Here is a 136459-nt window from a genome sequence, read left to right on the forward strand (position 1 = left end):
TCCCCGGGCCAGGAAGTTTGAGGGAGAATGGCTGGCTGCCTGTGTAGTCCCCTCCTGGGGCAAAGTCATGGAGGCAGCCCCACAAATGAGCTGTGCTGTATTCCTGGGTCAATGACCTGGAAGCCTGAGCAAATGGAAGCCATCTCTTATTTTTCTCTTTTCCTTCTCTCGCTGGCTGGTAATTTGGGCACATGAGACCAGTGAGGAGCTGATTTGCTCTGTGTAAGCTGACCCATCGGGAAAGAAAGGGGAAAACGGACATCAAGGAACTCCTGTGGCTTTTGATTTGGAAGGAGGCTCAGACATTGTTTGATGGTTTCTTTATAACAAACACAGCCATGGGGGAAAAAGGTTGTGCATATATCCTTCCCTTTTAAAGGTAATATTGGTTCTAGTTTGTTGGCTCGCAGACAGGGAAATTAGTGATCACAATCCAATCATGATAATTGAGGCCTTCCTCAGAAAATATTTAAAATTGTGTACATCTCTTCCCTTTAATAAGAGGCTATCTAGATTTTTATTGGGTAGGGGAAACCTCAAAGTATGTAAAGGCTGATATTTCAAAGAACAAAGCCGTAACAGGAAAGAACAGCGCCATCCTGATCTACATAATAAGGTCTTTTAACTTGAGCTCTACCTACACCATAAGGCCATCTCCCTTTATCTCCCTTTGAAATGCCAGTTCTTCGTTGCAATACACTGGAAGCTGAAATAAACACTTTCACACTTAATTAAGAGTGGCTTCCTGATCTATACGTCAGAGGCCACTTGGATAGAATGCTTCAAAATCTGTTTTTAATCCCTTCAACCTGCCTTTCAAATGAAGGATTACTCCAGTATAAAGAACTACTGCGAAACTATACATGTGACTAAAAAGTTTCCGTTGTGTTAGTTTTTATTAATTCGTCACACTGAGCCACTACTGGGTTTTGTCCACATAAGAAACTTTCTAGTTTTTTTGGATTTTGTTTTTGTTTTTCAAAATAAATGCTGGTCCTTGGGCCACAGCGCTGGGACTAGAGTAACTTTAGGGCTTCATTCTTTAATGAAGAGGCAGTGGTTCTCAGCCTTCCTCATGCTGCAAAACCCTCATGCTGTGGTGACCCTCAACCATAAAATTATGTGCATTGCCACTTCATAGCTGTAATTTTGTTACTGTTGTGAGTCATAATGTAAACATCTGTGTTTTCTGATGGTTTTAGGTGATCCTCTGAAATGGTCATTTTAGATCCCCAAAAGGGATGTGACCCACAGATGGAGAAGTGCTCCATTAAGGAGCATGTGTGTGTGTGTGTGTGTGTGTGTGTGTGTGTGTGTGTCCAGGCAAGGCCAATTACAGCCCTCCGTGGAGCTGAAAAATGAGCAGTCGGTAAAAAAAAAAAAAAAAAAAAAAAAAAGAAAACACACACACACAACTCTTTTCCCAGCCAATTCTCTCTATGTTGAAACTACAGAGGACAGGTTCACGCTGTATGGAGATCAATAGGGGGGTGGTGACCAAGCACAAAAGACTTGAAAGTGACAGAAAAGGAACTGAAGCCCATGGCTCTCTAGATCCCCTAATCCCTTTGGAATTGTCATCTGGGATAGGCTTGCAGCGGATATGTGCAATGACTCACCTTTCGGTCCATTTAAAAATCTTTCATTACAGTTTCTACAATCCAAAGCTTAAGGTCTTAGGGTTTTTTTTCTTTTTCAGTTGCATCAACTGTGTTAGCTTTGGCAAGTTCAGAGGAATATACAAGAACCCAGAGGAAAGACACCGACTGGGTCAGTCATCCCCTGCACCCATCCCCCACATCCCAAGGAACAAGGAGCTCTCCATCCCATAGTTCTGTTTTTCTTTTCTTTTTCTAGAATGTTCTATAAAGGAAATGATACAGCATGTGGCCTTTTGCACCTGACCCCCATCATTAAGCACTCATCCGTGAAGGGACGAGTAGTAGATTCTGTCAGCTTTGAAGGGCCTACGGTTGCTTTTGCCACTAATCAGCTCTGTCACCATGGCGTGGCGTGAAAGCAGTCACCGGAAAACTGTAAACAGCCGTGGCTGGATTTGGCTTGAAAGTCAAATAGTTTACTGACCCCAAAGCACAAAGCGATGGTGGTCCATCCACACCTGACCTAGACGAAGTTTATTCCTTTTGATTGTTGAACAACGTCCCACAATACGGCTGTGTTACAGTGCGTTTGTCGAGAAACTCATTTGAGTTGTGTTCGAGTCTTGGTGATTATGAATAAAGCTGACGTGGCCTTCCCCGCCAAGTTCAGGCTGAAACTTGATCATCAGTATGATTGTATGCTTTGGAGCTCTTTAGGTCTCAGTGACTCCTCCTCTGTGAATGAGATGAAGGCCCTTACAAAGGACACCTTGCCTGAGCCTTTCCCTTGGGGAGGATACAGTGTTCACCCACTCTGAAAGGAAGTGACTGTGAGGCACCAGCTTGGAACAGAGATGTGCTCTCCCTACACACAACACCTGATGGAGCCTTCGGAGCTTCCTGGCCAGAACTGTGAACATAATTTTTTGTTGCTGTGCTTTTTGTATCATCCAGTCTCAAATATTAGATTAGGCAGCACAAGTAAAGCTCAGCAGAGCTGCAATTAACACTTGGGCACTTTTTTTTTTTTAACTTAATCACTGTTGCTCATGGGCAAAATACCCCGGAGTGAGAACGCAGGGCCGAATGTTGCTGTATGTTTAGTTTAAGAAGCAACTAACAGGGCCTGGCTGAGCTGGTCGCATGATGGTGGTTTTGAAGCCAGTAAGTCAATAACTTGTTACAGGGGCAGGTTGTTTGCAGCAGGCTAAGCTCTATATTGCTTATTTTTAAGGCAAGTCCTTAAAGTTGTTGTTACACAAAAGTTGTACCTAATCTTTCACTTCTTACAGAGGTTCCTTATTTTCACAGTCCATTTGCTACATGTGAAGTCCTGGTCAATATGTTCCCAGGGATCTGCTCTGACTGGGCTTTCAGCCTGTGTGCTTAGAACACGAGATATTTCCATTTACTATTTATGCTTGAATATTTTCTTTCTTTCTTTTTTTCCTTCCTTCCTTCCTTCCTTCCTTCCTTCCTTCCTTCCTTCCTTCCTTCCCTCCTTCCTTCCTTCCCTCCTTCTTTCCTTCCTTCCTTCCTTCACTTTACCATCCTGATTGTAGCCCCCTCCTGGTCCCAATCTCTCTCTTCCCCCAACCCTCCTCCCCTTCTCCTCTGATAAGGGACCCTAGCCCCAAACCATACCAACATAACAAGTCAAATCAGCTCTGAGCACATCTTCTCCTATGACCTGGGGAGGCAGCCCTGCCAGGAGGAAAGATTAAAAAGCAGGCAGCAAAGCCAATATCGGAGATAGTCCTCTCTCCCCTTTCTAGGTGACCCACATGATGACCAAACTGCCCATCTGTTACCTATGTGTAAGGGCCCTGAGTCAAGTCCTTCAGTCTCTGTAAGCACCCCTGTACCAAGGGTAGTTGGGTCCTTCAGTATCTTTAAGCACCCCTGGACCCAGGGTAGTTGGGTCCTTCAGTCTCTGTAAGCACCCCTGGACCCAGGGTAGTTGGGTCCTTCAGTCTCTGTAAGCACCCCTGGACCCAGGGTAGTTGGGTCCTTCAGTCTCTGTAAGCACCCCTGGACCCAGGGTAGTTGGCTCTGTTGGTGTTCTTGTGGAGCTCCTGTCTCCTCCAGATCCATCGATCCTTCTCCCTACTCTTCCACAAGACTGCCTGTGCTTCACCTAGTGTTTGGCTGTGAGTCTCAGCATCTGTTTCCGTCCACTGCTGGGTGGATCTCACAGTGGACAGCTCTCCTAGGCTCCCATCTGCAAGCATAGCAGGGTATTGTTAATAGTGGCAGGGGTTGACCAAATAGCAGAATATTCTAAGTTCCAATGAAAACACACTAGGTTATTACAATAAAGATACCACATTGGACTGATAGTGGATTTCAACAGATTGGATAAGAAAATTCCCAAATGTTCAATATTTACCTGAATTTCCAGCTGTCTCAGTTTCTCTGTCATGAGAAACATCAAAGAGCATGGGTAAAGGAAAGAGAAGAGGGGAACTCTGTTGGCTTAATCCACTTACCATCATGCTCCACAACACATCATACTCAACAAAGTCCCAGCCTTTAAAACACAAATGAAGAGGGATGCTGATCATTGTACCTGAAATTCCAGCATAGTAGAAGGCAGAGATAGAAGGATCTTGAGTTCAGAGCTATATAGTGAGGCCTTTATCTAATCAGAATCAAACAGGAGAGAGTGAAGGAGACACACACACACACACACACACACACACACACACACACACACACGAGAGAGAGAGAGAGAGAGAGAGAGACGGAGACACAGAGAAAGCTTTAGTCCTATTCTTACCATTTATTAATTATGTGATTTAAAATAATTTACACCTTTTTTTTTTTTTTACCATTTCAATATTCTGTGAACATATACGGAAGAAACTGAAAATAGACTAGTAAATGTAAAACCTGAAAGGGGGATTTTTCTTTCTAATCTTTGACAGTTTAGAACTGTCTAAACTGTCATTTTAGGACTAGGGGGTCATTAATCAGACATAGCATTGGGCATACTAAACAGGTCTATAATCACGCTGACTTCTGATTTTTAAAAAAGCAATAATCATTGAGTAATTCATCCAGTATCTTAGAAAGGTAGTGGCTGTCCAAACTCAATTATGATTTGCAATTAAGTGAAAGCCCATGCTTGAATGATTCTAAGTTTATGACTGAGTTGGCACCTCTGTGCAGTGCTAAAAGTGAGACTACGGGGAGTTGCAGATTTAAGGACGGAGAAAGGACAGTCTCTTTAATACCAAAGGGACTGTTAAAAGTAAAAGTGAAAAGCAGCCACTTTCCCACTTGCAAGAGAATTTGAAATTAAAAACCAGAAGAATGTGGAAAATCAGCACGAATATAAAATGAGCGCATAGAAAATTGTGAATGGCCTAGCTTTGATAAGAAGAATCGGAAAGGTCTGAGGAAATCGAGACAAATGGAGAATCACCAACACACAGCAGTATAGCATAAAGAGAAGGTATTGGTTTTCTTCACTGCAGCTTCCTCCCTCCTTTCCCTCCATGCCTGCACACTCAAGAAATGAGATAAATTTCATTATAGAGGTACATGCCTTGCTCCTTGTTCTTCTGCTTCATCTTTAGCATAGTTATCCCGGCTCGGTCACATGGCATAGTCTATTGTTTACCTTTGAAAAGTTGTTCAAACACCTATTTACACACCTTCCTCATGGTGAATTTATATTGTTTGCTGACAGGATATTACCAACACTGATGTCTTGCTTGTATTTTCTATTTGCCTTTATCGTGACCCTCTATTTTCTTTCATTTTTTTTTCTTCTCAGTCTCCTGACAGTTTAGAAGCTCTATGTTGTACTTCACACGTTAAGCTATTAATGTGTAAAACGTTTAAATCTTTAAGTTAAATTTTTAGATATTGACCAATACATTTTCTGTAAGTGCTTGATGTTCTTCAGTATTTTTATTTTCATCCTCATAGTAATATACCTTCTGCTCTAGCTTATGATGATATATTCATTCAGTAACTTTCATCATTTTTAAAAATCTGGTTTTAAGTTGAAACTTTCTTTCAACACACACACACATACACACACACACACACACACACACACACAGAGAGTGTGAGTGGTTGGGGAGATAGTTCAGTTGGTAAAGAACTTGCCATATAATCATGAGAACCTGAGTTCAGACATCCATGTAGAAATGGTAAGACTGACACTGGAAAGGCAGAAAAAATCCCAGGGTTTCTGGCCAGCCATCCTAACAGAATTGGCAGGCTGCAAGTTCAGTGAGAGAAGCTATCTCAAAATAAGGTGGAAGACAGTTGAAGAAGACAGATTCAACCTCAGACTTCCATAAGCAGGTAAGCACAAACATACAGACACATACAAACTATGAACAAGTGGTAAATTTCTAGTCAATACAAACTCAGCAGTTTTTAAATATATTCTGATGACTGTCCTTCCCCAGAAGCTTCTGATACCAAGAGCTCCTCAGCCACTGGAGGGATTTGTGTGTGTGCCCAATCCCTCCCCCTCCATGCTGGCATTTCGTCTGGCTTGAGCTTTTGAAGGTCTTGTATGTGTGGTCATAATCACTGTGAGCTCATACGTGCAACTAACTGCCTTGGTGTGTTCAGAAAACAGTTTTCTTGAAATTGCTTACCACATCTGGATCTTACATGTTCCAAGAATATCACTGGGCTTTGGGGAGAGGGGTGTGACATACATGATGTGATGTGTGTTATAATGGGCAGACAAAAACCCAACTAGACATCATATGCTTGTGAATTAAAACAGAACAGTACCAGGAAGGGGCTACCTCTTTTTTAGGTTGTTGGTCAACGGGTCTTTAATTCACAGGACATTGCTGATGCCCTTGGTTGCCTTCTAGAACTTGACAGCTTGACAGCAAGATACTATCACATGCTTGAGTCATAGAGCATCAAGAGAAACTTCCTCTTTCCTGGCCAGCTTTCATAGTGCTGGGAGATGTTATGCACTCTACCAGAGGAGAGAAGCCGTCACCCATCTTACCCAGTCATGAACCACTTCTGGTTTACTCTAAGGCATGCTCCATGAGATAAAAATCCATACCTGGCACTGATGACAGGGACAGAAAACTGTTTAGATAGGTCATAGGTGCTAGAGGAGAACATGATACTATGATTCTGATGAACAGACATAGTTAAAATGACTCTTAGTAACTTAGCGCTGTGCCCACAGATGGGTACATTTCTGAAGCCTCTTCAGAGAAGCCTTTTCTTTTAGTAGACAGCAATTAACATGGAGATCCTCGACTGGTCAATATACAGAGAGATGAATTTATTTTGGCACAGTAATCCAAATAATTCTTAATAATTCTTAACCCTTAATAACTCTGAGGGAAAGTTAGTTGGTTATAACTAGTTTTAGTTTCAATCTGAAAACACCTTTTAATCTCAGTCTTAAATGACAACTTACCTAGAGAGAAAAATTTCAAATTGATAGTTATTGTTCCTTTGGCAATGTAGCGGACATTAGTGTGTCACCCTCTGTTGTTCACCGTGTCAGTGGCCGCTCAGTGGTCATCCCGTTGTTACAATTCTAGCTATGTCTCAGTGCCTAGTATGTCTTAGTGAGCTCAGCATCCGTGTTGACTCCTTTAAGATGTCCTAACTACCCTCTGAGGTTGACGTTCGTATTTTGCTTTGGTAGACAATGAAATCAGAGTATCCGTGGTTGAGTATCTTTTTAAAGATTTATTTTGTTTTCATCATGTATGTGTTTGTGGCTCTATGTGTACAAATAAGTGCCAGGTACCCAGTGGAGTCCTGAGGTATCAGATGCCCTCAAACTGCAGTTACGGTTGGTTTGTGAGTTGCCTGACTTGAGTGCTGGGTACCAAACTCAGGTCCTATCCAAGAGCAATGCATGCTCTTAACCTCTGAGCCCTCTCTCCAGGATCAGTGTCTGTAGTCAGTTCATGGTAGAACTAGAAGCATGCATTTATCTCCCTGAGAACGCTTTGAATCCAGTGAATCGTGTCCTTCAGTTTGTTTATGAATTCTCTGTTTTTCCATTATTCTGATTGCTCTTATCAGACTCCTCTGTGGCAAGGACTGTCATGTGTAGTTTTGGACACAGCATACTATGCAGTTCTGGGGAGATTGTTCAGCTATGATTCATGAACCCTTCATTTTCAGATTACTTTATGGCAGTTCACCTAGGGACAATCTTATCACACTCATGAAAGAACTGTTTAAGTAAGGGAGACTCTTCCAAGTTTGCTTAGGAGCTGTTATACACTACTGCTTCAGGAACTAAGATTGTTCATTGCTCTATGAAGTATTTCAGGTTGATCCCAGATCCATAACAATAAAGATAATAATAACACCCTCTTCCCCTCTGTCCTGCTCCACTGTTCAAAATGGATTGTTACACATTATTCAATATGAGTCTCACCTTGATTATGCGAGAGAGCATGGCAGGAGATGGTATAATCATGTCCATCTGATAGATAAAATAACAGTTCTCAGAAAAACCCATCAACCTAAACCAGGTTATGGAGCTATCGGGTGGAAATTACACCTCCACCTTCTGAGTGTAGAACAACACTTTCAGAATATTAGTCATGCGCACAGTGAGGGGTACCTTTAGAAAGTAGGGCCTGTTGTGTGCATCACACTGACTTTGTCCCTGCTAAGATGAACTTGACCGTGAAATAAATGCATTGCAGCAGATGACACAACAGATGATGTGGTAGGGTGGGGAGCTTTGATCCAACACGCTGAACCCAAATAATCTCCAGTAGATAAAGTCTAGGCACCCTCACACAGCCTGCCAAGACTCTTAATCTTGACCCTTCCGGTTCTCTCTTCTGTTTATGACCTCCGTCTCAGGAACTGTAATTTGTTCACATTTCTAAATATCTTGGGGAACCTCAGAGCTGACATCTGTCCTCCTTTTCCTCCTCCTCCTTCCTCTTCGTATCTTTGCTTGTTTTTCGAGACAGGGTTTCTCCGTGTAGCCTTGGCTGTCCTAGAACCCACTCTATAGGATAGACTGGCCTCAAACTCAGAGATCTGCCTGCCTCTGCCTCCTCTGCTGGGATTAAAGGTCTGCTCCCACCTCAGCAACACCTATCCTTTTTATGGCCTCTTTTGCCCTCTCATGAAGGCCAGAGCAGCAACCCCCCCTGTGAAGTTGCTCTGCGTCACAGGTGTCCTCATTTGTATGTAGTATTAATTATTATTTGGATCACTGGGATTCAATCACAGAACCAATTTAAGGGAAGACTTTGGGGGGGGGGCTTACAGTCTGAGAGGGACAGCATGCAGTCCATTGTAATGGAGAAGGCAGGTAGCTAGTGGTGCTATGTCTGTGATGGCAGAAAAGCAAGAGGTCATCTGTTCACATGACATGGACCAGGAGGCAGAGAGGACTGACAGAAACAGATATGTGTGAAACCTTCAAAGGTCACCTCCAATGACCCACTTCCATCCACTGGATCCCACCTCCGAAAGGCCCAACAACCTCCCCAAACAGTACACTGGCTTGGAAACCACTCTTCAAACACATGAGCCAGGAGGGTCTGATCCCTAATCTTAGTGGTCACCTCGACACAGCTGGGGAGAGGGAACCTCTATTGCGAAACCACCTCCATTAGGTTTGCCTATGGCATGTCTATATGGAGGGGGGCCAGGCCATTGTGGGTACCGTAACCCCCAGGGCGGGTAGGTCTGAGTTATACAAACAAGCTGAGAATGAACAAAAAGAAAATGGCGCACCTTGTAAGCGACATCACTCAGTGGTTTCGGTTCCTGCCTCACTTTTGCCGGATGACAGACTATTTTACTACCTGTTAGCCAAATAAACCCTTTCCTCTCCAGGCTGATTTTAGTCAGGATATTTACCACAGCAATAGAAAGCAAACTAGGTCAGGGACTTTTTGTGTTCAAACCATAACATGCTTCTGTACTAATTCTCTCCTTTACCTGCTGCTTTTCCTGTGAGCCGCAGAGAATGCAGACCAGTCTGTTTTGTCTGTGTAGCTACAGTTCTTAGGATAAAACTTGGCCCAACCATGGGGGTCTTTAATATTTTTTTGTAAATAAACTAATTAATTAAAATAAGTTCGATCAGATATATTTTATGAAGTTTGAAATTTTCAAAGCACTTTTGTATGACAGCACCTAACATTTTGCTCTCTAGTTCTCCCCAAAACACTAGAGTCTACATTAATAAATGTCAAATAAATAATGCCCACAAATAAACTTGTAAATGAGCTAGTGGGTCATAGAGATAAAATATGCACTACCTTTGTATGTGGTGCCTAATAATAACTGCTGTCACCTTAAAATTTAATGTTGTTACTTCCATGTGCAATCCCTGCCTTTATTGGCATTTAAATCTATAAGCTCTCATACTTAATCCTTAAAATTAATGCAATGTAATATGCTTAAAATCTATCAAGGAACCAGAGTGAAAAACTGTGAGGAAACATAATTCACCATGTTACATATTGATTTTATCATTTCTGACCCAGGAAAATAGAATCAATGTTTATGACGGTAGTTGATGAGGAGGTGGGGGCGGGGGTGAAGGAGCTTCTCATGTGTATTCAGAGCTGCTAAGTGAAACAAAGGGATCTGCTGTGAGTTACATCTCTGGTGAGTGCATATGACTGAGACAAGGCAGCCGCATGCAGGCTGAGTTGCCTGGAGGATGTCTCTGGCTGACAGGAGCAGCGGGCAGTCACTTCCTCGAAGCCCAGTGATTTCGGTGCATCTATATAATTCCAGACAATTGCAACTGTAGACCCTGGGGCTCCCGGTCACACTACAGAGACAGCCAGGCCATAAATGACAGAATGGCTGCTTCAGGGAACCCTCACCCAAGGAGCAGTGGGATCTGACAGGCGCAGAGAAAGCAGCCTCAGACACCAGGCATTCCGTTAGGTTGTCAAGGCCGGAGTGGAGAGAATCCAGTCTCTTTGCTGGTTTTGCAAGCTGGCACAGGAGAAGAAATATAAGCAAGTATTCAAGGAGAGAAAAATTGTAAGTGTGCTGTTTTCACAGCTGGTCTGGGTACTCCGTGATTTACAGAGGAATTTAAGAGCTTTGGGGGAGGTGCCGCCGCAGGATAGAAAATGCCAGTGTGTGGCTATTTGTGTGTCCTACTTCCCCCGCTCCATTCTGCAAATGTTCACAGAGTTCCTGCTGGGATACATAAAAGATATAAAGGGCACAAGTCGGATCTGGACTCCGGTAACCTTGTTTGGCTAAGATGCACCTTGTCATTATCAATTAGATTGCAGTTGGGCGCTGCGGTGGAGAGCATTTACTGTGCTACCCGAACACACACCCCCTTCCATGGAGTCCAGAGAATTCTCTGTCCCACAGGACCCCAGTCTTATCGATGCCACTGAGGTGCTCATTCTGGAAGTGTTTGGCATCGTGGGCCATAGGAATGCAGTTTAAGAAAATGATTCCTTCAATCATATAAGTATGTAGTTTTAGCAAAGGGCAGCGTTTAAAGGTGTTTTATTTAATACTCAAATTCGTCAATTTACTTCCTTCCAAAGATCTTTATTAATTAATCTGGAACTTTTTCAGGAGGTTTTGGAAAATTAACTTTACTGATATAAAACAGGAAAATTATGGTGAACTTTGCTAATGTACTAACTATGATGGCAAGTTATTAAACAGGATTAGTGGTAAGGAATGTTCCTTTCCAAAAGCTGGGCATACACTGCCAGGCTGAGAACCCCTTTTAACAAGATTCTGGAAAAATATCAAAAGATTCTTGAAAAATAAAAAAAGAAAAATGAATTAATTAATTTTAAAAAAGAAATAGGAGCTGGAGCTCTAAATCATACATAGATTTCAGGATCCAGTATGATTAGCCATATACTCTGTCACACCTGGGTAGTGAGGGAATCTATTGTGTGACTTTCCCCAGGAGCAAATGACTATTTTTACCTCAGGAAGCACAGTGATGATAGACCCAAGAAACAATTCCACCCAAATCCGGCTTGCTGACCAGTAAGTTTATTGTGGTTTCAAACAGGAACACAGAAGACAGGTTACTTCCAGGAGTTTGGATGAATCAGAGGCAACTATAGCACAAAAAAAGTCTCCCCACATGGGTAAGAATTCATGTAAGCTGTATCCCTGAAGTTCCCTGCATGACTTGCAGGCAGCTCAGTCAGCTGGAATCTCCACTCCACTATGTGCATAGCCTTGAAGAGGAACCTAGTGAATCCTGTACGTTTCAGGAGTTTTCTGAGACTTGTCTGTATTTTGCCAAGGCACTCCTGGATGAAAGTTCCTAACCTGATCTTCCCACCCAGCTTACCAGATTCTGGAAGATAAGTGCCATTTTTAAGTGGTTTGTATTTAAGTATGGTGAGGCTCACAGATCAAGAGACAACTACCATTGAAGAAAACAGATTTTATGTTGGGAGTATAACTCAATAGTAGAGCACTTGCCTTGAATGCACATGGCAAGTTCAATCCCTAGAAGTAGGGGATAAAAACAGAATTAGTACTTCATTGCTGGAATAAATATATAACACATTTGAGTGTGTCTTTCATTCCCCTGATTTAGAATTCAATGCATGTGTGATACGGTGGTCATTTATCGAAAGAAACAAATACATTGAAAGCAACCTCATAAAATAAGTCTCCCCCATAAATATTGGAAGCAGTGTGGATACAGGTCAATGAATCTGTGTGCAGTGCTGTTTGTGATCTTGTTAAGTTGGGCTCAATAAAGTTCCATTCCTTGTAAAACTCAAAGATTTCTGTAAAGAATTCTTCAACCCTTCTCTATGTGATGCTTTGTGTGCTGTTCAATAAACACAGAGCAAAAGCTCTTTGTTAGAGACACATATAGAGAAACAGAGACAAACAAATCCTCAAGACTGCACAGGTGAACACAGCATCAAATTCCTACAACAGACAGACTACAGACAGGAGATGACAGAAGACACTGGGAGAGAGAAGTAGAGAATTTAAATCTGGGCTTGCTCTTGATGGTGCTTTGATTTCTTTTCCTAAATATGACACTGACACATTTTGCATACGCTGAGGTTATTGCTAATATATTTAACCAACCCAAAACATATATGTCGTTCAAATGTCAATGTTCATAAAGTTTCTGTTGGCACAATCATCTCATTAAGCACCATCTCTTTGCCGATTCTGTACTACAACAGCAACACTGACCTGCTCAGGCAGAGATGTGCTACTGAAATGCTCAAAGTGCTTGCATTCTTACCCTTTACAGGAAATGTTTGCCAGCCCTCATATCGCATCATTAATGTAGACCGAGGAGATTAGCATCCTAGATATCACAAACCATGACTGTGTTATGGGAAGGCAGAACATGGCAGGTGTAGAAGATAATGGGAAGAAGAGAGAATTACTCACCCGGAAAAAAGTCTTCTGCATCAAGTGTGAGATATTAAGATTTTTATTGGTGAAAACACGAATTTGAACAAATAATCATAAGACTAAATGAACTAAAATATTCATCTCACTGCTCTAAGGGCCAGTTCAAATCAGGTGTTTCCATATTTCAAAGTTATTTTGAACTTCAAGTGCAAATCCACATGTAGTTGTTAGTATGAGTATGTAGTACCAGTCCTACTGATTATAAGTATGATTAAGACACCACAGACAGGAAAGATGAAGAGCGGTAACTCACTGTGGAGGCAAAGTATTCCAAGAGAGCCAAGGAGGCTAGTACAGAGCAGCAGCCAGGGCCGGAAGAGCTCCCAACAGAAAGCGCGGTCAAAGTAGGGGAGGCATTCCATCTGCACTGGATGCTCTCTGCTGTCCTCCCCTCTCCAGCCATCTGCTGGTCAGCAGGCACAGGCCCATCTCTGCTACAGAACTATGCAGCACCAGATGCTACAACATGTTTGTTCAGCAAATGCTTAGCACTTTTCATAGAAAGGAGACCCTGTGCTAAAGCCACTGGGAGAGAAGACAGAAAGATAGAACTATGGTCCCGAGTCTTCACATGTAGGGGGTAGAAATTATCAGCAATATGAAGCAGCAAGTGAGAAATTCCAGAGGCAGTGAATAGAACTATTCAGAAGAGAAAGGTAAAATTCAGCCCAAGGAGTCAGGAACCAACTCCCCACCCTGACACCCCACGGCCACCTCCGCCACCAGAGGAGGAGAAAAAAAAGAGCATCATGAGTAGGGAATCTGGTGAGTTCAGCACAGACTGGAAGACGGGCACACACATAGGCTGAGAGACAGGTACACTCCAAAAAAGAAATTAAGCTGAAATATGTGAGAATGATGGGGAAGCTGGGAACAAAAACAGACAGGGGAGGCAGAGCTTAGGGGTTAAGAAAGTTCCTACAGGATGAAAGTTTTGTCCACTTGACAGTGAGTAAATTCATTGTGCTCACATAATGATGAGGGATACTAAGATGATAGTTTTTCCAAAGCAACCAAGAACAGAAGACAGAGCTGGGTAATCACAAAGAAAACAGAGAAGGCAGATGGTATTCCAGTGGGAGAGGAGTGAGTGGTGAAAAACACTGTGCATCTTTGCCCTTGCAGGATAACAAAAGATATCTCTAACCGGCAGAAACATGCTATGGAGCACCAGAGAATTAACATGGTAAGGGACTAAGAAAGAGCAAAAGTGGAAACAGCCAGTGCTGTGAATTGGGATGCATCACACTATAACCACACACTGGCCACGCAGCTAATAGCTTTGTTTACATGAGGGCCTGATCAATCTCTTCCAAAGATGAGTTAGGCACCAGAACCTTCTGAAAAGCTGTTGTCCTAAGTATCTTGAGAATCACACACGCTGGAGAAAGGACTGGTGTCAAAGTGACTCCATGGGGGAGGGATACAGAGGGCACTCACTAAGGCCATAGATATGAGTTCAGTGTTTGTGACCTTCAAATTACACATGCTGAGATCCTAAAGTTCAAAGTAACAGTAAAGGAGGGTGCGCTTGTGGGTGGTCATTAGGTCTTGAAGGTGAAGCCCTCATAAATGGGGTTTGTGCCTTGATAAGAGAGACCGCAAAGAGCTGTCCTAAGCCTTCCGTTATTTGAAGACACAGCAAGGTGTCATCCATCAACTAGGAAAGGCTCTCACAGAAACCAAGAAACCAGGCTTGTGGTGATTTTGTAAATTTCCATTTCCACAGCTGTGAAAAATAAATGTCTGCTGTTTGTGAGTTACCTAGCCTCAGGTATTGTGCTATAGCAGTGTGAGTTACCCAAGACAGGCCTTACCGTAAATAGGGAAGAGATGGATCTCTCGGGTAGATCTCTCGGTAATGCTGCCCTGATTAATCTCAGTCTTGCCTCCTTCTCTTCTCTTCCCTTCTTTCACTTTCCCTGTTCCTTTCATTTCTGTCTTTTCTCCAAGGATGACCTTGGGAAACAACCACCAGAGCCCAGAGCCCAGAGCCCAGAGCCCAGAGCCCAGAGCCCAGAGCCCAGAGCCCAAAGCCCAGAGCCCAGACATAGCAATCACCAGAGCCATAAGCTGCCTATATAAAGGAACGTGGGCATCTGCGCATATATATGCTATGAAGAGACTGGTACATACCATTTCAGAAATGTTTCTAAATATAGTAGCAGGTGACACCTTCCTGATGCTGTCCTTGAGAGCTAAGGTTTTTGTTTTTTTTTTTTTTTTTCATTCAGACAGTGACCATATCTATGATTTCTGACTCACACAGAGCTCCAACCTCAGAACTACAGAAGCCTGGGATCCCCGATATCAGCCCCAAAGATATTGCTCCAAGGGACAACCAGTTATTCCTAAATAAACTGATCAAATAGCAGGGCACCCAGGTACAAATAACAATCTTTTAGCTTTGCCAATGGGTTGAGCACTGGATACGGCTTTTATTCCGAGTCATCAAATCCCCAATGCTGATGTACTAAGAGACTTTAATTGCTACAGAAGTGATCTATGATTTAAGAAAACCAGGAGGAGTCCGGAATGCACAGCTCAAAGCCCGGTGTTATCTTCCACAGGTTTCCTGTCAGTTCTGCCCAAATGTGCTTATAGAGGGTGGGATTGGGAGGGACTGAGGGAGGGGGCTACAGCTGGGATGCAAAGTGAATAAACTGTAATTAATATAGAAATAAAAATCAAACTAACTAAATACATAAATGTTAGGGAAAAGAACAAAAAGAGTAACACCTTGAAAAAAAAACAGACAGACAAAAAAAAATAACACCTGTGGGGGCTGGAAAGCCAGCTCTGCAGTTAAGAGCACTTGCTGTTCTTCTAGAGGACCCAGCATCCATGTCCAGGAGCTTACAACTGTCTATAACTCCAGCTCCAGGAGTTAAAGATCCAACATCTTTCCTGTGGTCTCTTTGGGCATTCACACATATGCAGTGCCTACGTGTGTGCAAACACACACACACACACACACACACACACACACACACACACACCTTTAAAAAGAATAACACCACTTCTAGAGAAAAAGAATTACAAATGAAAAGCAGCCCTTGATTAAGATGACTCCTGGAGGCACAGAACAGAAAGTATCAGTTATCGGGTGCATTCTGCATGATTGAAGAAACACTCCTGTAATAAATAAATGAATAAAAAGGTAATAAAAACTTCAATCCAAGCTGAAGGTGAAGATTGAAGATCTATGGCATAGAGTGCTTACATCCTAGATTTAGTTTCCAACATCAAAAACACAAAACAGCAACAGTGAAAACTAAACTGCTACTTGTTGGTGACTAGAATTGGATGTGTCTCCACATAAAGAGATTTAGTATGGATGGTGAGAAGCGGGAACTTTACAGCTTTATATTTCAGAAGATACTCAAACAGCCAAATCTTTTGCTCATCAGTCACAAACACATCAGTAACTAGAATGGGAAGATCCTGACAGCACTCACATTGAAACACTGTCCTAGATCACTTTTGATAGACTAGGCTGACTATACTAATAAATGAAGTATATACTATGAAACATAAAGGCGTCGATGATCTAATAGCACAAGATTTATTTTGCCAACACTGAGAGAAGAAAAAATGGTTACAACCAGAAATAAAATGTGATGGGGAAACGTGTTGGGAAAAGTAAATCTAAAATCTTTCCTATAAAAACAATAAAACTTCTGGGGTCAACTCTAGTGCATTTTAATATGATACTTTATGTAATTAAAACTGGATTACAGAACACAGTTCCAAAAGCAAGGAAAACAACAGAACTTTGTAAGAAAAGGCAAATTACTACCTTGAAAAAACTGCACCTTTCCCATGAAAATTAAACACATCCAAGTGGTGAAGGTGCTTAATGAGGTTATTTTTAAAACCAAGTTCAGGTCAGTTATTTCAGTGAATACTAATAAGTTGTGAAATAGTTATTTTGGTACTTTCTCAAACAGCATAAATTCAACACTGGTATGATGTGAAAAAAAAAAAAGGAATAAAAATTCATGGGCGGGGAACCCCCTTTCTAAACCCAAATCAGAGGACAATGCATACATCTTTTTCTGCTAGTCACCCTAGAGAATGTGAGGCGTTATGTGGTCCAGAAAACAAAGCTTCAAGTGTTAAAGAGAGCTTCCTAGGGATAATTGGTTTTGTTTGTTTGGTTTGATTTGGTCTGGTTTGGTTTGGTTTTGGTAAGACAGGGTTTCCCTGTGTAGCCTTGGCTCTGCCTGGAACTCTGTAAACCAGGCTGGCCTCAAACTCAGAGATCTGCCTGCCTCTGCCCCCTAAGTGTTGGGATTAAAGTCGTGCACCACCTCCGCCTGGTTAATTGTTAGCTTTGATGACTCGGTGTCTTTCTTCTTTCCTAAATCCAGCTGCTCTGAAGGGAATATTTATTTTAAAGAAAAGAGGAATAAAGATGCAGGTAGCAAAACTCAGTCGTGGGTGAAAGTATTCCAGTAGTTGGAATTGGAACTTGAATATAATTTATTTGGTGTACATCCTTTGCCTCAAAAGAGGACCAGTAAGAAGCACCAGCTCAGGTAACAACTGTTTGGAAACAAATAAGAAGTTCATACAGGGATAGACATCAGAGAATGCAGTGCCAGTGTCCATCATGGCTTACAGCAAGATAGACTATGTGGCTTTCTGGGCAGCAAGTCCTGAAACAGAGGTAGCGGTGGCGATTCGGAAGTAGTCAGATTAGGGGCCCCTCCTCGCTGTGACAAAAGAAAGCCTTCAACAGAAATTAGAGCTGACCCCCTCCCCCCGAACATCAACAAGATCATTATCTCCAGCAGCTGAACACCACAAGACACACATTTGCCCTGAGGCCTGGAAGTCCGAATTCTAGGGCACTGAGAGAAGTGTTTGCAGATACAAGATAAGCCATTCCTAAACACCACTATCACAGGGATGTGTTGCCAATGAGGCCTTGCTCTTTTGAGAAAATAGGCTGTTTGTATTTAGTTGAACTGATCAAGATCTTCTTCTAGTGTGTCCAAGAGTGAATTCAAATTTTATGAGGCCTGGAGTTTATTCAAAATGTAGAAGAAAAAAAAACAACAAAAAATTATATATATTGACTTGAATCCCACTCAAGTCCTTCCCATCTCTTTCAGTACTCAGATACACTGGACTCAACTGTTACCCTGCTGGATATGGACTCCAGTCTTTTCTCTTTGAAGGAGAAAGCAGTCTCTAGAAAGAACAGCGAGAAAGGACTTTGGGGTTTCTTTATTCCAAAACAGAAAATTTAGCAAACTTTGAATACAAAGCTGCAAGGAGACAAGCCATGAATCAGAAAGAAAAACAGCCTTGTGTCAAAACAGTGCTTTTGAAGCCCTGGTAAAATATAGCCTGTCACTAACAACTGAAAAAGAAGGAGGATGAGGAGGAAGATAACAGGAAGAGGAGGAGGAAGGGGCTGATGAGATGGCCCAGTAGGTAAAGGCTGTTGCTATTAGGCTTTGAAGATTTGAGTTCTGGATATCCAGAACTCACATAGTAAAAGAAAATTGACTCTTGCAAGTCCTTTTTACCTCTACACATGTGCTATAGTAGACACATGTACATACATAGACACATAGACACACACACACACACACACACACACACACACACACACACACATACCCACACATGTGCAAAATGTAAAACGGAGTCATCAAAAAAATGCTTGGCCCTTGTTGCTATATTCCTACCTGAGAAAACATTGCTTTTGATGAGGTAACAGACAGAACTGAAGATTGTGGTCTATATGTTAATTACCGGAAGGATTTCCCACAGGCTAGTTTATGGCAATGGTGTTCTATAGTATAAGCCTTTTCTGTTTTTCAGTCCTGTTCACTTCAATGGCAGCTGGTGCTGGTCATGGTTATAGCATGAGTCTCTCAGGCCCTGCATCACGGCATCATTAATGTTGTGAGTTGACCTATCAGCTGAGGGGGTATGCCTCAAGGCCATCATATTCCTGGCAGTAAACTCCAACATGGCAAGTGATGGTGAAGCAGAGTTCCTAGCATCTCCTTAGTTCAGCTTCCCCCTAGCTAAGCTTGGCCCACAGACAACACAGCACATTGGTTCAGCAGAAACAGTGACAGGAATCTGGGGAGAAAGAGATGGTAATCCTGGTTAATCTTGTTATTAATTTAATGCAAAGTATTGCTTTCGTCTGGATGCTAAGTGTACCCTATAGGTCCATGTGCTGAGTGTTTGCTCTCCAGCCCAGGATGCTCCTGATGGGCAGTAGAACCTTCGGGAAGTGGAGCCTAGTGAAGAAAGTTAGCTAGCTCACTGGGAGCATGTTGGGACCCCTTCCCCTCTTCCTCTGTCCTCTCTCTCCTTCCCAGACACCATGAGTGCTTTCCTTTACCACAGGTTCAAATCAGTGGGGCTATACTACTGTGGATTGAACCTCTGTGACCATGAGCCAAGATAAGTCTCTCCAGCTCATGCTATCTCGGGCCTTTGTCACAGTGACAGAAAGCAGACTAAGACACGCAAGCTCACATCTCACATGAGCATATTGCTAGGGCTCGTGTCATAGTCTGGAAAGGGTCTGTGAAGACCAGGGACCCTTTTGCTTAACAATCTTGACTGGAGATTGTTGGTTTAGTTTAACTTAATCATAGACACTTTGGTGTTTCCAAATACTTGACATTAAAAAACAACAACAACAATCTGTCTTCAAGAGTGATACAGTGAAACTGAGACTAGAGTGCCATTACTAAATAGGAAGAGCCAGACACTAGCCTCTCTCCTTCCCCATTCATTTGCTCATCCCTTTAGAGCATTGATGATGTTGAGAAAGAGTAGCCCTTGCACTCCTAGGCTGGGCCACGCAGGGAGGAGCAAACTATCACAGCCATTGCACAGGGTCCAGTCTTTGGTAGGGTCAGCCTCCTCACTAAAACCGAACTAATCTGACTAAACAGACAACTCCCTCTTCCCTCCCAGTGACAGACTTACTGACTTGAAATCTGAAAACAGACACTAATGTGGAACGTTTGTGCTTCCTAGTTAGCATTCCTTTGTTAGAAACTGGGCAGTCTCCTCAGGCAGGCAGATCATTTCTGGGGTTGCTTGTAATCAGATTGGAGGAATTTGAGTGAGATGTCCTCCTGGGCAACGCATGAGGGCAGTGCCCGCCACGTAAGCAAAGCAGCCAGATTACAAGTCCGTATGTCACATCAACCCCACTGTACACAAACTGCGAGCTAAGACTGTACATTGTCTGAGGGTTAGGAGAACAACGAGGGACACATGACAGAGGCCACACACAGGCCACTAAGCTTAAAATATATACATCCGGCCCATTGCAGAAAAAGCGCCGCAAGTCTTGAATCAGCAGTAAATTGTCTGAGGGAGGGCACTCAATTTTTCCTTGAACGATGTTAACAAACCACTTATCATCACCGATAGCGGGCTGTGACATCAACTCGCTAGTAGAAATCAAGATGTTATGACACTGTTCTCTCAACCAAAAACTTACTCACTGAAATCATGACCTTCAGTGTTTGGGGATGTCTCTGTATTTGGAGAGAGAGTGTTATATGTTTTCCTGCCCCTGACACTGCTGATGAAGCTCCGCTTTCTACAAAGTCTGATCGGGTCTCTCGTGATGAGTTACGGTGCTTCTGATTGCGATTAGATGAGGAAATCTTATCCAGCATAACTGGAGTCCTTATAAGAAAAGAAATTTGGAGATAGTCACCCCGGAGGGAGGACTGTGTGAAGACCCAGAGGGAAGGTGCCGTCTGCAAATCAAGGAAAGAAGTGTTGGAAGAAAGTAACCCTCTTGACGCCTTGACCTTCGGGCTTTCAGAACATTGATGTGCACAAATCTTAGAAATATGAGAAAGAGCGCATAAGAAGTGTCTGTGAGTGCTGTGTAGTGAAAGAATGTTGATAAAATTTTATTATCCACTATATGGTATAGTATATAGTTAAATATATACTATTTAACTACACAGTTTTATGTATTTGGTTTTAACATATGATATCTATTTTTTCATACAGTTCATGGTTTAAAAACAAACAAACAAACAAACAAACAAAAAACAACCGCAACAACAAACCCTGGACAGCCACTGGCTTAGAACAGAGTATTTGCTAAGTGCATTTGCTAAGAGTACCCTACCAAGGTCCTTCTGCATTTGCTCGCAAATTTCTACCCTTTATTGTTCTTTGTCTATAAAGACTGCTGTCCATCGACTGTCACTTCTTCTAATCTGATGCTACAGTCTCTTTTGCCCTCATGTCCTGGCCTTTGACATGAATGAAGCTGTTTTTTCCCGAGGTCAGACTTCACTTTGTTTTGATTTGTAGCCATGCTCAGGACATCTACAAGTAGCTAATTTGGTTACTGGCTGGGATGCAGTAGCTGTCTGGTATTTTCTAAGCAGTGTGGCTTCCATCACCAGGCAAAAGCCCTCCACTTTCTCTTAGGGAGCCAGTTCTGGTCCTCCGTCCTGTGGACAGGCATGCGACACAGGCTGGTGAAGGGCTTCCCTGATACTTGACCTGTGATCCTCTGTTTTAACTACTGTGGGAACTTGCAGCCAGTTTTCCGTCTGGATAGGAGGTCCTCTCTGTGGGACAAAGCTCAGTTATCCTTGGACATTGTCTAGTAAGTGATGGTCCCATGAACTGTTAATGGGCTGGTCTTCAGGCCACGCCTCAGTGGGCGGGCTTAAGAGGCTAGAAGCTGGGCTCAGCATCAGGTGGATGAGAGGAAAGAAGGCTACAGAGTAGAACCGATAACCTTAAACACTGTGAAAGGAATGTATGTCACATATGGGAAGCCTCCCTGCTGGGCCAATAACTGAACTGAATCAATTGGTAAGTAATAAAAAAAAATCTTTCAAACATATTATTGGGCTTAGAGGAGGGGTCACTGTAATGAAGACTGACTACAGATAAGAACTCCTACAAACATAACAATTATTCTTTCATTTTAATTCTAATTAAGAAAAAGTAGAAAGGCAAACATTATAGAAATAAAAGGGTATCTTCAAATCCAGGTTCTTTGCATTATCCTAGCAGACAGTAGATTTACACACAGATGGCCACTCAGGCGTGCGGACATTTCACCACTTGCCTGTGTTGAAGTTTCCCCAAGCTTTGCTTGCTGTGTAGAAATAACCCCCAAAAGCACAAGGGTGGGTTTTCCTCATCCAAAAAACAAAAACAAACAAAGAAAAAAACCTTATTCCAAGACAGCATTGTGTAGCATTGTGTAGGAAATATGATAACTTTATGACTATATTTCATTAAGATCTTGATGCCCTTCCAGTCTCTAGGGCACTAAGGGATTATACTTACTGACCTGCAAAAAGAGGCCCTTACCGAGTGCTTCCAGCCCATGGCATAGCATGACCAGCTGGCTGGGTAGCTATTTGCTAGCTAAGCCAACAGGAAGGCTTAGCAGTGATGACTTGCCGTCATGACTTTGCCCGTGTGAAGCTCAAAGGGCTCCTACAGATGCAGCCACTGCCCATCAGCTGCTTTGCCCTCCTTCTGTGAACACCTCCACAGGGCTGCTAGGGACTTTGCCTTCCGGCTTCTTATTTTTCACCATCCTATTTCGGGGTTCTTCTGTTTCTGCAGGGTACCAGCATACCTGCTACTAGAATTCCACTTACTCAGACTTAGAGTTTCTTTCTTTCTTTCTTTCTTTCTTTCTTTCTTTCTTTCTTTCTTTCTTTCTTTCTTTCTTTCCTTCCTTCCTTCCTTCCTTCTTTTCTTTCTTCTCTCTCTCTCTCTCTCTCTCTCTCTCTCTCTCTCTCTCTCTTTCTTTCTTTTTGCCTTCAGTAATTCTCTGGAGATTTTTATCACCCCCAAACGTCTAGAAGTCTAGAAAGTCCCATCCAAAGGTTGTCTTTGCTTGGCCTAACTTTTGGATGAGATTTTTCTCCCCTTTGGCCTTTCCTATAATAGGGAATATTGGTTTCTCGGGTGGGCTGATATCTTCTTTTCTGCCCTCTGGGACTTCATGGCTAAGTCACTAGAGCTGCTAGGATGTCAATGGGGTAAAACATGCCTGCTTATGCTGCTCATTTCACCTGCATCTCAAAACGAGGCAGTCTCAAAACAGCCTATCTCCCTGCTTGGATTAATTCCATCCACTGACTGAGTGAGAAGGTGTGAGCACCTTCCTTTCTCTTCACCCTCAAGAGGAAACAAGGCATCTCCATGGCTGTGACCACAGCTCAAACCTTTATCACCGAGGTAACTTTCTGACTAGTCAGTTTGTCTCTTTTGTCCTCATATCACCCTTACTCAGGCCCCTCCCCTGCCACTGCCCCCTTAAAACACAGACATAATTATTTGACACTCTTAATTACGATCCTTCCCTGTTTCCCCCAGCCGATAACAGCAATTCTCACCCAAGGATCTTGTTAAAATCGAGTTTTGACTGGAGTTGCCATCACAGGATGCAGTAGCCAGTGTTTAAAGATTCAAATCTCACCGCCTGAAACCCCAGACCCCTTATGCCCAGGCCACTGCTCAGGACACATGGTTGCCTGCACTTGTTCCATTCCGGTCCTGTGCAAATGCAGCTACTGCTAATGGATGCCCTTGGCCTGGGCCCTTTCTATTGACCATGATTTTAGCTTTCAAATAACTTCCTCTAACAAGGCATTTTTGGCACTCTTGTCCATGACAGAATTGGGTTTAAAAGCCTTCCTCCTGTGTTTTAATAGCACTTTTGTTCTGGGCACTCTGTTTTTTCAGTACTAGAGATCAAACCTCAGTGCATGCTAGGAGACCCCTTTTGGTGTAATCACTTAATATATAAAGTAACAGAACGATTTGTACATTTGTCTCCTGTCTTTACCATGTGGCTGGTCCATGGCTTTTCCTTGGGGAAACTGTATTAGTCAGTGTTCTCTCAAGGAATAGAACTGGTAATATTAATATATAGGCCAAGAACCGATATAATATAAAAACCAAGAATTTGGTAATTGTATAGTCCATGAGACAGGATGTCTCTGCAGTCCTGACCTGGTGCTGGTGTCATTAGTCTATGTTGGAATCCCGAAGACATAGGTTCTAATGGCAGCCAAAGAGTGCCTCAGCACAAACTTGCCAGTGAGGGCACACAGGCAAAAAGCAAAAGCTTCCTTCTTCCATGTCCTTACATATGGGCTGCCACCAGAACGTATGGCCCAGATCAGCGTGGTTCTTCCTACCTCGAGTGAGCCAGTCAAGAAAATCCTTCACAGGCCTGCCCACATGCTCCATACTTGACCAAGCGGGGACCTTTGTTTCTTGAAGGCTTTATGAAAAGTGAGTTTGGAGTTATAGTTCATCCCGCTTTCTTTTTGCTTTTTTCCCCTCTTTTTAAAAAATACTTTTTTTTATTTATTACAATTTATTCACTTTGTATCCCAGCTGTAGCGCGCACCCCCCCATCCCCTCTCAATCCTGTCTTTCCTTCCTCTTCTCCTCCCATGTCCTTTCCCCAGTCCACTGATAGGGGAGGTTCTCTTCCCCTTCCCTCTGACCCTAGCCTATCAGGTCTCATCAGGACTGGCTGCATTGTCTTCCTCTGTGGCCTGGTAAGGCTGCTCCCTCCTCAGAGGTTGGTGATCAAAGAGCCAGCCACTGAGTTCATGTCAGAGACAGTTCTTGTTCCCCTTACTAGGGAACCCACTTGGACACTGAACTACCATGGGCTAAATCTGTGCAAAGGTTCTAGGTTATCCCCATGCATCGTCCATGGTTGGAGTATCAGTCTCAGAAAAGACCCCTATGCCCAAATTTTTTTGGTTCTGTTACTCTCCTTGTGGCACTCCAGTTCTTTACAGGCTTTGCAGCAAAGGATCTCCTAGATTAACAGGTCAAGCCTGTCACCCTCCCAGTTCTCCAACCCCATTTCAAATCCCTTTTGATAGCCTGTGAGATATGAATCAGGTGTGGATTAGGCCACATTCAGAAGGTAAAAATCAAAGGCAATTTCCATACTGGTATGGAATAGATGTTTCACAAGCTCTTCAGTGTGAAATGGTTCAATAATATCACATTTGTTTCACCGTTCTTAACAATTCACATTTGAGTTGTTAGCATGGATTTTTTTTTTTTTTTACTTAATGAAAATCTCACTAAATTTTTCATGAGGCTAGTGGTAAGAGAACAAAACTGTGTAACAGCCTCACACACACACACAAATATATTACACATATTCCTCTAGGATATTCTTTTAATATTTTCATTGGGTCATGAATTGCTTATCTTCATTTTAGCTTTATAGTTTATTTTTTATCATTAGACATGGCTAATAAAGAGAGAGATTAAAATACATTTGAAATATTTGACTGTTTGGCCAGGTTGCACAATCTCCTAGACCACTGGAAAGTGATGATTTTATGAGAAATCTTCCTCCCTCCAGCCCTCCTGCCTCTTCCTCTTCTTTCTTCTCCCCTCCCCTCCCCCTTCCCCTCAGGAGAGATATTATCACAGGGAGCATAAACTCTTATAACACAGCTAAAACTCATCTACCACTTCCAGCAACATCGTACAAATTAATGAACGATCTATGCATTTCTGAACCTTTGCATATTGGTACCTGCTCAGTTTAAAAGCCGTTCACTTGGCTAACTCTTCCTTATCAGTCCGACACTGAACTGACGGCCTCATCTGAACTGACCTCCTCCTGGTTATCAGCACTTTCGCTGCTGGAAGTCTGATTTATTTGCGGGATCTACACCCTCCCTCCTTAGAGCTTTACATATCCTTAGCCTGGATCACAGGGTTAGCGCGTGCAATGCTCAAGTTAGGCGGGGATAATGTCCTCTGTTATGGATGACGGATGAACGCACCACTTCACACTGGTGGCAGCAGGTTTGCCAATGGGAGCTTCTGGAGATGCAGAGGTTATGCTGGATTTTCACGTGTGGTGACCCAAGGTAATCACAGGGGCCCTTTCAAGAATGAGGAGGAGTGTCTGAGCTAGAGGAAGAGACGGGAAGTAGCTGGCTAGTGTGCGTGATGAGACTGTCAACAAGGCAGCCGGTTTTCGTCTGGAACCAACAGAAGTCACGGCATTCAACACGGTGCATCGGCGTGTGAGACCTCCAACCTGAATTCTTACGTGTGTCTGTTGAGCCACCTCATCTAGATGGTTTATCAGCATCCGCGCAGGGGCCGCTGCAGTGTTTAATTAACGTGTGGTGAGGAGCGCAACAGACAGGCACCTCCGCTCCCATCTTCTCTCCTTCCTGTGCTGTAACTCCTTTTCTTAGCAGCAATGAAGGGCTGATCACTGTAGCTTTCTGCTGGTCCAGCAAGCACTGCACGGGGCACTGCGTGGCTTCCCCCAGAGCCCTACGAGATGACATGAGAAATCTGATTTGCTCTATGATTTTACTTTAAAGCAACCTCTAGATCCTCTGACAGTGAATGTTGCAGTGAGATAAACTTATGCAGGCCTGCTTCCCCCCCCCAGACACACCTTCCTCCTCCCTTTAGATCGAGGTTTTTGGATTCTCTTAGGTAATCTAACTACCACAAAGACTCACATGCTACAAAGGGCTTCTTAAAAGGCAGGTTTCACTGCTACTGCCATCTTGAAGGCTGTTGTTGTTCTGGGGCTGGTTGAAATTAAGAAGCCTCTACTTGTATCTAGACAGCAGGCCTCTAGATGTCGCCACTGCCCAAGCGCTGTTACCAAAGGACAGCCTGCTCACACACACTGGCTGAGCACTGACTCTCAAGATTATCCAGCGTGTGTGTGTGTGTGTGTGTGTGTGTGTGTGTGTGTGTGTGTGAATAACAGAAAATTATGGCTCTTCTCCCTTTTTGTATAAAATTGGAGAGATAAATAACATACCTGGTTATCTGTAAAAGCTATTCCTTTGGTCTATTTTCCTACTAGTACATCCAGGCTCCTTTTGCTAGATGGGTCTGTCAGATCTTTTCAAGGGGCCTCAAGTTTGTAATGCTCCTGCCTCAGTCTCCCAAATAGCTGAGACTGCATGTGTGTGTCACCACACCACACCGGATGGATATATGTGTGTGTGTGTATAGTCTCTTCATTAAAAGTGTACTAAGATCCATAAGCATACAGAAATGATTTTTCTTGTGCAGCACACTCCAGTATTTTCCTTTCCACTGGGTTTATCTGAAGTTTTAGAATCAACGGTATATCACTCTGTGTTTCGAGGTAGTGGAAAACAGCAGGCATCAAAGAACGCATTAGAGATCAGAAAACACCATGACCAACTGGGATTCACAAAAACCAGGTGCCTTCCCAATCTAAAATTTTGCTCATTACAAATTATGTTGAAATAAGAATGCTACATAAAAGGACGCAGAAAGCCTTTGTTCCACTTTGGTTTCTGTTTCCGTGACAAACACCGGGATCAAAAGGAACCTGACAAGAAAAGGTATTATTTTATCTTACAGCTTACAGTCCCCCGTGAAGGGGTGTCAGGGTAGGAACTCAAGCCAGGAACTTGGAGGCAGGAACTGGAGGAGTGCTGCACACTGGCCTGCTTTCTGACACCACTCAGGATCACCTGCTCAGGGGTGGCACTGACCCCAGTGGGCTGGGACCTCCTCTACCTATCACCGATCGAGAAAATGCCCCACAGACGTGGCCACCAAGCACTCTGACGGAGGCAACGTCTCAGTTGAGGTTTCCTCTTCCCACATAAGTAGTTTGTATCAAGCTGACAAAAACTAACTGGCACAGCCCCAGGGGGAGGTGAGAAGTCTGCCATTAAGAACCATCCTGTTCCGTATGACCTTCCATCCTCTCCTCCATAAGACCAGGCACAGGGACTCTGCCTTAATGTTAAAATGCGTCCATTTCCTCCAAAGCTGTTGGCTGAGCCTTTCCTTTTGTCGTTAGCATTGCTCACTTTAAAAGCGTATTTTTTTTTTTAACTGTGTGCATGTGTGTGGGTATTTGCACATGGGTGCAGGAGTCCATGGCTGGAGGCACCAGATTCCCTGGCGCTGGAGTTACGGACAGTGTGAGCTGCAGACGTAGAGAAGGGCGTTCAGGTCTTCTGTAAGAACGGTATGCACTGTTAACTGGTGAGCCATCTCTCTTCCCCCACAGCACTGCCTCGGTGGCACTCTTTCCAATTATGTTGACTTTATAGATCACTGTGGCTGAGGGGCATTCTTCATGGCCTCGGCCCAGACTAAGGGTTGACTAGATCTTAAGAACATCCTGTTGAAAGATACTCCTGTTCTTCTCTCTGCAACCTGGTAGAACTGAAACTTGAGACAAATATCCACTAAAACTAGATGTCTGCATATTATATATTGCATAACATATATACATACAGATCAATCAAAATATGAGAGCTTGCACGATCCCACATTTAATACATCTGCAGTCATTTCCCACCACCTTTCAATGTAACCAAAGTTATTATTAGGCAAAGAACTTCACTTTGACTATAATCACAGCTACTGTAAGACAAGAGAACACGCTGTTTTTACCATCCACCCACTCATTCTACTTAAGAAAAATTCTGAACAGCACTTAGCTCATACATTGGGCTACATCTAGTAACCGCTAAAGTGCCAGATTTCTGTCACACTTCTATAAGCAATTTCTATTGATCTCTGACTTTAGAACTGAGGCCAGTAAGAAACCAGGAAGGCCAGAGTTGTTCTGGTGTTGTTGTTGTTGTTGCTTTGTTTTGTTTCTGAGTCAGAGGAACAACCCAAAAGTTGTTAGTGTCTAAACTGACTGCCTAGTTAAGGGTTACAAAATATGCACGACATTAAATGGATTTTGATCATATTGAAAAAGTAGACAGTATACAAAAGTATCAGATTCAGATCCATTTGTATAGAACAGCAGGAGCAACAAGCCTTTCTCAGCTATATATATATGTATATATATATATATATACATACATATATATATATATATATATATATATAAATCAGGCTATTCGGTTAAATAATGCTTTGCTAAAACAGTAATCCCAAATCTCCCTATGTGGCGGACACTGCAGGTAATGCATGACAAATTCTGGGCTTTTGGATGAAGGCCATCAGCTTCCAGAACCAACAGTCGTGCTAAGCACTGCCTTGTGGATATCACCGTAATCCACACAACAGAGCCAACTGGTACAGAGGACCCACGGCAGCCTTCTCCGCTGCAGCACCTTTCCCAGGCAGATCAGCCTGGCAATGGTGAGAGCACAGTGACTTTCATGTGCCTATCAAGGAACGGAATGGTATTGGCATTCTGAATATGGATCTGCTCCTCTGGACTGGTCAATGTGTCCTGATGGCACTCAAATCTCCAAGGTATGCATGAGAAAATCAAAACATAAATAGGGTACACACGGAGGCTCAAGTGTGCAGAGGTGAGCACAGCATCCGTCAGAAATAACACACCCTGGACCAGGCGTTGCTCAAAGCTGATTCCTTTGTCATTAAAATGATTTTTCTTTAACTTTGCACTTCCTCAGAGTTAGTGAAAGGAGGGTCTCTTCCAGGACCACCAATCTAACCATCTAACTACCCACTGACTTGCTGGAAGCCTTGAACTTGAACTGAGAGTCGAGGTGCATGAAATCACAGAGCTGGCACCATTCCTTAGGAGAGCTGCCTGGTCCTTCACTTCAGATATGACCTTTTAGGGCAAACAGGAGGAGGTTTTTGCAGTTTTGTTGTTGTTGTTTGTTTGTTTGTTTTCTTGCCTTAGGAGTAAATGGGGGAGGAATGATGAGAACACATAAGTGTGCCCAAGGACAAGCTCTAATTGCCAGGTGCTTTAGACATTACAGAAATATTGGGTTCTTAATATTTAATGCTTTGAAATTCAAGGGACTAGGCTATGGCCAATGCTCTAAAAACGTTAGTGCTTATGATGAACACCCAGTGATGAGAAATTACTTTACATCATAAGCTTTCTACAACACTTCAACACCACAGTGCTTCTTTTTTCCTGCTTAAAATGAGTACGTTGGGTTTTGTCATATAGACCAGCTTGACTTTGAACTTCTAATCCTCCTGCCTCAGCCTCCCTCCCAAGTTCTGGGATCACACACAGGTTGAAATTAAATTTCAAGAGCTTAATGAAACTGGGGACACAATCAAAACAAGGATGAAGCCTCAACTTGGCATCTTCCAGATGCACCTGTGACAAGGCCGTTCCTCGGCTTAGTTAATTGCTGAATCACTAGCTCTCCAATGAGGTCAATCCAGCAAAGCAAACATATTTCCTGTGAGATGTTTTTACTTGGATTACTGAGGTTTTTCAAACACTGGCAATCTCATCCTTAACAAACACGACTGACTCCAGATGTCACTAAGAGATCCCTTTCGTAGAACCGCTTTATGACGTGTTGCGGTCACCAGTTTGTTTCACGGATTTGCTGCGAATCACTTTTGAACGGCTGCTCTGTGGTAAGAGTGGGAATCCCATTAAGCACTGAAGGGTCAGATGCTAGCTTTCTCAGTAGAAGATACTGGAGGGGTCCTAGGTGAGATGTGGTTCTCCTACTGTGCTGGCCGGAGGCAGAGTAGCTCAGCAGTGTGGGTGGCTTGTGTCTGCATTGTCCCTTAGTGACTGTACCTTCGGCCTGACCAGTGTGACAACTCCTTTGGCCTGGACACTAATTGCTCCAGGCTGCCTTTCAACACTGCCACCTGTTCTTTCTATAAGCATGGCTGCCCACTTGCTCAGCAGGCCCTAGCCTGTACTCCATGAGTTGTTTCCTGCTTGACCGGCAAGCTTCCTGACATCCAGGGACCGCAATTGGATCTCCTCCAAAGACTTCTGAAGGGCAGCCTCCCTTCACGAGTCACCTTCTTGGGTATTCTCCAACACCACCCCTGGGGGTTCTTATATCTGACAGGCTCTTTTTTTTTTTTTCTTAAATCAGAGTCTAGCAGTTCCTTATAGTCATCTCCCTCATTTAAAATCACTGTGTGATTCTTATCTCCTAATTGGTCTTAGACTAACATAACATATTTCAAACTTATAGCTGTCAGCAAGAGAGAAAAAAAAGATAAAGAATCAAAGTTCTAGTGATAAAGTAAAAAAAAAAAAATCGGGACTCAGCACAGGGCCATACAGTGAATTACCAAACAGACTGTTGCACACTCTAAGACTGCACATATTTCATCTGACGGCCAGCTTTGTGACAAATTTATGGCCTACACGTAAAAAGAAGACCCTCAAGCAAAGGCTCTCTTAGTACAAAAGCAGGGCAAACTAAAGACAATTAAATACACGAGAGAAGCAATGTCAACATTTATACTCACAGGTAGCGTAGCAAAAGCACTAGACTCTAACAGCAGCGTGCAAACATAAGCATTAAACAGGCCCTCGGCAAACTCACCAAAATGGTCCTAGAAGAGCAGAGTCTCACCTTGACCAATGCATCTGGGCATGAACTCGTGATTATGCCCTCACTGGAGATGGAAAGGTTCATTTTTCCCGGAAGTTCACCCATTTAAAGACATAAGGCAACATACAAAGGAAAAGAAAAAAAAAATGACTTAAAGGCTAGGGACATAGCAGCATGATAAGGAGTGCTTGCTTAGCATGTATGAAATCCTGGCTCAACCCAGCACAATGGGATGGACAGACACACACACACAGACTTGGCACAGATAGTCGGGTCTTGGCTGGACAGCTTTTTGAAGGTCTTTTTTCCTCTGCCATGTCGCACAAATTACCAGAACGTAAGTTGTAATGGTATACTGAAAATGGTACCAACAAAGAGCCACTTGCTAAGAGTCACTAATAAGCAGCTGTTACTAATGGGGAAAGCTTTGGAGGAAACAGACCTTGACCGACATCTACCGCTCTACCCTCCACACTGGGCTGAAGGGATGCCTCCTGAGAAAGACTCCTCCTCCATGTTACTGTCTGGGCTTGGCAGAACTCTTGAAGCTGTCTAGCTGTATTCCAGCAGTTTTTGCTTGCACTTAATGACAGATGGAACTATTTGCCCCCTGGGGTTCCCATAAGGCTGCAGTAGCAGAGCTGATCACACTGGCCTGCCCTTCATTGAGAGGCAGCATGGTGCCCGGTGGAGTCATGACCGGGAAGGTTTCTTGTTGTTCGGATGTTGTCCACAGGTGTGAATGCTCTAGTCATTTTAGCAGCTAAAATCCTGTTGGCAGAGCCACTTTTTGAGCAGGCTGGATAAACGGCCGACATCCAGTTTCTTATACATGATCAGAATGATGGCCAGTGCGGACGGACACTTACTAAGACAGCCCGTGTGGAACCTGCAGCCAGGGGTTACTCGGGTTCCCAGGCTGAAGATGGGAATGCTGCTTCTGTCATCACATTTCGTCCCACATTTCCGGGAGCACATGGAGGTCATTTACCACAAAGACGGGAGGAGAGCGGAGAGGGGAAGCCTTTCTGTTGCCAGACTGTTAGCCTTCGGGCATGACTGCTGTCCTTGGCATTTGTCGTGGCGCCAAGCTTTAGATGTTCCCAGACCCCAAATCTTTGTATCTACCTAGTGATTTTATTAGCACATGACATGAAACGGATTGACAGGAAGAAAAATCAGGGGAGGTTAAGCACGTGGAATGAGTGAGATGATGACATTAATAATGTTAAGTCTGATTAACAAGAATGTTTATTTTCAAAATGCTTCTGCCCACTGAGTAAAGTGAAATCCTGCACAGGTATGAAGTTCATGAACACAGCAGATTATGGGCTCCTAAGCTATAGGACTAGCAGCAAATGGAATGCAGACAGCTGATGTCTCTCAGGCTTGCAAGAACTATTCAACTAAATCATTTTCACTACAGGGAAGTTTCCTAAAGTAATTTGAAAAAGAAAAAGAAAAAAATCCTCCACTGAATTATCTTAATGGCAAGAATATTATAGGTTTACCTCAAAAATAAATATTTCAAGAGAATAGCAAAAGATATGTTAAAACTCCTAGCAGTCAGTTTTAAACTTTGGCAATACAGCTAGAAAGAAATGTCCAAAGAGCAACTTATCCACATCCACGTATCTCTGTAAGCTTTGCAGATGACTGGGGAATGAAGGGTGAAGTCCCAGGAACGTTCAGCACGGTTCTGCAGATTACAGCTGGCATCTGTGCGGGTCATTGCATCCCCCTTTGAAAGCAGAAAATACAAAATGCCACTGTGACCTAGTTCAGACACAGGGCAACTCCAGACATGAGCTCTGTTAGATGATGGGAAACAGGAGGCTGGAGAGAGAGATGTCATGCATTCTGACAACCCCTGGTACTGCCAGTGTCCAGGAGAAGAGACATTCCCTCCAATAGAAAAAAGAAGAAGAAAAAGCAAAAAAAAAAAAAAAAAAAACCCAAAACGCTTTGCACTACAGGGGCAAAAAGCTGAATGAGAAAGTCATTTTGGCAGCTATATCAGAAAAGACGTTTGCTGTGTCTTTCAGTATTATAAATGAAGAATTTAACCAAGACCTAAAAGTATTTCAAATGTATTTACTTCTCAAGCAAAGGGTGATACAGAGCAGTGCTGTCCAGCAGGAAAACAATGAAAACCACATACGAAACCTAAAACATCCATAAGGGTGCAAGTAATCATTTTAATATCCAACTTAATATATTCAGGATATTGTTTTAATGTGTAACCAATACAAAAACTATCCATGAGCTTCCTTAAAATGTTCACAATGAATATGAAATCTGAAATCTTTACACTCAAACCATGGCACGAACCCAAGTGGGCACATTTCAAGGGCTCAGTGCCTCACGTGGTTCGCTGGTATAATGGGCAGCGCCATTGTGAACTGCAGAGCTTCATTCCACATAACACTGGTGGGCACAGACACTCGCTCTAAAGCGTCTTCAGGGGAAGGTTTAGTTATGATGATTTTTATTATTATAGGGCCCCCTATTACGTCTAACAGTGTAGAGGCCTGTTTTATAAGCTCTTTTCATTTTTTGTTCTATTCACTGTAACAAGTTTTTGTTAATGCACTTTAAAGTATCAGTGCCCACAGTCTACTGAAAATGACCCTCACCAGGAAGAGAATCTTGCATGCTATTCTAGCTCCTTGTAGCTCCACCCACATGGAAGCTCCTACCGCTGCCATTCGCTAGGTTATTTTTAGCACTCATGGGTCTTCTTTACCCAGCCTGAGCATCATCCACGCCTGAGCTTGAGTTCAATAGAACCCTGTGACGTAACAACCATTTTTCTTTTAAGTGTCACGCCGTGTTTGGCTCATTGCTCCAGGCCCACTGTACGCTGACATCCTAGGCAAACATGCACACACGAGCATAAAGTCTGTATGAAGACTCCCTTCTGGTGAAATCCCGTAAGGCAGACTGAATCGTAGCATAAATGACATGGATTTCCTGCCAAATAATCAACTGATAAGGCTTAAGATACCTTCAGAGATGACAGCCCCCTAGAGCAGAGATGTCCCCAAGCATGTCTCATGGCTGACAACAGGATGTAAAGTAGAACACTCACCTTTACCTCCTGGACAGAATAAACATGCATGTGTATTTCACATTTCTGGAAAAAGCTTCAGAAGACTGTTTATTCCTGGCTTCCCTTAACTAACTCCTGGGCTAGAAGTATGTCTCAGTGGTAGAATGCCTACTGAGTGCAAGGCCCTGGGTTCAATCCCAAGCAATATAAACAGAACATCCAGTAACTAAAAACACAGCCACATAGCCAAATAGCAGGGAAGTTCAACACAAGAATCCCATGATAAACATGTTCTATTTACTAATGATTAAAAAAAAAAAAAAAAGCCAAATGAAACCATGAGATACCATTTTACACTACACGCTTGGCACAAATATCTCACAACCGTGCAGGTTATTCAGGATCAGTAGTCCTGGAAGTGTTAGCATTCCAGTGGGAGTTACTCACTGGTGCCACAGCTTGAGGAAGCACTCTCTGTCCTTAGAGCTAATGTGTGCTCTCTCTATACAGGCAGCAATACTACTTCACGTCTGGCTCCACTCTGATGTAAGAAGAAGTCAAATGAAAGAATACTCATGGTAATATTCCATAGTCAACAACTGTAGAAAAAAATGTCATATATTCCTATAGTGGAATAATGTGTAACAATGAAAGCTCCCACTGCAGTGGACATTAAAAGAAAGAAATACGGTATCTGGTTTAATTCTGTTTATTTTTCTTGAAGGATACATACATGGAGACAGAGTGCTAAAGGGCAGGAAGGCTTCGATCCACACAAATACAGGGTGAGGCTTTCTTTATTCAATAGGGATAAGGAGGAGGTCAGGAAAGGGTATGTGGGGTGCCTAGGAGGAAAGGCAATAAGGCAGGCAGCAGGCATACAGGGGTAATTAATTATTACTCTTTATGGTTAAGTAGGTATGTATATAATCCAAAAAATAAAGTTGGGATGGTTTTAATAGGGAAAAAAACATTGGCATTTTTGAAGATGAGCTGTGGGAGTCCTGGAAACTTACCTGGCCTGCCACTGACTGTACCTGCTGCCTCTGCTTGCTCTCCTCCTCTTACTGTACTGTTCAGGCAGCACCCATCACGTTGTGAGGGTGTAACACATGCTGGCAGAAATGGCAGCCGTACTAATCTGCCGCTGTGTTTAGAACTGGAAACCCGCCCTTGGGAATCTAGGTCACAAACAGGCAGGAGCTGTTTGCTGATTTGGTCTCATGAGTTGACACATTTCTGCCAGCTTACAGTTTATTGCCTCTGACCCCTCCTCCACCCTCCTTCTGTTCTGGTGTTTAAGTTCTGCAATTGTTTCTTGGTGTGTTCAGCCTTAGCTCCCGCCTTCAGAAACGTTTTCTTCTGCCGCCCAATGTGGCTCAAAGAAAGACCAAGTGAGAGAAGTCACGGCACCTCTGGTGTTTTTCTGCAGCCTGGGAGACGACATAATATACCTAGACTAGTGACTGAGTAAGTCTCACCTTAGCCCTGGACTGCCAGGGAGAGCTCTGCGCCCCTCCCAGTGCCCAGGCAGAACCACACGCATCCTTCTCAAGTGAGTGTCTGCATGGGCGCTGCACTTAACAGTCTAACCCTTTCATGGATGAGAGCAGAAACTCAGCTTGCTAGTGAAAGAGGAAGGATCCAGCTAACTCCAGAAGAAAAGCTGGAAAACAAAAGAGAATGGAAAGAAACCAGTCCAGTTTCATATTGCATGTTTTCTGGAATTTATTCTCCTTTAATGTAGAATATAAAGTCTAAGATTTCACCAATGCCTTGAGAGACAAACACAAACAAATTGAGATCAAAACAATTGCACAGACTAAAGTGACCCAGACAGTCGTGGGCAATTTTCTATAAAAGGTATCTCTAGAAAAAACAAACCCCATAAATCAAACAAAATAAAATCAAACAAACCAAACAAAACATAAAAAGCCTTTGGTACCTTTCAATAACAAATTAAAAAATATTTAGGTGGCTAAATTCACACCATATAAAAATGCAAATGTTGGGTTAACTTTGTAAAATGGAAAAAAACGAAAATATATTAGCAACAAAGGGCAAAATAGCTTCTTCTTCCTCTCTTTGATTTTAATAAACCCTACAATTTGGCAAAGTATTTCCTGAACTAAATTTTCTTCTGGTCTGCAGACACCTAGCAATATGGCATTTCATGTCCACCTAATGTTAAAATGGCACCATTTGGTCATCAGTGACACATTCTTTGTCCTACAAGCCTACAGGATGTCAACACTCTGCCTTGAAAGGCACTGGCAATACAGCCATGCTTGTACTTCTTTACTAGGCTTTGAAGATGGTGGTGACTAAATCTAAAGGCAAGCTAATCAAAGGGAATACGAAGAACACTATTTCAGCAAGTATGTACTTTTAGCACTTGGAAGGAAGAAGCAGGCATGAGTTCCAGGTCTACATAGCAAGAATGTCTCAAGCAACAAGCAGAAAGAAGGAAAGGAAGACAGGAAGGAGAGAAGTCAGTCAGAAGTCAGATGGGTAACTATAACGAGACCCAACATGCTCTGCACACACCACTGCCTGGGAACTTTAGTTGACTGCATAAACTGGGCTTCTAGCCACTGAAACAAGTCACTATCAGTAATCTCATTTTTCTCTGCTGACTTCCCAATGCTCGCAGAAGAATAATGGCAAGAAAATGATATGCAATGGTAACAGTAATTCTAAGAACACCATCTAGACAGCGTGTTTAACAGTATGGACAATTAAAAAGTTGTGTAACAAAATTTGATAGCTTTCTCTGTCTCCTCAGCATTGTAGGATTATTGTACCTACAATCCAAAACATGCTAAGAAGTCACTTTGCCAAACTGGTTCTTAGCCCTCATTGGCAAGAGCAGACTTGATCAATGTAAGCTCATATGGTTTCTTTTTAAATTGCAACTTTTTAAATTGCTCTATTTTAAGTAAAAACATGTCTTGAAGGAAGACTCATAAACTCAAGCACAGTATCCAGTTAGAAGAGAAAAAAAAAATCCTGGGAAGTCCCTGGGATTTGTCAAATGGAATTTGCTTTGGATCTCGTTTAATACCAAACCACCTACTAATATCCATGACTTGACAAGCTTTCCCTAGAAGGAAAATTGTGCATCAATCATTTGGTCCATTCATGAAGAAAGGTGTCCTCCTTTCTTCTGGCTGTAACAGGACTGCAAATCTCAGGCTGAGATCTGTTTTAGAGTTCAAAAAAATGCTGCAGAACTGGCCACCATTAGTGAAGCTTTAGGTAGGGGTGGAGAGACAGCCACTTATTTACTCTTTCAATTTCTCAAACATTCCTTTCTCAGAATCAGAGTGAAAGGTCCAGCATCCTGCTGCTAGGGATAGGTGGAGATTTCAGTCAGACTGAGATAATCCTACTCCAGGCTATCCATATGTTTGGCAAGTAACTCTAAAATATGCCGGATATAGAAAAGCTATCTCTGCTCTGATGAAATAAAAATGTTCAGTGTTCACCAATGTCCACCCAAAGGGAGTAGGGACTTTGCTTCCCAAGAACCAGTCAGGATCGTGCTCTAGACAGCCCCGTTCTTGTCTATGCTGCTCTAAAATCTCACTTGTGCTCATACACCAGGCAAGAACACATGGCTGTGCTATTCTGGAAAGCTGGAGACTGTGAATTGGTCTGAAATATGAACAAAGGGAATAGAGAGACTACAGTAAGTAACGTGGGAAATCACACTACACAGCAATCTTTGCGTCTTTTTTTCCTTTCCAGCGGTGCTGGGGCTGAGCTCAGAGCCCTGTGCGAGCCATGCAAACGTTCTACCATTGAGCCCCAGCCCCAGCAGTGCTGGCATCACGGGTTCACAAAATATACCTAACCAAGCATTTCCTTTCTTCAAAAATATAATCCCTTCACAAAATAGAACAGGCAGCTGTTACTTTGGGGAGCTGCACTTAAAAATATATGTGCATGTGTGTGAGTAAACTGCAAGAGCTGAAAAATGCCTTCACATCCTGACAGAGCAAACTTCCCATTAGCTTACTATCTAAGTAGTGCACTTCTTAAAATACATCTCAGGTAGTCTTATGCATACAGTGAACTTGCCCACTTGCAAGAGATAAAAGAGGAGACATTTTCCATAACAGCAATTCTTTTCTGCCCTGTAACTTGGTTGTGATCATTCCATATTGCAATGGTGGTTCTGGAAGCACCTGTAAAAGCCTGGAGAATGTACAGGGGTGAGGGTTTTCACAGAAAGTTGTTGAGAGCATCTAACTTCTCCAGCAGGTGTTATTACAAAGTACCAGAGTAGTGACATTTTGTGATTCTGCAGCAAGAACCCTCAGTGTCCTTTGTCAGCCAGCACTGCTTTCTTCTTTCTGATTCAAAGATGTTTCTGTGCTGGCAAACTGGTTTCAAGGATGTGATGCAGGCAGCTCAGAGGGAACTGGGGTTATAATACTAGCATCTAATAAGACTCAGGATGGGCCCAACGTTTTCTCCCAATTGTCTATCAGTCATTAAGGAAGCAGACCTAGCACAGGTGATAGTACTTTCAGGTGAGTGGGGCAACTGCAGACAAATCAGAAAATACGAGAATCCACCACCATCGTCCTGATTGGCTTAGAACAATCATGCAGTCCCCATTATTCCCGTGTCCTCCAAAAACACCTTTTCCAGGTCAAGCGAAGTTACTGATTGTGCATGTGGCTTCATCACAGTGATGCATCAGGTAAGCAGGTGTGTGCTGAGTACCAGGGGTGCTCCAAAATGCAACTCCATCACCTTCTACTCTTTATCTCTAAGGTTCAGTCTATTAAACAGAAGAGGAAGAAAGGCACAGTTATTATGCTGCATTGGTGAGAAAATTTGCCTTTGGCAACATATATATTTTTTAATGTCAGGAACACAGATGGGGGAGGTCATAATGAGTCCCCCTCTGTGACTGATGGGAGCAAGTCCCGGCTTTTAAAGCCAGAGCCTCGATTTTAGTCATACACATCCAACCTGCAAACATGCAAGGTAAAGCCCCATTTTTGAGCAGCCACCAAGTCTCCTTCCTTTGAACACTGCCGTGCTAGGAGCTCACAGCAGGGGAATTGAATATGCCCTGGTTAAGGGTGATCCTGGGTGAATGACATCAGAATGGCCACATTGGTCATAAAGCCTCACCACTGCCTAGTGCCACTCTGTCTGTCCCCAGGACCCAATTAAACAAGTGTCACCAGATATGGCCAAAGAGTGTACAGTGCCATCAGCTGTTGTGTATTCTGAAATCACCTCCTGAAGGAAGATAGGGACTGGAAGCAGACATTTCTGTAACAGGATCTGCCTGGGGTCTATTAGAGAAATGAACTTCGTGGCTTTTGTACCTGAATATTGCTAGTGAATGGGCTCCCTTTCCTCAGTTAGGGTGGTTCCACAGAGGCCAGCCACTGCTGACTCTTGCCATTTGGTGTTCCCTTCCTGTTACTTCCATCTCTCCCAGCTTTGATGGGTGGAAAACCTTCATTTTACATGCCAGCAATTCATTTGCCTTTTACTTTAAAAAGACAAACAATATGTCCTGAGCCAGTGCGGCTGTTGGGCCACTGTGTAGTGACCCCTGTCCTTAACTCTCTGCTTTGTGGAACAGCCCAGTCAGAGCCAATACACATCTGCCTGAGGGTCGTCATCAACACAGTCTCCTGCCTACTGCGTGGGGCAGTGACAGATGCTAACGGCCAGCTTCCGTGTTTCCTGGCTGGCTTCCTGGCTTTGTCTTTTATGTGTGCATGCTGCAGCCGGTAGGAGAGAGGACAGGGTCAGTTTTGCTGTCTCACATCTATGACCACTTTGTCCAAGCCTTAAACTGAGCACTTCATAATGAATTATAACCAATGTGAATAAGCAACTAAAAGGGGGAAGGCCCTTATTAGCTCTTACATTTCCACTTGTCGTAGATGAAGATCAAGTGTGTGCACTGCTGTGCTCTGCACTGCTGTGCTCTACAGCTCTCATGGGTCAAGTATGCAAGTGGCTCACATACTATGCCAGCGCTGTATGCTGTCCTAAGGGCTCCTACCCAGGAACTCTGTTCCCAGGCCATTTCTGCCTTTTGAGGGACCAACTTCAGTGGGACTAAGACCATATATCACACTGATCAACCACCACATTGATCATGTGCATTGAGAATGGACCCTGCAAAGACCACAACTTCTTTACAAATGCTTACAATGCCAGACATTGTATGTCTGGCGTCCTTGATTTCTACAGGAGCTCCACAAGGATAGCAACAGAACCAAAATACCTGGGCCCAGGGGTCTTTTCTGAGACTGTTTCTCCAACCAGAGACCATTCATGGATATAACCTAGAACCCCTGCTCAGATGTAGCCCATGGCAGCTCAGTCTCCAAGTGGGTTCCCTAGTAAGAGGAACAGGGACTGTCTCTGACATGAACTCAGTAGCTGGCTCTTTGACCACCTCCCCCTAATGGGGAAGCAGCCTTGCCGGGTCACAGAGGAGGAAAATGCAGCCAGTTCTGATGAGACTGGATAAGCCAGGGTCAGATGGAAGGGGAGAAGGATCTCCCCTATCTGTGGACTTGGAGAGGGGTATAGGAGGATATGAAGGAGGGAGGGTGGGATTGGGAAGGTAGGAGAGAGAGGGCTACAGCTGGGATACAAAGTGAATAAACTGTAATTGATATAAAAATTAATAAAAAAATCCCAAGGATCTACAAGAAAAGTAAATACTTACTAAAACTGAGAGTAGTTATTATAAGGCAACAAAAAGATATAACAATCAAAATTATGCTTTCATAGATCATAAATAAATATTTTTACCAGAAAATTGAAACCATGATAACATTTTAAGCCTACAAAAAAAAAAAAAAACCCTACAAAGATAATCATATATAGGTCTAAAACAATAAAAAGACTTTGAATGTTATAAAACATTACTGAGAGGAATTAAGAAAAGTTATCTCAATAGTAGAGGACTTCATATTTATAAGTGGAATGCCCCTACAAATGTCACTTGTTTTTAAAATTATCTTTAAATTAAATAAAATATTTATTTAAAAAAGAGAGAGAGAGAATACATTGTGGGATTCCATTACTCGTTTTGAGCCAGGGTTTCAAGCAGCCTCATCTGGCCAGGACTTTGCTATGGAACTGAGGGAGAGCTTACATTTCTGACTCCTGCCCTCCAATTCTGCAGTGTTAGGGGTACAGGGATGTCATACTATGTTCAGTTTAGTTAGTGCTGGGGTCATGTATGCTCAACAATCACTGCAGTGACTGAACTACAGCCCCAGCCTCACTGTCTACAGTGTGGTCCTCAACCTTCCTAATGCTTAGAGCCTGTAATACTTAAAGCCTCGTGCTGTGGTGACTCCTAGCCATCACATTACTTTTGTTGCTACCTAATAGCTGTAATTTTGTCCCTGTTATGAATCATCATGTACACATCTGATATGCAGGATATCTGACACGCAACCCCTCGGAAAGGGTCATTCAACCCTCCCAAAGGGGTCACGCCCCACATGTTGTAGACAACTGGTCTACAACAAAAACACCAGCCTGCTGAATCTACAGAATCTGTACCTTTGGAGAAAATAGGAACCAAGATAGCGCGCAGGCAGTTTTTCTAAAGGTTCTGACAGAAAATTGTGCTTACTGGTTCCTGCTACTATCAGGTAATCCTTGCCCCAGGCTCCCCACCATACACACACCGCTTTATCCCCCAGTACTCTGAAGATAAATCTGGATTGTTTAATATCTCTGAGTGAAATATTTTACACAAATACTAATTTCCTAACAAATACTCAAATGTCCGACTTGTATAAAAATAGTTTTAAGAACCTGTAAATACTTTCTGTGTGGGTGTGCCTTTGCTAAAAACCTGTGCATAGGAACCGCCCACAGCCCATCTGTGGGCTTGGCGATGCGAAAACCAAGTGTGTTTTCACGGTGACTCTGCCCCGAAGGTGCTGCTGGAGGGCCTCTGCTTCCTCCCACAGGTGCTCCCGAGATAGCACCTAGCCCAGGCAGCCTGAGAGGACCTGCTCCTTAGACAAAGTTCCCACAGTGCACTGCACGTTCAGCTGTGTTAAAAATAGAAACTTTAGAATTCAGCCCAAGCTTGAGCTGTACCAAGTCTCAAATGCTATGCACATAAAGACTGTAACACAAGCTGGAAACTTGACAATGTGGTCGGCTCTAGGTGGTGATTTTAATATTCTTTCCAATGCAAAAAATAGAAGCCTAAGTTACCTTTCTGTTACAAACCAGTATTTTTAAATGAAATAACCAAACTATTAAGTTATTTGATGAATATTTTTTTATTTTTATTTCTGAAGTAAATCTTGTGCTTTATGTGGCTGTGAAATGTGCATTATTTCTAAGTCTTTGCACAAGACAAATCAGGTTCTTCATGTTTTTCCAAGTGATGTGACTCAATCAAGAGGCTTTAAAAATACTCAGGTTGCTTTAGGAACTGTAACATGACCCTCGGCATCTGTGGGGGATCCCTCCATGTCCTCACTGGGACCCCAGGATTCCCTAGTCTTTCCAGGACACAACAGCTGCACTTCATCTGTGCACAGCTGCCCACGTGGCTCAGAGCATCTCCAGGTGAGTGAGGTGTTTCCAACAGTGGACATCTATGCAAACAGGTGTTATGCTCTACTTATTATTTAAGAAATAAGGACAGCAGGGCCCAGTGCTTGGGAGGCAGAGGCAGGAGGATCTCTGTGAGTTCACGGCTAGTTCCAGAAAGATCCCATCTCAAAACAAACAAACAAATAAGCAAACCAATAAAAATAAGAACAGGGAAAAGCTGCACATGTTCAGTACAGATGTGATTTTTTTCCAAGTATTTTCAATCAGTGAGCAAACAAATAATAAACACTACGGGTACAGACACAGGGATAAAATGTAATATGAAATTTTAATTTAAATAGAAACTAGCCAACTATTTTGCTGCTTTAAACTCCTATTCAAAGAGTAAGGGCATAAATTAAAAGTGAACTAATATTCTGATTTAAAGAAGTTAAAAGTGGAACGGAGTTTAAAGGAGTCAGATGTGTTTAACACTGCTGTCTGTATTCACTGAGGGGCTGAACGCTTAGGAGGAGAGGCACACTGCTCACCCGTTCCTCCTCAGCCCCTACGGTCCACTCCAGCAAGACAGACTCTGAAGTGAGAGTAGAGGGGTCACCTACCCTGGGTGACGAAGCAGAAGGCAGAGGGCTGGCGGTCTTGGGTACACAAGGTTAACCTACCGTGGACGTGGACGTGGGCCGTGGCTTCAGACCTAAGAACGAGAAGACGGTGTTGCTCTCCTTCGACTCAAAAAAACTGTCATAGTCCTAGAAAAAGAGGGAGAAAAAAAAAAATAAAACCAGTGAGCAACGGCAAGCAATTATCTTTACAGTTAATGCTTTCAAAAAAATCCCATGTGGAAGTAAGAAAACGGCGTGCCACTGTTCTGTCAAGGCTGAGGAAGACCTACATGAATGTTGTAGGGAGAGCATCATAGAGTTGAAAGGGCATGCCAGAGCACCCTTGAGTAAGAAGAAAAATGTAACAAAAACAAACAAATAAATCAATCTAAAAGTAGAACAAGAGTAAAACGTGGCAGCAGAAATAAAGGAGCAAACATGCTGTTTTTCTTCATGTGCCAAACGAGAACTTATCTGAATATGCTCACGCTGAACTTAGAGAATACCCTAGTCACAGTTATATGGAGAGCTACATCCCAAAGCCATGCTTGACACTTTCATAGCCAAGACTTAAAAATAAATAACTAAATCCCTGGTAATGGAAAAGTCGCGGGGTCAGTTCCTGCAGGCGTCAGTCCTAAAGCTTTTAGTCTGTTCTCAGGCGTCCTGTGGACTGGCTATGTGTGGCAGCTAGTGAGGGCGAGAGCTGACATCTGCCTATGCCACTCTACCCTTGAACTTCATGCGCTCTTTGCACTCTGTACAGCATCAGCCTGGGAGGAAACTGGGCATGAGCATATGTGTCCTGGTCACTGAGCACAGTGAACGCATGGCTGAGCTGTGCCAATGTTATTGTGGGGCTTTCAAGTACATCTGGAATCAAAGTGAGTCCACAATTTGTAGCTGCTTTGTTCTCACGAGGCCTCATTTGATTAAAAATGTTTGAATTATCCTATTTGGTTCTGTGGACAGCTCCTACCTGCAAAGTAGAGTCTCACAGCCTTAAAAGTAGCTCTCATTCTAACCTGCAGTCTTTGTGGCCGCCCCAGGTTTTCCAATAGCTACTCCTTCTGTCACTTATGACCGAAACTACGGAGGAAATGTCTGAAAGGAAAGGCTCAACATGTCAAGCAGAAGTCTCACGGATAAGTAGAGCTTGTCATGCAAATGGCTGAGATAAGGACACCGGGCAAGAGAAAAGCATGGGAAAGCAGGAAGCTGGCAGGCTGCCTGGCACCATGTATGCTGGGTTCTATACAACTCTACCTTAAATACAAAGAAAACCGTGTAATGGTTTTCACCAAGGGAACAAAATGATCTCACTTCTATGACAACACTCAACGGGCAGGTGAAGAATGTCTCAGAAGAGAAGCAGAATGGAGTTTAAAGGAGTCAAATGTGTTTCTTTTCTATTTGTTAAGACAAATAGAAAAGAAGTTAAAGGGGTACTTGGTAATTTAGACCAGCAATAGTGCCATCCAGGATCAGAGGCAGTGGGCAGGGGCACAGGCAGGAGACGTGTCCCAGAGGTAGAAACTGGGGGCTGCTTTTGGATTAGACATGGATATAACAGAGAAGTGAGAAATAAAGTGGCTCTTGGGTTTAACGTGACGGGAAAAAGGGCGCTGAGCTGAACACACTGTTTGAGAAACATAGGACAACTGAAGCATATCTTGATGGGGGGTCGAAGGTTGCTGGTGGCACTAGAACATTACACATTTTATTACACAGCTGATCTTTTGTTAGATATCTTTTTTTGAAAGGTGAACAGCACTTCACTGACCCAGGCTCAAGAGCCCTGTCCAGTGTGCACTCCCTGATAACCAGCAGACTACATGCCTGCAGGAAGAAGGGCGGGGTGATGTTATGGCTGGATTTAACCCATCCTTTGAGTCATCCACGGCAGAAAATTCAATGGATCTGAACCTTTCTCCACCACGCTCTGCCTCTGCTGTGTGTACCAAGGGCACCTCCTCTAATGGGAATTACTTCTAACTCTGATCCATGTAAGCAGCAAGCTGTTCAAGATGAGCAAACCTCAACTTTTGGTCTTCAAGCTCCAATACTGCACTCTTAGAAAACGGCCCCACTCTGAATACTGCATGCCTTACACAAATGAGCGTTACACGTCTTACCAAATGAGCACTGCATGTCTTGTGTGAGGCATCGTAGGTCTTTCTCTTCCCACCACTACTTGACACAACTCTTAAGCCTCCTCAGGTTTCCGTATGTCATGAGCAGCCCAACCTACGCTGGACTTGAACCACAGCACCTCATCAGCGCTTGCCTAATCCCATCCATTTCTACTCAATGTCATAGTCTGTCAAGGGAGGACACATTGATTTCTGAAGAACAATTTTGACCCTGCCACCTTGTCGTCACCTTTTTTCTTGCAGACATTCGGTGCTCATACAATATAGCCTAAGAGACTTAGCATGGCCTGGTTGTGTACATCCTGGATCTGCCTGACCCTTTGGGTGGGGGAGATGAAGGAGGGCCCTTTAACTTATTCTGCGCTGACTGGTATTCAGATTCATTTCAGGAGGCTGAGAAGGTACTTAGTCACAGCTGGCGCTGGGTACAGTACAACCTGGGATTTAATGTTTATACTACAGCTTGTAATCTTTATAAACTTCAAAAAATGATCATAAGTCCCCAACCATAAATTTAAACGTAAAACAAACTCTCACACAATTTTAAAATAACACCTAAAATATATATATAGGCCGGAAAAACATGCAACAGTGTCAGTAGCCCATTTACCCACATAAGAGATGAAGCTGATCTTACAAGTTTTAGTCACCAAAAAAAGGTATTTGCAAATGTCAGGTATTTAGAAATCTAAGGATAGTATTTTTACATTTTAAATTTTAAATAAAAAAATTAAATTTAAATACAAAAGAAAAAATTGCCTAAGCTGTATTTCTTCACAAGAATGGTAACCATTTTTATTTAATCCAGTGTTAGCTCAATGTCATGTAACTATGTTGGGGGTTTCTAGCCTGAAAAGTATCGAACTCAGTAAGTACTTAGGCTCACTAAGTAGCATTTAAAAGTTTTCATTAAGATAATTAACTTCTAAGAGAAAGCAACAAATATCAAGGTTAGTAATTAACTAAAAAGCAGAATAATTCAGTTATTTAAAAGCTCTATTTATTACTTGTGTGTGCATATGGAGGAGTTATGGCCATGCCACTGAACCTGTGGAGAGTCAAAAAGAAGATAACTGTGAGGCCTGAATTTCAGGGATGGAACTCTGGTGATCAGGCCTGCACTGTCACGGGGCTTTCTAGACCTGCCAAGCCATCTAGGCAGCCCAGAAATAATTCTTTAATAAGTCAGTATTTGGCTGGTACTGGATACATTCAGGATTGCCCAAAAAGCCCTATGTCAAGTGGGCAGATCAATTGCGTTTGTTAATTACTGACTGGACCGTCATGTGCTGGCATTTTACCACTTCTGAACCAGCATAAAAACACTTTCTAACATTCAAAGGATTTTGAGAGTCCTGGTGAATCGTAAAGTATATAAAAATAAATACATTTTTTGTCATGTTTGGACAAAGTGAATTATTGAAGATTTAAAATCTAGGACACCTTAATTGTTTAATATTCCTTTTAGAATTAAACTGTATGACGTGAAATCATGTAAGAGTAACACAATCGCACAATTCTAAAAATAATTTCCTCTTAAAATATAGCTTATTGTATTATAAGCTTAGGCCATAAGAGGAAAACATTTAATGCTTTCTTATCAAATCTGTTTTACATGTCAAGCTTTTAAATATATATTTGTGTGTGTATGCACACGTGCAGACCATAATTCTTCCCAAAAGTGAAAAGCATTATGGTTTACAAATTCCCACAAGGCTTTCAAAACAGGCCCACCAAATTCCCTGCAGTTCAAGGCACTCTTTCAAGCTGCTGCTACACACTGCAGAATAATCCCCTCTGTGACCTCAGACTCTAAAGATCAGTTAATACTGACTGCAGAGGACACAAACACAGAAATCATAGTCAAGGTTAACGTGCCTGGTTTCAACAGCTGGTACATTTTCATTACATTTAAGACAAAAGGTGGAAGAAAAGTCATCGCTTCTAATGGCTAGAGAGAGGAGAAAACCTGGACTTCCCAGACCAAGCAGAGCCCAGCATTTCTCATCCACTGAGGGGACACTCTCCTAAATGATTTTTATTAGAATAAAGTTAAAGAGCTGTGGAGGAATTTCAGAAATGTAGGGAGGGGCCTGGGGGATTCCCATCGCCTATACTGTTGTTTGCCTTCAAATGAAAACCAATGTTGGAGACATTTCCAGGCCCGTGATAAAATCTGCAGCAGGTAGAGTTTTAACAGCAGCTTCGTTCTTCCACAAAGCCCAGGAAAGGACACTGGCCTCTTGCTCTGGTTAGACTATTATGGACTAAGCAGTCACTGGAGGCAAAGATCTTCAAGTTCTATGCCTTTTCAGTGTTCCCCAAGAGGGCAGTTAAGAAAGCCCACAGAGGCCACTCTGAGAGGCTGTGTGGCCTCCCCTGACTCGGCTAATGGCGAGTAAGTGATAGGGCCATATTCTTTCTCATGCCAACCGTCACAGCCAAGTGGAAGGCTGCTGGGAACACAGCACGTAGATGAGGAAATGGAGGCAGCAAAAAGAAAAGCTGGTTTATCCACATGGAAGAATTTAAAAAACCCAACTTTTTCAGGCTATTGGAACTGCTGCTGCTTCATAACACAGATGGAGACTCCTGCTGAAATTTTCTCTCAAGCCTGAGGGTAGCCTCCAAGCAAAATTTCCAGACTTGGGGGCTATGGGCCGTTAATGGTATATTCTATTTTATGAAACCTTGATATAGAAAGAAAAAAATAAATAGTTGGCAGACCCAGTCCTGGCAGGGTGGACAGGTAAGGTGCATCTATCTCAAAACAGCTCCGATCAGCAATTCTTATGGCAAGACACTAAGGATGTTCTGAAATCATGTTTAATATTTCTGACCAAACTGGCTCAGGATTTAGTGCTGGCATGTGAGGCACAAACTGTCTTATCTGAATGCCATCTGGAATGAGGCACAGCAGGGGCAACATGACAGAGTTAAGCTTAGAAAGGCAACCAGCAATAAAATGTAATCATTACCGAGAATGTCCAGCAAATACAACTGGACTAGTAGAGAAAACATTGAGGGAAAACTGAATCCCAAGGAACAGATGTGGCAGGAGGCCTCCCGCAGAAGCTGTGAGCTTCGGAAGATGAGCCCAGTGCTGGGGAAAAGAGGTGACGGCAAAGACAGCAGGGGGAAGAGATGTACTAGCAAAGGCCAAGGCGGCCATCTATCCTGGCACTGGGAAGGCTGGGTTCTCCAAAGAACACTGACTCTCTACCTGATGCAGTTCCTACCAAGGCACCAGAAGCCTGAAAGGCCAGGTGGCCGCTCTGGACCCACAGACCACACAGAGAGACAGAAAGGCTTATTCAGGCTTAACACTGGTCTTCATGACTTTGTAATTCTCTCTCTTTCATTAGCAGTCCAGACAATCCAACGCCCTTACACAGTCTCATTTGCTCTCCTACCCAAAGCCAATGGGCCTGTGTAAGTCCCCAGCAAGAATAAAGATACTGTATCCATAAACAAGAACAACACATTATTTTTAAAGGAGAAATAAAACAACACAAAGGGACTCCTAGAAATTAAATCTGACTGCTAAATAAAAATGTGGAAACAGAATATTGTAGATCTGGAAAAAGAAAGTCTACCAAGCTAGTGACCTAAACAACAAACTAAAAAATGCCACTCATATGCACAGAATAGTATCAAGTTAATAGATGCAATTAATAGTTTTTTTTTCTAAGTTAAGACCACTGAGCAAATAAAACTAAATCCTGAAGGTAAACAAGAGAAGAATGAAATGAGTCAAAGAAATACAAAAACTTTCCCAAAGGAGGGACTGATTTTTAGACAGAAAATTCCTACCAGTTGCTGTACACAGAGTGCTCAGGCAGCAGATTCCAGGATTCAGGAAACAAACAAACAAAAAAACTAAAGTGCAAAACTTCCAGACAGAGCAAACCAAACTAAGGAACCCAGTCCAGCAGACATAAACAACTCAGAGGTCAAAAGAGAAAGAAAACAAGCAAAAACACAACTCTGAAAATCTCCCAGAGAGATAGACCAACCTAAATATCTATGGCAGCGCACGCAACTTCTAAGTGAAGTAGGAATTACAGGAAAGTCACCTGTTGTGATAGGGTGTAATTTTAAACCTAGAATCCAGTGGCCAATGAAACAGTCCAGTAAGAATAAAAATTAAAAAAAAAGAGAAAAAAAAAGAGAATTAGAATGCTTATAAGATAGGTACATCATACTATCAGAATACTTTTTATCAGACAGAAGTCTAAAAAAAATTAAAAAATACATAGGAAAAAGTATATTCCTTGCATCTTCATCAAAGTGTGAGTGAAAGTGTTCAGCATTGTTATGAGAATCCCTTGATCTGCATCATTCTCTTTAAGCTACGGGGACTTAGCAAGGTACATATATGTATATGTCCCTAAATGTGGCTGTTCACATTGCTAAACAGCTTTGTAAAGCAGTATAAACAGAATTACATCAATATAAGACACATTTCTGCAGCAGTTATAGCTACAGTCACTTGTAAGAACCTTCAGGAGCACCATGTACAAATACGTATTTATATATCAAAAAAGAGAAGGAATTTGAAACTATAAGAAAGCCAATTTCCCTCTATCTTTCAAAAAAAATACCATCCAAATCTTATAATCAATGAATTGTAGGTTATTATGTGAAACAGAGATGGAAAAGCAGAAAACAAGGAGGCAAAGCTGTGAGGAGGCAAATCGGGGCTCAGCCTGGAGAAGCCTATAGAGGACAGTGGGCCAGGGAAGGAACGTTCATTTCTGATCCTCTCAGAAACAGGCTCGATGTTCCAACATTGATATTAATTGACCTTATTGTCAGCACAATTTTACTTTCTTCATTGCTTTAAGTTGCAAATAAATGCTCAGAAGAATAATGTGAACAGAAAGGAAACTGCCTGTCTGGACATGAATTCAGACAACTGCAACGAGGGTGGCCTCAAACTTCCAGGATTAAGGCTCTTGGCATTCACAGCATGATTTATCATCTTCATGACAGTCACATCCCAGGGATTCATCCCTGTACGGTTTTGAGGCAAACATCTCAGTGAGGCGAGAATGGTAGATTAAAAATTTATAGACAGCAGAATAAAAACTATGGTTAGAAAAGAGAAAGCTGCAAAGAATACCAATATTGGCTGCTGAGTGGCAGGCGACAGCAGAGTCCAGTCACTCGCCGTGTTCCCCCGCTGTCCCCCACAAAATGTGGAAGGGTGCCAAAGAAGAACATTTGCAGCCGGGCAGCTGATGGAGGAGACTTCTCCTTGATTAGATACCTGGCCTTTCACACAGGTGGTGCCGAAAAACAACAGGATTTTAAATTAATATGAAATTTACTGGTGTATTTGTGCGAGACAGGTAAGCTTCTAATGGGGGCGGTTGAGTTTACAAGCAGGTTCAGTCAACTTGGCTCTGAGCTTTATAAAATGGAAATGCAAGCTAGTCTTGCAGAGACAAGTACTTGAGAACACTGCAGCTGCAGACAGCTGTGCTCCGCTGTGGCCAGTGCAGGATCACCCCCTTTTACAGGAAGAAGGGAGGTGTGGGGGGGGTAACACTGCTGGACAGTTACCCTCTCTCCTCCTCCTGAGAAGTAACAGAGCCAGGCTCATCCAACCTCAGCTAACAGTCCCCTGGCCTCCATAGTCAAGGCAGTATGTAAATAAACTGGGCAATAGTTTTTCAACCCTGATTGGCTGGCAGTGCACCCAACACTTAGGTACACATTTAACATTATAAACAATTATAAACAACATCTAAAATCGCAAAAACAAAAAACAACAAAGAAACAAACAAACAAACCTACAATTTCTAAGCAATAATAAAATGCAGTTTGTCTGTATTTCAGGTAGGCTGTCCTTTGTCATTAAGACCTCACATGAATAAAGGACTTTACTCTTGAGTTAATTAGCAGTATTTTATACCCACTCCATAGTCCCATTGTCAACTAAGGTTCACCTAAACAGTCTATCTGGAGCCAGACCCTCATGAATATGTCATGACTACTGAATGTTATCATGTCTTATTCCTTGATGATTAAGCACAAACTGATTACTATGATTTTAATCCTGAATGGGTTTCTAAACGCTAGTTTTTTAAGAGAGAGAAAGAAAGAAAAAAGGAATTCAGCAAAGTCATAGGACACAAAATCAGCATAAAAACATCAGCTGAATTTGCATACAGAAACAGTCAGTTGCACCTGTGCATATAGTCAGCTGCATTTGCCCACAGGAGCAGTCAGCTGCATTTGCCCACAGGAGCAGTCAGCTGCATTTGCACACAGGAGCAGTCAGCTGCATTTGCACACAGGAGCAGTCAGCTGCATTTGCCCACAGGAGCAGTCAGCTGCATTTGCACACAGGAGCAGTCAGCTGCATTTGCCCACAGGAGTCAGCTGCATTTGCACACAGGAGCAGTCAGCTGCATTTTCCCACAGGAGCAGTCAGCTGCATTTTCCCACAGGAGCAGTCAGCTGCATTTGCACACAGGAGCAGTCAGCTGCATTTTCCCACAGGAGCAGTCAGCTGCATTTTCCCACAGGAGCAGTCAGCTGCATTTAACACAGGAGCAGTCAGCTGCATTTGCACACAGGAGCAGTCAGCTGCATTTGCCCACAGGAGCAGTCAGCTGCATTTTCCCACAGGAGCAGTCAGCTGCATTTAACACAGGAGCAGTCAGCTGCATTTGCACACAGGAGCAGTCAGCTGCATTTGTGCACAGGAGCAGTCAGCTGCATTTTCCCACAGGAGCAGTCAGCTGCATTTAACACAGGAGCAGTCAGCTGCATTTGTGCACAGGAAAAAAAAGGGGGGGAGGGGACTGGAAAAGAAGTGTGAGACTAGCTTCAAAAAAAAATACAATGTTTCCTAATGTATCTAGTCTGGAAGATGAAGACTTGTACACTGAAAATGACAATGACATGATGAAAGTTACATGATAACTGTAAATTCTGTTCACACACTGGAACATTTAATTTTGTTAAGGTGTGAATATCGAGATACAAACTACCAATGGAGTAAATCCCCACTAAAATCCCAAGAGCATCTTATTTTTTTTTCCTCCCTAGAAATGGAAACAATGAAAGCCCCAAAACTTCTAAATGTGAAAGGAGCCCAAACTGCCAAAAAATTTAGGAAAAGATACTTCCTGAACAAACTATTTTGCAAGGCTATGGTAATCAAAATAGTATGACACTGGTGAAAAGAAAAATATATTATCTAGCCACATAGAACAGGGAGGCCCAAAAGAAACCATAAATATACCCTCTCATGAGAGGACACATACCACTCAGAAGGGAAAGGATGGTTCTCTAAATAAACTGTACCGGAAAGACCAATGTCCTTGTACAACAAAAATAAAGTTAGATTCCATTTTTCTAGTAAGACAAAAGTTATCTCAGAACATTAAAGACCTAATTAAATCTATGCCCCAGAACTCAGAGAGGAATTATACACATGTGCAGCAGACAGATGCAAAGAAACAGACAACTGGTACATCAAACTGGAAAACTTTCATTCATTGAAAGGCACAATCCACAATGTGAAAAGTCAACAAAAGATACTGCTGAAGGATGATGATGCAGAATAAATAAAGTACAGCCCAACTCAACAGCAAAACTTAGTAATAAATGAAAGAGAGGGAGGGAAAGGCATTGAACAGACATTCCTCAAGAGAAAATCTGTAAACAGAGAGCAGGGGCAACGTCACCTGATGACAAATTAATCAGAAGTTATACAAATCAAATCCAAGTGAGGCATTACCTCATACCCATGAGAATGTTCACCACACACACACACTCAAAATAAGGCATGTTGGTAAAATATGGAAAAGCTGAAACTTCCTGGCACTCTTTGTAACAGCATGGAAATGGGTTCTTTGCCTATTCCCCAAACTATATAGATATATGATTGACAGATGATAGATTGATTGATTAATGGAAGAATAAATAAATCCAAAACTACCATGTGATCTAGAAATCCCACTCTACTTCCAGTTATAAACCAAAGCAGCTGAAAGCAAAATCTCAAAAGAATTTCTTGAGTGCCTGCATGCATAGCAGCACTACGCAAAATGACACAGGAGTAGGAGCAACCCAAAGACTGATGATGGACGAATGAATAAATAAAATGTGAGACATAAATATAATGAAATGATATGAAGCCTTAGACTGAAGAGCACAACATGGATGAACTTTGAAGATATTATGTTAAGTAAAAGAAGATACTCATAAGGAAAAATACTATAATATTCCATATAAGGAGGGTGCAAAGAGGAGTTGCTGCCTAAGGGATTTAAAATTCCAATTCCGCAAGGCACAATGTCGAAGGATCTATTTCACAACAATGAGAATAAGTTCAGCAATGAACTGCATACCTCAAAATGGCTGAGATGGTAAATTTTATGTGTTTCACTACACAAAAAAAGTTTTTAACAAGAAATAAACATATGTGATGATCCAAACCATCTGTGAGCTAACAGGGAAGAAGGAGATGAATGAAAGAGGGAATGCTTTCCCTCTGGTACAGAGGCAAGCTCATTTTTAGTACATTACACACATGTCAGTTCAGAGAGAGAAAACGACTTAAAACCTCAAACGTGAGGGCTCAGCTTTCCTCCAAACCAGACATTAAAACACATCAAATGCCTCATTGTTGGGAGGCTCAGGAGGACCCAGTCCCATCCCTTGATTCCTGCCTCCCAATGAATCAAGAGCAGTGGGGCTAGCTAGCAGAGCCGCACCAGACTGGAGTCTTGTTTGCAAATACTTGACAAGGATACTGGCTGCTGGAAGAAATTTATGGCGGTATAACACCAGTTGAAAAAAAAAATCACAGCTGGAGAAACAGTTTAAAAAACAGGAGGAATTCTTGTTGCCTCAGAAGGCAAAGAATATCTTCAGGCCACACACCAGGGTTGGTTGGCTATAAAAGCCTCAGCTACGCCAGGCCCGCACAACCTCCTACACAGGCACTACTGCAATGAGCCTTCAACAGTACCCCCTGTTTCTCCATCATTTCCTCACTTCCAGGAAGGAACTGACAGTCATTGGAGCTTGTTCAAGCGGCGGAGAATTCCTGGGAGACAGGACATCCATATCCTAAACAGAGGGGAGTCACGCATCCACACTGGTCACCAAGGAACTAGATTTCACCCATTTAAAACAAAGTAAGGCATTTCTAGGGAATCCTGGATTCAGCAGACTTCACAGACTGTGTGTCACTCGCAACAGGACAGTGTCCACAAGATGAGACCCTTATCAACCACCACTGGGAAACAAGGTGCACGGAAGTAGATAGAGACACGAAGTCTACCATTAGTTGTCCCTCTGATGCTCTGTGAAGGTCAAAGAGCAGACATCGTCTTTAACACTTCTTCCCTAGCTGATAGATGACAGGACACTAGGCAGTAGCTGCTGCCACTTCCACCTGGGGTTTTTGCTGCTGAGGCAGAGGAGCAGCCATTGATCTGGCAGTGTTTAATCAATAGGAACGCCAACTCCCACATGGCCTACCTGAAGAAGTCCCATACCCCCTGTGGAGCAAAGGAACAGAGAGGCTTAGCTGCCAGAAAGAGGTAAAAAATAAGAATCAATGTTATTTTATAACATTACAGTCCTTTACTCACTGGATTCAAACCCCTGTTCTAAACCTGCTGTAGCCTGCTTACCATGTCAGGAGCAACAGTGTCTCCAGCACCTTTCTCTCAAAAGGTTGACAAAACAAGGACTTCAAAGCCAGAAATGGAAGCTCATTTCTGACACAGCTCGAAGCATCAGCAGCCTAAACCTCAACAGAGGCAGGCAGTGGATGGGGAGAGGGTGGTGAATGTGACAAAGTAGAGAACAGCCGTGCCTCAGTGTGCAATGGCAGCAACAGCAGAGGAGCGAGCTGCAGCCTCCAAGCCATTGGTCAGTGCATACCCTGGCTACTGTGAAGGGCCTGGGCAGCAGAAATGGGAAGACTACATAAACAGCAGTTCTGTCCTGAGGGGCCTCACCTTCCTCTAAGGAGTGAAAAGCTATAATGAACAGGCATGTGCTCTGGAAGCAAAAGCACTTTAGAAACAGAGTACAAAGAGATGTTACATAAAATATATAACAGAGACCTTCCCACTCACTCCCTCACTCTGCTGGTGCTAAGCGATTGCAGCACTATGTTCCCAAAACAAGAGACTGAGGGCCCATTCTCTGATGCATTGAAAGTGTCATCTGAGAAAGTCCTACAGATGCAGCACCAGAACCCACGGGAAGTAGGCTGGCAGGCTGCTCACTTATTCTACATCACTGCCCACCCAGAACCAACCTGCATTCACATGCAGACACACGCATAGCTTTCTATACATGGACAGAAAGGTTCATACATAACTAAGCATTAGGGAAAAAAATCCAACCAAACAGACTAGAGGCTGTGGGGGCACCTCAGCTACAGACCCAGGAGGTACAAGGCCCTCAGCCCAATCCAAGCACCAAGACAAGAGTGGGGAAGAGAGGGAGAAAGAGAAAAAGAAAAGGGGAAAGGAAGAGGTGGGGAAAAGGGAAAAGGGAAGAAAAACAGGACAGAGAAAGGGGAAGAGGGAGAAGAGATCAGTGTGGATGAGGACCAGAGTTGCTACAGAAGAAAACTTCAAAGAAATTACATTGAGTATCCTCACTGAGTTCTGACCTTGCATCACACCATAAAACATAATATTGAAAAGGGAAAGAAACAGAACAAGAAAAGGGTGTATGTGAGATGTAATATGCCCCACAAGGATTAAGACACACATTGAAGAAACAAAGTCAAGAGGCAGATAATAGAAGGAAAAGATAAAAACACCACAAAGTTATTCTTAAAAGTCCAATATACAAATTAATGGGGACAAGGAGAAAATTTTCAAAGGAAATAGTAGGAAAGTATGTGCTAACTGTAAGCTGCGTTTACAGTTTCTTGAGCACTCAACAGTGAGCTTTAGAAAATACGTCATTCATTGATGATTCACCAAGCAAATGTGGAATGGGCAAGTGTGCAACAAGCCTTCCAATTCTGCATCACAGAACCCGACGAACACCCACGGGAACACGGAAATGGCCCTGGACAGCTGAGTTACATCCCTGGAAACCAGACGATAATGAAGCAACAGTCACAATTCTTCCCCACCTAGAATTCCATGTCTAGAAATGACTCCACAAACAAATAAAACAAAGGCCTTTCAATACCAGCATTGTCCCAAGGAGAAACAGCCACAGGCTTTTGTGTTAGGCTTTTTGTGTTAGGCTGGTGTGAAAAGCACTGCAGTTTTTGCACTGCTGCAATTTGTTGTTCAATATTGGAATATATTCCTAAGTAAATGTGGTTATGTTACACATAGCTTTAACACCCATTTCTCTTTTCCTTTCTTTTGCTAATGATTTATTACCAGACATCTATTTTACATCATAATACAGAAACAAACGATGTCAGATACAAAGCAAATTCAGTTTCTTATTTGAATTCAGAATAGATGGTTAAGGGGTAGAGCCACCGCTGAACATAACAAAACACTTGTCTGGGAATTGCTAATAAACATATAGTTGGGTATTGTTTCAACAAGCTTTGCAAAGGAGACCTGGGCCTTGAAGATGAGGAACATAATTGCTGACAATGACCAGTTGAGAGCAACTGCTAAATTTAGCCAATCCTCTTATCAGAGAGAAAGTCAGTGTGGATCATTCGGCGGCCATTTAGCACTGAAGCAAATCTGAAAGGTGAAAAAGTTTCCTAAGTGGGTGCTTAGGAACTGACACAAATAAAAGAAAACAGCAAAACAGAGAGAGAGAGAGAGAGAAAGGAGGGAGGGAGGAGGAGAGTCGCTTGTCATTTTGAACCACTGTCCTCTCTTAATTATATGAAATAACAACAAATCATTTTTCAATTGGATTGTGATGTGTGATGAAAAGCAGATTGCAATACAACAACGGTGATGGCCAGCTTAGCATTTGGACTGAGATGCTCCAAAGCATGTCCGTAAACCAAGTTTACAGCAGAAGAAGAGGCCACAGTTGCTGGTGGTCCCTGACACTGAAAAGGTAGCTCCACAAATGGACGAGACATATGGCAAGCTGCAAGTCTTCCCGGCACTGTCCACAGAAAGGACCCATTTCCCTACATCAGTGCCGTGCCACCTGTCACACAAACAATGCTTCAGAAGGTGAGTGACCTGGGCTCGATCGATCACATTAACTTGACTCTCACTTCTTCAAGGATCTTGACAACTTTTTACAGAGAGAACACTTCTAGGAACAGCAGAATAGGGAAAGTTTTCTGAGAATTCATTAAACCCTGAAGCACAGATTTTTACACTATGGGAGAAAGCAAACTTCTCTTATTGGCAAAAACGGCTCAGTTATGGTGCTTTTAATTTTGACTAATAAAGATACACTTGAGCCTAGACACAATGATTTAAAATCCATGCTCTAACCCGAAATTCCTTTTGGGCCAACCCAATCCTTGTAGCTTTATTCTGGGCTGCAGCTGATACTTATTTCAACTAGTCCCTCACTTTGGTCATCAAGCCAGACAGATCATAAGCACTGGCCTTCAAGAACAGTGTGTGCCCTTTGTTTCTAAACACTTCTCCAAGAAAGCACAAACTCATGACATTACAACAGCAGCTCCTACCTTTATCTTCACATGATAACTTATATAAGAAGAGCTTTGGAAACGGTCACAACCTTCGCTCAAAGAGTAGGAAACTAGAGCTGACATGTGGCTCTGAGGCGGTGTGTCTGCAGATGAGGGGCACAACTCTTGGGACTGAACTTGGAAAGCTGAGACTATGAATGTGCACATGCAGTCCCAAGTAGGCAAGATCAGGAGTTCAGTCTGTTTAAAGATCATTAAGGATCACTGTGTTTAAGGAGTTTGAGGATCCAAACATTGAGGCTTAAGTTGACAGGAAACTTTCCATAGGTGCCATGGACAACACAGGGCAGGCATGTGTCACGGGTGCAAGACCCTGCTCATCACAGGACCTTTAAGGCTGTGCACAGATGGTCCTCAGCTTTCCGCTCCGAGTTCCCACTCTCTTCTCTGCCTCTATAGCCACCAAACATACTATCACCCCTTTCTCAGACACTTAGGCATCTGTGACATGCCACAATGCAGCTCTTTAAAAGGACTGTGGTCCCCACATAAACACGCATGTACAGAGTTTAAAGCTGTGGCTAATGTCAAATCCCACCCTACTCAGTGGGAACAAGCTCCTCAGATTTGTTTTTTAACCTAAGAAACAAGCCAGGTGGATAACCAGACAAAACTGACCATACTTTCTCATATACTGACCAGCAGGAAGGCACCAAAACAGACTTTAGATATTCATGGCAATCCCTCTGTTGATAATCTTTTGTGAATATGAACTGCTTTCTAATCAGCTATCAGTGGGGAATAACGATTCAAAAATAATTATCTCTTCATGCTGGCCCCCAACGTTTTAATGAGGAGACGTGCTTGAAAAGTCAAAACACAAAAAACAGATGCTCTCCACTTCCCTTCCAAAGCAAAGAGGGAGAGGATGGATGACTGACAGACACCCTTGAACTCCATATTACATGCCACACAATTCTCTAACAACCCCGTCTGATGCTGAATTTGGAACTGCTCTGAGCTCTAATGTGCTAGGCCTATGACCCAGAACACATGCTGCGTGAAGTTACTGCCTTTACTGTAAAGGGCCTAAAGGCACTGGAGGTTATCATGCCATAGGTAACAAAGGGAAACAGTGTGGGGACAATGTAGCCACTTACTCCACAGTATCGGTCCCCATTAAATATCTGAGGTGGCAGAGGGTTGCCCTGCGCAGGCTTCTTCTCAGGGGGGATGTTTTTGTACATCCACTGCCTCTGTTCTTCTGACATGGTGATGTCCACCTCCTCGAACTCTATCTTGTTGGCTTCCAGAAATCTAACCACATCCTGCTGCTTCTTCTTGATCTAGAGAGAAGATAAACAAAGAGAAATGCTTACCTGATGCAGTAAGCCTGTGTTTGCAGATTAAGTTATTCTAGAGTCCCCACAGTCAGGAGATGTGCACAGGTGCCCTCGCTGTCTGTCTAGACCAGGACTGAGCCAGTTCTAACGCAGTAGGGAGTCCTACACCCGGATATCCCAGAAGGCTAAGGCTCAACCCTGACAGTCTACAAGGATAGAGGATGATGTGACAAATGAGATGGAACACTGCCTTAGCTCTCAGCAGGCCATGGCCACTCCCCATCTCCCACCCTGCTAGAAGCTGACATTAACAATCAGGAAGCTCCTGCTGCTTAGCCATTTGTAAGCCAGGCATATCCCATCTAAGATGGACACTTTGGTGACCAATGAGAGCAGCAACATTGTTATTCCTCTAAGATATCCCATGCTATGATCATGACCAGGTAATAATTCTTTTATCAGTTTACAAGAGGAACCGCTGCTCCTCACTTTGAGGTGAGACTAAACCACAAACATCTTACGGTGAACTGTCTTAACCCTTCTATCCCCTCCGTACCCATCACAGTTCCCTTTCCAGTCACTAGGGGTCAGGTGTGCTCCTCAGCAGCCTCAGCGGCATTCAACATGTCTTCAAATGTTTGTGACCTTCTCAATGTAATGGCATGGACCCACTAATTTACATATTTACATGGGCTGTCAATAGTCAATGTCTTAAACACAGCATTTAAAAAATAAAACATGGCTGTCTTTTCTAAGTGACTGGAAAAATGCATTTTAAAAATGTAAGGAATAAACAACCCAAAACTTGAAGAAAAAAAACCACCTCTCCTCTATTTCCAGATACTCCTTAGAAATCACCAGTAGTATATGACTCTGAGGTTGACAATCTGTAACAGGCTATAAGCAAACAGTTCTGCTCTTGGGTCCATGAATGACTAACAAGATGGAGCAGTTATACAGACACAGATAAACGCTGGCAAAGCAGTACCTTGCAAGGTACGTGAACCTGAGAATTATCATGTGTAAGTCCAAATAGATAAGGAAGCCATCTTCACTTCTGAAAAAGATGACTGTTTTCCCTCACATTAAATACATAATTTCAGAAATGCCCTTGTTTTGGTTTGAAACTTTAACCCCAGGGGTAAAAATTACTCACTCAGCTTGAAAACTAAGAAAGTGATTGTATTGCTTCTGTCTTACAGTTAAGAAAATCAAAGTCAAGAGTGGTTCCCCGGTGTTTGATCAAGGTTTGACAGCTGGTATGCTCTTAAAACACTCAGTACCATCCTCCTGCCTTACATCTTTCTTTTGTAACCATCCCTCTACCCTGAGGGACCATGCACACTTCTGGGTAGGCACACTATTTCATGATCCAGCTTCTTGACTACAAAATCCCCTGAATTTTGAGATCACAAAGCAGTGGCCTAACGTCTTACTAATACCAACCCAGGAAACACATGCCAAAATCCAGAGGAGTAGGAATAGAGTCCAGCTCCTTAAAATTACCCTAACCCTCATACAGGGTCCCATAACTAAGCTAGGGGGTGGCAAAAAAAAAAAACAAAACAGTAAAAGGTTTTGCACTTGCAACAAATATTAATTCAATATTAATTCAAACCCAACATAGAATGAATCTGAAGTGTTCTTAGCAACACTGACCCCATGAGGTATGGTATGACATCACGGCATCCTAGGTTCTGTGAGGCCATCAGAACACTCGGCGCCAACAAATGCTACCTGCAGCACAGTGGCTGGAGACTACTGTGGGTTATGAGTTTGTACATGAAATATACTTAGGTACATTATCTTGTTGGTTATTTGGTATATTTGTAACTTTTGCTACCAGAACAGTACCATGCATAGATGAACGATGAAATCTTGTCTCACACTGCTATTTGGTTGCTATAATAAAACAACACAGACTGGTTGAGTTATGAAAAAGGGAAGTTTGTTTCTCATCTTCTGGAAGCTGGGAAACCCAGGATCAAAGCATTAGCAGAACAGGTATCTGGCCAGAGCCCATTTCCTGGGTCACAGGTGGAACCCTTTTCTATGACCTCACTTGGTAGAAGACGCAAGGCAGCTCCCTGGGGCACTAATCCCATTCCTTCCCTCCCAAAAGCTTTCTCCTAATTCCACCATATTAGACATCAGACTTAAACACATACGTACATCTGAGGGGACACAGCAGTCCACAACAACATCTTTATAAGTGCCCCCAGTGCTTCTCCAATGCCACTCGTGATCCCCCTGCCTCTGCCTCTTCAGCACATCCTACTGGCATGTGCTACCACAACAGGCACTATGAGAGAAACTCAACTATCAAACTGCACAGGTATTTTTCAGGCTGATAGATCTGTGCTAATATGCTTTCAACAAGGCCACACAGCAGCCTACAGAAACCATGAGCATTGTCTCAAGAGTGTCCACGTTTCCCCGCCCTCCCTCTTTATGGCCAAGACCTCAAAGCTGTGCGAAAATGACTCAGAATACCAAAATTCAAAGACATTAGCAAATTTAAATTCAAAGACATCATCAATCACTAATTTTAAAAATGCCCTACAGGCTTGCCTATAGCCTTAATCTTATGGGGAAGTATTTTCTCAACTGAGGCTTTCTCCTGTCTGATTACTCTAGCTTGTGTCAAGTTGTAATAAGTCTAGCCAGCATGGAAATGATCTGTTTGTTAAAAAGAGGCACAGCCAGGTCTGTGCTTCAAAGAGATAGTATTAGTTCTATGCAGTTTAAGAACAAAACAGAAACAGAAGCAGAGGCAGCCCTGCTGTGAACTGTTAGCAATGTCTTGGACAGATCTACAAGACTGATCAACAGGTTTCAAAAGTATAGAAAGGGCTAATTTTGTTTGTTTGTTTTTCATGAAAAAAAAATCTGTGAACAATATTTGTCATATTGAAAAGAAAAAACTCTCGAAGGTTACGCAAGAAACAGGAGGTGCTGGGAGAGTGAGGACCAAGTGAGGGGACAAAGTGAGAGACAGGAGGGACTGGAGAGTAAAGACTCAGTGAGAGGACTGTGGGAACCAGGGCTTTACTCTAAAATCTAAAATTTACAGATGTATATGACTATTCAAAACGTTAAGGAGAAGACATGTATTTTAAGAGACAGTCAGAGGAACAGATTAGAGTCTTACAGAGCCTGCCTGAGGGGGCAGTAAAGTTTCCCCAACCAACAGAAAGCCAGCTCACAGCATTTTGTCATTGACCTCCAGGTTACTTTCAGAAACATGAAAAAAGAAATAGAGGTTGGAGGAGATTAGCCAATACTTCTCAGTGCATCAAGGAAATACACAGGGTAGGGGAACTCTAACCAAAGGACCAAGTATCCAGAGGATGTCTGTGACGCTGGCTGCAGGAAGAAAGAGGAGTAACAATGCATCAGCTGTTTATAAGATGCAGCAGTGGTCTGGAACTGTGAGCCCTGGCTTGCATGGGGGGCAGGGCCACAGAGAACAACCCAGCCTGATGGGGGGGGAGGCAGGTGACAGCAGGAAGTACTGGAGAGGACACTAGAATCCAAATATAAACAGTATTCATGATTATGTCCTTCACACGAAGGATTTTGTTCTCTCCAAGTTTCAAATTTTACAAGCAGTACCTCCCCTCATCCCATTTTCATTGCTGGGCAAATTGAAGGAGGGTAAACTGTGGGACCACTGTCAGTCACTCCATCTGTGTCAACTCATCCACAGGAGGAAGGTACATGCAGTCCACACTTGTTTATACTTAACTATAACAGAAGCCATTGCAGACAATGTCTATTTACCCATAACTAACCCCACCTTTTTAATAACAGAAGTCTGCTTCCAAACAGCCCTTACTCAGCTACAGAAACCAATTCTCCCCCACAGTCTTTGGAACAGGAACTGATCTCCAACACAGTTCTTTCTGGCTGGTGAGATGTGAATTAGAGACAAACCCTAGCTTGGTATGGCTGTGTCTGCCATCCTGGCATGCAGGGGTCTGATACTGGAGGGTTGAGCATTCAAGAACAGCCTGGGCTACGATATGGCTTACCCTCGCCACTCCCTTCTTCCTTGTGACATGGTTAGCTGGAGAGAGAAAACCCTTCACAAATGTAAAAACAAACACCATCTGCTAGGGATGATGGAGAAAGCAGGAGCCTGATGGTACCCCAATCTTTTCTTTACCCTGAACTTTCCTTATTAGACAAACAGCCCCCTAATAAGGTAAGCCACCTGGCATTTGAGTGACAGAGGAAGGAAGACCGCAGCAAGTTTGAAACTTGGGTCAAGAATTCTAGGTTGGCTAGTACTACATAATGAGACTGTCTCAAAAAAAAAAAAAAAAAAAAGGTAGGTAGGTAGATAGATAGAGAGATAGACAGAGATATTAAAATTTCTGGTTTATTTTCCCAGTGAGCCCTCCTTATCCAATGGGGTTTTAAATCAGCCATTCTAGAACTTTCTAGAACTTTCTAACTTTCTCCCTTAAAGTCTTCCATTTTTCTCCACAGCCAGCACTTGTTTTATGTCTGCACATTTTCCCCCTCACATGGAATATGAAGTCCTCAAGGCCAGTTTTGTCTGTTCTATCCACAGTATGTCACACTGTGCCTTGAACACAACAGATACACAACTCGTGTTTGTTAAAGAACACACAAAGTCTTCGTAGGCAGCTCAAAGCAAACATTTCGAGTAACAACACTAGCTTTTGGGCCTCAGCCCTCTATAACCACATTATGGGCATTTCTTGCTCTGCGTATACTAACCTTTTATCTGTTGTTTCCTCATTGCTGTTCTCAACTTTTTCCACAGTGCAAATTCTGCAAACCTAGGGGCTGGCCACACAGGTGGTCCTCAGTAAGAATGACTGAGCACAAGATTGCAGATCCCCAATCAAGCTCTGCACAGTGGAAAAGCTATTCAAACCAAAACAGCAACCCATTTAACTGAAAGTCAACCCAATAAAACGTGGTTCAAATACTCTGATTTTTCCATTTTAAAACTATATGAATTTAAAGGCAGTGTACCCAGCCTTTTCTACCTAACTATAAACAATTGCCATGATTCAAAGCCATCTGGACCTGAATGTGAGAGAAGACATTGCTTCTGTCAGTTACTGAAGAAGTCAGTCTTAACTGCATAATATTCCTGTTTACACATTTTTTTGTTTAAATTCTATTATTAATTTTTGTTTTGTTTTTTGAGACAGGGTTTCTCTGTGTAACAGAGTCCTGGCTGTCGTAGTAAAAATTTAAAAACTAAAAGACTACAGAAGGTTGTGAGTGGGTTCTATGCGAATACTAGATGCAGATCTTTATGTAAGGAGTTTGAGTACTTCAAAAAAATTATTACTTTGCTTTTTGTTTTCTGAGACAGGGTCTATTATTTAACTCTGGCTGTCCTGGGGCTCTGGTAGACTAGGTCCGCTCTGAACCTCTGAGAGCCGCCTGTCTTTGTCTCCCACGTGCTAGGATTAAAGCCATGCACTACCATGCCCAGCCTGCCTTTGTATATTTTGATATTCCTGTGTATGCGTCCTGAAACCAATGTCCTGTGGAAACGAGAGACGGCTGTACTTACTTTGGAATTATTAAGTTATTTTTCTGTGTTAAAAAAGAGTATAACTTAGCGCTTTGTTTTTACTAATTTGTTGCTAGATTTGCAAATTGATGCTAACTGAAAATCAAGCAAGTAGGTAGCTTTGTTGTGTCTGCTTCTCATTGCTACCCTGGGGCTCTTTTTACCCTTAACTGCTTTCCCAAAAGCTTCTAGACTCTGAAGCAAACTCCTCAGACATGACTGACAACAACCTTCCTGACCATTGCTCAGCAGACCCTTCCCTTTCAGTTATACAACCCTGGACCTGCGTAGGTCCCGGTGTCTGTCCCTCAGTGTTAACGGCACACCCCCAGGTGCCCCAGCAGTGAGCTGTCTGGACTTACGCTGCAGGCTTTGCTGACATGGCATGCTCACCCAGTGACCCGTGGAAATCCAAGTAAAGATGCCTGTAGCTTTCACAGGCCCTCTCGACCTCTAGGGAGTGGATCAGAAGACAGGCTAAATAAATCACACTGCACTTGACTCGGGTCTAGACCCTGGTCGGTGGCAGTGGCCTCCAAACAAACTTTCGTGCCTCCACTCCCTTGTAGGATTAGTTCTTTCCCAGGAGGACGACAGTTAATTTATGTGATTAAGTGGCCCTGTTGGAGTCTGTCCATAGGCTTCCAACATGTCACCTCTTGTTTAAATTCCAAGTGTGCATAGCTGATGTGGCTCTATGGGACCTCTGGACTCACTTGCAAATGAGGAGGCATAATCAATTTGAGGTGTGGGTTTTGTTTTGTTTTGCTTTTTAATTGAGATTTAATATGTACAACTGTGGGCAAGCAAGTTTAATTACAGACAAATTAAGCACACACAGAGGACAGGGAGGACCTGGGGGTGGCAGGGCAGGCGCAGACTGGCCTGGCTGTAATCAGAGTCCTGCCAGGTGCGAGTCTTAGAAAAATGACTTAGCTTCTCTTCCAGCCTCAGTTGCCTCATGTGTGAGATGAGCCCAGGACCTTTTCTATGGGCTCACGGGGACTTAAGGAGGGTGACACAGTTAAGACGCTGCTGGACTGTTTCTTTCATCCAAGCACACTTACTTTTCTTCCTCTGCCCAAGATGTGACCTTGTGCAAAACTACCAAGTGACTTCTAGCGTTAATCCCAGAGATGGGAGAAGATCACCGACCCAAATCATCATGGCCAAATTAATTAAAGCAAGCAATTAATTAAAGCAAACATTTTTTATTCATGAACACCGGCTGCCTCATCCTAAGGCAGGGTTTGAGAGCTCACCATTGGCTGTGAGGAAGACAAGGCATTTATAGCTCAGGGGTAGAGGGCTTCCAAATAGAGGATTTGGAGGGCAAAACAGGTGGGGTACAGGCACAGAACAGAAGCATAACAAGTTAGTCATAACAACCTCCTGAAACAAAGACATGGTCATGAGGTGTCTAACAAGGCAGTCATAAGGTGGTCACATAACCTTATGAAACAAAGATAGGCTTGTAAGATGCTATAAATAACTTTCTGAAACAAAGACCTGATTGCCATTCCTGGAACAGGCAGTACAGAACCATTTTTAGTTAAGGCTACAGGTGGGGCACAGCCCTATCCTTGAGAAACAGAGATTTAATCACAAGCAGGAATGAACCTAGTTTGTCTTTACTATGAGATGGCTTTTAAGCCTAAGATGGAGGCAGGCTGGTTCTTCACTAGATGGCTTAAAATAGGCTACAGGTATTTGATTCAACAGGTCTTTATCTCACCTACTCCCACAGTTCAAACACATGGCTTCCTTTCTCCTAACCTGGAGTGGATGCTTGACTAATTAAGGCCTTTTCTTGTATCTCAAGTTGGAATAAGGACAGCAGGCCATATCTGGGGTATGCCCACTGGCATGTTTGTAATGGTGCAGAACCACGAGAAAGAGCACAGAACACAGACTGAATGGGTGTTGCTGCAAAAGGGTATCCCAGCGATTAGAGGCCCAGGGAATGCCACAAAAATCTCACCAGGAAACAGGGCTCACTTAAGGGCTGTACTGGGTAAGAAGGGGCTCAAAAGGCTGCCTCTAAGCGGGGATAAAAAAGAGATCAGGACACGGTGGCACAGGCTTTATAGGGGGTATATGGAGCATGTGAATAGAGAAAATAGCTAGTGGATGTGAAGGGCTGAGGGCGTGTGTGTGGGGGCGGATAGCTGGTTCCAGAACATGGGCGGTTCTTTAGTTGACTAGGGAAAATTACAACAGAATTCGACAAAAGAATAAAGATTCTTAACTCTGTGCCACAGTGAGCAGGTTGTCAAATAAAACCTGTTACAAATTTTACCTGTTGGTCCACAGAGAGTGCTAAAAATTCACTGTTTTCTAAACAAAACATCGTCCTATAATCATAAGAAACCAACTTACTCCATGGCCATATTTCACAAATTAAAGGATAAAAGATTGTAAGCTACATCTTTTTGTTTCAACTATTTCAGTATTGAAAGGTTTTTATTAATTTGTAAAAGTAATAAAAAAAACTTGTTATAAACTGCAGTAATTAAGAAAAAACAGAAAGTCCATAAACCCGCTCTCCCTCTGTAACTGCACACTAAGGAAAAACCACACGCCACCTGAGGTGGAGTCTGTCCTTCTTTCCCTTAAATCTGGTTGGTCATGTGACTTCCTCTGGCCAATGGGACACTGGCAAACCCGATACTTGGAGTCCTGAAAAGCACATGTGCCCTGCATTCTTGGAGCTATGGAGAGAACGTAGCAGCTTGATGGCATTAGCTCCACAGACACAGCCCGCTCCAGCATCCCACTATCCCATCACCCAGGGCAACAGCCAAGTGCCATTCACACTGTGCTGCCTGCCTCCTTGCCTCAGGTCACTCTTTCCCAAGTCACTCTCAATTCTCCCGCACTCCCGTTCCTGATGACACTCTACAGGACTGTACTGCAAGGTATACTAAAGCTTCCCTCATAGGAGACAGAGGCAAGCAGATCTCTGAGTTCAAGGCCAGCCTGATCTACACAATGAGTTCCAGGCCAGCCTAGGCTATATTTAAAAACAAACAAAACAAAAACCTGTTTCGACAAAACAAACAAAAACCTCATTTCCACATCAACTCACTGGCCTAGAGCCTTCTTGGGCCTCCTTGGATGACAGAATGAAGTTCCTGTTCAAAGGTTGACAACTGATCCCCATCAAGCATGGGTCCCAACTGTTAGATGTAATGACTTCTCTCTCTTACCCATGCTTCCTCCTGGATTTCCTTGTTTTCTTTTCCATTCCCCTTTGCCTCAAATGCCTACCTGCCTTCTCAGCATTTGCCTACTATTCTCCCTACAAGGCCAAAGGAAGGGCTCCCCTCCAACAGAGCATGACCTCAGCCAAGGATACTCTTCACTGACATCCTCTGAACAGCTCAAGAGCCTACTACTTCCATTCACTCTGCACAGGTCTTGTTATATACATGGCCTCAAATTCGGGAGAATGGGTCATGCTTAAGTGTCTTGCATGTTGCGTTTCTTCACGTGATGATGCTACAGAAACAACGGATGTGAAATTGCCTGGATCACAACTCAGAAATCAGGCATTCATCATATTCCTATAAAACATTCACCAATCACCTCTCTCATCTGACAATGTAAGACATAAAGGCTACTGATGTGACTTACCAGAAATAACTCAGTATGTGAGTGACAGCACAGGCAGGATTAGAACACACATCTTCTAAAAACTAAGAACCACTTCCCCATTCTGTCAAACAATTTAAATTTCACAGAGTTTATGTCATGTGAAGATACAAAGCCAAAAGCAACATGTTTCATTCCAAGAAACTACTTTTGAGATAGTAGCAAGGAATAAGTGAATACTCAAAACTTACATAAATATCTCCAGGAAACACACAACACATTTATTACCAGAGTTATGAGAACAATAGGGGAGGATGGGGGTGGGGGGAACTTACAAGCATACCTAAGTGAAATCACTAGACACAGAATACAAAATAAGTATGCTTGGTATACCAAGTAAATAGACGAGTGAAGAGAGACTGAAGAGATCAATACTCTCAGAACCGAATAATCAGTGAAGATGTGGAATAATATAGCAACACATACAAACAAAAACAACATTATTGGCTATGCCACTTCTCTTTTTTTTATTATGTATAGTGTTCTGCCTGCATGTACACATGAATACCAGTAGAGGGCACCAGATCTCATGGTTGTGAGCCATGATGTGGTAGCTGGGAATTGAACTCAAAACCTTTGGAAGATAGTCTTAACTCTTAACAGCCAGTGCTCTTACCCTCTGAGCCATCTCTCCAGCCCCACCACTTCTCCTTTTTATACTGTTCAGAATCTCAGCCAATGGAATGGTGTTGTCCACAGCAGACACAAAAGACAAGAGTCAAATATTGGTGAAAACATGTCAAAAAGGAAACTCTCCAACACTACAAACCCTCCAACACCTTTAAGGTGCTTGTCACACTGAGATCAGATCTGGCAGCCTAGAGAAATGAGGCCAAGCTCCCTGCAGCGCTCTCCCTCTCCTCTCTCTCTCTCTCTCTCTCTCTCTCTCTCTCTCTCTCTCTCTCTCGGTGAGTTAAAAGTCAGTGCTGTGCTGTGGCCTTGCTGCCCTCATCCTTGAAACTGCAAGATCAGTGTACTCTCCTGGCCCTTGTTGCATAGGCTCTGTCAGACTAAATCATGCCAAAACTTGTAAATGCCAGGGAACGGCCTCTGTTCACAGGATTTCCTGAGGTGTTTTCCCCTTGAGCACCCCACCCCCATCTATGGTGCCTATCGTACTTACTCTCTTACTTTACGCTACCTCTCTTAATGAAACTCCTTTCCATGTTTTAAGGTAAGCCTCTCTCTCCTTTCAAGGACCCATCACATCACATGTCTCTGATACAATTCTCTGTGCCTCCTAATTGGGCTTCCACCTCAAGACCGGATCATAGCCTGGAGGGCTTTTTACCAGAATAAAGCTTATAGTGAGCTGTGATTTCATGTCAGCCCTTTCCCAAACATGGATTTCTTACAAAGTACACTTGAGCAGGTGAATGAATAATGAAGATGCGGCATATAGACACAATAGAATACAAGTGTGCCATACTGGGAGGGAACTGTCATTTCAACATGCCTCAGTGGAGGTCACTATGTTAAAAGAAATAATCAAGACACAGAAAAATAAGTTCCACATGGTCTCACTCAATACAGACTCTAACAAGCTGACTGCACACAAGCTTAGAGCAGAAAAGTGACTGTCAGACACTGGGGAGACTGATGTGAGAGGCATGGGGAAAGGCGGGTCAATAAGTACCTTAGGAGGCCTGTTAGGACATAGATGGAGTGCTGGCGCTCTGGTGCATGGTGACAACTAGGGACGTTGACTGTGTTCACCAGAAGACAATTATGATGCTGGAGGACATAGGTTTTCCCTGAATAGTACCCAGTGTGCACAGTCCTGAAGCAACACATGGCTCCCCAAAATAGTAATAATTAAGCGTCTTTGATGTCATCATCTGGGAGATGCTACTGTTCATACCCCCTTCTCCTCTTATGCACTCCCTGTCTGTTTGCGGGAGCTCAAACCCATGGCCTGGAGTGTGGCTGGACAAGAGCTCTACCACTGCCTACATCTCCAGCCCCATATTCTGATCGGGACCATGAATCACATTTTCTTTTGTGTCTGGAAGTTCGTGTGGCTGCTGCATTCTACATTGTTTGCAGCCACTGCTTTCTGCATTTTTGTTTTCCTTTGAAATGAAACTAAATCCATTACTACTTTATTTATTTGTTGTTTAGTTTGCAGAGTTTTGTTAAAGGTCTGGCTTTGTGGCCTAGGCTCTCTTAAACTCACTAACTCTCAAACTCCTCAGTGCTGCCTTTACAGGAAAATGTCACCATGCCTGTCTTTCATTTATTTTTGAAATATTCCATCCTATTAATCTCTGGTTTGGTTTCAGTACAAAACTCTGATATCTTTTTTCTGAACAGCACTACATTTTGTTCCACAAGAAAAAGTAGCAGAGGACTGGGTCTCAAGAGGGAGAAAGGGGGAAAAAAGTCAGAGACTAGTTCAGATCTACGGCCACAGGCTAGTCAATCTGATGCTACTGCCAATATAGTTTTGAAGAAAAAAAAAGAAAATCACATTTTAATGCCCCCCACACACACAGAGAGAATTCAAACACACAAAAATCTTCTCCTTTGTTTCCATAAAAACACCTGCAGGCATCACCAAAGTTAGTGTGTGCCAAATAAAAAGTGCTTACAACCTCAAGGTGCAAGGAGATATGACAGAAAGTGACACCTACGCCCTACAACGTATGAATCACAGTTTCAAATGGGCAGTTATTCAAAGTTCAAACTTAAGGGGAAAGCATCTAGAAAGCGTTTCTAAGGAGAAGGCTCCATGGGTACATAAAAAGCCAGGCATGGCTGCAGATGCCTGTACCAGTGCAGTGATGGACAAAGACGGGGGTGGAGGGGTGGGGGGGTGTCACTGGAGCTTGTTGGCCACCCATCTAACCCTAAACAGCAAGTTCCAGGTTCAATGAGAAACCCTATTCTTCCAGGGAACGGGGCAGAGAGAGATACAGCCCACTCAAGATCCTCCTTTGACCTCGGAAAATGGACCTGTGTATAAGTGTACACACAAGTAGGAAACAAAAACAGACACACACATCAAAAACAAAACAAACAAACAAACAAACAAAAAACACCCCCAGGGCTGGGGAAAGCACTTGGCCAGCATGAACAAAGCCCTAGGTTCAAGTTCCAGTACTTGGGACTGAAAGAAGATAAAAAGAATAAATAGAGAAAGGTTTTATGTGGATATACAAAGATGACCAAAAAAACTAAAACCAAAGACTGAGTAAATGACATTATGAACCTTTTTTTTTTTCCTTATTTCATTACGAACCTTTTTAAAAGTTATTCCCATTGTGGACCAGGCGTGATGGCACATACCCGTAATCCCAGCACTCCTGAGACAGAGGCAGATGGATCTCTGTGAGTTCAAAGCCAGCCTGGTCTATAAATGAAACCAATTCAAGGCTACACAGAGAAACCCTGTCTTGAAACCCCCTCCCAACAAAAAAGGCATTCCCATTGTCAAAATGTCACCAAAGGACCCTTCCTTTGTCCTAAAGTCACCATCCAGAGACCCACAGGACGCACAGGTGACCTTCTCCTCTCCTTGGAGGTTTCCCAGGCATTTACTAAAAGTGTGGCATAAAATTTGCCTGGCCCTTGAACGATCTCTGACACCACTCCAGCTTCGGGCTGCATCTGGGCTGGACCTCACCTACCCTCCCTCCTTCCTTCCCCAGCACCTAAGATCCAGCCCAGCTCAGACTCTAGAGTCTCAGTGAGAGAGGACCAGCTTGGTGGTGCTTATGTTTGAATACTCCCATCTGTCACACAATGATACTTTTATAAAACAAGAAAAAGAAAACCTAGAAATGTAAAGTAACAAAGAAAACCCAATGGAAGCTGCCAGTTTCCATCACACCAGTGGAGAAACTAGAATTACCCTGGAGAGTTGCTACAGAAGTTCCCAAGTGACTCTCCTCAGCTGCCACACTTAACTATCTTCACCCACACGGCCTGGGGACTGTTCAGAGAATCCTCTGTGTCTTCCTTGGATGCTTCTTCCCAACTACACTCTCCTTTCATTACCCATCCTTCCTATTTTTTTACTCCTATTTACTTATTCCTCATGGCGAGTTCCAAATGCACAGGGTCCCTCAGGTGGCTTTACTGCAAGGTCACAGATGACCTTATTCTCCAAGAGACATGTGCTCATGTCCGAAGGAAGTCTGGGTTGTCATAACTGCTACTGTTACCATGCGCAGGCCATTTCCCCAAAAGAACTCCCTGGCCTAAAGTTCAACTGAGAGGATGAAAACCTTACTTATGTTGACTCTACCCACTAGATCACCTCCTTCATCAAACTCCTATTACAACCACAGTCACCATGACCTGGCATTTCGTGACCTACAGTCTGACTACTGAGTAACACCAGTAAGCTTCTGGCCCTTTCTACCAATTTAACCATAAATTCCTCTGGACAATAGGGTTAGCACTGTCACCTGTGCATCCTATGGGTCTCTGGATGATGACTTTAGTATTGCTGTCTCCTTTCTCACCTCTGGGCTGCAATATGCTTGGTCTCTGCTTTCTCTGAAACCTGGACCACTCAGTGATGTGACATTAGCAGAAACAGAAAAAGAAAGATGTGGGTGGGTTGGCTTTTACTGTTTTTACATTTTCTGTCAAGATTACATGTTTACTTCCTTAAAAAAAAAAAAAAAGCAGCCAAGCATAAAATATGAATTTACGATGCCACTATTTGGCAAGATTCTCTCTGCAAATTATATACAACTCATACATGTGCTTCTTGTTAATTAGAGGATACTGTGTGGAGGAGCTGTTCCAGCGGAATCTGCTAAAATCGTCAAAACCCTGCCACTGGGAGGAAATCCTGCTGACGACGGTAACTTCCACAGCACGCTACAGTGCCCAAGGCAGCACCTTCAAAAGTGGTTCTGCAACCCTGTTTCTGAAGTTCATTGTCCCCATCTCTCAGCCAGTCAACTGGTAGCTGTGTGAAGAGTGACTAAAGAGCTGATTAACAACTATTTACAGCTGAAAGATAACATGGGGGACAGCAGATCATTTTCATAATTATGTTTTATATACAGTAATTACAGGCTGTGATCTGTTCACATTTCCACAGCAGGCGTAAATTAGCACACCGGAGTGTCGATGCTCTAACCTGTCCTCTGTAGACCAGGCTTCTGTCCTGGGTTGGCCACCATCAGCTCATCAGTTTCTTCCTCCCTCCTCAGGTCACTGTGTGGTGTTGTGTGATGTGATGTGACGTGACATGACATGACATGGGTCCATGTTTTAGTGTTTGTGTGTGTACATGTTTTAATGAAGCTCAGTTTGGCTTGGACTCATCACTCTGATGCCTCAGTCTTCTAAGTGGTGGCATCACCATACCCAGCTTAGTACTGCTTCTCCAGGGAAAAGGACAACCTGTCAACTTCAAATGGACTCCTATGCAAACTGCCTCCAGCAGCACTGATGGACAGCTCAAATCTCCATAGGAACATGCTCTGCCCACAGGCAACTCTTAACATCTGCATCCCAGGTGGAAGTGGTAGCCACCTTTGACTTGCAAGTGCTTCTGAATTCTGGTCTCTACCTTAAACTTCACTACATCTTCAGCCTTATTCTACCAATTTAACCATAAATTCTCTAACCCATTTTGACCCAAGAGTAGAAAAATTAAAATGAACAAAAGAGACAGACAGTGGGGAGGGGGAAATCCCGTGTCTTCAGGATCCAGACTTTCACGGTTGCTGATGAGCTCCTAGATGTGCTAACTATCACATCCTATGCAAAACCCAGGTCTCTCTAATCAAGTGATACTACAGGGCTCATTGATCTGTAAGACAATGAGCAGCAGAAATGCATGTACCTTACGGGGAAAGTACAAGAGAGAGCTTAAAGCTAATGATCAAGCAAAGAACACAAGTCCAGTATCAAAAACAAAACAAGAGGAAGTTGAAATGAACTACCTCTGGACAAAGAGGGAGTGTCTAGAAGCATTACAATCGAAGGTTGAAAGGAAGAGGCCCCATCTTGGCTGAGTCAAGAACAAATGAGCAACCTTCTCCAGGAACTAGAGACTGGGGCTCTCTCTATCATCTAACCACAGAGGTGGTGTTCTAGTTTTCTTCTTTAAACTCTCCATTTAAGAAGTCCTTCCAAAATACACAACATATGTTCCCTATTTGGAGCCAACCACGTTGAACCCAACCTGATTTAATCTACTCTGGAACACCCAGGATTTTTTTTTTCTTTTTGATGGGGCATGCTGACATTCTCAGAGGCCATTAATATGTAAAACTCTGATGCTTTCCTATGCACACTAACCTAAAATCATGCCCCAGAAGTCTACAGCTCTGCCCTTAGAAGGCAGCTGCCAGTTCTCAGTGACCACCTGACTCAGCAGTAGCTCTGAGCTCTGCCTGTCATTACACTGTAAGCCAGGGCATCTGAGCTTCTGGGCAGCTGAGCAGGCAGGCCTGAGGGCAATGAAGTCAACTGCCTCCTTTCCACGCCTCCAACTTTACCCTGCATGGGAGTTCTAGAAGACTAATACTCAAATAGAAGTAATAATGTAATAAACTGTCTTCATAACACAGATTCTTCAAGCCATTTATTTAAGAAGCAGTGAAATAAATCATGTCCCTGAAGCCTTTACATTTCAAAGCAGACTCTATTTGCAAATTCATTTCTGCTCTTCTCTGGAGTGTTCATAAACTCTTGATTAGCTTTTTACTCATAATACAATGTTTCGGAAACACTTTCCTTGTATCCATTAAAATGCCAAGTTCTCTGATAGAAAATCTGCAAGAACAAAAGAGCCACAGACCAGTCCCTGACCCAGAAAAACTTAGAATTCCCATAAATCATGGGTAGAAAGCCCTGGGAACTGGCCCACCAGTGGCAAGGTAGCCTAAGAGAAAAGAGCCCTCCAAGTTTGGAGAGCAAGAAGGGAAAGAGGCAAAGGACAGAAAGGCAAACAGTCCGGCATTACGCTTTGAAGAGAGGAAAGAATGGGACTGGGTGTCACATAGGGAGTTAACAGACAACACAGAGAGGACCATGGGATCAGCCAGGGTGGAGGAGGAGGCTGGTGTATTTATGGTGGGAGAAAGCTGCACAGAGAGCCCAGAAACAGGTCAGACTGCCCAAGCACCAGGCATCTGGGTGTTCAGCATTGTGGGCCAATGGGACTTTGTCAGGCTTTCTGAACCTTACGGAGACTTCATCTTACTAACAAATGACTTTCTTAAAAGTGAAAACAGAATTCAAAGGGTAAATTATTAATCATCTCATCTCTGTTAATTATCTCTTAGAACCAGGCATTCACTAGTAAAAGGTCAAAATGAGACTACGCATGCAGTCTTGCTCTTAACATACAGAATATGAGCGGAAAAGGGTGTCTCAGGTCTAAAGCAAAGGGCCACCGTGAGGCAGGCAAGTCACACCCATCCACTCCAGTTCACAAACTTATATGAAATATTTGGGGGAAGAAAAAGTCTTTTAGCTTTCCATTGGAACCTTTTATTTAAACATTCCTAGAATCTAAAAAAGACAGTTGGGATCTTAACTCAAGAGACACCGTTTCTGTGAAGCTCTCTCTCAAGTGAACATATCTGTCCCTGTGCCTTACTCAGAGGACAGATAAGCTTATGTTTAGCTTCCACATGACCCCACGTTGCCCTTGAAGTTCAGGAGGGCTGATCATGGCACACTCATTCTGCATACTGAATGTGAACACTAGACACTCAGAGTACTCATAAGCACAAAGGACTCAAAGAACTTCGAAATATGTATCTCTTACAGGTTTGATCCATTATTCACAGCGGTTTACGTGAAATGGAAGAAGAAACTGAAAACTCAGAACTACAAAAAAGCTTTAAAAAAAAACAACAAGCAAAAACACTTCTTAAAAAAACAACCTTATTGGTCATTAGGAAGAGTCAACTCAAAAGTCACACCAGCATCCCCCTCCTCAACCACGAACATGCCTAACATCAGGAAGACAAGGCCAGGTGTGGTGGCTCATGCCTGTGATCTCTGCATTTGGGAGGTGGAAGCAGGAGGATTGGGAGTTCAAGACTATCTTCAACTCTATGGTCTGCATGCATGTTGAACCTGTGCCTCGCAGGCCACATGCCCCCAAGGGCAGCCATGAAGATGCTCAACACAAAATCTTAAGTTTACTTAGAACACGAGCATTTTTTGTAATTTTTTTAAAAACTTGATTTTGTGGTTCTTGACCGTGAACTCTGCAGATGACAATTTCATGTTACAATATCAAAAGGGTATTTTCGTAATGTAGTGGTTATCAGCCTGGCCACACACAATATCAAAAAGGGTGGACATGACTGGTAGTTCAAGGCCAGCTTAGGTTACAGGGGACCTTGTCTCAAGAAAAAGAAAAGACAACTGAGAACTGGAGTTTGCAATGATGCAGAGACAGGGACCCCCTACACTGCCAAAACAAATGTAAAATGGAGTGATTTTGAAAACAATTTGGCAGTAACAAAACATTAAACACAGACTTACCCGAGAAACCACTAATTCTATTCCTCAGTATACCACAAACACATGCACACAAGCTCTTACACACAAATGTTCATAGAGGCATTATTCATAATGGCAAAAAAGTGAAAGCAGCCCAAATAGTCACCAACCAGCCAACAGAAAACACGATGTTATGTATTGAAAACAGAACATCGGCCATAGAAAGAATGCTAGCATATTCTACAACATGGGTGTACCTTGAATACACTGTGCTAAGTGAAAGAAGCCAGACACAGGGGGTCCATACTGCATGACCGTACCCACACAAAATGTCAGAAAAGGCAGGGAGCCAGAAGGCAGGTGAGTGATTGTCAGGAGCAAGAGGAAGGAGGCAAAGGAGAGAGAATGGCAAAGGACATGTGCTGTCTTTCTGAGGTGATGACATGTTCTGGAATTAAATAATTGTACAACATAGTGAGCACATTAAACACCAAGTAAATGCCCAGTTTTAAAAGGTGAATTTTGCAGCTGGACGTGGTGGTGCACACCTGTAATCCCAGCACTTGGGGAGGCAGGGGCAGGAAGATCTCTGTGAATTCGAGGCCAGCCCAGTCTACAAAGCGAGTCAAAGACAGCCAAGGCTACACAGATAAACCCTGTCTCAAGAAACTTTAAAAGAAAAAAAGTGAGATTTGCAGTATGTGCATTACACCTCGATTAAAACAACAACAACAAAAATAATAATACAACAAGAAATCTAAGCTCAGAAGCATTAAGAACCTTGCTCAAAATCAAAACTAAAAGAAACCACTGGAACTACACCCCTGTGGCTCATAGCAGCAGCCCCTACAAGAGCCAGGACAATGTTATGAGCAAGAAAGCTATGTAGCCTCACACTAGGCATTTCACAGTCATGCACACTCCTCAGATTCCCTCCTTCTTTCTTTCCTGCCTCCCTTTTCTTCCTTCATTTCTTTTTTTTCTTTTTGAGCTCTGGTAACCAGGGTTGTTTCCAAACTCAAGATGCCCCTGCTCCTGCCCCTGCCCCTGGGGTACTGGCTGGGAACAACATCACTGAGCCCTGCTTGCTCACTCTAAAGCAAGCTGAGTCCTCTTAGGCTGAAATGTTATCCTGTCCTCTGTTCCTATAGGCAGAGCAGTACTCTCAACAGGGAGGGGGTGCTTTTACCTTAGCCATTTCAGTATGTCTGGAAACATGTTAGCTGTCTGGCACTGGGGCCAGGGTGACCCAGCAGATAGAATCCACACAGACTGCTAGAATGCACAAGACAGTTGTCACACAAGAAAGAGCCACCTAGCCCAAAATATCAATAGTGACACTGTGAGTACCCGGAAGAGGGTCTGATCAAAGTCTGTCCTTGAGAACAACCATCTCAGAGCAGTAGTTCTGTGCGAGTGTAACTTCGAGACCGGCACCCTACTGGCACCATGTTCAGAGCGCTTACTTTTGTTCCCATAACAACCCACACACACTGTCTGAACACACTGCTTTTGTTTAAATGGGTGTTGGGTAGTTAACACAGAGCAATGGAGTCCACCGACATTTTAACGAGCATTTGGGTCTATTATGTCCTTTACAAAACTGGCTCCATACCTATCAATGTAGTCTTGGGTTTCCCAATTTTGACAGACATACATGCTCACTTCTATTATTAAAAGAAAAGCACAATGGCAAACAGTTCAGAGCTGGGAAAACTTGGGAAAAGCAGGGGGCTGTGCAGACATCAAGGGTGTAATCCCTGATGGAGGAACCATCCACACAGCTCTGGGGGACTTGCGCCATGCTGCTACGGTGAGGTGAGGTATAAAGGCCACAGGACTCCTTCACTCGCCTCAGGAAGAGACTATCCTGATGATGTTTTTGTGGCACAGACATCTCACAGCACCTAAAACAGATTTGCTCAGTATTTCCAAAACTCTGTTAACTCAACATGAGGTTTTCAGACCATAATCCAGTCGGAATTCTTTCCTCGGTTGAATCCTAATAGCTCTTTAAAGTCGAAGAATCATGAAGACGAGAGAATGATTACTGCACGAAACTTAAATGACACTCCTACTAATAACAGTGGCTATTTCAACAAGCTCTAATGGCTTTATAAACGGACTGTGAGATACAGGGAGATAAAGACCCTCTCGGGCTCCTTGTCCGCTGGGGTACCAGAGCCAAATCCCAAACCCTGGTTTTCTGTTCCTAAAGTCTGTTTTCTTTTCAGGCCCCCTCTGACTTGCATCAGATGAATTTCTTCTCGGAAGCTTAAAGAGTTCGGAGAACAAACTACATGTAAAGACCCCGCTCACAGAGAGAGATGGGTGACCATAAAAGCTAAGGATCGTCAACAGTTAATGGAGCAGATGAGGCTCACCAGCAGCAGCAGCCTCTTTGGTGATCACTCCTGCTCTCTCAGGCGTGTTGGTCACATCTTTCCCCTTGCACGAGAAGGGAGTCCATGTTCCTCCAGGCCTTCGATCACCAACAGCTTGGACTGGCCCACTTTCTATCTCCCCGCTTGCATTGAACTCCCATTGCAGGGCAGGCTGCAGTACACTAATAAATTCTGCCCCTTGGCTACTGTTTTTGTACAGCAGTGGTCAGGTGATGGAAATTCACTCTCCTCAGAACCAAAGGTCCAAGGCAGAAAAGAGGAGGGCACCAATCTCTATGACCACCTGACCCAGCAGATCACCTAATGCCCAAAAGGCCCCAGTATATCAACTGTTCCTACCCTTGACCTCATCTCCGGGTTCCAGACATTCCACCAATCCCTCTTCTCCCTTTTTACCCTATTCCCCTCCATCCCATCCCACCCTCTCCAACTTGACACATGAAGTCAGCTCTACTTGGCTTTGTCACACACAACAGTACAATCATATTTTAGGCAAATCACGTGTTTAAGTTTCTTGTCACTCAACAAAACATTAAACAGTCCGTTCAGCTGTTCTCCCCTTTAATCTGATTTCTTCCTCTGGGATAGAGACAGGGAATATGAACGATTATTGCATCTCATTACTTTAAGAAATACAAGTAATAAACACCAAGTCCCCTGGCACTTCCTAACATGGTATAAATGGTAGTCACTATTGCTGTTTTGAAACCTTACCTTTTCCATTTCAAACCATATTCCTTTCGACATTTGCCGGCTTCTGCAGAAGCACAGCCATTGCTTTCTCCTGCCCTATGGACACCGTGCCTATAACTACCTGCTGAGTAGCAATATGGGGACTCTGGAACTGCTCCTTGAGGATGCTGCCCCATCCCACTGTAAAGCTCAAGCCTGCACTCTCTAGTTATGCTAGTCAGCTTGATGGTTTAGCACAAAATGTGTTCTCCCAGTGTCCAGTCAGGAGCTCTTCTGATGAGCAACATGACAGTGGGAAAAGCATAGGTCACAGAACTAAAGGACAAGGCTTAGAACCAATGAGCTGAACGATCTCAACATATGTGACCACCCTGTGCCTTGACAGTCTCATCTATAAAACAGGTATAACAAATCGCAGTTTACAGGATGCTTGCAAGGATTAAATAGAAAAACACAACCCATCACTCAAAACAGGAACTGAAGCAGAACCCCTGAGGAACACTGCTTACTAGCTTGCTTCCTTGGACTGGCCTAGCTTCCTTTGGAGAGCTCAGGACCACCTGCCTGAGTAGGCTGGATCCTCCCACTTCAGTTACTCATTCAGAAAATGCTCCATAGGCCAATCTCATGGAGGCCATTCCTCAACTGAGTTTCCAGACGACTCAACTCTGTATCAAGATGACAGAATGGAGCGGCACATTCAGTTTTCATCAGTGGCACCTATGATTCCGACAGCCATTCCTCTAACCATGTGTGCACGGCCTAACCCATGGATGAATACGTGTGTGTAGGGGTTGAACATAAACCAAATCTAAAATTAAGTATGTTAACACATACTCTGTACAAATGCTCTTTCTTTCTTTCTTTCTTTCTTTCTTTCTTTCTTTCTTTCTTTCTTTCTTTCTTTCCTTTCTTCCTTCCTTCCTTCCTTCCTTCCTTCCTTCCACAAAGTAAATACTAAGAAAGTGTAGTGCTGGGAAGTTAGCTCGGTTTGTGAAATGTTCATTGTGAAAATCTGAGAGTTTGCACTATGTTGGGTTTCAATCCCCAGAACCTATCTGGAAAGTCTGAGTGGTAGTACGTACTTGTAAACCGTGGCCCTAGTATGGCAGAGAAAGGTGGATCCCTGGAGCTGGCCAGTCTGCCTCACCTCTGAGGGAGACCCAAGACTGCCACAGAAAACAAACAAAAGCAACAAAAAATAAAATGGAGACTGATGGTCCTGGAAATGACTGAAGGTTTGTCTCTAGCCTTCACGTGCACAGGCATGCCACGAGCACCACACGTGAACACACATATTCTCTCACATTTCTCTCTCTCTTTCTCTCTCTCTCATATAACTCACACTCCTGTCAATCAGGGTTCCAGGCTTATGGAGGAGTCATCTCTCACTCAAAGGAACACAACCGTTAAAGCAAAGCAGCAGCGAACTGCTGAGCTACAGGCCACAGGGGAATGCACAAGTTAAGTAGCCCGCATCCCGTGCCTGTGTTGGCTATGTTGACTATGGCTGCTACTGTTTTCTTTGCTTTTTTTTTTTTTTTTTTTTTAATTCCAGGCTGGAATGCAGCAATAGCTGTTGCCTTACATCTGACATTTACCAAACGCCACTGATCTGACCTGTCCAGCAAGCTACTTAACTGGGCCTTTCATTCTCAACCCTTCACTCCAGCTCACTAGATCCACAAGGGCAAAATGCCACTTCCAAGCACTGGGCCACCAGCCACTGGGAAGTAGGAAACACCCACAGTCAGAATCGGCTACTTCAGTCATAGCCAACACGGTGCTGCTGTTCTGGGAGAGCCAAAGCGGTGCTGGCCAGGGGCCACCAAGGTCCACAACAATGCAGACACACCCTGATGCACACCTCGCCCTGTGCCCGACCGGCAGGGGTCAGTTCCAGGAAACCCCTCCTTAAATTCTGCCAGGCACTGAGCCAGATCTGAATAGTCAGATTCCCTTGGGAATAAGCTGTCAGTGGTGACAGATGGACCAACAAAACTGTCACGTTTGGGGGAGGGGGCAGCACTTGACTACGACATAGACCCCCGAAGGGCCTCTGTATGTAGATGGGCCTGTAATTCAGCTTTCAATTCTACTGCAAAGTTGTCAGAGTCCAGGAAGGAAACATTCAATTAAATGCTTTTCTGAGTTTGATTTCTTTTTTTAGAGTTTGTGGGGAGAAAAGCAACCTAATATATGAGAGATAACACCTCCAACTCTTCAAATTATGACAACAAGCTCCTGAGTCAGCAGCAACTGCGGGTGGGCAGGCACAGATAAGCCTATTAAGGGAGGAGACAGAGGGAAGCTGCAGAGACACAGATTATTCAGTAGCCAGCCAGCTTAGCCCTCCAGTCTCCTGTCCTCCCTTCCTACCCCACCTCTCCAAACAGCAGTCATCCCTATAGCCGGCCGAGGCACATGCTGATTGCTGTTCAAAAACCACTGACCATAAGGCTCAATGGCACATTCTTAAGCTACAGCTAGGAAGAAGACCCCTCCTCCAAGGCAAACGTTCCTAATCAGAAGCAGCAAAAACTCCCTTAAACGTGTTAGCCCATTAACCATTTAGATATATTTTGCTTAGACGTTTGAAGGTTTGAAGTCAACTTCAGGCTGTCCCTACAGCTCAGTGTCCTGCTAAAAAAGTCCACTTCACTCTGACACAGCATGGCAGAAGAGGGAGTATTCATATAGGAAAAACAGAAAGCCACAGCTCATAAACAAACTGGGATCCCAAGACAACTACCTTCATCCCCATCTAGGGCGGCCCCCCAAATGACCATTTAACCCCTTCCCACTAAGCCCCATCCCCTCTGGTAGGGGGACAAATCACCTTCCAAACCATAGCAACCCACAAAATCGGGAGATTTTCACTAAATTTCTGACTTGAGAAGTTAAAGTGCTCTTTTGCATAATGGATAAGCAGTATAAGATCAATGTATGAAAAGCAATGAATAAGTACTGTGATTTAAATCAGAATGTAAGTGTCTCACTCTACAGCTACAGTGACCCTAACCCCAGGAAATCAGTTCTCATCAAAGGCCTGTCGGGCCCAGAAGGGTTACCTTCCCACTCACAGCTACAAACTGACCTGACTTGTTTTTGAGTTTTTCCCCTCCTAGGTATTCCAAAGATAATTTTATAATTTGGATTTGAAAGACAGAGTCATTAATTGGAAGACAAATAAGTCGGCCTTTTATTATGTATTTGTATTAGAAAGGAGGGTCAAGGAGGATTTTTGGGTAGAGAAGCTGACAGAGAATTTGATAAATTAAAAAGAAAAGCCAAGCACATAAACATGACAGGGTTTGGCTGCAGGAGGGTGAGAGGTGGGACATAGTTCTTGTTCCCAAACCTTCAGAACTGCAATGGGCCTATGTGTTCTGAGTGTGGTCATTCATTTGTTTTTCGTTTTTAAATATTTTAATGTATTATTTCACAATTTTATATATGTTCTATGATTTTATATAACATACTTTGCTCATATGAACCCTCCATTAGCCCCACTTACCCATCTCATTTCTGCTTAGTCCTTTCTTCTTCCCAAAGACTTCATCTCCTGCCTTCATGTTGTGTGTGCACGCATTGTTGTGTGTGCGTATGTGTGTGTTCCACCGGGTTTGATGAGGGTTTCTTGAATGAGCAGGTGGGAGATTATTTAACAACAAATGGGTCTCTAGCCAGCAGGTATACCACTGAAGAAAACAACTCCCTCTCCCTTAATAGTCTGCTGAGTTTTTATAAACTGGCCTTTGGCAAGTGAGTAATTTCCTGATCTCATTTTTAAAATCTTCATTTCAAAACATAATACTTAACATTTCTGTATATGTAATGATCAGTAAATCAGGCCAATTTTATTTTAAGCAGCAAAACCTCTTGATAAATATAGACTTTCTATTCTGTGGTGCTGTTCTAATCTGAGGAAAATACAATTCATTCCAAAACATTTTATAAAAAAACTAAATGTGCTCTGGACAGATTGCTTAGAGGGCAAAGTGCTCCTTTCATACAACTGAGAGTCTGAGTTTGCATCTCTAGCACTTGTGTTTAAAAACAAAACCAAAAGAGCCAGGCATGTTGACGACTACCTGTAATCCCAGTAAACCCAGTAATTACAGATTACTACCTGTAATCTCTCTTGCAAGGAGAGACAAGAGGAGCCAGGAGGATCTCTGACTCTCCCTCGCCAGGCTGGCCAATCGGTGAGCTCCAAGTTCAATAAGAGATCCACTCTCAAAAAGTAAAGCGGAGTGTGATAAAGGCAGACCCCCAAGGGACCTCCACATTCATGTGTGTGAACTCCTGCACACCATATAAAGAAATCCCATTTACTCAGGAGCTCACACTGCTTCCACTCAACTTTTCAGTCTTTTTCATAACAGTTGCTCTCCTTTTTCGTGGTCCCCCCCCCCTTTTTTTAACTGAAAAACAGTACAAGATTCATGTAGCCTTACATTCGGCCTGGGGTGTGGAAACCACCCTGAGCTTCGTATCACAAATCCTTGTGGAGAGGAAGCTTACCCAGATGGTTTGAAATGCTGACTCTAAGTACCTAACACAAATGGATTAAAAAGTCCCTAACTTCACAAAGGATCCATGCTCTTGATTATACTCAATATGGACAAGTTTAAGTGCTGTGGTTGAATGGAAAGGAATGTCAAAATTGGCAAACATTAAAATGTACTAGAAAACCTGAGGCCAGGACTTCCCTTCTGATGGTAGCAAATCTCCATTCCGATCAGCAAACCTCACATACAGACTACATGTCCACACAATTTGCTAGCTAGCTGTTAACTTTAAAGTGTAAGAAACCTGCCCAGAATCTTTCCAGTTAACAACAACAACAAAAATCTATCAGTCTAGATAGCTCAACCCTCAGAATGGACAGCGCTCTAACCTGAATTAAGTGAACCTCAAAGATACTGAAGACCAATTTCTGGTACTTGTGAACGTAACCTTATTTGGAAAGAGGATCTTTGCAGACACTCCTTAGGATGAGGTCATTTGAGTAGGCCCTACAGCAACATGCTTAACTCCAAAAAAAAAAAAAATGAGCATTTTGAACACCAAGACAGACACAGGCATGCACACAGGAAGAATGCCACATACACACAAAGGCTATCAGGGTGACACATCTTCAGGCCAAGACATGCCAACGGTTGCCAGCAGAAGAGAGGAGCACATTCTCCCTCAGAGTTCTCAGGAGGCCGACACTTGCATTTCCAACCTCCATCAGCAAGAAAACTGAGACCTATTTCCGATCAAATCAAGACCCACAGCCCTGAAAAACAAATGCAGACTCTCCCTGCCTCTATGCCCTTGGGCCCTCAAGTTATTCTTGCTTCTTTTGAGTTCTTCTTACACAACCTCATTCTGAAGCCTGATCCTCACTCTTGCGGTGCCCTGCAGCACTGTCTCTGGCTAGTGAGCCACTGACCCATAGGGCAGCTATTTGTGTCCACAAACCTGCAAAGTGCAGGATGTCAACATCCCCAATGTGCACACACCCTCTGGGTATAATGTACCTGAGGACAGAGACCACAGAGAGAATTTCTGCTCTAAAAGCTGTCAATCAGGGCTTGAATCCAGGTCAGGGGACCAACTGAACATGATCTGGTTCTGGTCTGAGTCAGCTCTCTTCAGCATCTTCTGTGACGTGGCAATAACTATCTTGCCATAGGACAGTGAAAGACCCAAGAAGGTGAAGGTCCTCAAGGGCCCAAGCGTCTGCACGCTAGCTCCTGTGAGAGTCAAGCAACCTGGCATAGAGCCCAGTTACCGCGCATGGTCATGCCCTGACTTCATAGCTTTCGGACTCTTTTCTGAGGCTTTCTTACAGAGGAATCTGTTCTCCAGGGGAACAGCAGCCTGAACTGGTAATTGCATGGTTAAGGTAATAATCATTCATGCACAGCGGCAAGGACACGTCGCACAGCGGCAAAGAGCAAGGCACCTCTGAGCACTGTGTCTGTCCTCCCCCTTCACACCCACCCTCACTTTAATACAATGCGCAGGCCACAGCAAGCTCTGCACTTCCAAGCTTTCCTTCCAGTGTCTTCATCTCTTGTTCCCAAACGCTGACTCTCCTGTGTTCAGACATGTGTGATACACTGCTGTCTCGCCCATTTTCCCCTGACTCATGAAAGCATCCCTCAAGCCACCATCACTGACTCCATGGTCTGCCTGCCAAGTCTCTGGGCTTGATGAAGACAGCAATGCTTTGGGCTGTCTATTCTCCTGAGCGTCCTAGCATATAGTACCACCTGACTTGGTACTAGGGTTAGGGCTCAGTGGGTAAGAGTGCTTGCAGCACAAACATAAGGACCTGGGCTTGAATTTCAATACCTATCTAAAAAGCTAGATACAGGAAGCATTGCACACACCTGTAACCCAAATGCTATGGGCAGCAGCAGAGATAGGAGGGTTGCTGGCCACCAGCCTAGCTCCAGATTCAATGAAAGACTCTGTCCCAAAGAAACAGGGTGGGGAATGACAAAGCAGGACATCTCATGTCCTACTCTGGCCTCTGCAGGCTGGCATATACAGTAGCACACACACACACACACACACACACACACACACACAGAAGTAGAGAGCCTGATATTTCATTTGCAGTGTTTAAAATAAGCATATGCACCAATCAATCAATCAATGCAGGAATCTGGCTTTTCCACTTACATCTCAATGTGCACTGACAGCATAAATGACATTAGGGCAAATCATTTCACCTCTATGCCCACGTTTCCTTCTGTGAACCTGTGTGGTTGGATTTCACTTCTGTGTATTTGGATTTCCTTCCAACTCTCAACTGAGCCACAGAACTTTAATGGATAGTAAAAACATATCATGCAAAGGCACAGCTCTCGCCTCAGCAAAGACTTTATTTGCTTTTTTGATAAGTTTTAGTCTAAGGCAAGCAGGAAGGGAGTCTTCTATCCCTTGAAGGGCACTACCCTGCTACCTGAAGGACAAACGGTTCAAGCATCAGACAAGCTGCAGACACTGAAAACATCTCCAAGATGCTGAGCTCTGTGGAGTCTGAATTCACAGGCTTCCTTTGGGGACTTGAAGAATCTATCTTGTCATCCAAAGATGTCTACAGGGGCAGCTGCTGTTCACCCCTCCTCCCCAAGCACCTTCATGTCCAGACTACGAAAATGACCTCAGGAGCCCTCTCCCACACTCCTCTCCCTGGCTAGCTGCCTCCACATGCATATTTTATGATTATAGCATATTCCCCTCCATATCTTACATCTAGCAATGCATCCCTCCAAAGCCTGTGACATTTCTGCTTGGTAAGAATGTTCCCCTGAGAGGTCTGTCCTTGAGCTGAAGGTTATTACTGAAGGTTTTACCTTTCCTAGCTGAAGTTCACACCTGATCTACGGAGTGGTTCATCAAGAAGAGAGCCACACCCTTTATTCTCCTAGGCTTCCCTGCAACACCAAGGAGCTGGGCAGGGTAGGGGCAGACCGTAGTGAGAGTTTTGGTTTCTTTAAAAACCTAGTTATGGCCAGGCAGTGGTGGTGCATGCCTTTAATCCCAGCACTCAGGAAGCAAAGGCAGATGGATTTCTGTGAGTCCTAGGCCAACCTGGTCTACAAAGTGAGGTCCAGACAGCCAGGGTAGTTACACAGAGAAATCCTGAAAAACAAAAACAAAAACAAAAACAAACAAAAAAAAAAAAACAAACCTAGTTGTGTTATATGAATATCTATTTTTTTTTAATCCCATGTGTGGGATAAGGGGCTGCCTCAGATTGTTCACAGCAGCAGACTATTATTTGCCTCCTGCACGCTCTGACGGGGGCGTGATTCTGCCAGCTGAAGACAGTTTAATTCTGGAGACTCTGGAGGGTATAAGAGAACAGGGCCCCAAGAGAGGAGGTGGGGCTGTTCCTCCTGCTGGTTCCTGCTCCTGTTGGTTTGTCAAGTGGTCAAGAGAAAAGAGACAAGAAGAAAAAATTGGAGATATGGCTGACAAGATGAAGACTGGATTTGCCCCAAGGGACTCGGTGTCCGTAATCAGCAGGCAGTAGTCTAAAAAGATATCAAGGAGCCCTCTCCCCTCTAACCTTCTGTCTCTTCTACCTGATGTTGGAAGGGGTTGGGGTGGAGAAGGCTGGTAGATATATGAAACCAAATAAAATATATTAAAAAAAAAAAAGCCAACAGCAGACCAAGGCAAATTCTGTTAAGTACATCAGTGAAAATAATCTCTTAAAATTAAAGTCACATTAACATATCTCCTGGACAAAGTTATCGGCCTCCCGTCAGGTATACACACATAATAAATCAATATTTTAAGTGATCTTTTTATGGCCCTGTTTTCTTAGAGATGAATAAAATGTCCTCAGTGTAACAGTAACATGCCCATGGTAGAATGCTGCATTACAGAGTTTTTATTTCCTAGCAAAAGCAGGCTTCACCTGGAGCTGGGCAGGATGAACAGGCATTCAACCTTCCATGTCAGTCACTCCTGCTGAAGCTCCAGAGGTCGAGGGAACCAGAAGAGGAGGATTTTCACTAAACAGTATGCTTAAATGTCCTGCCTACGGGACTTAACTAGGTCTAATTCCAGTCACATTACTTCCTTGTGGCTTAATAAACTTTAGCTAAAACCAATCTGATTTGGGAATGATACTGTTTGTTCTTCCATACACTTGCTGGTCACAGAGGGGAACAGAATAAAATGGTGCCAACAGCCAACCCAACACTGCTAGAAGGAAAACACAGCATTCCCACAAAACCTTAGTATGGCTTAATGTTGAAAGCTATACCATATTAGCTACCAACCAAGCGTTCACCTACACAACTTCATTATGGCTAAGAAATCAATATTCTTGCAGATAAGCATAAACTTTATATAAATTAGATACCAATATTACAAACAAACAAACAAACAAAAAACCTGTACATGAAGTAGAAGATAATGTTACAAAGTGGGGAGAGACTGATACTTCCTGAAAAGAGTAAGTTTTCAAACGTCAGACTGAAATGAGTAATTAGTGTTTACGGGCTGTGTCTATGTAGTAACTGAACATAACCTCCCAATCAAACCACATCAGACCACCGGATTCTGAGAACCAAAGTGGGAAAGTTCCACTTTGAAGTTAACCAGTAACTGTTCAAATGAAATAAGCTGTTATGAGCACTCACCCACATTTCCTCAGCTGACACACCAAAGCATTTTAAACGTGCAGCACAACCATGAGTGCCTCAAATCCTACATGGTGTAGGAGAGAAACTAGGGTAAAGCGGGGGCGCTGCTGGCACTAAAATTATTTCAGTTCTATGGACAAACCAGTAAATCTAAAACTTAAGTCACATAGTAGGGACAGGCAATAAACGTGTGTGCTAATGGAACTGATGAAAACAGGACACAGGATGCAGAGTCGGTCTGGATACACGCTGGATAAGACAGGTAAATTACCTCTGACTTTCCCAGCACAACTGCAGAGCAGCACTAAAGCACATGCCTTCCACAATCAATAAACTGCTTTTGAAATAATTACTGGAGCAGGTAAGTCAATGGTTAAGACCAAAAGCTCTACAGTGAGACATATACCTTTAAAATAAATCTATCTGGGAAGTATTACGTTTCATGAAGCTCAGCTTCATGAAAAATCTGTAAAAGTCACCTATGACTAAGCAATGGGAACCACAACTATGCCTGCACATACAGGTAGCTAGCATCTCCCCAACCGTTGGGTCTAGTAAAAATGGGGGTCCCTGTAGTAAAAAATTGGGTTAAGTTACAGCGATTTTTTCAAGAAGTGTTTTATTTCACCCTCTACCCCACCCACTTAAATTCTAGGACAATCTGCTTACTGGCAGGTAACCAGCCAGACTGAATTTTGAAACAATTATTCTTTTCTCTATCTATATGATTAAGTATCTCACAAAGCAGAGATGCAGTTTAACTCTCACCTGAAGTAATCAGTTCTTAATAATCACATAAAATACGCGCGCTACATCTGTTTTATTCTGTGGAGTGTCCAGTAAACGTGTGCCCTATTCCTTCCAGTATGACATCTCTAACGCCTCAGCTTCTTTTAAAGAAGAATATTCCTAAAAGAATGTAACACTCTACAAACAGAATAGCTAAAAGAAAGAAAGAAAGAAAGAAAGAAAGAAAGAAAGAAAGAAAGAAAGAAAGAAAGAAAGAAAGAAAGAAAGAAAGAAAGAAAGAAAGAAAGAACACAATTTATAGATTCTTAAAACAAAATGGACCACAGCACTGAGGGAACCGGGGAAGGACAAACGCACACAGACTAGCTTAGAAATGTAAAAGTATTTGCAACACCCTAGGCTAAAAAAGCGACAAGGAAAACAAACGACTCCGACCTAACCGGACAAGCATGGTTTACTGTTCTCTCTGCTCAAATGGAAAGCTAAAAAACTTGCTGGGGACGAGAGGGTGAAGAGCAAATTTTTGTTTCCTTCAGACGCCAGGTCAGGAAATCAAAGTAGTCTAAACTCTCGTAATACACAGAAGCCGACAGTGTCTCAAGCCGGGAGCCCCGGAGCCTACAGCTACGGCAGGGGACTGACTCCCTTGGTCGCCCTCCCTAGCTGCCAGCGAGGGGGGCGCGAGCCCTGCGCGTCCACCGGGTCCGAGCCTAGCGGTCACCTGCCCGCGCGTCTCCCACGGACGCACGCGCCGCGCGTCTGCCGCGATCCCGCCCGCCCCGCTCACCGCCACGAAGCCCGAGGACGAGGCGACGAACACGCGGACCACCATCCTCCCGCTGCGTCAAGGACCGCCGCCGACACGGACTCAGAGGCTGAACGGGGCCGAGGCTGCTGCCGACTCACGCGCGACCGTCGGAGACGACCGCCGTGAAGCGTCCCGCTCCCGCCGCTCCGCGGATGAAAGCCCAGCGCCTCCGCCGCGGGCTGAGCGGGAGGTGGGGTGGGGCCCGGCGGCCGCGGGGGCTGACGGGAGTTGTAGTTTCTCTGGCTCCCGGCGTGACCCGGCACTAAGCTCGCGCCTACCGGCTCCTGCTTCTCGTGAATTAATGAATTAATCGTACACCCAGGTGACTCCCCTAAGCGGGAGAGGCTGTGTGGTGGGAATCCAGCTTACAAGAGAAAAGCAAACTAGACAAAGGGCTGGGTGCAGAGTCCAAGCTTGAGGTTTGTAAGCGGTGGAGGCGGGTGGGGCATCCTCCCACTAGAGACAGCCACCAAGCTGCTGAGACCCACAGTTTCAGAACCTCCTTACGCAGACACGCCCCCAGAGACTTGGGCAGCTCATGGGCTTCGACAGGTGGGGACAGTAGATTGAGCTTCTGTTTTATTCTGCAGCTCAAAAACTGTGGAAAGATTTTTTTTTTTTTTTTTTTTTTTTTTCTGCTCCCTAGAAGTGGTTTTATTGTGTAACCCAGACTGGCCTGGAACTCACTTTCCTCCTTCTCCAGCCTCCCCAGTACTGAGATTACAAACATGCACTACCGAGCCCAGTTTGTAAAAAGAATCTCTCAGGTAAATAAAACAGGCTCTCTCGCCTTTATTCCAAAGGCACTGAAAATTGGAAACCCGGATGAGAACAAGACCCATATTTTTTTTTCCTCTGCAAAACTGTAATTGTAGTAGAAAAAAGTAAGTACCCAGAGACATGAAAATCCTTATCAACACTGGGAATCAGAATCCACCACCCCCTATCCTTCACAATGGCGTCGCCTCTGTGCACCTAAGGATATTTACAGTTGAGCCAAGTCTGTGCCTTTTCGAAATCTCTGTGCATTCCAGCATGGTATCCCAGGAGGATACCATTAAAAAGAAAGCTTTCTTGTGGTGGCTAATAGGTTACGTGTAGTTCTTTAGCAGGTTATTTTTGCTTGGCTAATGCTCAAGCCTCTCATAGTTTTGTGCAAGTGAACCAGTTTTTCTCACAGAACTGTATTTACTTTCTTCCTTTTAGCAGGGGACGTCAGCAGCGTCTGGGAAGGCTGCTAATTAATCCTAAGAGAAGGAAATGAGTGATGAATTCTCCCTCGTTTGCAAGTTTCTAGCACAAATAGTTGTTTGACAGAGAACTATTGTTTTTTAAGTTTATTAATCTTTCAAGTTTCCAACCTTTCCTATTGCTTATGTTTTAAAGTTTTATTTAATTGTATTTTGTTTGTGTACATCCATTTAGAATAGCACACTTGTTGAGGTCATGGACAACTTGTGGGAATTTCTCTTTCTACCATATGAGCCAAGATTAACAGTAAGTGCCTTTACCCACTGAGCCATCTCACTGGCCCTTCTGTTGCTTATCTGAATCCACTTTTGTATAGACCTCTTTAAATTTAGTAGCGTAAAAGAGTGATGGGACTTTATTTCTTTTTAATGTTAAAACCTTAAATATAAGTTCTGCTGTTCTTGAACTTTGCTGTCACAAATATGGAAAGGAATGCAAATAAAAGATGAAATAATTTTGATAGACGTAGATACATTTTTTTCCTACATAAATATGGTCTTTACAAAAGGCACCATGTTTCTGCAGGGTAGAATTAATGTAGCAATGGAGATAAAAACTTAGTAAATGGACTCAGAACCACTCAGAGCAAAATGGATTAAAAAAAAAAAAAAACTAAGTCATTTCCTCAGTCAGCAAATTGAACTCGTGCCTGGGAAAGTCAGGCAGCATGAAGTTGTAACACAGAACTCACTTTTCAGGAGCTGTGTTAGTCATCTTCCCTGTTGCTGTGACAAATCACCTAGGATCACTTACAAGGGGAAAGGTCAGCCAGGTGTGGTAGGTCAGGCCTGCTACCCACCACTTGGAGACCAAGCAGGAGTTGGTGAGGCCACTCACTTCATGGCATGAGAAAGCAAAGGAAAAGAAAGAGCACCGCATCTCAGTGTGCGTCAAAGGGCATGCCCACAGTGGCTTAGCTTCCCGCCTAATGGCCGTACCTCCTGAAAGTCCACTGTATCCTGGAAGAGCCTCACAGACTGGAGACCAGGCCTTCAATGCCTGAACCGTTGGGAACGTTCACAATCCTAGCTGTAACTGAAGCCATCTCTGGTTCATAAAAGCCAGAGACACCAAAGGAGCAAGCCAGTAAGAGGGAGACAGTAAAGCAGGCCGGGAGTGGTAGATGCTTCAGGAAAGTCCAGGCAGGGCTGTCAGTTAGGGATGCTCAACCTACAACATGACAGGCTGGCCATCTGCCCATTTTTACAAATAAAGTTTTATTGGTGCACATTCCTTATCACTTAAGGCAAAATACAAAAAACTCCCACACTCCTCCTGGTCTGATTTTAGTACTTGCCCTTCACAGAGAAGTCTTGCCAATCCATTTCTGGTTTAACCTGTTCTGCTGCCACTGACTTGAGAGTACTGACACACCCCTGTCTATATCATAAATTCTCTGGCTTGCTTAAGCCACTACACCTGGCTTTTGTTTTGAACAAAGAACCCAAACAATTTTACACTTTATCTGTAACAGTCCAAGGACTATTTGAAGATTATTGTGATAATAATAATAACCGGCTTTTTTTTCAGTCTGGTTAAAAATTTTATTTTTAGAGATTATATGCAACAAAATATATTCTCAATCCAGGGACCAAGTGAGGAAAACAGAAACCTAGAATTAAAAAAATAAATAAATAAATAAAACAAAGCAAAAAAACAGAAAACAAAACAAAAAAAAAACAAACTCGGAGCTACTTAGATTCTGATCTATAGATAGAGCAGGCAGGTAAAGCTTGCTAACCAGACCCAGGAAACTGAGCAGGTCAAAGTTGCTGCCTTGTCCCCGTGGGTTTGATCTCCCCCCAGAAATCATGCTTGAGCATCTGGAAGATCCTTAGCATCTGGAGGAGAAAACAGGGGGCCCTTTAACACTATAATGAGGCCGATGGATTCTTTCTCAAAAAGAAATGTTCTTTATGGTGTATCAGAAACCAAAATCAGACAACAAAGGATGTGACACTATCACAAAAAGTTATCAAAATCTTAAGCACACATTGGTACAGGTGTATGCTTCCTTCTGGCTGCATTAGGATTTAAGGTATGCTGCCAGATCAGATAGCCACCATGGGTTTGAAGTAATAATGGAGAAAAACATTTTAAGACAAAACAATCTGAAAATATGAAACATCTACTGGTAACAAAACCACAACTGTTGCTACTACAGACCGCTCAGATGAGCAGAACAAGGAACTGGTGTCTTTTAATTAGCATCCAGTGACAATACAAAGATGTAATTTTTTTTTTCAGTCATGTTCATAAGCCTTCTAACTTCTACCTTTGCCTTATTGAGGTGGAAAGGGGCTTCAGGGATCCTAGGTTAAGAAGTCCTTGTGTCTGGCTGTATTCAAATGTATAGAGGTCTATGAATTAGAAAAAAAGAAAGTGTACCAGGAGACAAGAGAATTGGAGAGAGAACACGCATGGGGTGGGCCGCAATCAAAACAGTATAAAAGTGAGAACACAGTAGCACAGGACCCAAAAGACGTTTAAGTTTTAGAAAGGTGACAATAGCCAAGGGATAACCAAAAGCTAAGAGCAAAGACAGTAGACAATCACTAATCATCTGTCCAGTCAGAAATGTTTGGGCCACATCTCTATGTTGGCCCAACAGGACCTATTACAGCTTGAATCCCACTTACGGCTTAGGTGGCAGGGCTTTACAATACATTCGGGTCTTCCAAGTTCCTCCTTCAGGCTGTTATAGCAGAGATATTGAAAAGGTAGTAGAAACATGATGGGGGATGCTGCAGAAGTATTATATAAGTTGGAGCATAAGAGAGTTAAAACAATGGATGAGGAAAGGAAGCTGGCGTAGAGGGGAAGCCACTGTGACTAAGAGAGAGACAGACGTGAGCTAAGAGACAGCCTCACTTCCAGTATTGGTTTTCACGACTCCGTGTCTGTCCATTTTCTGCCCTTGAGCTGCTGCTTGCTAACCTCTCCTTTTTCTTGCACTGGTGTAAGGAGCTCCCTCATCTTAGTAGCTATGAAACAGAGCAGGACACCCAGGAAATCATGGACAGTAAGTAATGCTCCTTTGGGATTCTACCAATGACATAAACAGGGAAGGTGAGTTAGGACTGAGTGGACATAAGACAGCTTTAGGGCCCAGCATCATGAGGATAAGAACAGATATCACAGAACATCTAATTTACATAGTTGCCTAAAATATTCTGATTTTTCGCAGTCATCTTGATCTCCACTGATGCACTGAGACTAAATCATCTGCCTGTAGCTCCACCCGCCTCAGTCTTCATCAGGCACTTATATATACACGTGCCCACACAGAGACATACAGATACTCATAACTAGACACAAAAATCGCCTCTTAAAATTGATTATTGTTTATATAGTTCTAGGCAACACATTATAGAAAATTCTAACACTCTAAATTAATCTAATATCTTGTAAACAATTGCTGTGTCATAATAAACACAATATTTTTGCCTATAGGTTCTAGTTGAATTCAGAGACCATTTCTGATTCCTCAGAAATGCATTGCTAATGATTTTTCTGAATTCAATTTAATTTCTCATTATGCCAGGCTTATAAAGGCCATTTATGACAATTGCAACAACAAAAGTATAAAAAAATGTTTATATAGAGACACAATTATAGAAAATAGAAAATCAAATTGTTGTAGCAATTATATTTTTGTTTTTCTGAAGTTTTGAAAGACATACTAGATGAAAACTATGAACATTTGGTTTTAGTGCATTTTTTTAAAGACAGAGAGAGAGAGAGTCTCATATAGCCTGGGCTGTCTAAAAACTGATCCTCCTTTCTCCACCCACCCAGTGCTAGAATTTCAGGTGTGTACTACTATGCCTGGCTTTTCCAGAGCTTTTTAATACCAGAAGATGTGCAATTTTGGAAGGAGTAACAAGGTCTTCTTTTAATTCCTCAACTATTTCCTAAAAGTAAAACCATAAGGGTAAATTAGAACAAAGAACAACTTGACATGAGTTCATTGTTCTTCCTCCGTCCTTGGTAACCACCTCGATCCTCTCATTCAGAGACAGTTCAGACTGCCCAGCACTCCATGCTTAGCAGCCAGAGCTCTGGGGTTAAAATTGCATGCATCTAGACCATGTGGAATTCCTCTAACACTGACGGGGGAGCCTACCTTCCTTCAGAGGCACTGATCTCACCCACCTGTCACTAAGTCCTTGACAAGATGAAGCACTCATTAATGGAGGGTAAGGCATCTGGTGTTAATCTCCCTCTTGTTGTAAATCAGCTGTATTTGAAAATTTCATTAAATTCTTCTTCAGAGAGCAACATAGTGAAATAAATGACTTGTCATTTTATTCACAGTTTACATTTGCTTAGAAATAGATCAGCCCATTTGATTTAGTTCAAATTGTTTGTTGAATACCTCCTCCCCATTAGTAACCCATCAAATTCCTTTATTCAGTCATTTTTAATTATTTTCAAGTCCAGAAAAATGTTAATAATGTTTCTGTTATCTTACCTTAAATGAGAGCTGTGTATGATTCTGCTGAAAAGAATCTTTGTAGTACGAGCAAAAGTTACTAGTAGAAAAGTCATAGTTTGGAGGGTTAAAACATCCCCAGTGTCTGCTTCCTTCTGTTTACTACATGTTGGTTTTGTTCATTTGTTTGGAATAGTGTGGTGTGTGTGTGTGTGTGTGTGTGTGTGTTGTGGAAATGGATATTAGACTCTAAAGGGCTTCTCTACCCCAGCTAGTTCCCAAATAATAAAGACAGAGACATCTTGGATTTATAAGAGCTTTAAAACACAGTAGGTTTTAAGCCTAGGCAGATATTAACCCTCTAAACTGTTTTGCTATCTCCCAGATACACATACAGTGTTATTTGCCTTAATCGTTCCTGTCTGGGACACTTCTGTTCTCTCAGGCCAGCCCTCATGGCTATGTGCTCATGGTCCATACTGCCCCATGGTGACTTCCTTCTCTCTACTTCCTCTTCTCCTGCTTCTTCTCTGCTTCCTCTCTCCTCCCAGCCTTCTCTCAGACCCCAAGACCTGGAACCTAAGCCCCATGCTACCTTTTCTGCCCAGTCACAGGCTCCAGCAACTTCATCAACCAATCAACTTTAAATTAGGTAGAGCAAGGTTTACACAACAAAGAGAGGTGTATGTGAGAATGTGCTCATCTGGGAGCAGTGATTAGTATTAAAATGCATAGCACTGGACCAACCCATAACGTGTACACATGTGTGTGTGCCTGCCAGGGGGTCGAGTTCAGAGGATGGCCAGTGTGGGAGACGGCATTTTTTCAGTACTGAATAGCAACCTGTCAGTCTTACAGACAGGCTTCTCTGTTCTTCTGTCCACCTCTGCTCCACATCAACTTGACATGGCCAAACCTGACAAACTTCCAACAACATGAGTGACAGCAAGTTATTCTGTTTAAAACAAACAGACAAACAGAAATGTGTGCACGAAGATGCAAAGAGCAGGAATTTATTTCTTGTCGTTCTGCAGGCTGGCAGGTCCCCATGAAAAAGCACTGGCAGCCTCGGCGTCCAGTGAAGGCAGGCCTCTTTCCTCTCTCATGCTGAGATTTTATCGCTTTGACCTTACATGGGGGAAGGGGCTCCCTAGTTCCCCAAAGAACAATCATTATTCTCCCTCCTCCTCTTCTTCCTCTCTCTTTTACCAGTCAAGAGAGTAGAGTGACAGCTCACGTGGTCATGTGCTTGCCAGGTAAGGCTGAGGGCCTGAGTTCACTTATAATCCTAGTCCTGAGGAGGCAGAAACAAGCGGATTCCTGGGATTCTTCTCTTTCTAGGTCAGTGAAAGACCTCTTCTCAAATGCAGAAAACCTCCTCAGAAGCCACATCCAAGACTGACCTCTGCCCCCCCCATCTGTGGGCACAGGTCTCAGTTTAACCTGCACCTTAACAGCTCCATCTCCAAACGCAATCTCATCTAAGGTGCTGCAGATTAGAAACTCAGCCTATATATACATCAGTGGATGGGGACTCAAGTCTACCCACTACAGTGAGTGTCTAAGATGAGTTAGTAACTGCAAGATCCGTTACCCCATGGTTTGTGTCCATGTGAAATCCCTGTGGCCGAGTACCTGTGACGAAAAGAGTTATAGGAAGGTCATACACAGGTCTGGAGGTTCCACAGCATCGCATTAGTTCTGATGAGGCCTCGCGGTGGGTGGCACCACAGCAGCAGATCACATGAGAGCAAGAGAATTCACCCTAAGTCAGGCCCCAGAGAGTGGAAGCTCACAATCCCTTCATAACACAAGCCCCCAAGAACTCTACCTCCCACTTACATCCCAGCCCAGTCTCCCAACTCTCCATCTCTCAGCACAGCCTCCCTGAAAATTAGCACGGGAACCGTGGGAGGAAAACCTACACCCAAACCGGAGTGATGCAGAGGTAACAAGGTTCCTCCTCGTTAAGATTGGCACAGAGCCTCTGGGTTCAGCTACTTCTGTTGCCTTTTTTTTAATCCTTTGTGAGTGTTATTTATGAGCTCTGTGACTATGAATTTGAGAAAGGTACAGACTCTTGCCAAACACCAGTTTCTTTCACTGTCATAAAACAATAAAATGAAACTCCCTTAAAAAAAAAAAAAAAAAAAAAAGGAAAACCCTTACAGAACAAAAAACAAAACCCAAGACAGGAAGGGGAAAGTGGGGGAGTTTTGTGCTGTGGGCTTTGGAGAGGCGTGTGGAAAAGCCAGCGGATAGCGCACTGATAAGCCAGTGCAGTGTGCTATTCTCAGAAATTGGAAACATTTGCTTTGAAAATGGGAGTTTCAGCTTCATCCTGCAATACGATCCTTCCTTACTATCCATTAAACCCAAACCATGGCTTCTGAACATGAGTGAGATTCTGTGGGCCTTTGTTTTTCTCCTAAATTGCCTTGAAGGTGTACTAAGAGGAAAATATTTCCCACTTGTGCCTTCTAGAGGCTGCATCCAAGCTCCACCCCTCCCCTCATCTTTCCGTCTAAATAGGGCACAGCCCTGTGGTTGAAAACGGTCCATAGCAGCAGCAGCAGGATCCCTGTCTGCCCTCATCAACTCCAAGGGTAAGTGGGGCAGGCAGGAGGCATACTTGTAGGCCTAGGCTCTACCTGGCATTTCCTGCTCAGCCCATCTGGAAAGCCTTAGAGGTAGTCCAAACCCCAGATGGACAAGAAGGGATAAATAAAAGCAAATGGCCCACAGCAAAGGGATGAAAGCTGAGCTGAGTTGTTCCCAGACTAGCAAGAGTACTGCTGAGCCCGGCATAGTATCAAAAAGACAGAAATACTGTTAAAAACAAAACAAAACAAAACAAAAACATACAGATAAATGTGATTTTTAAAAACCCAGTAACTTAACGATGGAAAGTAAAGACTTAATTAATGGTGTTGTTTTGTTTTGTTTTGTTTTTTAAAGTGTAATCTGTCCAAAATCAGGAGAAGGGACAGGTAAAGGCATTTGGTGACCCCGAGTCTATCTACTAGGGAGTCCAAAGAAGGTGTTGCCACTGTCCTCCTTGGAAGTGTGAGAGCCAAAGTAATACTTTAAGTTTTAATTACTGTGCCTAAGTGATCACCTGTAGGCAGGAGGCACATGGTCGGGGAGTATGTCAGGATATATGCTTGCCCCTGACTGGACTGGGTGGAAAACATGTGGCCTTGTGGTTTGCCTTTCTAGGCCTCTGCAAAAATGTGACTCTTTGCCATTTTCTGGGAACCTAGGAATGGACCTGGCCAAAGTCCATCATCCTGGTCAGTGTCTAATTAAAGCTGACTTCAAATCTGGCTCAAAATTGGGATAGTGGTCTTATCCTCAAATTAATAGGAGGAGCAGTGTGGTTCCTGTGAGGTGATCCCTTCTGCTTTAGGGTTCTGCCTTTCCATCAGAGAAAAAAAATCTCCCTTGTTTTTAGGGGTAATCTATCTTGTAAGGCTTTGGAGTGTTTTTTTAACTTAAGGTAAGGTGTGTGTTGGTTTAGAACAGTGACTTTTAGCACATTTGGCACAGAAAGGAAATGGTATAAGGTGGGTATTACCTGTTTTAAAATGGACACACCTTGGTGATTGACAAGCCTGTTCAGAGTTAAACAGAAGTCTGATCTGAAGCAAAGAAGACACATAGAAAGGAAGACATCCATGCTGGGCTTTCTTCCTGTTTTAGTTACCATGTGAGCACAAGGGATGCAGCAATGGCTTATAGCAAAAGCAGCTTATTAGTGTCTATTATAGTTCATGATGAAATGTTCAGGAGTGAAGTTCCAAAGTGTCTGTTACTTGTTATAAAAAAAAATGAACTTACTGGGCATGGTGACACACGTCTATAATCTCAGCACTCAGGGAGGCAGAGGAAGGCGAATCTCTGTGAGTTCAAGGTCAGCCTGGTCTACAAATCGAGTGTAGGACAGCCAAGGCTACACAGAGAAACTCTGTCTTGAAAAAATAAAAAATAAACAACTTGGTAGATAATACATATGATCAAAGGATCAAAAAAAATGATAAAATATTAATGGTGATTGAATCAAAGTGGTATTTTCCTAACCAAAAGTCCAGTAAAAACTCAGATACAAAATAGAGTCAGCGATAGCATCTGGCCCCTTCCTAATGCTGTGACTCTTAGTATAGTTCTTCATATTATGGTGACCCCTGACCATAAAACTATTGTCATTGCAATTTCATAACTGTCATTTTGCTACTGTTTTGAGTCGTAATGTGAATATCTGATAGGCAGGTAGTCTTACACAGCCCCTGTGAAAGTGTAGTTCAATCCCAAATAAATCACAACTCACAGTATGAGGACTGCTGAAATAGTCTATGCATTTTTTTTCCTGAATCATCAAACAGAGCTCCCCAAAGTGACAAGGCAGAACTTGAGAGATAGAAAGGAATGTGGGGACCATCTTCTCTAACTTTCGAACGCTGCCAAGGGAGGAGAGCTGGTCCCTGAGCACAAAGGTTGTTAGAGTCAGGCCCAGCTTCCTTGAGGCTTTGTTCTTTCTTCCCGGGAGGAGACTGAGCTGCAGAATGAGAAAGACACAGATGCAAAGCCTTTCTCCGCATCATGGGCAAGGCAATTAATGTCACTGAGGTGTATCTTTCTCGTCAGTTAACAAGAATAGTAAACGCTTCTCACATAGCCATTATGAGAATAATGTGAGGAAAAATGTGTGCAAAGGACTCGGAGGAGATCTGCCTTGCTGCTTGGCCTTAATACTGGCCCCCAGAGCCTCTGCAACCTCCCTCTATTTTTCTGCCTCTGTGGTTTTTTTCTACAGATAACCTTTTCTGCATCCTTCTCACTGGCGTATTCAGGAGTTATCCCACGAGGAAGACTGCCATGTAAATGAGCTCCTGTTTCTCCTGGGCTGTTCCGGCTTTGCCATCTGATGGGAGCCATGCTGCGCCATTCTGCTGAGAGAAAAAAAAATGTCACCAACAGCTGTACAGGGCCCTGCTGCCTTCTAAGCACAACAGGAGGAAGTGGCTGTAGCCCGTGTTATCATCAAATAAAACCCTGAAGAAATTGAGGACATTTAGAAAACATATTTTTTCCTATGCAAATATAAAATATCAGAAAATATAAGCCCAGAAAAGAATTTGACATTTAGTGTACTGTGAGCTACAACCCACACAGGAAGAGCCAAAGGCTTCTGAAGTTAAAAATAATTTGTCAAATATTTAATGAGTGTCAGAAACTAGACAAGGCATTCTGCTGGTCTATTCATACTTAATCCCGATGACAACCCCTTGAGGAAAACTTTCTCCTCTCACCAGACAGTTTGAAGCATAAATGGATTTGGAAGGTTTTTCTGTGCTTCCAAAGATGATAGAGGATTTGTGTATAATAAGACAGAATATGTATCTCAGTACATAGAGTGTTTCATGTTTCAACTTTAGTAACCTCGTTCTCTGCAACTCCCCATCAGTGCCCCTCTCCACTGTACCTTATTTCCTCTCTTCCTTGAAATTGCCTGTTTTCTCTACTTTTTATGGTTTTGCCTAGCCCAGTGGCTTTCAACCTAACCTTTTAATATAGGCCCTCATGTTGTGGTGACCCCCCCAACCACAAAATTATTTTCATTGCTACTTCAAAACTGTTGCTACCGTCATGGATCATAATGTGAGTATTTGTGTTTTCTAATGCTCTTAGGCCACCCCTGTGAAAAGGTCATTAGACCCCTAAAGGCGTGGCCACCCACAGGTTGAGAACTGCTGGCCTAAACTGTGTCAAGTGAGCTGCCAGGCTTTCTTCAACACTGGACTCAAGTGTCACTTTGGAAAAATCTTCCTAAATTCATCAAGTTAATTTAAGTAACTTCTTCTATGGTCCCCTAAAAGTCCATGCTGATTCTGTGCCAGTACTTTTAGGTCATAAATGATCGGACTTGGATTTTCTTTACTATATGTATTAGACTTTGTATGTCCAACCTCATTCCCCTTCAACATTAGGTCCATAAAGCAGAGTGGATGGATGGATGGATGGATAAATGAATATGGAGGATGAAGGCTACCCTGGCTTTACCTTTAATAGCATGAGTTGGAGAAGGAATGAACACTTTTGGCAATGGTCTGAAAAATAATGAACTACTAATGGGTCAATTTGCCTCCATCAAACACTGTCTATTCCAAAGAGGCATATTTATCACTGAACCCAATAATTGAACCATGCCGTGAAGGTCAATGAACTTGAGACCTGAGTTCTAGTCTTTGCCTTCCCTCACTTTTTTCCCTATAACTGTTTTCCTGTGTGACCATAGAATAGTTATTTGAATTGTAATTTGGATAGTATTTTTTAGCTTGGACCCAACTCAACGTGTCAAAGCAAATACTAAAATATGAATTAGAATGAGCAACAAACAAGTGCTAATGAGATTGCTCAGCAGGTAAAAGTGTCTGACACCAAGCCTGATGACCTGAGTTTGACCCCTGGGACCACTTGGTGGAAGAAGACAATTTGAATGAACCAAGTTGTTCTCTGACCTCCACTTGTACTATTTGGCATATGAGTCCCAACTCGTCTTCATATTCGCAAAACATATACAAATGTAATTTTTTAAAAAGGATAAACAACAAACAAGAGACTATAGAGAGATTAGGGTTGGATCTGGGCATGTGGCATGGTCATATGTGAATGTTTTTCTTCCTGTGGATCAAAGTGGAGATGCTTAAAACACTTCCTTCTAGAAAGTTCCGGCTCTAAAACTCAACATGTGTAGAATGTTTGCGGCTCCTCTTTTCAAATCCAAAGTTGAGAATGAGCAGGAAATGATATTTTAAGGAAAAAAAGAAAATATCCACACCTCTAGTAAGGAAAGTGGGGACTGCTGGACAGACTCACTTACCAGCTTTTAGATCACTTTCCTCTGGCTGGACTGCTTTACCAGGCCGCAGGGGAAGAGGACATATTCAGTCCTGTAGCTTGATGAGCTGGGGTGGATAGGAAAGGGAGCTCCCCTTGTCTGAGGAAGAGGCAAAGGGGAAAGGGAGAGGAAGAGTGGGTGGGGTTGGGAGGGAGGAAGGATGGGGCCACAACCATGATGTAAAGTGAATAAAAAAATTAATTAATTTAAAAAATATCCACACCAACCTTTTGCAACTTTAGATCCTGCTAATGAGGCAGTTATGCTGTACTTCCTCAGTCCAGGAGTGTTCATGACAGGGTAATGACAGGCCCCACTCTTCCAGGCTGACACGGGGTCTAGTTGAGTAGCTTTGTATGCTGGGGTTATAGGAAACCCTTCAGGGCCTCAACATGCCATGTGAAGGTCCTTGTTAACTGTAGCACATCTTCCAAGGCAGAAAGTAAAGGAGAGAGGAGGGGTGAGCCCTTTGTTAGGGTTTCATCGCTGGAAGAGACACCAGGACCACAGCAACTCTTATAAAGAAAAACATTTAGTTAGCGTTGGTTTACAGTTTCAGAGGTTTAGTCCATTGTTGTCATAGAAGAAAGCATGGCGGTGTACAGGCAGACATGGTGCTGGAGGAGCCGAGAGTTCTACATCTGGATCCACAGGCAGCAGAAGGAAACTGTATACCACACTGGACGTAGCTCGAACCTAGGAAACTTCAAAGCCCTCCCTCACAGAGACACATTTTCTCCAAGGCCACGCCTACTCAGACAAGGCCACACCTCCTAATAGTACCACTCCCTATGGGCCAAGCATTCAAACCCGTTCATCTATAGGGCCATACCTATTCAAACCACCACAGGGGGTAAGAGGAGGAGAAGAGGGGGTGGGAAGGTGGCTTAGTCAGTAAATCACGGGCCACACCAGGATGAAAACCCGAGTCTGGATTCCCATCACTCACATAGAAAGCTACCTGTGAAGACCTAGGCCTGTAACCTCAGCACCGGAGAGGCAGACACAAGTGGATCTCTGTGGCTTACCTGTCTACCAGCCAGTTCAGCCAAATTGGCATTCTCAAGGTTCAGAGACCAAGGCTGGCTCAAACAAGTCAATAGGGCGGGGAGTGACTGAGGAAGAAAACCAGTATCAACTTTGACCTCCCTGGGCACGTGGGCCAGCCCTCACCACCACCAAACATACACAAACACAGAGGGATCGGGAAAAGAACAAAGGGGAAGGGAGGTGGGGAGAAAAAGGGAAGAGGATGAGTTAATAGTTCTTCCTTCAAAATCATACTACCATTCTGTAGATTCCCCTTCCTGTTGTGTATCATGAGAAATCTAGTCCCCCTTAAAGGCCCAATTACTATAAACTAATACGGTAGAACTAACGTGTACACGGGGCTGCTGGTTTGGCTAAGGTCTGCATTTGACTCCCAGGGGAAGCATAAATTCATATCTTAGCTCTCAAGATTATAATCCGGTCACTATTCAGTGAGTGTTCGTCAGCACCCGTTCTGTGCCTCGTTGCTCCCTAAAGGCCTGGCTTTCTAAGACGCAGTGTGCTAGCAGCCTCACAGTGGGACATCTGCTGGCTCTACTCCTGACACATGCTCATCACTCAACCTAGGCACTATGGACCTGATGGTGTCCTTATTGGAAGCTCCCTACAGTCATCCTCTTGAGGCACCATGTTCTCAGTCCCCTGGGTAGAGACCCAAAAAAAGGTCTTCCTTCCCATGTTTCCTGGTCCTGTGCCTGTCCTTAGACCAGCTCCTCTTCCAAGGGTTTGGCTGCCCACTGTGTCCTGGGCTTCCCTGGAGCAACAATGAGGCAGGATCTTGGGAGGGCACAGGGAATGCTTATGGAGGAAAAGCAGCCTAGGAGCTGGGGCTGTGCTCAGCACACTATTGCAAATGCACAGAGCTCCTTTTCTGGGTACCATAGCGGTCTTCTGCCCTCTCACTGTGATACCCACTTCCTTCTCAACCCCACCTCTCTGGAGCCAAAGCTCAGGTGAGAGAGGACCCTGCTTCCAATCACTTCGATGTTCTGAATGGTGTTTCTTCAAGGAAAGGATGGATCAAATAGGTTCCTCCTGCCCTGGAGTAACTGCAGGTAGAGGTTCCAAAGTCCATGCAAACAGTGCCTCAAGTTTACACAAGAGCCTGATCTCGGGGAACAAATATTGTCAGATGAGGAGAATGACTTCAACCCCCTCTCCACACAGTTTCCTTTAAAATACACCCAGAAAGTAAAGGCTGTTAATATATATTGTAAACAATCAGACAGTGGTTTAAGATGAGCCTGTGTTCCCTAGTGTAAAATATGAGAGCTAAAGCGCTTTTCTTTGCTCGTAACTTTTCAAGCATTTTAAGAACGAAGCTTCATGTACTTGAACAGATGGATTTTGGTCCAGGGTTCGATGCTAGGATAAGCATAGAGAGGAGCTTAAAAACTTTCCTCCTTTTGAACTGCAGATAGCTTTCATTTTTGGGTCTGAAGGTCATGGTCTGGTTTGGTCTTTCATCAGCTGTATGTTGCTTGCTTTGGTGGATAACCAGCCCTGCTGAGCTATCCTCCCCCAACTTCTTAGTTAAGGAAAAGTCCCAGACAGACTGGTTGTCCAAGGCCTGTAAGAAACTCTTCCTATAACTATCATGAGTCGCACTTCAAATGTCCCCCAAAGGCATGTGTTAGAGACTTATTCCACAACCTGAGCAGGTGGTAGGAAATTTAAGAACAGTATCTAGAGAGGATTTTAATAGGGTAAAGGGATCCTGGACTCATCCCCTTTCTCCTTCTTACTTCCTGGTCATGAGGCAAGGGCTTCTACACATACTCCCACTGTGATATTTTGCCTTGCCCAGAGCAGTAGGGCTGACCACTGAAAACTTCTAGAACTAAGAGTCAAAGTAAACCTTTCCTCCTCATGACTTGTTTATCTTAGGTGCTTTTGTAATGATGGAAAGCATATTTGCAGCCAATGACAAGAGTCAGTAGTAAGATATCCCTGTGTTCTACTCCTAGGTCCTTGGTGGCCAGGAAGGATGCATTTGGATGGACCAGTGTCTGCTAATCGGTGTCATAGAATCGGTATTCTGCAGCATTTCCCACTCAGTGACTAGACAAATTCTGTTCCTATACTTCTTGTGGATTGTTAGCAGGTTTGTGTAACGTGTTCAGCACTGAACTAAGTAGACTTCTCTGGAATCGAGTAGGTTTGGAGCTGCCCCTTCCTGCTTTCTGATAATGCAGGCTCAAAAAATGGAAACTGATTTTCCTGTAGGCAGCGCGTACGTAGAGAGAGAGTTTGTTGCCAAAACGTCTCAGGAGTGCTGGTGAGTTTTTTGTCAACCTGAGAAAAGGTAGAGTTATCTGGGAACAGAAACCTCAGTTAAGAAAATGTCTCCATCAGATTGCCTGAGGGCAAGTCTGTGGGGCATTTTTTTTAAATGGTTGGTGTAGGAAAGCCCAGCCCTTTGTAAGTAGTGCCAGCTTCAGCAGGTTTTCCTAAAACGTACACGAAAGCAGGCTGAGCAAACCACGAGGAAGAAGCAAGCAAGCAAGTACGCCTCCATTGTCCTGGCTTCGGGTTCCTGCCTTGAGATCCTGCCCCACTTCTGTCAGTGATGGAGTTTGACCCAGGATCTGTAAACTCAAATAAAACCTGCCCTACCAAAATTGCTTTTGGTCACAGCAATAGAAACCCTTAAGATATCAGTCTCAGCCTGAAGATGAATAAGAACAGTTTCTGGTCTACATTACACTGGTGCTTGCCTTTCATAGCATCATCACTGGAAGTAGGATCCAGTGACAACCCTTTCTCTCCACTCTGATAAACTGGGAATACCCAGGTGAAGGTGGGGTTGGAGAATAAGATCCTCAGGAGGAATACTGGCAAAAGTCGCTATACGTTATAAACAGAAGAATAGAATTTGGTAGACACACAGAGGCCTGCTTGCCACCACACCACTGGTGGGGGTGGAGGAGGTCACCTGGATGCCTGCCAGCTGTGGGGCTGCAGTGGGAGCCACTGCTATGAGCAAGTCTGGGGTAGACAGACGGGAGAGAAAGAGATGACTAACAGCCTGTTGTGAGTAGTCAGCCTTACCACCGGAGGCCATGATGAAGTCTCAGCCTGTGCTGCTGCTGAGGGCCATGTCTGTGTCCATGGCAATGGGGCAGCAGGGGTCACTGCAATGTCCGTGGCTCAGATTTCCATTAGAGACCACGGGGATGTCCATGGTCTAGGCAGCTGCCTGGGACCATGCAGATGCCCAAGGGCTGTGGAGAGTGGTTCCACCCTTCACTGGTTTTGGCATTCTGGAGAGCTGGCCCCACCGCTCACCAGTGGCAGCGCTCAAGAAAGTGGGCCCTGCACCTCTTCTGGACAGCACAGCAGAGTTGGCCCTGGTGGTGGGGGGCTCAGGTGAGCTCCACCCCAAAGGCCAGAGCAGTGGAAAGCTGGCCTTGATACTCATCAGCCACGATGTTTTGTAAGTGCTGGGGTGATGCTGTCCCTGTTGCCCCTTGCCACCAATCGGGGGAGCTAGCCCCTGGGTCTTGAGAGTGGATGAGCTGGCCCTGCCAGCTGCTGCACTCAGGAGATCAGACCCTGTACCTTGCCTGGGCAGGACAGAAGAGCCAGCTAGCACAAGGATGTGAGCAGAGGAGAGCTGCCCTCACCATGCCTCTACCATGAGCTGCCGTAGGCACCACGGAGGGATGTCATCTCTCCCATCACCCCTTGCCACTTGTAATAGTCAAGAGAGCTGGTTCTGAGGTCAGGAGAGCAGAAAAGCTAGCCCTGCCTGACCCTCATTGGCTGTCGCACTCCATTGTAGGGGCCCTGTACCTCACCCGGGCAACACAGTGGAGCTGGCCCTGATGGTGAAGGCAAGGGTGTGAGGCAGCCCTGTGGATGTGAGAGCAGGAGAATCGGCCCAGCTCATCACTGTCTGCTGCACTCAGGAGAGTGGCCCTGCACCTCGACTATGCAACAGAATGGAGCTAGCTCTGGAGGAGTGGGTGTAAGCCAACCCTGAGGGCAGCAGGAGAGCCGACTTTGCCTCCTGCCAACGGTGGAGTTGGGCAGCCTAGCTGGAGCAGTGCTGGTGAGCTCACCCTGGGGGTACAGATGTTGGAGAACCAGGAGGCTGACCAGTTCAGGTACCACCCAAGCCCAGATCCAGAGCTTTGAACTGTCCCACCCCAAAGTCTAAATCATTTGTCAACTGTTGGAGCGTGAGAAAGGGCCAATCCTACTATCCAAAGCTGTAGGATCTCTGTGATACAAGGCAACAACAGGATAACTAGGAGGAGTCCTGGTGAGGATCCAGCATTGATGGTGACGCAGAAGTCAGAAGTCCCGAACTAGACCAAGGACTCATTGCAATGAACATTTGCAAGTGACAATGTGTGGACAGAGGGATATACGGCAGGACACACTGTGACATGCTATATAGCTTCCATGGCGAGATGTTTTTTATGCTTTGTTTTGTTCTTTTTCTGTTTGTGTGTTTTTTTGTTTTCTTTTGTAGGGAGAGGGAGGCATCAAGGGCAGAGGTCAGACACGAGGAGATGGGAAGATGAGTGGGACTGGAATGCATGATGTGAAACTCACAAAGAACCAATAAAAACTCTGTGAGTTCTAGGCCAGCCTGTTCTACAAAGTGAGTATAAGACAGCCAAGACTATACAGAGAAACCCTGTCTCAGAAACACACACACACACACACACCACAAACAAACAAAAAAACCAAAACAATAAAAAGTTAAAAAAACATAAAATAGATGAAAAAAAAAGAAAAATAGAATTTAATAGAGATAACAGGCATGTTCTTTCTCAGAGATGAAGTTATAAAACCCCAGGTCTTACTTCGTCCAACACAGTGGATTTAAGACAATATTCCTCTGGCAAATTCTTTACCTATACTAAATTCTTAATGGAGAAACAAAGATACAAAATGATGTATTTAATTTTTTTTGATCCTGTGTGTGTGTGTTTGTTTATGTGTATGTGTGTGTGACATGCATGTGTGTGTGCATGTGTGTGAGAGTGCACTGATCTGCCGTGGCATGTGTGTGGAGACTGGAAGACAACTGTCGGGTGTGGGTCCTTGCTTTTCCACTTTGGTTAAGACAAGGTCTCCTCGCACTGCCTGAGCCAGGCTGGCTGCCCCGGAATCTAGAGTTTCTCCCATCTCCGTCTCCCATTCCCTCACGGTAACACCGAGACCACAGGTACTTACGCTATCATGCCTGACTTCTCTATGAGTTCCGAGGATCTGAACTTAGACCATCTGGTTTTCATGGCAAATGATTTCACCCACTGAGGCGTCTCCCCGGTAAAATGCTTTATTTTAACAGATGGCATCTTGAGGTTCTGACTCGTCATGTGACCATCTGAGGTTACAGAGGAGTAAGTAGTTGTCATTTGAATTTGGACTTGCCCAGTTATTGAAGTCTATAATAACTATTTTTAGACTGGAGATTTAAGTTATTTACTGTAGCTAATTGAGGCAAATTGATTGAGCAATTAGAGGAAAACCTATCACCTAACAGTGAAAATAACAATAACAAATGCTGAGTGCCTTCTGAATGTTTTCTAGGTATCTCACATCCTTATTTCCCTTAATCCACAGGACAAATCTTGCTGTTGTTAAACTTTACAAATGAGGACAATGAGGATAATACCACACTTTTATGGAGTGGTTTGAGGAGGGTTGGACCTTACTCAGGAAAATTGGGCTTTGGATCCAAGTTGATGCTAAAACTAGTATAAAATAATATTTTGGAGCCAAAGCAACAGCTAAGGTGACCCATCCTAACACTACTACTCTTACTTGGGGTGAAACAAGTTTAGAATGTTGTCCACCAAACTCACACATTATCCAGCAAGGTGTGAATGCAAACTAGAAGACAGACTCAATTAAATGGATAATTCTCACTTGACTACCTACTATGTGCTATGGGTAGCCAGGTCTTCCATCCCCGAGATGGATCTTGAACAGGAGGTAGGACAAAGATGATAGTCATGCAGCCAGGGCACAGGATCTAAACCAAATAGGGACCATAGTATGAAAAACGTTCAACCTATCCTGGAACTAAAGGACGTGTCTGGAGCCAGAGCATCTGCTAATGCCTGATCCTAATTGTGAGTGTGGAAAATGCCAAGCTGAGTTACCTTAGCGATTTGTCTTGTATGAAATGAATTCCAACCCTTTTGATTCAGTCCTCACTGAACACAGCGATGATTTATCTTGATGCCATTAATAAGACTGAGGAGAAGCATCTGTTTTTATAACAAAGGGCCGCATTCGTCACGGGCATGATTGTGAGTGTTCATGCGTCCACTGTGGGGATTCCTGAAGATGAGGAGCAGGCTCCTGTGAGCACCAGGCCGGCTTAGGAGGAGGCTGTCAGTTGGCTTCAACCATGTGACACTGCTGCTGTCTCTTCAAGCTGAGGCCACAAGCTCATGAGGCACTTAGTTTGTGAGGCTCTAGCTCTAAGGAGCTACACATTTTAGAGACTGATTTTTACTATTTTTAATTATATATATTTGTGTGGGGTTATGTGCATGTGAGTGCAGGTAGTGTGGAGGCCAGATACATCACCTCCACACAGAACTTGAGTTTCAGGAAGTTGTGAGCTGCCCAATGTGGGTGCTGGGAACGCTGGAAACCGAACTCGGTTCCTCTGTAAGGGCAAGAGGCATTCTTAACCACTGAGCCATCTCTCTAGCCCTTCTAATTTTTTCTAAAGATTTATTTTCAGTTTTTAAATTTGCCCATTTTCAGGAAATGCGTACAGAATTAAAGAAACATAGGACTGAGACAAGTGAGCACATGAGTTAAATGAACATTCAAACTGATTTAATTGACAGAAATCTTGAACTTGCAGCCTCAGTCTGATTCCCTATTTTATTTTCCTGATTTGCTTCTTTTGAGTTTTTCACCCTTACAACAAAGGGTTGTACCATCCTGCCTCGTTTCTCTGTAGAATATGAATGTCAGCAAGATGTCTTGCAATCTCTGAAGAAGTAAATGTGAAGCCGGGCTATGGGAAAGCAAGCTTTTTCCCTAAGATAGATTGGATAATGATTCTACAGTTCTCTAATTTGACATTAGAACTGCACTTTCTGTGTGCTGAAATGCAATCATACTTCTATTTGCTGGGATACATGAGAAATGGTCCTTGAATGGCCTGCCTTCTTTAGTCAATAAATGGATAAGCTTTTAGCCGGCCTCTTCCAACTCTGTGTCCCCAGTATATTTGCTACCTTAGAAGAAAACAAGCCTGTCTTTGTAAAACAAGCAGTCAGGATGACACGTGACTGGCTCTGAGTTTGAAATCCTGAACAATAATGGGTATGGGGCTTTTCGGCTGCTCGGATCAATGTGGTTGTGTGTGAATGAACCATTAATAATTGTCACAGGAAAAAAAAATCTGCTAACCCCTGTAGTTCTGATACCTTAACCATGCTGTGTAACCAGGGGTGGATGGAGCTGGACAACAGCAGCAAAAGCAAAGAAAAACACTCCTCTGATTGGGAAAGCCCTTAACAATGGGGAGAAGACAGGCAGGTGAATATCCAGAGGGGGGTCAGGGCAGATGTGGGTCTAGACCCAGGTCTGGACATGGGGGACCAATCCTTGAATTACTGTCACTTCCCTCTTCTAGTCAGTGATTCAGCTGCATCAGCAATGACCTCAGTAGGTGAAGGGAGACTTTCCTGGTATTACAACATCCTTCCCTTCCCATTACACACACTTTTATTTTGCCCTAATAGAACTTTCATTTTTTTACCCAATGCAAACACACTACACAGACAATTAGCAAGCAGCCTCAGATAGGTATGCTAAAATGCCGTGACCTACACGGAAAAGGCGCTTCCACAGAATGGAAAATTCTGCTAGTGGATGGATATTCAGTATAAATGATTGACTTGAGCCGTCACTCTTCCCCATTCCAGCCCTGACAGGAAGCACAGTGTTAAGCCCGTGGAATGCTGAACCGTCAGGTTCCCAGGCCATTCTGCAGAGTGGGGCGATTAGTGTTCCCCTTTCCTAGCACTGGGCTCTGCATTTCAGCATTCTGTGAGCACAGTGTATCATGACCTGACAGGCATGAGACCATCAAATTGGCCACACAAGTGTATCTCCCACTGGAATCTATTACCTAATGAGTCCAAATTTGTGATGAAGGAAACTAAGTTAGGCGGATGTCCGTAGTTTGAACAAACACTTCAAACTGGACCTAGTAGCACAGACCTGAAATCCATGCTACTCAGGAACCCGAGGCAGGAAAACTACAACTTCAAGACCTGCCTGGGCTACAGGAGCATTCTAAGCCTGAATAACAGAGTGAGTTTAGAGCACTAGAATAGTATACTGGAAGCTCTGGAACCAATACTACTGGGGAAAAAAATCAATCATTTAGTCAATCAATCAAGCAAGCAAAACCAAACCTCAAGCCGTCCATATGGTTCTGAGGTGTATGCAAGATAACAAGTCAGCTTCCTGGGTTGAAATTTCAAGTACACACACACACACACACACACACACACACACACACGTGTGTGTGTACACATACCTTTGTACATTAAACATTCCCCAGAATATTAATTGGTGAGGCACACTATAAATATTTACAGAATTACTATCAAAACGCCCTGTGTCACTGCCCTAGGTTTAAGTTTCGACCTTTTGGAGGAGTCTCTGGATCACATCAAGTCAGAGCTGCTTAGAACAAGTGTAAGGTGGCCATCCCTTTGTTCAGCAAAATGAGCTAAGTGTGTTTTCTGTCTGCAGGAAGCTAACACTGAATCCACTCTGTGGAAAGCCAGATTTCTGACCACGAGGTATCAGACAAGAACCCATAGACTGAAAGAGCAAAAGGTACTGGTGAGGCGGTCCTGGGGCCATTGCTAGCTGTTCCTCGAGGGGCAATGCTTGCCTCTGTTTCTACTTCTTCTCCCAGCAGCAGCAGAATCCCCAAGCACTCAGTGTGTCTGCGATGGGTGCCACTGCTCTCTCGGTGCCAGAGCGAGGCGCCGTAGAAGGGAAGGGTTGGATATACTCAAGTGCTCAGCAGTGGTTTAAAAACAGGATAGAGTGATAACAAAGATTAAAAAAAAAATAAGACAAGAGTAGAGGGGAGGGGAAACTATAATCAGGATATACTGTATGAGAATAGAATCTATCTTCAAAAAAAAAGTTAAAAAAAATACGAAGAGCCACTTGTAGTTCAGAAAGAAGTGTGCCTTCTGCCTGGTAATTTGGAAGCACAGCGGTGTGGTTTGCAGGTGCATTTTTGAGCCTGATGCTGCAGCCCACCTTGGCTCTGTCTGACGGGTGGCTGATTTTCGTATTCTTTCCAACTCAGCACAAAGCCAGAGCGCTGCTGCTGGGGTTCAAAGGCACAGTTTCCAGAGCAGTACGGGGAGTGTCGTAGTCACTCTTCTATCACTATGGAAAGACTCCACGACAAGAGCAACTCTTATAAAAGCAACCATTTAATTGGTTGCTTACAGTTCCAGAGGTTTGGTCCTTTGGTTTGTCATCACGGCAGGGACCACGGTGGTATGCATGGCTCTGGAACAGTAGCTGAGAGCTGCATCCACATCTGCAGGCTTTTGAAAGCCTCAAAGCATCCCCCCAGTGACGTACTTTCTCTAATAAGGTTATACCTACTCCAACAAGGCCACACCTTCTAATCCTTACAATCCTTTCAAATAGTCCCCCTCCCTGATGACTAAACTTTCTTTCAAATATATGAGCCTGTGGTAGCCATTCTTATTCAAACCATCACAGGCTGAAGAAATGTCAGCGAGCCAAACTGCAAGAGCAGAGACCACTTTGCAGCTGGAAGCCACCAGGGCTGTGCGCAGAACTCATTTACATTCTCATTCCCCAGTAGGGAGGTAAGAGGTAGATGGCGGATTCTCGTAGTGAAGTTAACAATGAGTCCCTTTGAAAGGTCCAACCGATTCCAAAAGTATGCTGGGAGGGTTGTCTCCATTCTAATGAAGGAGCAAAGTGTGTTTCGCTTTTAAACAACCGGGAAAAAACTGTTTATGTCTATTTTTAAACTGGAGACTAATCTTTAATTCTGAAAATAATGGATACCAAAAAGCAAAAAAAAAAGTTTTAAAAATTGAAAGAGTAAATTGCTAATAACATTATTTATAAAATGTATATTTTTAGCAGAACCTTCCAAATTGTGGCATATAAACAAATGACAAAAGTTGTTAATATATATAAACTCATCTCAGAAAAGAAATATTCCTGGGTTTAAATAACAAAAACTATGGTATCAACTGAAAAGGAAGAATGTACATTTCTGATTTGTAAAAAGGCACAGATCAATTGCCCTTGACACAGTAACCTGTGGCATCTTAATATTAATTATTATTGTATATTTTGTTTAATAATGATGAATATTATTTAATAATAAATAAAAATAATAAAAATTACTTACACTAATAAATAACATCGATTGTTGTAATAAATATATGTTATTATTTATAATAATTAAGTTATTATTATATACTATTATTATTAAAGTGGTTTTTGAAGGGCCTGTCACCCAACCAGGCACCAAGGGGCTAGGCTGGCTTTCTGTACAGGACCAACCAGTGTCAGCCCCAGAACCCGGAACCAGCTGTGTTCATTGCTGTGGCAGAAATGTAGTGTAAGTGTAATTGTGACAACAGAAAGGTCTAAATTCTACCACAAAGGACATCTAACACTGAATATGGAGAAAGCAGGTTTTCCAGAGACTTGGCAATATAAAAGAGATAGTTATGCAAAGGTCATATATGCACTACCACAAACAGGAAAAACAAAAGACATTTCTCACTACCCTAACCCTAACAATGGTGTGTAAGCATTTTTTTTTTAAAGGCCTTAAGCACATTGGGAATTCTAAAGGAGGTAGACTTTTCCTTTCCTTCTATAGAAAGGCCAACATAGGCCTGGTGGTTTTGTCATATCCCCTCAACCAGCCTTGCTGTGTGGCTTGCACTTCTGGAACACAAGTGACCCTCAGTATCAGTTCTCAGGCTCACAGAGCCAGCCAATCTCCTATCCACAAAGGGTGACAACATGCCATTACGTTAGTGTTTGTTTGTTTGTTTTCACATTTGCTTTTTGAGGCAGGGCCCAGGTGCGTCCCAGGATACGTGTGGAGGTCAGAGGACAGCTTGCACAGAGCCTGTTTTTTCCTTACCATCTTGTGGATCTAACTTGAACCATCAGGCTCGGCTGAAAGTGTCTTTACTAATGGAAACCTCTGTTGTTTATTTTACTAATGGAAGCCTCTGGATACTTTCTGTTCGTGCTTAAAATATGCTGATAAATGAACATCCAGGAAAAAGTAACGGAAGGAAAAAAATTTTTTCCAAGATTCTACATCCAGATGAAATTTGCTGGCTGGCGACTAACTCTACCATAAATCCTCCAGAGACAAATTTTTGTTTGTATATTCACTCAACAGGAATAACTTAACATTTGGTGTGTCTAATCAAATTAACTAGGGCAATAGCACACGTCCAAAGTCTTTGTGAGACTTAGGTTTTGACTCCCATGTGTTGAATGCTCTGCCAGCAGTTCTCTGGCAGAGAATAGAAGTGTTAATTTGTCTACTTGAGTGCTCATACATTCTATATTGTCGCCTAAAATCTGAATTTGGGTAATATTAATTGAATTATCTTCTCCTATTTTCAAATTTACTATGAAAAGTGCATATAGATTTACCAGAACTTTGAAAACTCAAGATGGCTTGGATAACACAGTGATAAAAGTTATGGATTTTTAAATGTTTTTTGTTTGTTTGTTTGTTTCTTGTTTTGGTGGGGGAAGGGGTTCTTTGTTTGTTTTTGAGACAAAATCTTACTACAGAGCCCTGGCTGTTCTGCAACTTGCTATGTAGACCAGGCTGGTCTTGAACTCACAGAGATAGGCTTGCTTCTCATTCTGAGTGATGGGTTTAAAAAGTGATGACCTTACTACTTGTCTAACTACTGATGCAACTTCAAATGTGGATAAAAAGTTGAACTGTCGCAGCAGACTGAGGCCAAATTATGAAGGTATTCATATTCAAAATGAAAGTATTGCAAATAGCAGCACTACTTATTAATTAATTAAAAAAATTTTAAGATAGGGTTTTTCTGTGTAGCCTTGGCTGTCCTGGAGTCACTTTGTAGACCAGGCTGACCTCAAACTCACAGAGATCCACCTGCCTCTGCTTCCCGAGTGCTGGGATCAACACCATTTATTATTTTTTCTACAATTATGTTGGTTGTCGGGAGGATTCTTCTGTTGATTTCTGTCATCATCATTAGTGGTTCCATTCTTGTGGCAGATTGGGACCCGGGCTCAGCTGCGGCTGTGAGCCATGGTGTGGTGGTATTAGCACATGGGGCCATCCCTAAGTGACCAGCATGAGCTAGTTGAGAGCATGGTGGTCTTAAGCAGTGTCCTGGGTTCTTGTTGTTGTTCTTGGGTTTGTTTTTGTTTTGGGGGAGGAGTTGCTGAAGATTGAACTCAGCACCTAAAGCTAGGCAAGTATTCTACTACTAAGACATATCCTTAGCTGGCCTTAAATTCATTGTGTGGTCTCAGCAAGCCTGGGCTTTTATCCTCCCAGCTCACCTTGCACTTACAGGCCTGTGTGATCCCATCTGGTAAAATAATACTCTTAGATGGAGTATTTCAAGATTACAAACAGTGCTTTACAACCTATTAACTCAAAGCCTCGAGATCTACATTATTGATGCCATTTCTTAAATTCATCCAAGCAACTCACTGAGCCAACACAGATTTACATAGAAAAGAATCCATCTCTTAAGGAGAAAAGAGGGAAATTCGTGTTGCAAAAGACCTCTGGGATTTACAGGGCCTTTTTGGGAAACCAGTCCCCACTATGTTAACTCTTGTTCCTCTCACATAGAGCAACACTGGTCACCACCTCCCACTAAGGTTTCTCCTGGTTTAGGGTCTGCTCAAAGTGTAGGGTTTAGGTGCAAAGGAAAGAGATGAAGGTGTTTTGTTCCTTTTAAGGAGTGGCTCAGGAATGCTTTATCTCTGGAAGCTGGTGGACTTATACAGGCCACTTATCTTCTCCACATGGACAGTGAATAAAAAGGAACCAGCACAGGAAGGCTGTGTGGGGCAAATACTCTCTGAAATTGGAGTCCTTAAGGGGGCAGAGAATGTTACAGAAAGACTGAGGGGAGCTGGAGTTGGGAAGATGGGTTAGGACCACGCCAAGTCTTTAAGAAAGGGATGACTCTGAAGCCACTGTCACTTCCTGAGCATCTAGTAGAGGCAGGCACCATTCTGAGCACGTTCCCCACACTTTGCCATTTAACTTATACTGTGAAGTTGCCAGAAAAGTGCTTGTTCATTAACTGGGGAAAACCTGGGCTGAACTGAGGTGAGATAACCTTCAAGATCCAGGACCAGAGGATGCTAAGGCTGCTTAGACCGTTCCAGATTGGATAGTAATTGCGACAGAGAAGACTTGTAATGCCTTGTGGGAAAGCTGAAGCAATGTTTACGCACACAGAATTTGAGACGGCTCCATGATATCCATGGAGAAGGAACTGAGGCCCACAAACATAGGCTTCAAAGTGGTTGGTTTCGAAGGGATCATTAAAAATAGATTCTCTAGGGAGCCTGGGAAGAGGTCTGGTTGAAACTGCTAAAAATCCAACACCTACCCAGTTCTGTCCCATGGTTGGAAGCTGTTTATTCAAGATCTGGATGTTCTAACATGTCACATAGTTATGGGCAATGGCCCAGGGTGGAGCTTTCTGTCAGGGATGTTGGACAAGAAGATTCTGTTTCCAGTGCGCCATGTGGATTTAGGGTGTTACCTTTTCTGTGACAGGAGAGTGTATTGCTCATTCCTACATTTGAGGAAAGTTATGTTTGCCTTTAATCAGTAGGGATCTTCCTGCCTTGACCAGGGCAGCATTTTTTTTTAATTGCCTTTGGCTTACTGCTAAAGCAACTGCAATTGGAAGCATATTGATGCATCAAGTGTTATGGCCATTGCCTAGTTATGGTATTGCCTAGTTATGAGGTGTCTGAGGTAGAGTTTCATTGCTCTGAAGTGACACCATGACCATAGCAACTCTTAAAAAGGAGAACATTTAATTGGGGCTGGCTTAGAGTGTCAGAGGTTTAGTCCATCAATGTCATGGCAGGAAACATAGCAGAGTGTAGACAGGCATGGTGCTAGAGAGTTCTGCGTCTTGATCCACAGGCAGCAGAAGACTGTGTGCCACCCTGAGTGTAGCTTGAGCATAGGAGACCTCAGAGCCCGCCCTGACAGTGACGTACTTCCTCCAACAAGGCCACACCTACTCCAACAAGGCTATACCTCTTAAAAGTACCTTAATTCCCTATGAGCCAAGCATTCAAACACACTAGTCTACAAGGGCCATAGCTATTTAAACCACCACGTGAGGTAAATAAAAGCAGTAGCCTTTCAGGGTTGGGAAATCAAGGCCTTTGCGGGACTTCCGATTTTTCTTGAGACACTCAAAGGAAATTGTCCCTGTACCCTGCAGGGCTCCCAGAGTAAAGAGGGCTTTACGGTGCTATGTTTTGACTTTGAGATACCCTTTTCAGAAACAACGGAACAACCTCTTCCACTGTGAGGGCCACTTTCATATTTAGCTGACGACAAGGTCGTATAACCCTTCTGTGTAGATTGGGTAGGATGCAGAGGGTACAGAGTTTCCATAGCAACAAGATTTAAGCTTGTTTCTGCCTGTCAGTTTTTTTCAACATAATGCCCTTTTTGTACTCTGTCTCTTTTTTTCTTTTAATCCCTCTTTTATACCTCATCCTTTCTGATCACTGTGTACTAAAGAACAAAGAAATAGTTTTCTGACAACATTTTTTTTGTGCTTAAAAATCTCTAAACTATTCAAATCTTAAATATCAATCTGCACTGTGTTTTGATCACATAACTTTATGTTTTACTTCTCTCTCTTTTTTGTAAGTAGAGTATGTGGGGTGATTATGAAGACAAATTTTACCAAGTGAGACTAATTTTCTTAACCTTTTGAGTAGAGGCAAGGTCACAGAGTCCAAACTGGGTATGCACACCATTAAAGATTTTTCTGGAGAAAAAAATCAACTTCTGGCTACACTCATATTTAAAGCCTTCCTTGGCTTTCTAACCCAGGGCCTCTTCCTGGATCACCGATTACAGGCTGAAGCATTGATTTCAAAGCTTTGTCTTTGAGCACATCCATGAACTTACTCAGGAAGGTTTCTGACAGATGAAACCTGCGCTTTTGGGCTCTGTACTTCAGACTCAAGTTCTGTGTATGAGCACTGCTGAAGCTCTAGGTCCTCTGAACCAGATGTAGGTGAGGGAACCACATTACATCTCTTGCCTGTTTCTCAAATGCCATCAACTCCAAGAGGCTTCCCAGGCCTCAATTATTCTATCACTTACTTACATATCACCTATTTATTTTTAATTAATTAATTTACTTATTCCTGTCTCTCCTAGAAGACAGCAAGTACTAAAAGGTTTGATTCTGTGTCCTCAGTGTCCTCACAATCACAGTCTGGGTGATTGTGAGTATTCAGTAAGTGCTTTTCAAGTATGTGAATGGATGTTTCCTTTCTTATCAAATTCCTTTAGAATTTGGTTTCAAAAGTGAACAAAATAAAACCTGTTTTGCTAATTAGAGATGTTCATTTGTGTATTCACTGGTCCTCTGTTGTGACAGAAGCAACTTCAACAATGAAGAGTTAATTTGGGCTTACAATTTTGAGTACACTGGCTGTCACGGGGTAGGGGGTCATGATAGTGGGAGCTTGAGGAGGCAGGTGCTCACATCACGCTGTAGCCAGGAAGCAGAGAGAAAGAGGGAGAGAGAGAGAGAGAGAGAGAGAGAGAGAGAGAGAGAAGTGCTAGGACTCTGCCTACTTTCTTCTTTATATTCAGTGCAGACCCATAACCCATGGGCTGGTTCCCATACATTCACGATAGGTTTTCCATCTTCAGTTCAATCTTACTTGGAAGCACATTCACAGACATACCCAGATTTTCATTGTTGTGAAGAGACACCATGACCATCCAACTCTTATAAAAGAAGACACTGAATTGAGGCTTGCTTACAGTTTTAGAGGTTTATTCCACTATTATCATGGTGGGATGCATGGCAGCAATCTTTTTTTTTTTTTTGAGACAGGGTTTCTCTGTGTAGCCCTGGATGTCCTCTGTGTAGACAAGGCTGACCTCAAACTCATAGAGATCCACCGGCCTCTGTTTCCCAAGTGCTGGAATTAAAGGTGTGTGCCACCACTGCCTTTCTACACCTTAATCCGCAGGCAGTAGAAAAAGACTGGGTCACTGGGTGTAGCTTGAGTATAGGAGACCTCAAAATCTGCTCCCACTGTGACCCGCTTCCGCCAACAAGGCCATATCACTCCCTATGGGCCAAGCATTCAAACACATGACTAGGTATGGCTATGGGGGCCATACCTAGTCAAATCACAACACACAGTGACTCTAAATCTAGTCAAGTTGACAACTAAGATTAACCACCACAAGTCTATCCTCTGTCAGCTCAACACTCAAAACATTATTTCAAGTTATAACATTTCACTTCTGCTCTCACAGCTCATGGTCCTCTTATAATTCAAAATTTGTTTATTCCAACTTCAAAATCCTCAGAGTGTATTAACAGAACCGACACTGTCTACACGTCCGAAGTTTCTTCTAGGAATTCATGCATGAGGTTGTCCCCTTGCCTACCTTTCTCCCTGTTTTTATGTCAAGCAGGCTGGCTTGCACTCTCAGAGATGCACACGCTTTTCTCTTTTGAGTGTTGGGATTAAAGGCATTCACCATCACATCAGGCACAGAATAAATATTCCTCATCCAATTGAGAGAGAAATGGGGACACAGTAAGGAAAGATCAGACTAAAAGCAAGTCTGGAACCCAGTAGGGCAAATGTTACATTCTGTAGCTCTGTGTCCAGAACATGAGGTGTATGGCAGAATCCTCTGGGCTCCCAAGGCTTTGGGTTTTTCCTGTCTTTCCAGCTCTACCATCAGGAGCACACAGAGCTTATCTCTTGGTCTAGTTCCACTCTGTGTCAATAGCTGTCTTTAGCAGATATTCCATGGTTCTGGCATCTCTAATATCCCGGAGTCTCCATTGCAACCTTGTCTTTACTTCTGTGACTTAACTCAAGGGCTTTCTTGCACGAACACTAACCCTGCCCCACATGTTTACTATTTCAATTATCTCTTTTGACCTTGGCACAACCTCCATAACTCCTTCACTCTTGCATCTCTCATACTTTTAAAACCATTTACGAAAAGTAATGTCATGGTAGCAGAAAGAGAAAAGATTGGTATTCATCCCATTTTCCCACTTAAAAAAATAAAAACAACACACACATTGTAGGCAGCACCATTCCCTAGGAAGGCACCTCTAAACAGTATAAGAGAGAAGAAAGCTAGCTGAGAATACCCAAGAAGCTTGTTTATTAGCTCTTAGTCTTGGCTGTGCATGAGTCATGAATTCCTGCCTTGACTTCCTTTCAGTAACGGTGGGTGACCTGGAACTATGCTATGTAGCCATTTCCTCTTAGATTAAAACCTTTCATCTTAGAGGGAAGCTCATTCAAACAAAGGGTGTGAGAAAGTAAGAGAAGCAAATGGATGTTCTAAGAGGAGGCGAAACATCCCATCCTGCAGGGAAGCTCCACAAACTCAGGAAATAAACAATCAAAGGCTTCAGGAAGTTCCTGAAACTGACCAGATATAATAAATCCCTCTATTCCTAAGCGTATAGTAGCTGCGAGGACTGTTGAGAAACACTCCCAGACAGCACTGCTTCCTCAAAGAAGCAGAGATCCCTGGAAGAGTCTCAGACCAACTGACCTCCCTGGAATGGATACCGTCCAACCTGTTGAGCTGTCTGTAGGTTGTGTAGTGCACTCCAGACTTCCAGGATTTTGTGAACTGTCACCTGTGCTGAGGTGAGCCTCGGTGGTTCAACTGTCTTCAAAAGTCATTTCTGCTCCTGTAAGTACCTTCCCATCCTTATTCTTGTAAGTAACTCTAATAAAACTCATTGATTCATCAAGCTGGACTTTGGTGGTATCCTTACCTCGCTCTGTCATCAGTTCCTTGTCTAGGGTAAGTAGACAGTTGTTCATGTCTTCTCAAGAACGGTATCACATAACAAACAGAATGTTAGCCTAGTAAACTTTTTCCCCTCCTGTAAGCTTCTGTTTTTTGTCAGGTATTTCACCAAAGCAACAGATACAAAATTAGAATGATGTGTTTTTTCCCCTTTGTTATTGTAGTTGCATTATTTTATATTTATTATATTGTAAGGTACCTCAAATGCTTCTTCTTCTTCTTTTTTTTTTTTTTTTTGGTTAAGGAAACAGGATCCATTTATTCATCTTATTTATGCATAGTCTAACAAATTTTCTACTGACTATGAACTTTCAAGAAAAAAGGAAAATGAGTTGAAGTCCTAGGATATTGACCAATATACTTGCCTGTTTGGGAAGAATACTTTAACCCAAGTGCTCATGAATAAACATGACTTCAGATTTGCAGCACTGAGGGGAGCATCCTCAAATGCTTCTTAAAAGCAAATAACACATAATGTGCTGACCAAAATAATATGAAAGCCTTATAGAAAAACAGTATTTCAGGAATTCTGTAGAGAGAATGATGAGTAAAAGGTTAAGTTTTAATATTGACAAGAATGATGACCAAAAAAAAAAAAACCCAAAAAACCTTTGAGCAGTACATGTTTTTAAGTTATTTAGTCAGAATAAATATATATTTATATAAAACTCATTACATTCATCAGTAAAAACTTCACTTTGTTTTAAAGTGCAAAACCATTGGAATTACTCACCCCTTCCCCCAGAATATTCTTGCAAGTCCAACTCACCTTCCTCTTTGTAGCCTACAGATTCCCTGCTGTCTTTTTACAGAAAAGAGAAAACCATAAAAATCTTGACTCATGGGTTTTACCACCTTAGACAAATGCTGTTGCCACATGACCCACACTTGCAGACCCAGGACATGAAAGCCTTTAGCTGACACCGAGGCTGTCTGCCATGGGTAGCGGGAGAGCTTTGGGAAGGACGCCTAGGACTTGAAAGGTGCGTGACTGTGGGGAAGCAGCAAGGGAATGACATCGGTGTCACCTGGGAGGATGGTGAGACACGTGACGGTTTATTAATAGAAGGGACAACTGGAAAAATGTCACACTTGGTAAATAATTTAGTGGCAGGAGAAGAAGCTGGGAGCCTAGTTGAGATGAAAGCACTTTTCCAGCAGTAAAGGAAAGGGACAGCTTCTAGTTTCTTTGTCTAAGGAGGACAAGAAGTGGAAGGCAGGAGGATGAATTTGATTTTCCTTCCTGGCCCTTGGTAAGCTAGTGTAGAGAGGATAATGTGAATAAACGCAGATCCTCTGGAGGATCCAGCACCTATGTTTCTAATTCCCTAGTACCTGCCTGTTCTGTCTGGCTCAAGGGGGTGTGACCAGGAGACAAATGGAGAATGACATACCTTATGACTACCTTTACATTTCCTATGTGACAACAAGGAGTCCTGGTCTTCTTAGACGGTCATTCTCTAGGGTGATAGTTAATCTTCACTGTCAACGTGACTGTATTTGGAATAACCTGGGAACCACACCTCTGAATGAGTGTGAAGGTGTTTCCAGAGAGGTTTAGCTGAGAGAGAAAGATCCACTTCAAACAGTGGTACCATACCATGGGCTTGTGTTCTACACTGAATGAAAATGAAAAAGGAACAAGAGAGCCACCATTCATCTCTCCCTCTCTGCTTCCTGACTCGAAAATAGACACAGGGAAACCAGCTGCCTCACTCCTACAGCTCCTACTCCTCAACATAATGTACTGACCCACCTAAAACTGTGAGCCAAAAGGAACCCTTTTCTTTTCTTTTCTTTTCTTTTCTTTTCTTTTCTTTTCTTTTCTTTTCTTTTCTTTTCTTTTCTTTTCTTTTCTTTTCTTTTCTTTTTCTTTTTCTTTTTTATTTGTTTGTTTGTTTGTTTGTTTGAGACAGGATCTCACTACGTAGCATAGGCTGGCCTGGAACCCATTATGTAGCTCAGGCTGGTCTTGAACTCATAGAGGTCTTCTTCCCTCTGCCTCCCAAGCGCTGAGACTAAAGGTGCACCATCACCCACAGCCCAAACTCTTTCTTAAACTGCCTTGAGCAGATATTTTATCGCACCAATGAGAAAGGTAATAGGCATAGAAAATATCCAGTCACAAGAGTCCCATTTTCTCAGTTTTTTTTTTTTCCTGTGAATATGGGGAGGGATAATAACAGAAAACACCTTTTTGGCAGCTTGAGGGGCCTGAACAAACTGAGTGAAAACAAAAAGTTGTGTGTAGGGAATGTTGACTTTCTGCTGTGATTGCTTGGGGGTAATTCTTCTTTTTCTTTTACTTCTTCTTCTTCTTCTTCTTCTTCTTCTTCTTCTTCTTCTTCTTCTTCTTCTTCTTTTTCTTCTTCTTCTTCTTCTTCATCTCCCTTCTCTTCCACCCCTTCTCCTGCTCCCCTCTCCTCTTCCCTACTCCCTTCTCCTCTTTCTCTTCTCCTCCACTCCCTTCTCTTCCACCCCTCCTCCTCTTTCTTTCCCACCCCCTTCTTCTCCTCCTCTCCTCCTCCTTCAACCCCATCCTCCTCCCCCCCAACCTCCTCCTTCTCCTCTTTTCCCACTCCTTCTCCTCCCTCCCCCTCTCCTTCTCCTTTCTTCCTCCCCACAGCCTCCTCCTTCTCCTCCTTTCCCACCCCCTTCTCCTCCTCCTTATCTCCTCCCCATCTCCTCCCCACACCCTTCTTCTCCTTTCCCACTTCCTCTTCTTTCTCCTCCTCCATACTACCCCCTCTTCCTCCTTCTCCTACTTCTTCCCTAGGTTTTGTTTCCAGAATATCTTCTCCTGTTGGGGGCAATTTTGATGGGGCAGTCTGTGAGGTGTATGTCCTGTTCCTACCAGTGGAATCGACTCCATCGTTGATGAACATTTAGAGAACCTCAGCTCCTGCTGCTGTGGAAACATTGCATTGCTACTCATCTGCTGCTGCTAAATTGCAAGAGGGGATTTTGGGAGTTGGCTTATGAGTTGTTGTCAGAGAGCTCTGCACTGCGGCACCTCCAATTCGTACTTCCTAAGCAGCAAATGAGCACTCTCGTTGTTCAGCAATCATGTAGTTTCCATTCTCCAATATTTAAAAATGTCCCAGCGGCCCTCAGCAAAACTGTTTATAAACATGACCCTAATTTGCACCTAGCTCGTGGTGAATGGAGCTGAAGTTTTTAAGACAATTTTAAATTTTATTAAGACAATTTCGATCAGATTGCATTCACATGCCTCATTATTTATTCATTTAAGCTCCACAAGTCAATAGTTTTCAGTTTATGCACAGAGTTGTGCCGTTGTTACAAGCAACTTCGGGATATTTTTCCCACAAGAAACTCAGGATCCACCCACTAGCAGTCATTTATCATCTTCCCCAAAGTGCCTCAGCCCTGATGACTTTTTGTGTCTATATTATGCCCTCTTGGTGTTTTCAATACACAGATTCAGATAATGCGGGCCTTTGTAGGTGACTTCTTCTACCTATCATATTTGCAAAGATTATCCACATTGTAGTATATATATCAATACTTTATTTTTTTTTGGATTGGTGAATAATCTTCCATGTGATAGGATTATACCACATTTCATTTGCCCATCTGCTAGCAACAACTGAGTTGTTTCCATCCATTGGATATTAAATAATGTTTCCAAGAATATTCACACATGCACTTTCCTATGGACATACACTTTATTTGTTGGGTATATAGTTGTATTAATTGCATTTCTATTGCTTTGATAAGCACCATGACCAAAAGCAACTTAAAGAAGAAAGAGTTTTATCTGACTCACAGTTCCAGAGGGATAAGAGTCCATCATGGCAGAGTGTAGGAGCAGGAAGCAGAGAGATCACATTTCTTCAACATACAGGAAACAGAGATCTAGAACAGGAAGTGAGGCAAAGCTATAAACAGTCAATGTTTGAGTCCAGTAATGTATTTCTTCAAGGATGACTCCATCTGCTAGAGTTTCCATAACCTTCTCAAACACTGTCACCAACTAGGGACCAAGTTTTCAAATACATACGCCTATGTATTATAATTATGATTAAGAGCATGCAACGCATCTAGTATAAAGGAGGTTTATTGAGGGGAGGAGGAGAGGAGTTAGGGCCTGAGTGAGCCATAAGGACACAGAGAAAAAGACAGGGAGAAAGACTGAGACAAGCCGAGAGAGACAGAGAGAGATAGAGATGGAGAGACAGAGACTGAGAGAGATCCAGAGTCAGAGAGAACAGAAAAAGAGCACAGGGTGGGCCTTTTGTCATGCACACATCTGGGACACACCTGGCAGTGGCTGCAGGCAATGCTGTAAGAGATTGCTAGGACCCTAAAGGCAGGCTAGTGGGACCATCTTTACATTAACACTCTGTGGGACATTTCTCAATCAAACCACCACAGCACCTAAGGAGTAGAAATGCTGAGTCACACGGTAGCTCCTTGATAGTCTTTGGAGGAAGCTGCCAGGCTGTTTTGCAAAGATGCCGAACTCTTTTACATACATAGGGTGTAAGGGTTACAGTTTCTCCACATTTTGACTGGTGCATTATCTGTCTTCTCTTCAGTTGTTTGTAGATGGAAAGCAGTATTTCAATTTGGATTTTATTTGCATTTCCCTATGACTAATGTCGTTGGGTTTATCTTCTCTGGAGAAATGTTCATTCAGGTCACTTGTTCATTTCAAAGTTACCTTTTTTTTAAATCTATTTTAAAATGACACAATAGTGAGAGATTGTTGTGTACTGTATGTATAAGTCTCTTTTCAGATATAGGAGTTGCAAAAAATAAAATAAAGATGCTACCGTTTAGCGGGCTTTTATTTCTTTCACTTCTTTGTTATGCAGCTGTTAAGCATTTTCATGGCAATTCCCTCCTTGCTTCTGTTACTTGTAGTTTGGACGTATCTGAGAAGCCACTGCCGGCATCAAGGTCAAGCACACTCACTGTGTTCTCGGCTCTCAGTTAGCCAACCCACCTTGGGTTGAATTTGCTTTGGGTCTGAATTCCTGGTTGATCAGGTCGACCTGCTGTCCTCACAACACCATTTTTGAAAACTGTGCAGCTTTCTCCCTCCTGAACTGTTCTGGCAGTCTTGTTGAAAATCAGAACTCTCTCTGAATGTGGAAGTTTGCTTCTGGACTCTCAATTCGATTCTAGTGTTCTCTACAGTGGAGGCAGTTCTGTACCACAGTCCTGCATTCTCATATCTTCTTATCATTCAAGAGTGTGACTCCTCTGTGCTTTCTTGTCTTTCAGGATTGTTGTGCCTGCTCAGGGTTTTGTGAATTTCCACATGAATTCTAAATTGAGCTTATCAGGTTCTCTAATGAAGCCAGCTGGGACTTTGATGGGTACTGCCTTCAGTCTGTAGGTTCATTTATTTTGGATTATTGCCTCTCATCTTTACAGTACTAAGTCTTTCACTTTGTGAACATGGACTGTTTTTCTACTTATTTAGATCTTCAGTTTCTTTCAAAAGCCTTTGTAATTTCCAGAGCTTAAGTTTCAAAGTTCTGTCAATTTATTCCTTAGTGTTATGCTTTCTAAGTGTAAGATAAACCCATTTAAAAATAGTAGTTTTACTTCTTCCTTCAAAGCCTTTTACTCTTTTTGGGTCATATGTCCTAGCTAGATTGTTGACCACAGTGTTGAATAGAAATGACAAAGCAAACATCTTGTTCTAGGTTTTGGGGAGGAGAAAGTGAGTAGGCAGAAGCTGTTAATTTTTTTCCATAAATATATTTAATCAGATTGTACAATTGTCCTTCTGTTTCTAATTTTTTTGAGTGTTTCTGTCTGAAGGGTGTTGAACTTAAGGAAATGCTTTTTCTGTGTCTACTGAGACAATGGAATGTTCTTTGTCCTACATTCTATACTGCAGTGTATTTCTTCATCTGATTTCAGATGTTAAGTTTTAACATGAAAAAAAAAGACACTCACAAGACATTTGCATTATTCTCCGAGGTACTGTTCATTCAGTATGCCCATTTTTCTATTGAATTCTTTGTCGATTTATAAACAAAAACATTTTTCTATAACCTCAACTTTTTAATCGGTTATATATGCAGCAAAAGTTTATTCCAAGTTGTAGCTTGTCTGTCTGTGCAGTCTTTGCATGGAGAGTATATTCCTAAATCCATCTTATAAGATACTAACTCTACATTCCGTTGTTTGAAGACCTATTTAAGAATCCCCTCTCTTCTGGATGGAAGTACATTTCTCTGAAAGGTCTTCCTATTCAGTTCCATCTACGCTTTACCAGGAGGTGTTTTTAGGAGCAGATGTCATATTATTTTGACAGATGTCCTATAAGTTTTGAACACAGCTAATGCAGCTCCTGGACCCAGACTGTCCTTCCCTCGGCAGCTCCACGGCTCGTGCAGAGCTCCTAAATGATTCCATGGCTTCTGCCGTTGCTGCCACATCTGCCAGCTGTCTTCGTGTGCTCCGTGGAGATGCCAGCTCCCACCTGGGCCTATCGTGCCTATTCTTGTGGGAGCACCAAGACCTGGATCAAGGCCCAACCTAAAGGATCACAGTCTCTGCTCCTCCAAACCGTGCTCAGGGTAGGGGACAGAGAACTTTTCTTTCATTTGGAATGGACCGCTGTAGTAGAAGAGATGCCAAAAAAAGAAGAAGAAGAAGAAGAAGAAGAAGAAGAAGAAGAAGAAGAGGAAGAGGAAGAGGAAGAGGAAGAGGAAGAGGAAGAGGAAGAAGAAGAAGAAGAAGAAGAAGAAGAAGAAGAAGAAGAAGAAGAAGAAGAAGAAGAAGAAGAAGAGAAGATAAGCTTAATGGCACACTGAATTCCTAGCATCTGGGAGAAACTCGACCATCAGTAACTCACTGCTATCTTAGGAAACCAACTTCTACACATCGTCTGTCAAGGACAAAAACTGTAGAGAAATGACAGGACAGAGGATGGCAGTTTGGGAAAATATCTTCATAACTGTCTTCCAGCTGAATAATTTTACTCTGATTTTCCAAATTCTGCGTCTTAAATTACCCCAAAATTCTTTAAAATGTCAAGTATAGTATTTATTGTTTTAGACTTGTCTATTGCTTCTTTCAATACATTATTGAAAGCATTATTTCCTAGAAAGTCCTTAATAGCATTGAATGTCTGAGTTTTTAGGGTTTGGTTCTGCCATCTGATTTTTGTTTTCTCTCCCAGATTGATTACAGTTGCACTTTTTCTGGTTACGGGAGATGACCCTTTCAGGTTCTCTATCCCCCCATTGCTAGGAGTCTTAGCTGGGGTGACCCTCATAGATTCTTGGGGGTTTCCATTGTCCTAGGTTTCCAGCTTATCCCAGAGATGCCCCCTCCTCACCAATTCTAGTTCTTTCTCCCAGTACTCTTTCCCTCTATCCCCCCATCCTCGCACTGGATCTCTCCTGCTGCCCCCTCCCCCAACACCTAGTTTCCTCCTTCCATCCACCCCCAATGTCTATTCTATCTCCCCTACTTAGTGAGAGTCAAGTGCTCCAATTTGGGCCCTTCTTGTGACTTAATTTCTTTGGGCCTATGGATTGTAACATAGTTATCCTGTCCTTTATGGCTAACGTCCAGTATTACACCATGATTGTCTTTCTGGTCTGGGTTACCTCACTCAGGATGATATTTTCCAGTTCCACCCTCCATCATCTTCTTAAGAATAGATGTAAGGTCATGTTCTTGTGTTTCAGCTGTGTTGGGATATCCAGGGCTTGCTGTAGTAAGATAGCTGGGTTTGGTGGTGCCATATTGCTCTGGTTCGTGTTGGTTGTGTTCTTAGGCTGACCTTTAGCCACCTGGTTGTCTCTGGTATTGGCTGGTTGTTTCCGGTGTCCACTGGACTTCTCAGGAAGGCAGAAAGAGCCCTTGACAGAGGCTGGATCTTCATGTGGTCCGGCACCCTCCTCTGCATGGTGGGTAGGTCTGTGGGCTGTAGGCTAGATCTCAGGGAATAGCCCACAGCTCTTCTCTGCTGATGTGTCCCAGTTGGATCCACAGGCAGGGGGTTGGGGTTAAGGGGAGAGTCTAACCTGGATGACCCTGAGGCCTCTAGCAGGTCTCCTCAGGAAGGTGGCTAGAGCAGTGGGCCGGGTGGAGTCTGTGTGATCCTGGGACCCAGGAGCACACCTCGTTAGGGTGGGTAGAGCCACTGACCAGATGCTGGGTAATCCTGGAGCCTGGGAGCCCTCCTTGGAAAGTGTTCGCCGGAGACACACAAACAAGGGTGTTTCGCAGTCAGCAGCGCAGCCACAGGCTCACTCTGAGGTCTCTGAGCTTACCCTCCCTGCGCTACCCAGACACCTGGCACACTAGGATCCGCCATCTTGACCTTGATCCCATTGTCCACAGATTTAAATGGTTTTTATATGTGCTTTTCTGCTTTCTGTTCTGTCCAATTTTTGTTGAGATGGAGTGGCTGCCCCGCACACTGGAGGCCACAGGCAGAACAGCCCTGGCTATGAAAGAGTCACCTACCAGTGACTCACGCACACTGGAGGCCACAGGCAGAACAGCCCTGGCTATGAAAGAGTCACCTACCAGTGACTCAGATGGTTCTCTGTCTCTCAAAGGCCACCCCCCAATCTATGTATTTTTAAAGCGGATTAATCTACGGCTTTCTTTGTTCTGATACTATAAAAACCTCATGAAACCGTTCCCATGTTGGAATACAGAATCTGCAGCAACCTAAATCTTTGTTCCTGGTCACTCATATTTGACTCCAGAATAAATGATCTCATCTCTTTTGAGGTGAGCGCTGTGTCTTGTCATCGACACCAGGGATACTGGGCTTTCATCTACTCCTAGTGAGAGACCAAAAGATTAAAAATCAGCAGTTATTATTAAAGTTTAAGGTCTAAACTAAGGCTAACTGGGTGGAGAAGTCCAGCAATGCCCGGAGGGGAAGAACCGCCTTACTGCATTCTTTCCCCACCCACTAGAGATACAGTTGCTAGGAAACTGGCCCTCCCTAAGGAGGGACAACAGATCATTAATGGTCTGGGGACCTTCCTATAGCCAATCAATTCAAAATGTAGCATTTTGACCAACAGATGCTTGCCAGGCAGGAATCGCCCCTGCCTTGGGCATGCTGGGAGGGACCAGAATCTTTAAATCACTCAACTAAACTGAGCACAGGGCTCTCGGCTCTTACCGCTTTGGGGAGTGTAAGCCCAAGCTGCAGCTTGTAATGATTTATAATAAAAAGATTCTCATGTGGTTTGCAATAGACTCGGCTCCTGGTGGTGGTGTTTTGGGGTATCGCAATTCGGGCACAACACTAGCACCGGATATGAATAAGTGCTGGTGTCCCTTATTAGTGTCTGGGCTTGTAACCTGCTATTTACTGTCAGACACGGCTGTGCATTGCTTGTGTGATTAATGGCTTTTGAGCTTGTGATGAACAGGACTGAGAGTGGCATGGCCCACCTTCCCTCTGACCAGCTGAAGAAGCTCACTCACCTCAACTCCTCATACCCATGTCCTTTGCCTAAATACTACTGATAGTATTTTGTATAGTTGTGTTAAGCATTAGCTGGGATTACCTGTGGGATTTCATGTGCAGCCCTAATGTGGTGTTCCTGCCAGGTCTTCCAGCCTCATTCCCGTCTGTGCTTGCACTACACGACCCAGCAAACGAGAAGGCTTTCTGCTTTCATCTTCACTTTTTGCATTTCCACACGTAGAGGATACTATTCTGTGACATTTGCTCCCTAAGGATATCTTCCTAGCTAACTCCACTGAACCTATGGGCTCTTGTATGAACTTTAGGATGATTGCTATTTCCTATTTTCTTATTTTTATATCAGCTTTCTTCTGCTGAGCAGTGATCTTGAGAACAGAAGCTGTCTGCGTCCTGTACATTCTCATGTTACTGAGGCTTAGTCAAGGGCAAGGTGGGCCTCCGTAAATACTTGGGAAACTGAGTCAGGTAAATGAAACTAGACTTATCAGACTATGTTTTCAATACTTTTTCAAGTAAAGCAACAGAATACAACAATTTGTGGCTCATGGCTTCTGGCAGAAAGGCCTCATAGTGGACTAATGGGCTTGCCTATCTACACTCTGATAATGTCTCTGCTTTTATACATCTCATCATGGCTACTGCCAGTGGATTAAAAGAGTGAAGCTGAATTGTCTCTGAGAGCCAGCCCATTTGGGGCTGTGCATAGACACACTGATACATGAGACCTTTGAGGTAGGTCACAAGTTTAATTTTTCTTAAACGTCTATTTCAAATCCGTGTCATGATTATATAATAGCATCAGCTTAAGAACGGGGTTTGCTCAGTGTGGAATTTAGCCGCGTTGTTACCGGCTAAGTTGCTAGTGATTCTAAACTGGAATTCTGAGTGGGCAGTCTTCAGGAAGGGGAAGCACACACTTAAATAAGTTAAGCTCAAACTTTATCTCCTTTCATATGAAGAAATCCAGAAGATACTTTGAATAACAATGAGAGGAGGTAGAAGAGTAAGTATGAAAAGTGTCTTCCATTTTAAAAGACTTGAAGAATGATATTGAATTATTTAAAACAAAACAAAAAAAAATCAGTGGTAACTAAAATGTGTTGATAATTTCAAACATACTGACACTATAAAATTCTCTCGCTATTCCTACATTCCTATTGTGTAGTTTAGTGATTTAGAACACAGATAAGAAATTCAAGCTGTAACTAAATATCTAAAACTGTCTTTATTATTTATATACAAAGTACCAGAGTCTAATTCTAACTCTAAATCTGGCTTGTTCAATATGCATTCAAATTAAACTGCAAATATAACATAAAACCAAAACTGGGATTTAAATATCATTATGACTAGAGAGCTTAAATGTTTTTAGAAATACAGAAAAAAAATTGAAAGCTATATTTAATAATATCCAAAAAAACTCTGCAGAGGATTACAAATACCAAAATACTTTATGGTTAAAAAAAAAACTGTTGCTTTTATACCATCAGAAATGTTATTTTATAGTTGTGGCTTACTTGTTAATTTTTATTTATCACATATAATTAAAATGTTCATAATAAAGGCACTGAAGAGAATTGACTGCTTTTTGCCCATTTAAAGTTCTTTCTGTAGCTTGAACCCTTTCATTGAGCAAATGTACTAGATTTTTTTTATGTATTAAATGTATTATGTAGTAAATGTATTAGAATGATTTAAATTTCAAATCATAGTGCTATAGAGATGGGTCAGTGTTTATGAGCCCTTGCTGCTCCTGCAGAGGACTGGGGCTTCATTCCCAGCATATACACATCCATGTTGTAGGATATTTGATCACACTGTGAACCCCAAGATTGTGTTGTTTACTGGAAAAACCTGTTTCTAGTTGTTGTGGTATGCCTCAGCCCTAGCTCACAGCTTTAATTCAAGAGCTCTCTGTTTGAATTAAATAAAGGTAAAGCTCAGACAAGAGGCAGAGCAACCAGTTGACAGGGAGTGAACACAGAAAAAAAAAAGACAGAGAGAGTAAGAGGAAGTCAGGGGGACAAATAGAGAGATGCACAGGAAGCAGAAGGGAGGGACATTCAATTTGAGGATTTTTGAAGACAGAGCGGGGAAGGAAGTTTCCTTTTTCTTTTGGGACTTCAGCTGAGGAGGAAGGTCAGCTTGATGCTTTCTCTGCCTCTCTGAGCTAGGAGGCTTTCACCCCCACGTCTGGCTCCTGAGTATTCATTAGTAAAAGCAAAGATTTTGAGATTTTGTTAAAAACAACATTTCTCCTCACAATTACCTGTAACTCTGGTTCTGGGGAAACTAGTGCCTTCTTCTGGCTTCTGAAGATACTGCAAGCATGTGGTGCACTTTCATACAGACACAAAACGCTCAGGTAAATAAAATAAAAATAAATAAATCTTAAAAAAGTTCCTAAAAATCCCACTGTACCTCATCATAGGTATTTAAAGTTTTGGACTATTAGCAATTACTATAAAGAATGGTTTACTGATTCACCACATATCATAAGCTAACTTGATTACTTTTGCTGAGTGGTAACATCTAAGGAGTGACTTTTTATGACTGAAGGAAATTTTATGGATTAGTAAAATTGACTTAACCTTACATTTCATAATGTTTAGCAAATCACTCATAAGCTTCCTTTTGTGATTTTGTTTTTCAATTTTCAGACATTCTAAAGCATGCAGCCAGCTCATCAGACCTGGTTCCCCTGTCTCTGTGAGTCTGGAACCAGCAGCCAGCAACTATATTGGCTGCTAAGAAAGCTTGATCCTGTCTCCATCCCAGACCTGACTCTGGGAAGTACCCCCAAACCAACAGCAAACTCTTTTCCTTATATATGGGTAAAAGAGTGATTCATTGTACTTAGCCTTATGATACTCATGTGAATGCAAAGAACTTATTTTATCTCAATAAAATATGATTTATCTCTGGGAGTTTTGTGCATTCTGAATGATTAGTGGTGGAGGGGATCAAATTACATCATCTCAAAACCTATCGCTTTAGTGAGCTCGTTGTTCTGAGCTGAAAGTAAATGAAGAACAACAGAGTCAGAATGGTACCCTCAACCGTACGCCTCCTACGTCAAAGTAGAGTGTAAATCCAGGGAGAGAATGAAATCCTGCTGATATCCTTCTCAGTAGGCACAGGGAGTTGACACAGAGATGAATCTTGGGGGTAGTTTTAATGAGAATGGGCCCCAGAGGCTCATGAGTTTGAATACTTGATCCCCAATTGGCAGAGATATTTGGGAAGGATTAGGATACATAGCCTTTTTGGAAGATATGTGTCCCTAGAGGCTGGCTTTGAGGTTTTAAAAGCCCAAGACAGCCCAAGTTAGCTCTTTCTGCCTTGTTCTTATGGATTAAGAAATAAGCTCTCAGCTTCTACTTCAGAGCCATGCTTGCTTGCCTGGTGCCATGCTCCCTACCTTGACAGTCATGTAACCTTTTAAAAGTGTAAGTCTTAGTTAGAGTTTCTATTGCAGTGATGAAACACCATGACCAAAAGCAAGTTGGGGAGAACACGGCTTATTTAACTTACACTTCCACATTGCTGCTCATCACCAAAGAAAGTCAAACGGGAACTCAAGCAGAGCAGGAACCTGGAGGCAGAGGCCAATGCAGAGTCCATGGAGGAATGATAATTACTGGTTTGCTTCCCCTGGCTTGCTCAGCCTGCTTTCTTATAGAACCCAGGACCACTATCCCCGCGATGGGACCACCAGCAATGGGCTGGGCCCTCCCCAATTGACCACTAATTGAGAAAATGCCTTACAGCTGGACCTCAATGGAAGCATTTCCTCAACTGAGGCCCCTTTCTGTGGTGACTCTCGCTTAGGTCAAGTTGACACAAAACCAGCCATCACACCCCCAAAAATTCTTCTGCAAGTTTCTTTGGTCACGTTGTCTTACCATTTAGCAATAGAAAAGTAATGAAGACAAATCTATACAAGCAATCTTACTAAAACAGTCCTAATCTTTTATAAGCCTCCCCCAACCACGTATTACATTGTCGATATCCCTCAATTTACTGCCATTCATCCAAACTCCACTTGTCCATTTCTTTTTTATATTTATTATTTTTTATGTTAATTACAGTTTATTTACTTTGTATCCTGGC

At 43.1% G+C, this 136459-nt stretch overlaps 2 protein-coding genes across 2 annotated transcripts; both read right to left on the reverse strand.

Moving 5' to 3' along the window:
• Positions 1 to 36082: 36082 nt before the first annotated feature.
• Sh3bgrl2 (SH3 domain binding glutamate rich protein like 2) lies at positions 36083 to 91322 on the reverse strand. The gene is made up of 4 exons (XM_021633299.2): positions 91105 to 91322; positions 59473 to 59658; positions 43625 to 43711; positions 36083 to 39171 (listed from the first exon to the last, which is right to left on the reverse strand). The coding sequence occupies exons 1-4, from the start codon at positions 91147 to 91149 to the stop codon at positions 39160 to 39162; spliced, it is 330 nt and encodes a 109-aa protein (XP_021488974.1). The 5' UTR covers positions 91150 to 91322; the 3' UTR covers positions 36083 to 39159.
• Positions 91186 to 104799, reverse strand: LOC132654809 (uncharacterized). Its single transcript, XM_060386098.1, has 6 exons — positions 103937 to 104799; positions 101630 to 101757; positions 101079 to 101366; positions 96231 to 96290; positions 93315 to 93375; positions 91186 to 91412 (listed from the first exon to the last, which is right to left on the reverse strand). The coding sequence occupies exons 1-6, from the start codon at positions 104001 to 104003 to the stop codon at positions 91186 to 91188; spliced, it is 831 nt and encodes a 276-aa protein (XP_060242081.1). The 5' UTR covers positions 104004 to 104799.
• Between the last annotated feature and the right edge of the window lie 31660 nt (positions 104800 to 136459).

This window comes from Meriones unguiculatus, chromosome 6, assembly GCF_030254825.1.
Source record: "Meriones unguiculatus strain TT.TT164.6M chromosome 6, Bangor_MerUng_6.1, whole genome shotgun sequence".
NCBI classification, from domain to species: domain Eukaryota; kingdom Metazoa; phylum Chordata; class Mammalia; order Rodentia; family Muridae; genus Meriones; species Meriones unguiculatus.

Bases quoted from the DNA above. Each gene is read 5' to 3' on its own strand.
- Sh3bgrl2 (XM_021633299.2), bottom strand. From the start codon at position 91,149: ATGGTGGTCCGCGTGTTCGTCGCCTCGTCCTCGGGCTTCGTGGCG. The intron at 59,659-91,104 runs GTGAGCGGGGCG...TCTTCTCTCTAG, and splicing joins CGTCCTCGGGCTTCGTGGCG to ATCAAGAAGAAGCAGCAGGA. The intron at 43,712-59,472 runs GTAAGTGGCTAC...CTCTTTTTCTAG, and splicing joins ATGGGGACCGATACTGTGGA to GACTATGACAGTTTTTTTGA.
- LOC132654809 (XM_060386098.1), bottom strand. From the start codon at position 104,003: ATGAACACTCCTGGACTGAGGAAGTACAGCATAACTGCCTCATTAGCA. The intron at 101,367-101,629 runs GTTATCTGTAGA...CTCATTCTGCAG, and splicing joins GTGAGAAGGATGCAGAAAAG to CTCAGTCTCCTCCCGGGAAG. The intron at 91,413-93,314 runs GTACGGCCATTA...ATTCACGAGAAG, and splicing joins ATACAGTGGACTTTCAGGAG to CAGGAGCCGGTAGGCGCGAG.